Source organism: Moschus berezovskii, chromosome 6 (assembly GCF_049115385.1).
Source record: "Moschus berezovskii isolate FMDL1 chromosome 6, NW_MosBer_1.0, whole genome shotgun sequence".
Lineage (NCBI taxonomy): Eukaryota > Metazoa > Chordata > Mammalia > Artiodactyla > Moschidae > Moschus > Moschus berezovskii.
In genome coordinates this window covers 118,968,506-119,088,872 of record NC_142465.1, presented here as the reverse complement: position 1 = coordinate 119,088,872, position 120,367 = coordinate 118,968,506, and the positions used below count along the sequence as shown (strand labels likewise).

The window sequence follows — 120,367 nt, the reverse complement described above, 5'->3', positions numbered from 1 at the left end:
GAAGGTCAGTGCCCCCTCAGGGCTGAGAATACATTTCTTTTCATCTCTACCCGCTCCACAGCCTCTTGCTTTCAAAACAGCCTATCACCAACTAAATGATGATCACCAACTAACACTCTTGAATCCAGACTCCTGTTTCTGGACGCCCGCTTGACATCTTCACATGCAGAACTTCAAAGGCAGCTCAAGCTCCACATGTCTACCTGGACCCCTCTCCTGGGCGTCCCACCTCCTTCTCCACCAGCCCCTTCCAAACCGAGGACGCATCCTTGGCTCCCCTTGTTCCCCCACCCTCCACATGTGGTCCTATGATGAGCCCCAATAGCTCTTCCTTGAAGACGGGTCACAACGCCACCACTTCTCTCCACCCACACTGGTCCAAGTGGCCCAGGCCGCCATCATCTCTCACATGGCCCAGGGCAGCAGGCTCCTGACCCATGTCTTGGTTCTGTCCTTGCCCCCCTCCCTCTGTATCAACACAGCAGCTCGGGGTGGGGGGGTGGGGGGGACGGTCCTTCCTGAGACGCTGTCCTGCTCGCTCTTTCCCCTCCTCCTCTCAGGGGAGGGGGCGGGCACAGTCCCAGGCCGCCATGCATGGAAGGTGGCGTGGCTGCTGGCAGCTCTGGGGTTGCATGTAGGAGGCTCTGTGATCCCCAGTGGCCAGTGTACAGCCGCCAAGGCAATCGGGTGTATTGACCCTCCTTTCTAGGGGGCGGGGGGATCTGACTGCAGAGGCCACACTGTGGTATCACCCTCTGCCACAGACTGTGCAGGGTCCAATCACGCTGGCCTTCACCAGGGTACAGCAAGCAGTTCAGGACACTCCAGTTGGTGGGATGAGCTGGACTTTGCCTGGAAGTTTGAGGAAGAAAAACTTCCTGCTCTGTCTTTTCCTCTCCCCCACCCTAGATGAAGAAGCATGGTGCTCCTGGGATAGCAATCAGCCATCCTGGGACCACAAAGAAATCTAGGCTTGGGATAAAGCAGCGATGGCAGGGAACTGGGTTCTCGGTGACCCTGTAGAGCCCCTGGATCAAACCTGGCTGAGGCCACACTCCCTTGGGCACCAATAGATTTTCTTATTGTTCAAACCAGTTTGGACTTTCTATTTCTTATGATCAAAAGTATCCTCTGATAAAACATTGTTATGCTTTTTAACCAAATTGCAAAGAGTTTCTCTTCTTATAGTGCTAGCAGAACAAAACCCAGGGAAGACCTTGGTGGCTGAGCCCGAGATACACGACCATTCCAGAGATAGGAAGGGGGTTAGACAGACTTAAACTTTATCCTCCCCTAGGTCAGGACAGCTTAGGGACTTCCTTGGGGGTCCAGTGGCTAAGAAGCTCCCAATGCAGGGGGCCCAGTTTCCATCCCTGATCAGGGGACTAGATCCCACATGCCACAACTAAGAGTTTGCATGCCACAGGTGAAGGACCCTGCATGGGGCAATGAAGACCCCACGTGAACCAGCACAGACACATAAATAGAAATAAGTATGAAGCAAAAGACAGCTTCACGCCAGCTGTGCTAACGGTAAGCATGAAATAAGTGAATATGGTTAAATATTAACGGGAACCGGTACTGGGCTCTCAACCTTAGCTGTTGCCTTTCCGAGGCTGGCCAGCACTCGGGCTTTTCGCTGGCTGCAGTGTCTCCAAGTGTCCGGCCCTGCGTCCAGCACATGGTCGTCACTGTTCTCAAGCAGCGTGAATGAATGGAAACAGGTCCTGTTGTCCCCCAAGCAGCTGCTTTTTTCTGTGCAAAGAATCCGTGACCATCCTGGCTTGTGGACTTGTTCACCTCACACACCCTAAAGTGAAAGTGTTAAGTCACTCGTGTCTGACTCTGTGTGGCCGCATGGACTGTAGCCCGCCAGGCTCCTCTGTCCAGGGGGATTCTCCAGGCAAGAATACTGGAGGGAGTAGCCTATGCCTTCTCCAGGGTCTCTTCCCGACCCAGGAATTGAACTGGGGTCTCTTGCATTGCAGGCGGAATCTTTACCGTCTGAGTCACCAGGGAAACACTTGGATGTTATTGTTTGTACCTTCCTTGCTCCCAAAGGACTTTGGGGGTGACAAGACGGAGGGGTCCATGGTGCCGCCTGACCTCTAAGTCACGTGCACATAGAGCCCCTGGATGGATCGGGAAGGGGGCCTATTTCCAGGTCAAAACTCTTCCTCCGTCTCACAACATGACAAGGAGATGGAGGAGACGCCCCATGACTTACATGCTTGATGGGTATCAGCTAGTGTTTATGCTGCCTTCTGCTTTCCTTTGTGGAATATAAACATCTTTTATTATCGAAGTAAGATCAGTCTCATGAAACTGGGACAATTTTCTGGTTCAAAAAGCGACTTTGGACAGAAGTAAGAGAAAACACCCCCCTCCCCTTCCCAGCTGGTCTATGACTAGCAATGTAATTTCATGGTATTAAGATGTGCTGGGGGGAATGCCGCCCTCCTCGCTTCTGTGTTTTGTGAAAATCTCATACAAATTCCACAACCACAGCTTAGTGATATTAAAATATATACAATAGAGCAGTCATACAGAATGATTCTGGGAAAAGAATGCAGGTGTATCCCGCCATTCATAATAAAAGGCAAAAGAAGTAGAAAGAAACTGTGAGACCCACCGTGGCTCCCTTTTTGGTTCTTTCTTGTTTTTCCCCCAAGCACGTCTAATCAGTCACCCACCAGTCAGTCATCCCCTTTGTGGCTGTAACAAAGACTCCTCGCATTCCAAATGCTCTGCGATAGAAGAGAACGGATAATAATGCAAAATGGAGGAATTACATCTGAACGGCATTATTCCCAGCTTTATTAAATTTGCCCTGTACAAATGTTTATGAAGTCGGAGAGTTGCTTTTCCCCTGAGCTGCAAATTCCACATTAATAAGTGCTGGGGGATGGGAGCTTGAAAGGAAGGAGGAAAGAAAGACCCCTGTCAGTGGTGTTGGGCTTCTCGTTTTTTTTTTTTTTTTCCCCCAGATTTAACTCTCTCTGTCAGCTGCTTGAGCCAAGATGTGGTCTGCTTTGAATCCTACTAAAATCATGAAACCAAAATTCTCCCACTAAGTGTGGGCTTGGGCATGATATCCAAGTTGAGCCAAAAGGCGTCTAGGAGTTCATGTGCCAACCCTCCCCTTTATGGGCACAGACCAGCGAGGTGAAGGGCTTTATTTGCTGCCTTGCAGCCCAGCCAGGAACCCAAGCAAGGTTTCCCTTCCACCTACCCTCCTATCATGTGCCCCGGTCCAAATTTTAAGCGAATGCGTTTGGTTGTTGGCATTGACTGCACACTGAGTACACGCCCCTCGATGTCTGCTGCCACTGTTTGGACCTAATTCTCGAAACCCTTGTGATTTACAACTGAGCAGGTGGGTGGAAAGCTGGTTGGGTCCTCTGACACCCTGCACCTTTCAAATGCCTTTGCTGTGTGGGACTCCCCACCGTATTAGTCTCTCCACCCAAGGTGGCCAGACCTAGGGGTTTACCCAGAGTCCTTTGCAACCAGGACCCTGACGTTGACTAGACTCCACCGCTGTGACCTACACCCTGAGAGAGAAGGCGGCCCTGCAATGTTTTATGGGAAAGGGAAGCCTCAGACGCTCAGCCAGGGCAGGGGGCGGGGAGGAGGGGGCCTGCAGTGGATACAGGTTAAGTGCCTGGGCCATGATTGCTATTGGTGCTGCTGACAGTTGTGGGTTTGGCCCAGGATAACTGGTACATTGTTATGTGGTGAGAGCATTTCCACGTAGTGGGAATGATTTCAAGGGGTGGGGTGGGGCTTCAGCCTGCAGCTACTTGAAGCAGGATTTTGGCTTCTGGCCAGAGATTGAAGTCAGGCCGCGGCAGTGAGAGCACTGAACCCCAGCCACTAGACCAGTGGCCAGTGATAGGGCCCTGATCATATGGCTTTGCAGAAAATGAATTTCCACAAAGAAATGGAGAATAGTGAAACAAGTAACGTGTTTATTAGAAGGGAAAGAGCACGTGTGGATAGACACATGGGTGGGCTTGGAGAGAGTGGAGCACCCTCGTGGTAGCTGGAGGCATCTCCTTTGCTTGGTTCCATTTATCCGCTTTATCCCAGTGTCCTCCCATGTCTGTGCACGCATCTTTTAGCCAAGATAGTGCTCCCTTTTGACCTCCAAGAAGCCTTCCTGCACATGTATAGTTGGGAATGTCTCCTTGACCTCGAGAATGAGAAATACGTGGTCTCTCATCTGGGCAGGGCTCAGCTCCTCCTCTTCATCTTGGAATATCTGTCCACAGGGGACGAGCTCCAGCTGTTCAGCCTAGGACCCATCTATTTCCTGCCTCAGGAGCATCTCTGAGTGGTAGAAGCATCTGTGTAGAGGGAGCATCTCTGAGCAGCAGGAGCATCTCTGTGTGGTAGAAGCATCTCTGTGCGGTGGAAGCATCTTTGAGTGATAGGAGCATCTCCCTGTGGTAGGAGCATCGCTTGTGCCTTAGCAGCCTCCCTGTGCAATGGGAGTATCTCTATGAGGTGTGAGCATTCCTGTGCAGTGGCCACAGTAGTGGCAGCTTTCCCACAAGGCCTGTCATATGTGATGGTTTGAGGCACTGTTCCTGGAAGGAAAGCCTCTAGCTTGGCCCTCCCCACCTCCTGACAACTACGTGCCTGCACTTGGTCGTTTAGTCAAGTCCAACTCATTGCAACCCCATGGACTGTAGCCCACCAGGCTCCTCTGTCCATGGGATTCTCCCTGTAAGAATACTGGAGGGGTTGCCATTTCCTGCTCCAAGGGATCTTCCCGACCCAGGGATCGAACCTGTGTCTCTTGTGCCTCCTGCATTGGCAGGTGGGTTCTTTGCCACTGTGCTGCATGGGGAGCCCCGACAACTCTAGGAGCTCCCAACATCCTTTAACAAACTCCTTCTCTGTGTAATATGCCAGAATCTGCTTCCATAACTTGCAAATAAGAGCCCTGCCTGGCTCTGCACCCTCCTATTTCAGGCTATCCTGTCCCTCCTCCCCTGCCCAACACAGGCTGACATAAATTCCCATGGTGAAAAGAGTAATGTCAGCATGAGAAATTGTTTTGTGACGATGCTGATGATACCTTACATTTTTACAGCTTTTTACAGCCTGTTAAAGCTCTCTGCAAACACATTCGTCAATGAGGAGAAGGGGTCTTGGGGCTGAAACCATCAGTTCATTCACCCACTATCACCTTCAGGTCAAAACCCATTAAGTGCCTGCTGGGCTGCACACCCTGTCAACTGCACAGAGTTTCTTCATGAAGGATGCTTGGGAACTCGGGGTTCATCATCTTACAGCCCCTGCTCTGTGTGTCCCCACAGTGCACAGACGAGCAGAAAAACATCACCAGTCACAGGATATTACACCTGGAAAGACCTTCACTGCAGATCGGGAATCTGAGGATGGGGGACTCGGCCCAATATGACATAGCAAGATCATGACCAATTCAGGATCAGAACCCTGGGTCCTGGCTCTGCCCACGAGGGGTATGCAACACACGTAACTATATAAGATGCCATCACCCAGTATCAGCCTTCTCCCCACCCACAGACCACCCTCTAGAGTGTTTGGGAAAGAGGAGTGTATCAGTCAGTCACACCAGGTTCTGCTGCAGTAACAAACATCCCCGGTCTCAGGGGCTTACATCAACCTGGGCCTACTTTTCATGCATGCTGCCCATCCGCAGCCCCATCTGGGTACTGCCAATCTCCATGCAGAGAAAAGGAGCACTCTGGAGGATCTCTGCCTGGCAACGAAAAGATCCAGCGCCAAAGGACCCCTTTGCTCCGAACTGGCTGGCCAGAGCTGGTCACAGCACACCACCCAGCCCCAAGGGGACTGGGAAGTGTGGGCCTTCTGTGTGGTCAGAACCTGAGCACAACTGGGATCTGGTGTAGCTCACAGTACGCAGACCCCCAGGATCTGGCTGAAATGCAGATCCAACATCAGCGGGTGTGGGCTGGTCTGAGACTCTGCATCTGAGAGCAAAGGGGAGCGTGGTCAGGAGGGTCCCCTGGAAAAACCTACAAGCAACCAACGAACAAAACACAAAAACAGTGAGCCGGTCTCTCAAACCCCAGCCCTGGAGATACAGACAGATGATCCACTGAAGAAGGGTCCATGCTAATCAACCTTCAGTTAACGACGGAACCAACATGTGCCAGGCACTGAGCTGTGGCCGAGGGCTCAGTGGGAATAGGGTAGGGGGCCTTCCTGCCTCACGGGGCTGCCTTCTTATGGGGAGACAAGTTAATAATGAACTCATTTCGGTAGGACTATCTCCCAAGAGCTCATGAAGCAAAACCTTCGTGCCTCTCTCGGGCTCCGGGCAGCTATATTAATAGTTTTCCCACTGTCTCTCTCCACTCTGCTCCTAAAGACAGCCACATGTAAGCTTCTGATCCCACAGTTCCTGTTTTCAGGTCTGAATTTCAGACTGACCACTGTTGTGAATTGGTGGGGAAATGGGTGGCGGGGGAGGGGTGGGAAAAGAGACTATGGCTCGGGGGTGGGAGGCGGGCAGGTGATGGAGCAGACACAGGGCCACAGGCCGGCCTTGGCCAGAGCTAGCCTGGACTGAGCTCCCTGAAGGCCAAAGTGAGACTGGTCAGTGGTGCGACCTTGGGTTCTGGGTTTGGTTCTCAGAGGGGACGCCTGGGTTTCATCTTGGACCAAGGCCCACGTCTGTATATGATAGTTCTGCAGATCTAGAGACACCAGGAAGGAATACCTGGCCTTCGAATCTGAGTTCTCTGGTCCTGAGTTTTCATTCATAATTTACCATGCTAATCAACTGCTTTGATGCAGAGCACCTTGAACTTTTTCTGAACAAGCTTGGGTATAAAACATGGACTCACCTTGGCAGCCTGCCCCTTAATGTGGGGGTTGGGGACAGCCCAGGCTGGAGGCCCCGCCTGAGTGCCCCAGAGCTGCTGTGGGACTTGGGTTCAGCACCCACACCCCCCAGGCTTCCTTTTCCCTACTGCCGCCAGGTGTCTGGAGGTGCCCTTCCTCCCAGGATGGAGCAACCTGTCAAACAGCTCAGAGGCTCCTACAGACAAAGGTCACGCCTGATCGTGGGGCCATGTGCCAGCCGGTGTCAGAGCCCCAGGGATCAGATGGGCCTGGGGTGCTTAGACCTCCAGCGCTGGGGAGGTGAGGGCAGAACAGGGCCTGGCAGGCCCTCCCCGCCACAGGCAGAGCGCAGGCAGCCAGCTCCCCACCTCAACCACCGCCCTCCGCCTGGTCCTTCAGTCGAGGGGGCCCGTCCCATGATGTACTTGCCCCATCCCAAGCAGGTCCCAGGCGCAGCCCAGGGCTCCATACGGGAGCTGGGGGCCAAGCGGGCTGCTTCAGCGATCTCAGCTCCACCAGCCGAGCTGAGTGGCTACATCCTCGTTGGTTCTCGGACCAGGCACAAGCTCCTGGCTCCGTCTCCCAAGCCTGCTCTCTTGGCCATTCCTCCCAGGGACCTTCTTGGTACTGGAGCGGTCACGAGGCCCCGTGTGATCAGAATGTCCCCAGATCAGTCCGCGAAGCTGAGCTCCTGCACGGCCGCCCCCTGGGCACCCCACCCTGGGTTGAAGCGGGGGCTCCTGGCTTGTGTCTCCCACCAAAAGCTCCGCGTGCAGACCCCCAGAGGCTGACACATGGCCACCAGGCATCCATATGGCAGTACCCATCACACTGGCTCACCTGCCCTGTTGTCTGCTCATACATCACCCAGCCCTCACGTCCAACCAAAAACTGACTCCAGGAGAGGGGAGCCCTTGGAATGGGTCATGGTCTCCCCCCACCCCTGGCCAGAAGGCCCCCATCCAGCGGCTCAGAGCAGACCTGGGAACCTGGTTCCCCTCCAAGAACAGGAAGGGAAGGCCCTGGTGAGCCAGTGAGTGGCCTGGGGCTGAAGACCCTGCAGGAATGTCCGTGGGGCCTGGCGTCGCAGACACAGCTCAGGAGCCAGGTAGACAGGTTTTATTCCACCCGACCCCTGCCCACAGCTGCCCCGGGCAGAGCAAGGGCAGGCTGCTTGCAGGGTCTGGGGCAGAGTGGCGCACAGGTGGTCTCGTTGTGGCCCCAAGCCAGTGGCAGAGGGAAGGTGGGTCAGCCACCCACCCTGGGGTTGCTCTAGGGGCCTGGCAAGCTGAGGGGTTCACAGTCTCCGTGGTGTGGATGCTGGAGGGCTGGGGTGCGGGCCATGCCCAGACACGCACACAAGGCTGCCCAGCACCTGCTGGGACCCCAACGCTCCAGAACAAAGGTGCCGGGGGTGGGTGAGGGAATCTGGCAACAGCCTTTCTGACAAAGACAGGAATGCCAAAGTGGCCGAGGTCGACAGGGGTCCGGACGAGAGTAGAAAACGCTCGCGCTCACACACCGCACACACACACGCAGGGTTGGGAGAAACGTGGGGCCGTAGTCACACTAGGCTCTGCCGGCCCCCCGCCCCCTCAAACTCGGACGTGCCCGAGCCGCCGCCCCGGCCAAAGTCAATGAAGATCCCCTCCGAATCCGAGTCGACCGACTCCAGGATCTGGTCGACCAGGTTCTCGGGGCTGGAGGAGGCCGGGGAGCCGCGGGCCGCGCCCGGGCCGGGTTTGGGGGCCTGGGCCGGCGGGTACAGTCTGCTGGGGCAGGGCCCCGGCGAGGGCGACGATGGGGAGGTGCCGAAGGCCCCAGCGGGCCCCGGGCCGGGAGTGTCGGCGAAGCCCTGGGGCTCGGGGCAGGACGTCATCTCGGAGACCGAGTGCCGGCGGATGCCCGCGCCGCCCGCCGCCGCGCCCTCGGCCTCGTGCTCCGCCACGGGGTTCAGCAGCGGCGTGTTGTAGCTCTTGGAGCGCACCACCGGGTTCTTGGCCAGGACGTCCCCCGAGCGGGAGCGCCGCAGGTAGTGCTTCTCTGCGGAGAGACAGACAGAGAGGGCGCCATCAGGTATGGCCAGCCAGGCGCGGGGCAGCCCCGGCTCTGCACCCACCGCGCCGGCTCTGCACCCAGCGGCCGCTCCAGCGGGGGGAAGCGCGCCCCCGCGGACCCTGTGGCCATCCCGGGGGGTGGGGTCCCTCCTCTCCTGGGACCGGACCCCTCAGCCTGGACGGGGCGGGGCTCGACGGAATCGCCCGCTTGCACACCTGGTGCACGGGCCTCCTCGTCCCCACCCGCGGGAAGTCACCAGGCCCAAGCACTTGCTACACGCCAGCACCTACCTAGGCGGACAGAGCTCCTACCCTCAGAGCTGCGGTCCTACTGTGTGTGTGTGGACTAGAAACCCCTTTTGGGGGCCACAGCTCAGGCAGCGGCAAACGCTGAAATGGGGCAGAGGATGAGGGCAGGGCCGGGGTTTATTCTTAGCCCCGGGGAGAGGACGGCCATGGGGGCGGGGCTCAGGCTCCCCAGCTCAGGACCTGCGGTTCCACGCAGCGACCACCAGGTGGCAGGGCTGAGCGTGGCCAGCGGCCCAGGGGCCATTCCTGGACCACGGGAGACAGGCTCCCTCCTGGTCTGGCAGGGGACTCAGGGTCCAGGGCCGCACAAGCTGGGGAGGCTCAAAGCTTTCCTCCAGCTGCTGGGGCCCACCTGAGCGGAGGCATGCCGCTGGGCAGGTTTCAGACCTGCAGGTGGATGGGCCCTCTGGACCTACAATGTATGGCTGGCCCCCGGGTCCTCTTCACCTACCTCGTCCCAGGCCTGGGTCCTCCCTGCCCTTGAGCCCCCCGCCTGGCCTTCCCTGAGCTCCTTGCCCATGGCGTGGATCACTCCATGTCACCTGGCAGGGGTCACCTTGAGCACTCACCTGGGGATGGTTTACTCACTTGTCTGCCTCCCCTGGTGGCAAGAACCCTTGACAGTGGGGTGTGGTCCCCCCGATCCCCAGGACCAAGAGCAGAAGCTGGCACCCAGCAGGTGCTCAGCTGACACTGCTGATTGAACCAAGGGGGCGTGGCAGCCCCAGGACGCCCACCCCATAATCCCTCCACAACCCCCGGGGGCCCCCAAATAAGCTTGGATTTCTTGGGCTCTGGGCCATTGCACGTGCTGGGTCCTTGCAAAACCCAGACCCCAGGACTGAGCATGGACGTGACTTCTGTGGGGGATGCAGGGGCCTCTGGGGGGCTCTCAGAGGAGCCACGGCGACACCACTAACGTTGTCTGCCTACCAGGGCAGCCCTTCAAGGAGGGAACCCCAGGTGACCCACCCTGCGTGCCCAGTGACCTGCATGCCACGCAGCTGGTGGGTACTCGGGGCAGACCTGCTGCGTCTGCACCTCTGGTTCGGTGTGGACTTTCACCGGAGGCCGGGGTTCCCAGGCAGAGGTGTGGATGGGGCCAGGGGCCACCCCGCCCTCCACCCCAGGCCCAGGCGACCCCTACCCAGGATGCAGGAGTGTGTGAAGGTCCCCTCGCCAGAGTAGAGGCCGTAGGTGCCCAAGTAGGGCGACACCACCTTCTGGATCAGCGTCTCCAGGCGCAGGTAGTCCTTCGTCACGCCCCGGGACTCGTGCACCCCCTGTGAGAGGGAGGGGGCAGGAAGGTCACTGGTCAGCCTGTCCCCTGCCTCCCAGCCAGCTGCGTGCAGCTCAGAGGCCACCACGAATGGCCCGATCTACCCCCTCTCTCCGGTCCTGGCCCCCATGGCAGGGGCCACTGCACCCTCCCTTTCCAGGCATCTCTCCAGTTGGATGGAACCTCTAAGCCGCTTCCTGCTTCAACACCCTCATGGGGGCCCGCTGCACACAGCAGCTGGCATGGCTGGGAGGCTGCGATATCCACGGAAAAGGCTCTGAGGCCAAATCAGGCCAGGTACCCTGAACCCCCACCGGACAGCTGTGTGTCCCCTTCTGTGATCTGGCTTCCCAGAGGCTCTGGGCAGTCAGGGCTGCCCCCAGGGGCTGGGCCCAGGTCCGGGTCCGCATCCGAGCTGGGTGGTCAAGCCCCGGCCATCTGATAACACCACCCACCCCCCTCCCACGCTGCCAGGTCCTGTCCAGCTCCTCCCAACACTTCGCCTCACTCGGAGCTTTGAAGGGCGCTCCACTTGCTCCCATTTCACTGGAACCAAGACCTGAGGAATGAGGCTGCCCACGGGACAGCCCTGGTCTTGCCCACCCAGCTGTGAGTCCCGGCGGAGGGCTGGGCACACAGCAGGATTTAGTGAGCGCTGCTGAACGAAGGATGTTTCCGAATGAATGGATCCTTCTCAAAGGACTGCCAGCAGTTAAGAAACAAGACACACCCAGGTTAATGTTAAATGATGGTTCAAAACAGGAACAGAACCCAGCTCTATGCTGCCTACAAGAAAGCCACTTAAAGGATAAAGACACACGCAGACGAGAAGCAAGGGAATGCAGGAGATTATACGTGGTAACAGATCACAGCTCACTGACCACGGCAGGAGAAGCCATGTCAATTTCAGACAGGACCGACTTCAGACCAAAGAAATTTGGCAGGAATAAAGAAGATCATTAGCTAACAATGAAGAGGTTGATTCTCCAAGTTGATACAACAATCCCTAATGTGTACACACCTAACAACAGAGCAGGAAACTACGGAGGCCAAGAGTGATGGGGCTGCAAGGAGAAACAGAGAAATCCATTACAGCCAGAGACTCCAGCACTCGTCTCAGAAACAGATCCAGCAGAGAAAACCAGGAAGGACTCAGACGGACTAAGCAACACCGTCAATCAACTGATATAATCGACATCTATGGGCAACTTCGTCCAACAGCAGAATCCACATTCTTCTTAAGCTCACATGGGACATTCTCTAAAACAGACCATGTTCTGGGCCATAAAACACACCTCGACACATTTGTAAGGACAGGAATCAATGTCTACTCTCAGACCACAGAAGACCTAAACCAGAAACGGAATAACTGATAATCTCCAAATACATGGAGATTAAACAACTCACTTCTAAATAACACACGGGTCAAAGAAGAAATCTCAAGACCTATTCTTAAATATTTTGAATTAAATGAAAATGTAACATCCAAATTTATAGGCTGCCTCAAAAGCAGCACTTAGGGGGAAATTTAAAGTACTGAATTTTAGAAAATTTAAAAAGTCTAAAATCAGTTGTCTAAGTTTCCACCTCAGGAGACTAGAAACAGAAGCACAAACTCAATGCGAGGTAAGCAGGAGAGCGAGCAGAAGGCGTTGAAATGGAAAACAGAGAAAACCAGCAAACGCACAGGCCTCCAGCCAAGCTACTGGAGAGCAGAAGACAAAAACGACGAATACCAGAAATGAGAGAGGGGAAGACTTCCCGGGGGTCTGGTGGCCAAGACTCTGCTTTCAAGGCAAGAGGCGTGGGTTCAGTCCTTGGTTGGGGAACTAAGGTTCTGCATGCCCAAAACCAAACCAACACAAACAAAAAAATCCCCACCAACAAACAAAACAAAGAAATGAAAGAAGGAACATCTTACTACAGGCCCCAGAGTGATGTGTGCTCAGTCGTGTCTGACTCTTCACCACCCCGTGGACTGCAGCCCGCCAGGCTCCTCTGTCCATGGGATTCTCCAGGCACAAATACGGGAGTGGGTTGCCATTTCCTTCTCCAGGGGATCTTCCCAACCCAGGGATTGAACCTGGGTCTCCTGCATTGCAAGCAGATTCTTTACCAACTGAGCCACTAGGGAAGCCTAGGATCAAGGTGACGCCTTATTCCTTGGCTGGAAATCCCAGCATTGTTACTTCCTGGCCCCAAGAGCAAGCACCATGGAGGACTCGGCACCGGTTTCTTCCCATCATCCTTGAACTTGCCCCCAGGAAGGTGGTCCTACTCCATCACACAGGTGAGAAGACAGGCTGAGAGAGGCAAAGTCCCTCCAGCTGCTCCCTGCCCCTCCCCCCCTGGGGCAACCCAGCCAGTTCAGTTCAGTTCAGTCACTCAGTCGAGTCTGACTCTTTGCAACTCTCCCAGACTGCAGCACGCCAGGCCTCCCGATCCATCACTAACTCCCGGAGCTTGCTCAAACTCATGTCCATTGAGTCAGTGATGCCATCCAACCATCTCATCCTCTGTTGTCCCCTTCTCCCGCCTTCAACAGAAAATTGGATCAACAGCCCCACCTATCAACAGAAAGCCTGCCAGGTTGGACCTAAAATATCCTGAAATCCCGACTGCAGGCCTGGCACCCTGCTTCACTGCCAGGACGACCACCAGTTCCCACCGAGAGCAGCCCCTGGACCCTTCAGCCCTCCAGGTTCATCAGCCCCTTCCTTGCTCTGCAATCTTCAACCAGCTGCCCTGGGCCTCCCCTGTGACCAACCTCATAGACCCTAATTTAGGAGGACACACACGTCCATGTGTGGGTTCAGGACAGTGAATTGGGTTTGGAACCTGTCTGCATCGGGCAAGCAAGGACTCTTCTTTTCCCTGTGAGTCTGTCAGGTGGTGTGGCTGATGGTGCTCCCTGCCCCCGAGCTGTGACAGCGAGGTAAGCCAGCTCACTGTAGGGTGCCATGCTCACCACTGTAGGGTGCTGTGCTCACCACGGGGTGCGGAGGTTTGCAGAAAAGTCCAACAGGAAGGTCTGTAATTGCTGTGGGGAGTGGGAGGCGGTGATCCCCAGCCCCACGGCTGGATGCGGGTATGTTGAGATGTTGAGGCCCAGCCCCGCTGCCTCCAGGGGACACTCCGTCCACACAGCTCGGCTCCCCGCGGGGTCCCAGGCCGGCCTCCTCCTCTGCCCCGGAAGCTTCCTCTCCCTCCCAGGTTCTTCCTGAGGGTCCCCGCTTGGTGGGTCTCACATGGACAAGAACCAGGTCTGCGCCCGGGGCCCCGCCCACCTGCAGCACCAGCAGCATCTGTACGACGGCGGGGGGCACGCGGGCGTGGGCCCGGGCCAGCGCGTCCTCCAGCTTCACGCCCAGGGTGACGGTGTTCCGGAAGTGCAGCAGGGCCAGCTGGCGCACCGACGGCTCCTTGCCCTGAGGACACGCGGCCGCCGCTGTCACCGAGACCCCCGGCCACCGGGACGGACCCGCTGACCCCAGGCCCCAGCCACCCTGCCCTCCTCCCCAGACGACCCTTGTTCAGAGGAGAGAGGGCCCACGCGGCTTCCTCGGGAGAGGGAGGGCTGGCCATCACACGCAGAGACCCTCCTGCGTGTGGGCTACCAAGCATCGCTCAGGGCTTCCTGGGGTCCTGGGGAGCGGGCGGCGTGCGCAGGCCCAGACGGGTGGGAGCGGAGGCGCGCCCACCCCCGGGTCCGGGCCGCTCACCTGCACCGGGTAGAAGACCGCCTGCAGGGTGGGCAGCACGTCGCTGAAGAAGAAGTCCCAGGTCTCCGCCAGCGAGTCCAGTAGCTTCTGTCCTGTGGGCACAGGGGCCGTCACTACCACCCCGAGGGCGCCAGCAGGCACTTCCTGACTTCCCGGGTCACGCATCATCGCCTCGCACCCAGGGAGGTTGCGGTCCCCGGAGCTGACGCGGGGCTCTGGAGTTCCCCCCACCACCCGCCGGGGTGATGGAGCCGGGACCCCCTGCTTCTCCTCCTGGTGCCTCCGTTTCCCCACAAAAACAATGGGGCTTGGGGTGGGTGGGCTGCCCTGTGGCCCTGGGCATTGATCCCTGGTTGGGGAACTAAAATTTGCAAACTGTACGGTGCAGGTGGGGGGGCTGTTAATACTCCTAGCCCAGAGCTGATGGAAGGAAACCAGACAAAGCAGGGCCTGTTAATACTCCTACCCCAGAGCTGATGGAAGGAAACCAGACGAAGCAGGGCCTGGGGCAGACAGGGTGTGGGCATGTGTGTGTGTTCCTGTCTCCACCACACACAAGCCCCCCAGTGCTCCACTCACACCCTGGTCTCATCCACTGCCCCCCGACACCCTGTCTGTCTCTGTCTCCCGCAACAGACACTCACAGTGCAACTACACAGTACCAGGCCTGGCACCAGGGACTCAGCTGAGCCCCAAACTGCCCGAGTCCCACCACGCTGACAGACAGCAGCGATCCTGGCTGGGAGCGGTAATGGGTGGGGAGCGACCCCACCAGGCAGATGAAGAGCTGGGCTTTGGAGAGGGTCTCTCCCTCCAGGGCCTGTGTCCCCACCAGCTGGGGCTGCCTGGGGTGGAGCCTGGGGAGCCAGGATGACGCCCCTCAACAGCTGAAACCTGTCCCAGGTAGGACGGAGTCAGGCAGGGAGGGCTTCCTGGAGGAGGTGCTAGCGAGGCTGATTTAGGAGGGCTTTGCCTGGTGCGCTGACACCCTCGGCACAGAAACCATAGAAGCAGACGTGTGGGAAGCAGGCGTTGGTACAACGGGAAGGAGCGACGCCAGCCACAGGGTGGCCAGGCCCTCAGGGAGGGACATTCTGATGTGCCCCTATGCTGGCTCTGGGCATCCCGAGGAAATGCCAAGTGCTGAACCCTTAGCCCTTCTGCCTGGAACGAGCAGAGAGCCGGGGTGAAGGTTGCCAGCTTGACGAGCAGGCCGCTGGGGTGTGTCGCTGAGGCCTCTGCTGCTGGCCGGGACCCCCAGCGGGAAGCCAGACCTGCTGTCGGCTGGGGACACATGGGTGCGGTGGGTTGGTGTCCCTGAGAGCCGAGTGGCCAGGGCCGCAGACTGCAAGTTGGCCAGCCTCCCAGACCACACCACCCACGCCCGGCTCCTGGAGGTTTCCCTGGGAACCAGGTTGGTGAAGGGCCCTTGCCTTTTTGGTTCCCTTTCCCTGCGTTCTGGGGGTCCCCACCCCACCTGTAAAGTCCCCCGGTCTGTGGAGGTGCCAGGCTCCGAGAGCGCAGCCTGGCGCGGGGAGGGTGACCGTGGGGAGGAGGGGGCCTCTGCATATGACCCGTCCGCCTGGTGGCCAGTTCCTGGTCTTCCCCGGGGGCCCCACGGTGGGCTGCATGGAGCCCAGGACAGTGGGTGCCCACCCCCCGAGGAGCTTGCTTGCACACAAAGGTCCCTTGAGGTCCCTGCCGTTGCCGGCGAGAAGAAAGGCGGCTCAGTTCCCGGGCGGCAGTGGGGCGGCTCTGGGCGCATGCCAGGCCGGCGTCTGGCGGAAACGCAGAGGAAAAGGAGATCTTGTAAAACGGAGCGCGGGCCCGGGTGGAGCCGCACGCAGACCAGGGGTCAGGAGGCTCGGCCCCGTCTCTTGGCTGGGCTCTCTGCCGCCTGGGGACTGGGGGTGGGGGGCGCTGGGGTTGTCAGCTGTGAGGCAGGCACGTGGCGTTAAAGCCCGGCCCTGGGGGGCCCCATCAGCCCAAGCCTCAGTGTGGTCCTGAGAAATGGGCGTGATCCGCATGTCCACGCTCAGTAGGCTGAGCGCCGCCATGTAGCAGGCGCCCGCTGTTAGCCTGATGCTGACCGGTGGGCCTGTGGTTCGCAGCCAACCCAGCAGGACCTGGACTGCAGAGGTTGGACAGCCCTTGAGCCGGTTCTGGGATGGGGGTTTGGTCAGCCTGTTTGCCTTCCTTTGGTTTGATCGTGCAGGCCCCGGAGACAGAGAGGGGCCGGGCTGACCTCCGCTCAGGCCTCAGCCTGAGGCAGTGAGACCCCGGAGACAGCAGTGACCCCAGGGCAGCTAGAAAAGCCACTGCAGGGGCTCAGAGGTGAGCGCGTGAGGGTCACTGCAGTGGAGGTGGGTGGCCTGACCTCTAACAGGCCAGGATTCCTGCAGGACAAGGGCAAGTCCAAGGCCTGGAGCCTACGCAAGACCCTCGCGTCCCCCTCAGAGACCCTGAGTGTCTGCCTGCTGAGAAATGACCCCAGCTGCAGTTGAGTCCTTCGAACTATCACCTTGAATGTGTTCCCTGGAGGGAGACTGCCATTTCAAGGCCTCTCAGGGCTTCCCACATTTCCAGGAATCCGTCTGCTCAGGAGCAACGTTCAAGGCCTCACCGGAGGCTGGAGTGGGCAGGTGGCGAGGTCCTGGGGCCGCCTGCCTCCCAGCAGAGGCGTGGGCTGAGGACATGCTGGCCAAGGGAGAAGCCTTTGGGACTTAAACTGCGTAGAAGGCTGTGGGGTGGGAAGGGCTCCCAAGGCTGCCTCTTGGGGTGGTTGGCCCCCATCCCCACTGCACGGGCTGAAGGAGGCCACATGTCCTCCTGAAAAGACCACGTTTCAAGGTCTGACTCCATGCGGACCTCCCTGACTGCCAGATGGAGCCAACCCTCCCTTCCCCAGGGCCTCCCTTCCTGCTGACACCGATCACACTGGACTGTCGCCGTCTACTCCACGTCTGTGTGCCCAGCTGGGCTGTGAGTCCCTGCCAGGCAGGGCACAGGTCTACCTTCAGCTCCCCAGAGGCCCCCCGGGGCCTGACCTGTAGTGAGTGCACTGATGGAGCCCGTCTGACCCCCAGCACTGAGGTGGGGACAGAGGGAAACGATGTGTCTGTGGCTGGCTGGGGAGTGGAGGCCGGGCCCTCTGGCTCCCAGCCTGGGGCTCCGTGCCGGTCCCCAAGGCCAGGGGAGGTTGGATGGGGTTAGTGCTCCCTGCTGGGTGGCCTGGCGGCCACGGCCAGCATGGGCAAGACTCCACCAAGCTGCACAAAGCACCTCTTCTCCAAAGGGCCCACCTCCCTTGGGCCGGAGCTGGTGGGAGGGCAGGCACTGCTGGAATGTGCTGAGTCAGGAGAGGGGCGTGGGAGGCCCCCTCTGCCAGCAAATCCTCACGCCTGCTCAGGTGCCACCTTCTCCAGGAAGCCCGCCCAGATCCCCAATGGCCTGTGCCTCCTGTCCCCATGTCTGTGGTTCTCACGGCCCTTCTCAGACTCCTGCTTCCACCCGACAGATGCAGAGCTGGTGCAGAAGGAACAGAGGACACAGCTCTGAGTTAATGCTGAGTGCCCCAGGCCTCAGTCTCCATCTCTGTGAAATGGGCTAAGGCCCTTGCTTTCCAGGGTCAGTGAGGATGCGAGGGGGAACCTGGAGCATCAGAGAGGCGTGTAGATTTGGGCACTGGGCTGCCAGGGAGGGGCCAGGTAGCCTGGGCGAGTGACTCAGCCCCCCTGTGCCTCAGTGTCCCCAGCGTTCAGTGGCTACAACAATGGAACCTTCTGCACGGGTCTGTCAGGAGATCCAGCAGTTGGGCGATGGAAGCTGCTGGGATGAGTCCAGCACTGGGGAGCTTGTGTGAGGCTCGGGTTTGGCACAGAGGGGCATGTGCCGCACGGGGCGGGGCACACAGCAGGCCCGCAACAGCACATAATCAGCCTGAGCTGGGTTCTCTGCATAACTCGATTTATCTCTACGCCAAGTCACCCCTACCAGGAGGCGAACACATTGCATTTATCACCCTCCAGCCCACAAACATGGGGAGCCCAAGGTTTCTGGGACCTGGCCTGTCCTTCCAGAGCTCTGGGCCCAGTCAGGAGCCTCCCTCTCCTCGCTGAGGGCCGCCGTGGGCGGAGAGGCCAGCTGTGACTCCTGGCCCGGTCCCTAGAAAGGCAAAGGGATATGCTCTGGACCTGGATGCCCGGGGTTCCAATCCCACCTCCACCTCTTACATGCACTGTGGTTATGGATGAATTGAGGGCCACTGCTGCCCTGTCCCCAGATATGAAATGGGTACAGTGACCCATAGGCCTCACGGGGCCCCAAACCTCGGCTGGGAGCCCAGGTCAGCTGCTCCTCTGGCCAGGGGTTCCCTGCTCTGCTGTGTCCCGGGTCTAGACCACATCCCTCTGGTCCTCAAAGATCCTGATGGGGGTTCTCCCAGGCTGCTGGGATGGGGTTCATGGAGGCCAGAGAGCCTCGTAGGCAGTGAAGTGAAGCAGAGGCCTTCTCCCCGACATCCCTTGGCCCTTCAGGGTCCCTTCCCACGGGGCCCCATCAAGGTCCCTTCCCAAGATCAGATCTTGGCCCCGCTGCCCTTGAGGCATCGCTCCTGCCCCTCTGAGCCTCCTCGCCCGGGAGGGCTACCCAACCTCCCCAGAGCCCCAGGTGGAGCCCAGGTGAAGCCAGGGTGCCCAGGGGCCACACCCTCAAGCAGCCGGCACCTGCTCCTGGCCCCGAGGCCGCCACACTCACCCTCATAGAAGCGGATCTTGTCTCGCAGGATCACCATGCCTTTCGTCAGCAGCTGGTTCTGCAAGGCACAGGGGGGAGATGCCATCGCCGCCCTGGAGTTGGGGGACCCAGGGCCCCCAACACTTCCTAGCAGGCAGCTGAGGCCCCGATGGGGAGGGGCTCACTGACGAACCACAGCCCGCCTGCCCCAGAGCTGGGGTAGCTCCCCTAGTGGATATGGACGACTGACCCAAACAGGTTGTCCTGAGACGGAAGGGGGTAAGGAACCCCCAACCTGCCCCCCAAAGATGGGCCAGGCTGGGGTCTCCTGCTCCAGGCTGAGCGGATGGGCAGGTAGCTGCCCCTGAACCCCAAGTGGAAGGAGGGTCTTTCAGGCAAGAGGGGCTCTGTGACCAAAGGACTGGCGTGAGTGTGGCTATCGTCCACCTGAGGCTGAAATGGCAGCCCCCAGAACGACACCAGGTGGTCTTCGCAACAGTTGGAACAGCCAGAGAGTGGAAACAACCTGGGGGCCGAGGGCTGATGTACAGTCCCGGCCCACGAGGGAACATTACTCAGCCGTAAAAAAGGACGGGGTTCTGACACAGGCACGACGTGGATGAACCTCAAAAACGCTGTCCTCAGTGAGAGAGGCCGTGGCTAAGAGGCCCCGGGCTATGCAACTGCACCGATATGCAATGCCCACGCAGGCGAATCCAGACAGAAAGCAGACTAGCGGTGGCCTGGGGCTGCAGGGAGAGGGGAAGTGGGTGCGAGTACAGGGTCTCCCTTTGGGGTGATCACACAGTGGGACAGCTGTCTGTCCCCCGCTGAGAAGAGCTGTGAGTATGCTGAACACCACTGCACTGCACACTGTTTGGTGGACAGGCCGTGCAGTCTGTCAGCTTACACCTCAACAAAGCTGTTAAGCTAGAAAACCAACCCTACACCCACGGGATGGGGAGGAGCCCCAGGCTGGTTCTCACCCCCTCCCCTGGGGGGCTGTTGGGCACCTGAGCCTGCGTGAGGACACCCCTGCCTGTACCACCTCGGCCTTCCTGCCTGTGCGACCTCAGGGGCTCCGGGGTGCAGTGTGTTCATTCTCTTTGCAGGCCTGGGAGAGGGCAACCGTGGTGACGCCAGTGCCACGCTAACACTGTCACCACACAGCTCAGGGTGACATGGCCCAGGGCTTGTAGATGATAACACTGGGACTCTGGGGACCAACCCTGATCTTCCAGGAAGAGGTGGGCAACCAATCACAAAAGTGACCTTGAGCCCCGTGCCAGGCAGGGCTCTGAGTCCTCACCTGCCCCTGATCGCGTAACCGCCCCAACAACCCGAGCTGGCTGGCTGGGGAAACTGAGTCACGGCCAGGTAGACACCTCGAGCCCAGCGCGCCACGCACCCTCCGGGAGCAGGTACCCCCTTCCCGCCCCGTCCTTTCCCGCCAGCTCAGGAGGCAGCCCCAGGCCGGATGGGGAGCAGAGTGTACCCACCTGCAGGTAGTCCGTGAAGAAGGACCCCAGCTCCGTCTTCAGCAGCTGCCTGTGGGGTGGGGGTGGGGGGCAGGAGTCAGAGACCCCACGGTGCTGGGGAGGGTGGGGGTGGGCGGGGGGCCGCCTGCAGCTTGGAGACCGGGGGGTGTGGCCAGATGCTCCTCCAAGATAGACAAGTGGCCAGTGACGCGGTGAAAGACGTTATCGGTCAGGTCAGGGGAAGGCTGACCATTATCAGTCACCGGGGAAACCAACCCAGACCACGAGACCGGCCCCGGCACTGTTAGAATCAAGGCCCTGGGCTGTAACATGTGTCGGGGAGAAGCTGGGGAAACCGATCCCCCACACTCAGTGAGAAGGAACGCAAGACGGTGCGGCCGCTGCGGACAATGGCTGGGCAGCTCCTCAAAAGGTTAGGTGTAGACCCCCGAACCCCGCCCTTAGGTGCAGACCCTGGAGCAATGTGAACAGAGGTCCACGCGAGGCCTCCTAAACGGGTGCTCCTGACAGCCGAAAGGTGCAAACCACCCAAACGTCTGTCAACATGGGACTGGGGAAACAAAAGGGCGTGTTTTCACACAATGGGGTATGATCCGGCCATAAAAAGAAATGAGGCGCTGATACCCGCTCCAGCCCAGATGAGCCCTGGGCGTGGAGGTGCACTGGGCTGAGGGCAAGAAGCAGACGCCAAGGCCACGTGCATTATCCTATGACTCCATTTATGGGAAACATCCGGGCAAACCCATGCAGATGAAGTGGACTGCACCTCCCAGAGGCTGGTGGTGGTGGTGGCGGGGTGATAGCGAGTGACTGTTAAGGGATCTGGGCTTTTTTGTGGTGGGGTGTGGAGGGTGGGGGGTGATGAAAATGTCCTGGAATTAAATAGTGGTGATAGTTGTACAAACTGTTGAATGGACTAAAAACCACTCAACTATACACTGTAAAAGGATAAATTGTATCTTAAAAAAACCAAACATATATGGGCTTCCCTGGTACCTCAGACAGTAAATAATCTGCCTGCAACGAAGGAGACCCAGGCTCAATCCCTGGGTCGGGACGATCCCCTGGAGAAGGAAATGGCCACCCACTCCTGTATTCTTGCCTGGGAAATCCCATAGACAGAGGAGCCTGGTGGGCTACAGCCCATGGGGCTGCAGAGTCAGACACGACTGAGTGACTAACACTTTGAAGGGCCATCTTAGGCCTTCAGGGTGGGGGTGGGGTGACCCTGTCCCAATCCCTCGTTTACTCCTGCCCCGAGCTGACGAGGAGGTTTGCTGCCTGTTCACCCCAGGGTGCAGGGACAGGGTGGCACCGGCCAGGGCATGAGGGAGAAAGAGCACGGAGGTGGGAAATGCCTCCTTGCACAAGGTAGCTGTGTGACCCTGGGCAAGTCTCTCGACCTCTCTGAGCTTCAGCCTCCTCCGCTACAATGTAGAACTAATGCTTCAGCCTTCCCAGATGCCCTTGACGCTGGTCTGTCCCAGCTCCCGCACCCGAGTTCAGTTCTCAACTGTTTACAGGAAATAAGGGGCATTCAACTGGGCTGTAATGGCCTTTCTGGGAACAAAACTCCCGTCATTAGGCAGGTGGGTCCTTCCTCTTTTAACAGAATAAATATCCTTCGCGATGCTCATCGGCAGCTGGGAATGTGGGCGTCATCTTGAGCCACTGCCCAAGTCCCTCCCCGTTTCCCCTGCAAAGCGGTCCTGGACCAGAGAGCGGGGTGTGAAGGCCATGGGACACAGCTGGGGTCAAGGGTCACAGAACGGTCACCGCCCACCTCAGCTCTAAGGGTGGAACCTGGGGCTGGTGGACAGGGGGTTTGCCTGGGGTCCCCCCTTCCTGGCATAGCCCTCCCACCGCTCCCAGACCCGGGCCCACACGACGGGACCGACGGCCACTCACCGGACACCTTCGTTCAGGCTGAAAAGCTCCTGGTCGGGCAGCCCTTTGCGCTGGAAGACGGCGATTACCCCGTTGTGGATGCTGCAGGGAGTGGTTGGAGGGGGAAAGGAGGGTTGCCGACCAGAGGCCCTGAGCCCCAGCTCGCCTTCCCTCTCCTGCGGCGCCCCGCCCACTCTGCTGGGTAACGGCCTCTCATAGGGAAGGCGGGCCTGGAGCACACAGATTGGCAGCCCCCATGGGACCCCATCCGCCCCAGAGCCTCAGATCCCATCTCGAGCTCCAGGCCTGTCACCGGTCACCTCTCCTGGAGCTCCCGGGTACCTTCAACACACTCTGCCTCCCTTCCTGTATCCCTGAACCCTCTGCACCCAGGCCAGAAACTAGGGAACACCCTCTGATGGCCTCCTGCACCCCCAAATATAACCACCTTGTGCTTCCAGGTGCCCTTGAGATGGCCCCTGACCCCCTGAACTGGGTATCTATGTTGCCTGCCCCTGGCCCCGCTGGGGAAGCTGCCCTCGCCACAGGGCCTTGCACACGGCCTTCCTTCCATTCCCAGGCAGTCCCAGTGTTCACATTCCATCGGTGTGCCGCGGTGTTTACAGGTGACGTGTGGATCGACTGGTTCCCACCACTATCGAAACCTCAGTGCACAGGCCCTGCGCCGTTAGCGACTGTGTGCCCTCGCCTGGCTCAGAGGAGAGCCTGGTAAATGCTGCTCAGTCCTTAAGTCGTGGCCAACTCTTTGCGACCCCATGGACTGCAGCGTGCCAGGCTCCTCTGTCCTTTACCATCTCCCGGAGTTTGCTCAGATTCAAGTCTATTGAGCTGGTGATGCCATCCAGCCACCTCATCCTCTGCCACCCCCTTCTCCTTTCGCCTTTAATCTTTCCCAGCATCAGGGTCTTTTCCATGAGTCGGCCGTCCCTCCAGATCCAGCTGGCCCTGAAGCCCTGCCCATCTCTACCCCCGAGATCTCTGTTGCACCGTATCTTTCCTTCACACTCCCCCGACCTCTGACTACACAATCGGCCTCCTTATTGCACCCGCCTCCACCCAGGGCCCTGGAGATACAGCCTGAAGCCTGAATGTAGCATTCAAGGCTCGTTTGGAATGGTTCCTCTCCACCAGGCACAGAGTACTGGTGCCATACCTTAGGGTCTTTGTATCCATTTCTCCTACTGGGGGCGGTGGTCCTTCTGCTATCTACTAGACAAGTATTCACACTGGAGCTTTGGCTCAGAGGTCACCGCCTCCAAGAAGCCCTCCTGACATCCTCCTTTCCCTCAGATCCTGCAGACTCACGTCCTGGCACTTTGCCATTTACTTCCATGTTAGTTTCTGCCACCGGCCATAAGCTCCCAAGGCTAAAAACCAGGTCTGGTTGCTCCACCGCCCTCCACTTAGGACCCGGTTGCTGCTGTAAAGCTTAGCACCATAGACTGCTTCTTGGTGCTGAGGGACAGCTGGACACCTGTTGCTGTGCATACCATGGAGCAGGCGGCGGCCACCAAGCTCCCTGAGCCCTTGTCTGCTCTCCCCAGGCCCACCATTCCTAGTAATGTGGACTGGCCACCCACTTTGCAGATGAGGAAACTGAGGTTCAGAGGGACCAGTTTCCTGGAGGCCACCGAGCGCACCCAACAGCTGCCCCTACTTTCTGTGGAGCCAGCAGTGGGCAAGGCTTCCGGCTCACACCCTGGAAGGGGCAGGGCAGGGGCGGGGCTCACATGCCTGGGTTGAGTGAAGGCGGCTCTGAGCAGTGCAGGGACAGGTCAGGTGCCTCATCCCCTGACCTGAGGCCCGACCACCCCGGGGCCTGCTGCTGGAATGCTGCTTATTCACGTGGCCAGGGCCACAGGCCCTCCCACTTGTTTCCTGCCTGAGATATGGGGGTCACAAGCGTGCCTGCCCTCAGGCTGCCGGAAGGATGAAAGCCTGGCCAGGCCCGAGCCTCAGTGTGGTCCCGGCCAGGATCGTGCTAGCCTCCGTCAGGAGGCCTGTGTGGACCCGGCCTACAGCTCTGACACAGTCAGGCTGTTCCCCATTTACAGGCTATAAAAAGTAAGAGCCTGATGGGAAGTTGAACGGCTGCAGGAAGCCGGACTGCAGCTGCCACCCTGAAATCCGAACAGCCGGGGACTCGCACCCGGTGGGGCTGCGGGGAGTCAGTCCCTCCCAGTCCTGCCGGCGGCGGGAGCCCGGGGTGCTGGCATGTGGGGCCCCGTGGGGCCTGGCCCCTCCAGAGGCTCAGAGGAGACTAGCTGAGTCCTCCCTGGGGCCCAGGCCTGTCAGGCCGAGGGGACAGCCCGGGGGAAGGCCTCGTCAGCCTCCCAGGCCGTGTCCTGCTGTTCTCAGCAGCCTCTCCAAGCCCTTCCTCCTCCTCCAGTGAACGTACTGGACGAACCCCAGCCCGCTCTGGTCCACTGCCCAGAGGCCACCCTAACCGCGTGGCTTTGGATGGGAAGACTGGCTCTTGGGAGAGGCCTTCCTGAGGCCCTCAGGGCTCCAGCACCCACTGGGTTGCCTGCACCGCCCCCGCCCCACCTCTGGCCTTCATCCTTGCTGATCCCTCTCCTGCAGGCTCACCATGAAGTGAGGACCGTCCCCCTCTCACCTGTGTGGGGAGGGTATTTGATCCTATCTTTTGCAAGAGGAGAGGTCTGTCTGGATTATCGCCTGCTCCCCGCAGCCCAGGCCTCAGACCAGCCTATGCGTATTTGAGCAGTGCCCTGCCCAGCCCTGGGGTCCCCCTTGAGTTCCCCAGCCAGCTAGGCCTCCTGCTCTGTGGACCCCGATCCTGCCCTGCCCACCTCCAGCCCCCCGGCTGGTCCCAGTTTGCATCCCAGCTCTGGGCTCCCCGGCTGCACACCTCTGCCAAGACCGGACCACTCGTGCCTCAGTTTCCCCATCCATACAATGGGACTCATACAATCACAGCCGCTGTAGGAGACACTGGGGAACAGATAGTGCCCTGTGGGGCTACATGTCACGCATCATCAGCATTGACTGTGGGGCTGGGGGGACAGGGGGAGCCCCTAGAAGCATCCACCACGGCTCCACCATCTGCCCCGGTTTTTCTCCATCTCCTTCTAACCATGGCACGAGGGGAGACTATGACAGCCCAAGCTGCAGAAGGAAACGGTGAGGCTCAGAGAAGCCAGCACACACCCAATGTCATACAACTTGATGCCTGGCAGGGCCAGAAAGGAGCCCGGGCCTATGGTCCTCCCGCTCCACATGGCTGCTCCAAATGGGGGTGGAGGCCAGGCAAGGTCCTGCCCCTTTCCAGTTCTCTGCAGCTGATGTTCCATGGTGTTTCTAAAGTTTTGAGCTGCATCAGGAATAAAGCCTTGCTGGAATGGAGAGGAGATGGGGCAGTGGTGGGGGGCAGAGAGAGGAGTGGAAAGGCAAGGCCCTTGTGGGACTTCTCCCCTCAGACAGAAGTGAAGCCCCAGCCCGTGGCCTCCCTGAGCAAGGCGGGCAGGCCCAGCCAGGACACGGGCAGTGGCCCAGTGGAAACCGAAGGAGGCCAGGGGCCAGTGGAGGCCGACCCATCACCTCCTCTTGCTGGGAGGCCCTCTCCAGACCTCCCGCCCACCTAGGGAGACAGGACGGCAGGAACCAGTCTCAGCACCTGTCACCCGAGCACAGGGCAAGGAGAGAAGCCCAGGACCCCTGGGTGAGGCTCCACGGCCCCCAGGATGGGGCCCAGACCTGCTGCCCTCAGGGCTGGCCAGGATCCCCGTGCTCAGGCTGGGGGAGGAAGGGCTGACTCTGGGGGGACCTGCCTTGGCTGCCCTGGCGTGGGCTGGTGCCGGGGTGCGGCTGCCGGCAGGTGGGACCCCAGCAGGGCAGGACCCTGGCCTCACGTCACTGTCACTCATCTGTCCATGCAGGAAACCCTGGCAGAGAGTAAACAGGCAACAAAGCCCTGGCAGGTCACACAACACATCTCCAGGGACTCCTGGAAAGGCTGGGGCCACAGGTGAGGGCTGGAGGTGGAGGCCTGCCCCTTCGTGGACCCTGCTCTGCTCCGGACCTGCCTCTGGAGCCTCAGGAAACAAGAGAGGAGTGCAGGCCTCCGCCAGGTGCACCCTCCACCTTCTTAACTGCCTGGTGCCCCAGACTGAGTAGCTGGGGGTGGTGGGGATGCCAAGTACAGGCCCCCACTGGCCTCCCCTCCCGCTCCTAAACACCAGTCACCCTGGAGGCTTCAGCCAGCCTCCTTCGGCCCCCCAGAGACTCCCATGAAGTGGTGGCAGGAGCTCTGGACTTAGAACTGGACAGGCCCCCTTAGCTGCGAGCCTCAGTGTCCTCATCTGCAAGATGGGGGCAGGAGTCCCACCTTGCAGACTGGTGCAGGGAAGGAAGGCAGCCTCTTCCACGCCCAGGGTTGGAACAGGGCCCAGTCCCGGGTGGCGGTGGGCACCCCCATCAGAGGGACATGGCGTTCAGGGCTTAGGAGGAGAGCCAGGCACAGGATGCTCTGCACTCCCCCGCCCCGCCCCGCCTCACCCCTCCAGGACAAGGGATGGACAGATGAGCAGGGCGGGCTGCAGCCGCTGGGCTCTCACCACCAACTCCCACCCAGCCTGACCCCAGTGGACACGAGCCCTGGGCCGTGGTTTCAAGTTGGACCAAGGTTCAGACCCAGCGTTAGCAGGGGCTCTTGGTCAAGGCCCTCTCCTTCTCTGGCCTCAGTTTTTCTGAAGACCACCATCGCAGCCTTGGAGACGGGTCTGCAGGAGTGAGAGGGCCCCGCCCCTGCATTGCATGGGCTCCCAAAGCCAGAAGGCAGGCAGGGGCCTGGCTCAGGCATTCGGGTGAGGAGTAGGGCTCCCTAGTGGTCTATACCCTGTGGCCCAAACGCAGGACTCGGGCCAGGGTTTGGGGGGCTCTGCCTGTCCCCCAGCTGGCCCCTAAGCTCAGGGACATGACCTTTGTGCAGCTCGAGGTCCTGCACACACAGAAGGGTCCAGACCAGGTAAGGCACTAACTGGGGCCAGCATAAGGACAGACAGGGACATAGCATGCCACCTCTGGGCCCCTGGGGAGGGGACGAAGGGCTGTGGGTGGGGCTGACAGGTGAGGCGCCCAGTCCTCTGCAGGGCCAGCCCTGGAAGCCCGCCCCAGAAAGCAGCCGAGGGGCTTAGGAAACAGCTTCTGACGGTTCTGCTCTAGTTTCTGGTTCGCGAGCGCGGCCCGGTGGGCCAGCCCTGCGCCCAGCGCTCTCCTGTGCACCCACGGGAGAAGGGAGCGCAGCCCCCCGCCGTGTGTGGTCAATGTTCACACTCCCCATGGTTATGTTCCTCCCAGCACTGACCACCACCTGCTCGGGCCTCGTGGGTTTCCCTGAGGCCCTGTTTACCTCCTGCCTCCCTTCGTCGACTCCCGACTCCATGCCTGGGGCAGGGACAGTGCCAGTGTGAATGATGAACAAAGGAAGGAATGGCCAGGTGGGCACGTGGAGGCCACCGTCACGGGCACGTGTCCCGTGTTTTGTCCCACATCCAGATGAGGGAACAGAGGCCCAGGGAAGTCAGAGGACCGGGCCAGGTCACTGCAGTGGGTCTCCGAGAAATTCATGTCCTCCCAATGCCGTAGATCTTATTTGTACACAGAGCCTTTGCAGACATAATTAGTAAAGGACTCTGAGACAAAACCAGTCTGGATTTAGGTTGGGCGCTACCTCCAATGACTGGGGTCTGTATAAGAGGAGAGAGAGGGAAGTTTGGACACAGAGGACAAGACCAGGTGGAGACAGACACGGAGAATGGAGCGGCGAGGCCGGAGGCCAAGGAGCCACGGGGAACTTTAAGAGGCAGGAAGGACGCTTCCTCCCCTGGCCTCCGGAGGGAGCGAGGCCCTGCGGACACCTGATTCTGGACTCCTGAGCTCCAGACTGGAAGAGGACTTTCTGTTGTTTTGAGCCACCAAGTTTGTGCCAATTTTTTTACAGTTGCCCTTGGAAACTAACATGGCCATACAGAAAGAGGGGGTTCACTGTGGACGCAAAATGAGGCATCCACAGCTCAGCAAGGCAGGTCCCGCACTGCCCTGGGCCCCAAGGCTGTTGTCCTGGGGAACACTGCGAGGAGTCGGGGTGGGCTGGCAGGCAGGCCGCCACCAGAAGAGGCCCCGGCCCCCCGGTGGTACCCGTGGAGCACCAGTGGGGAAGACCCTGCCCCTCCCTGACTCAGGGCGCTCTCTGCCAGGGGGAGGACAGCAGGCGCTGTGCTCTGCGGTGTCAGCACGGGCAGGCCTCCTGGTCCTCTCGTTCTTCCCCTCTAAACGGGGGTGAGGGGTGGTAATTGTATCTCCCTCCCCAGGTTATGATGGTGGCAGGCAGAGTGAGCCAGGGGCTACGCAGGGGCCCAGCCGCAGGAGCGTGGCGGGGCAGGCCGAGCTGCAACGGGTCCAAGGCTGGGTGGCTAGGAGCCTGGGGGGGAGCTGGCTGCTAGCCGGGCCACACCCTACAGTCTGCCAAGGAGGGGCACAGAACGGCTCTGAGGTCCTAAAGTTCCTTTAGGTTAAAAAAAAAAAACAGTGTGGGGGCCCATGTGGCCTCTCCCTACAGGCACCCCCCTGAGCTCCAGAAGACTCAGAGCCGCTCCGAGGGTGCCCCCACCTCTGCCTGGAGACCCCCGAGTAGCACTGACCACTGCAGGGGAGCTGCTGTCGGTGAGAGCTCAGGAACCAGCAGACTTCTAGCACACACGTGTGCTCAGTTGCTCCAGTCACGTTGGACTCTCCGCGACCCCACGGACGAGTCCCCCCCGCAGGACTCTCCAGGCAAGAATACTGGAGTGGGTAGCCATTCCCTTCTCCAGGAGATCTTCCTGATTGAGGGACTGAACCCATGTCTCTTAGGTCTCCTGCACTGCCAGGCGGGTTCTTTATCACCAGTGCCACCTGGGAACCTCTGAGAGGCCCACCCAAAAACCTATCTGTACAAGGCCCACCCTGACATGTCCCCAGCGTGAATATGAGCTTGAGTTGTGAGTTACCAAACACCTATTATGTGCTGCACACATGCTGAGGGCTTGAATATAGATCTTCACCTTTAATCTCTACAAGAGCCTGGGAGGTGGGCATTTTAAGGACAAGGAAATTGAGGACCAGGGAGGCTCAGTGACTCTCTCAAGCAGGGAAGAGGCAGACCTGGAATGTGAACTAACTCTGTCTGTCTCCTCGGGCTGGATCAGGGCAGAGAGACGAGGAGGGGGACTGCTTCTCTCTCAATGCTGAGGGTGAAGGAACTGCCTCTTAGGGCCGCACGCGGTCACTGGGCCCAGGAGATGCCCCGAGGGGAGTCCTTCCCTCCCTATCCCACACCAGTCTGTAAGAAGGAACGCTGACCCATGGGGAAACTGGGGCCGACTGGTCCCTAACTCTCAAGCTGTTCGCAACTTGGTAGAGGACAGAAGCGAAGGGCACAAAGGATGGTCTCAGGCTGGCAGCCCTGTGCTTCCCGTCACGCTCAGGAATAGGTGAGTGTCCACACTGACAGTCGGTTTCCTGGTGGCCTAGGCCACAGACGGTGGAGCATCTGGCAGGGCGTGTGTGGTGGGGGGGGGGCGGCTCACACCCACGGCCCCCCTGGACAGCCTGCACCCCTCTCTTCTCCTCCCCTCCCACTTTCCTTTCAGTGGAAATTATCTTTTTTTGAAAAGGGCTCCTGAGCAAACACGGTGGGAAATCCCACTAAACAAATCGTCTCTTTTTCCGGATTCCCCCAGCCTCGCTCTTCAAACAAAGCTGGTGGGGTGCGGGTGGGACTTCCCACGGCCCCTGCTTGTCTGGGAAGGGCTCGCTGGGGGAGGGTCGTCTCAGGAATGCCAGGCAGCTGCTGCTGCTGCAGCCCTGCTGACAGCTGGGAGGGCAGGAGCCCTTCCCCCGCGCTCAAGGGAAAGCCAGCCGCCCCCACTTCCAACCGAAGGGACCTAAAGGCAGAAACAGGAAGCAGAGCAACCCACCGACTGCGCCCGCGAAGCTCACCTGCGAAATGGGATAAATACTTCCTGCTCTATTTACCTCCCAGGTTGCCATGAGCAGGGGCGGGGGGGCGAAGACGTGGGAAGACCCCCGGAGGAAGGCAGGCTTGCGGGATCCAGGCCCACCCTGCCATCCACCAGCTGTGGGGTGGGGTAGGGGTGCCCCTGGGACCAGCCCCGGGCCCACGGTCTCTTCCCTCCGTTCTAGAAACACGTTGCACTGAACTTCCCTCCCCGCCCGCACAACTCCGGCGGAGCGAGTTCTCCGCACCCTGGGAGGCGCAGAGCTGCCCCCCGGGCACAGTCCCTCGCTCCCGGCCCCCCGCCGCCCCCCGGCTCTGGGACCCGCGGGGGCCGGCCGGGAGGGCGCGGCCTTACCTGTTCCAGGTGGCGTTGGCGCAGGCCCGGCGCTGCTGCGTGCCCCGCTCGTCCGCGGCGGCGGCGGCGGCCGGCTCTCTCTTGCCCAGGTCACTGAGGCTGGGCGAACTCATGAACTTCAACCTGCGGAGAGTCCTCATGGTGACCTCCCCTGGCGGCGGGCTCCGCGCCCACGCGCGCTCCGCGCCGCGCCCTGCGCCACGCCGCGCCGCGGGCCCCAGCCGGCGCTGCGCCCTCTACGAGGAAACTTGGGCGAAAGCAGGAAGCCGGGCGGCCCTCCCGGGGCCCGCCCCGGCCCCGCGCCTCCGCCCCGGGCCCCACGCCGGCCGCCGCGCCGGGTTAATCATTGCTCCGAACGGCCGCGGCGCGCAGCGCCCGGAGCTCGGCGGATACCGCGCGGACCCAGCGCAAAAGGGGCCCGGGGGCGGGGCCGGGCTGAGGGGGCGGGGCGCCGGGTCGGGGGCGGGGCGCGGGCGTGGCCTCCGGAGAGGGCGTGTGCAGAGGCGGGGCCTCGGGCTGTGGGCGGGGCCTCACGAGAGGGTGTGTTCAGAGGCGGGGCCACGAGCTGGGGGCGGGGCCGTGACTCCGCGGCAGCCTTAGTAGTAAAAGGCTTTAGCGCCTGAGTCCGCCCTCCTGGGGTCGCGCTCTGGGTCCCCTGTTCTTCCAAGGGTCACGAGTGCCCCCCAGAAAGCAACACGCACGACTGCACAATCCGACCTCAATCGCCCACCCTGCGACAGGCCCTGCGGCCACACCCCGACGGTGCTCAGCTTCGTGCCCGGTCCTGGATCCCTGCTGCAGCTGGTGTACCAAGTGCCCCCTACCTCGCCTTCCCTCCCCACTAAAGCCTGCGCCCAGACAGATTTCTCAAGACCCTGCCATGTGGACACAGACTCCTCCCTGGTTCTCATGAAGGCTAACTAGGTCGAGGTCTGCAGCCTATTTTCCAGTTGAGAAAACCAAGGCTCAGAAGGTGAAAGAACCTGCCCAACGCCATACAACGAACAAACGGCAAAGCTGGACCTAACTCAGGCCTCCTGAGCTCATGGCACAACATCTCTCCAGCTTCTGGGATGCCCATGGGGCTCCCTGGCCCTTGCCCTCTCCATCAGACAGGGCAAGACAGTGTCGCTGCCCTCCTGTTTTCCCACGGCCTTTCCCGAAGCAAGGCCTTTATCACCAGAGGCCTGGCCTCACGTCTTCCTGTAAATGTGTCCAACGTGCATCACTGGGGGAGCGGAGGGGCAGAGCCTAGAGCCTCAGCATGGGAAGGAAGGGCCCTCAGACCCCCTCCCCCTGATGCTGTACAGAAGATGAACTGAGGTCGGGGGGCCTCCCAGGTCCCCTATCCGGGCTCTCTGTATGAGATACCCCCCTCAATGACAGAGCCAAAGCACCTGCTGCCACCGCCCGCCCCCCCCCCCCGCTGGTCTTGGTCATTATTCAACTCGACACAGTGTAGGTCCACATGACCATCCCTGAAATCCAGACTGGAATCTGCACCTTAGTGTGGGGGAGGTGGTGATGGCAGGGGGGAGGTCTGGCTCAACTCCCCCCCAAGGCTGGGGCTCCTTCTGCTGAATGCCGCAGGTGGGATGATTTGCCAAGCCCAGGCTGAGCAACCAATGAGCATCTTTTGTGGCTCCAGGAGCAAGGAGAGCCTCATATGGGGTGTATGGACTAGGGAGGAGACACTGTTCAGGGAAGATCAACCGACATTTCCCAAGCACGTACTGCACACCAGACATCACCCTCATCCTCGGGAGGCAGAGTCCTGCCCAGCAAGCCCCCGACTCTGAGCTCAGAATCGAGGGGTCAGAGACCTCTGACTCCCCCAGAGTACATCACCCCCAAGGCTGAGACCTGCATGACCCAGCGTGAATGACAGGCCAGGAAGGACCTGGTGGTTTCCACACCCTTGTGGAAACAACTGTGGACCCTGTCTGCTCCTTCCACCTCCACTGTCACCTCCCCAGCCCAGGACAACAGATACTCCCTGACTGGCCTGCCTGGGGCCACCCAGGCCACTGGACAAGCCCGCCCTCCAGGTGGTGACCAGGGTGATCCTTGACACACCATGCGCCCTTCTGCACTTGGAGCTCCTGCTCGTTCCCACTGCCCTGGGGATCAAGTCCAGAGCCTGGAATTCTTGGAGGACCGTCCCACCTCTCCTCGCTCCCTCTTCTGACTGCCTTCATCTTGGGTTAGGCTCAGATGACTTTTCCATGCAATGCCTTAAGCCAGGGGGTCCAGGACTGTGATGTAGTTCACCACTACACTCCTGACCTCTACACAATAGGTATGCAGTAAATATTTGGTTAAATGGATGGATAAATGTCTGTCTCACGGGTGGGAAGGGATTCAATGCATTGTAAATCTTGCCACACTGAGGCTTTCCTGGTGGCTCAGTGGTAAAGAATGTGTCTGCCAACGTAGTCCCTGGTTTGGGAAGATTCCACATGCCTCGGAGCAACGAAGCCCCTGTGTCACAACTATTAAGCCTGTGCTTTAGAGCCGGGGAGCTGCGACCACTGAGCCCAGGGGCGCAACTACTGAAACCTGCACACCCTACAGCGCGGCTCTGCAACAAGAGAAGCCACCGCAATGAGAAGCCTGTGTGCGCAACGAAAGAGGAGCCCCTGCTGGCAGCAACTGGAGAAGAGCCCGTGCAGCAGTGAAGACCCAGCAGTCAAATAAATGAATAAAATTATATATATATAAAAAGTTGCTACACTGGACAGAGGCAGAAGCACTGTCACTGCCCCTAGTGTAAATGCAGCAGAGAACCACAAGGATCCGTTCACATCCCGGTGGACAGGATAAAGGGCGGGTTCCCAAGCTGAAGGCAGGCTCTCAGGGGAGGGCACTGGCTTCGTTTGCTTGGCACACTCAGGTGGGAAGAACTCAGCCACTGACAGGGCCTGGCTGGCACGAGGGGCCAGCTCAGTGCAGAGGGAGGCTGGACTGTTCCGGATGTGGATGGTAAAGGCAATCCAAGGAGCGGGCCAGGAGGGGGCTAGAAGAGGAGGGGCAGGGAGAAGTGGCCTCCAGAGATGCCGGAGGTGGGGCTGGCTGGCTCAAGGATTTAAAAGCCATGCCCCGTCAGTGCTAAGTGCTTTAACTGGCCTCCTGAGCCCAGCAGCAGACCTTTGTATGATCCGTCTGTAACCAACGGCCCAGTGCTGGGGGTGTAGTGGAGACCCAGGGGTCTTCTGTGTTTGGGCTGGTGACGGGCAGGGAGGGGCCCGGGGTGGGTGGGGGCTGGACAGGCAGGGGAGCAGGCAGCCCCCAGGGTGGGAATCTGAGGCAGAGGCCGGGAGGAGACAAACCATCCCAGCCCCCAAAGCAGGGGGCAATGGGAAGCCGAAGACCAAGTCCAGCCCCTAAACATGTTCCGCACAGCTCGCGGTGTCGGGGGAGGAAAAAAATCAAAACTGCCCACAGCCAGGGTTTCACAATGGAGACACTGACACAGAAGTCCTGATTTCTGGCTTCCTGGGAAATGTCAGATGACTGGGCCTCCCGGGCCTGAGGCCCCACGTGACCGCTCTGACTGGGATGCTGCCCCCGCAGGCAGGCACGGGGTCTCCCGGTGCCCACCAGGCCCTCCACTCACTTATGGAGGCTTCCGCGCCAGGTAAGGGGCTGGGGACTGAGCAACTGTATGGCGGGGTGGGGCTGGGTTGGGCCCGTGTGTGCCTGGGACTCAGGGAAGGGAATGCCCTCCGTTCAAGGGAATGGGAGACAGGGGTACCCATTCATGCACCCCCGCGGCTGCCAGAGTAACCTTGCTGCAAGAGCTGTGCCAGGCCTGATGGCATCAACCACGTCCTCTCCTCCTTCAGGAGCCAAACTTCATCCCAGCCCCTCTCCTACCAGCGGGGTGTCAGTACCTGGTACAGGACCCTGGTCACTAAGGGGGACCCACAGGCCTTTTGTTTCTGTTGGGGGAGGGAGCCCTAGGCAGGGGGTGCCAGAACTGGGGCCCATTGGACCTGCCATCAAGTCAGGTGACCTTTCGGGTCTCGGTCTGCCCATCGGTAAGATGAATGGGGTTGAGGGACATGGGAATGAGACCCCATAAAACCCTTCTCCTGCAAGGAGATCAAACCAGTCAGTCCTAAAGGAAATCAACCCTGACTATTCATTAGGACTGATACTGAAGCTACAATACCTTGGCCACCTGATGTGAAGTGCCAAATCACTGAAAAAGAACCTAAGGCTAGGAAGGATTGAGAGCAGGAGGAGAAGAGGACGACAGAGGATGAGATGGCTGGATGGCATCACCAACTCAGTGGACATGAGTTTGGGCCGACTCCGTGAGATGTTAAGGACAGGGGAGCTTGGCGTGCTGCCCTCCAGGGAGTGGCAAAGAGTTGGACACGACTTAGTGACTGAACAGCAACAAAGCCCTTCAGGGGCCACGTGCTCCCTGCAGCGGTGGCAGGAGACGGTGACCCAGGTGTCTTTGATCCTTGAGGTGTGACTGTGCTGAGGGGCTGATCCGGAGGTTTTGTCTTCATGGTCAAGGTAAGACTGGGACTTGGTGTCAGAAAGTCCTCCGGGGCTGGGAACTCCAGCCAGGATCTTTGTGGGGTGAGGCCTGGGATTGCTTGGAAGTATCTCAGGGACTCTGCAAACCCCTGAGCATGGCTCAGTCATGTGCCCACTTCACAGATGGACAGCCTGACGCCTGGGAACAGGACGTCAGGAAGTCCGTGCGGCCCTGGAACCCAGGCCTCCAGCCTTTTCAGCCACCAGGGTGAGGATAGGAGCGGGGAAGAGGCAGCCACCAGCTCCGTCGCCCTCTTGCTGGCGCTGACTTCAGCCGGCTGCACCCTGCCCGCTCGGAGGGGCACTTCCGCCCCCTGGTGGCGGAGGCTGGTGATCCCCACAGCAGGCTGGGAACATCCCTCCTGTTCGCTGGGGAATCCCTCCAGCTAGCGGCTGTGCACCCTGGGGGCCTGGACACCCGGGAGGGGCCTCACCCAGGCACTGAGAGCCCTGAGGGGAGTGCCTGGCCCGTGTCTCCTTTCTCTGAGATGGGCAAGCCCTCCCATGATGAGGGGAGGTGGGACGAGACCATTCACACAGTCGTGGGGTGCACTCCAAAGGGTGGCTGACTGCTGGCTGTGACAGTCGCCCTGCAGAGACTGAAGTCAGGGCTGAGCCCCCATCACCCACGGTGATGCTAGCATCAGTTGCAATTAGAAGGCTTTGCAATGCGATGGTTCTCAGCGTCTGTCCCAAGGCTGGACAACCGGTCCTCAGGCTGGATGGGCACCAGGCCATCAGAAGCGGCATGTACTATATAGTTCATGAGTGGGGGGACTTTCAGAGGCGCCCCTGTGCCCAGCCTGGGGGTGGAGGCACCACCACCAGAGGTGGGCGGGTCCTGGTGGGTCCTGCCCGCAAGGTGGCTGTTGTTCAGTCACCAAGTCACGTCCCACTCTCTGCGACCCCACGGACTGCAGCACGCCGGGCTCCCTGTCCCTCACTGTCTCCTGGAGTTTGCTCAGGTTCCTGCTCACTGAGTCGGCGATGCCGTCCAGCCGTCTCACCCTGTGCTGCCCGCTTCTTCTGCCTTCAGTCTTCAGACGTGCGGGGTTTTTCTCTCTGGCGTCACTGTTGTTGTCAGTCGCTCAGGCCTGTCCGACTCTCTGCGACTCCATGAACTGCAGCTCGCCGGGCCTCCCTGTCCATCGCCAAGTCCCAGAGCTTGCTCAAACTCATGTCCACAGAGTCGGCGATGCCATCCAGCCATCTCATCCTCTGTCGTCCCCGTCTCCTCCCGCCTTCATTCTTTCCCAGCATCAGGGGCTTTTCCAATGAGTCAGCTCTCGCGTCAGGTGGCCGAAGTATTGGAGCTTCAGCTTCAGCATCAGTCCCTCCAGTGAACACCCAGGGCTGATTTCCTTTAGGATGGACTGGCTGGTTTCCTTTCTGTCCAAGATGCTCCAGGGAAAAGTGTCCCTTCTGGTGGTTTCAGAGTCAGTACCAACTATTATTACCCGTTTCAGAGATGGGGACAGTGAAGGTGAGTGGGGGTGAGCTGCCTGCTTAACCTGTCAGCTAAGAAGCGTGGGGGCAGGGATGCTGTACTGCTGGGGGGACAAAGCCTACCTCCCCAGCGCGTTAATAGACAGTGGAGACATTTATTGAGCACCTACAGCATGCCTGGCACTGCACTAGGTGTTGGGAACACAGCAGGGGACAAAAAAGCTAGGGTCTCTGCTGTCGGGGGGAGCTCACCATCCCATCTGAGCTCCGCCACCTGACATCTCCTGACATGTTCATGGTCCCCTCAAGCCTTCTCTCTAACAGCGGAGCTCCCGCCCCCACCTGCTGCCACCAGGACCCACCTGGAGCCCCCTTCCCCAGACTAGTGGCCTTTGTCCTCTGCTCTCAGAACCCTTCCCTCCTCCTTCTGCTCTGGATCCCAGGCCTGGGGTGGGGTGGGGGTGGGCGTTCTGACCAGGGGACATCCCTGTTCTTAGATCCCAAAACAGCATCCACTAGAGACTCTGCCAAGCCTCAGTTTCCCATCTTCAACAACTGGTTCTCAAGGTCTCTCCCGGGTGTGTGTTGTGCAACCCTTGTTGTTCAGTTGCTCAGTCGTGTCGAACTCTTTGCAACCCCAAGGACGGCAGCACGCCAGGCTTCCCTGGCCTTCAGTATCTCCCGGAGTTTGCTCAGACTCCTGTCTGTTGAGTCGGTGATGCCATCCAACCATCTCATCCTCTGCCGCCCCCTTCTCCTTTGGCCCTCCCTCTTTCCCAGCATCAGGGCCTTTTCCAGTGAGTGGGCTCTTTGCATCAGGGGGCCCAAGTATCGGAGCTTTGGGTTTTTTGTGGAACCCTGACTCTGGTCTATAGGTTGGTCCCTGTGGTACAGCTAGGGGAGCAAAGCAGGAGAGATTCCAGGCTTCTGGGTCCTCCAAACTGGGTCTGCTCCCCGCTCAGCTGCCTCCCCTGCAAGCCCCTACGCCCCCAAGTCTCGGGCTTCCCAGCAGAATGTCCCTTCCAGGGTGAGTGTGAGGGTTAAATGAGCCTCTGGAACTATAAGAAAGTCAATTTCAGTCTGTGGCAATTGGTGAAGGGAGCCCCGAGACACCAGGGCGTCGCCTTCTCCAGACAGAGCCTGCACCCTGGCCCACCCAGACCCTGGCTTTGACCTCTGCGTCCGGGAAACCTCACAGCCAAAGGTGGCAAGGTGGGACCCCAACGCCCAGCAAAGCAGAGATGCGTTCGTCCCCTACTCCCAGCTTCTCTAACAGGAGCACACAGACTCTAGGAGACAGGAGGAGACAGGGAACTTCTGGCCAAGGCATCGTGGCCCCTGAACGCCAACAGAGCGGGGGGCCATCTGCCTTTCCTGACCTGGATAAATGCAGCTCCGAGCTGCATCCCCACTGTGCAGCCAGGTGGACCAGGGCCACGCCGGGCAGAGCTGGGTGGACTGGGCTTGATGTCCAGTTTCCTCTCCTCCCCAGGCACTTTCCTGGCCAGCAGCCTTTTCTTAGAAGAATCCTTGGAAAGAGCAAGGACTGCGCAGGCAACCAGAGCTCAGACTGATGATGGGAAGCCCAGGAGAGGAGCCTGTGATCGTGGACCAGGATGGGGGGGGGGTCTGGGGGCTCTCGAAGGGTCTCTTCACTTACTTCTTCCAGGAATGACTAGTTCCAGGGGCGGTGAAGGTCAGTGGTGGGGGGAGAGCCTGCGTCCTTGACTTCGTAAATAAAGCCCATAGAGCTCAGTGAGGAGGCGAAGACGGTGGGTCAGCTGGACTCTGCCGAATCTAAGGCCTTGCTCCCAGAGGAGAGGGCATCCCCCACCCACCATCCTCCTGCTTCTGCAAGGACGTGGCTCCGTCCACCAGGTGATTCATTTAATGCAGGAGAAGCTGCTGCTGAGATTCGCTGGGAGGTGTGAAGGGGAGCCCTCCGCCCTCCAGCAACAGGGACCCCTTACTGAGGCCTGGCCCTGGCCAGCCTGGCCTATGGTCCCCAGCTGGGGACCTGACTCCCTGCCAGCAGGGCAGTCTGATTCCCCCACCACAGTGGACCTGGAGGCCCCAGGTCCTGATGTCACCTGGCCGGTCACAGGCCAGGATGGATGCTGGGGTCCCCATCCCAGTTCTGGCTTCCTCCATGGTGGGCTGTGGACTGAACCCTGGCCCACTCCTGGGAGAGGCTGGGACCCTCCCCACGCAAAGCCTGGGCAGGTAGCGCCCCTCTCCCACTGACCCCCGGCCCCTGCTGTTCCCCCAGCCCCTGCTGGATCAGCAAGCACAGGTCCGGTCCCTGCCCCTGGAACCTGCCCACCTCTGGGCCCCGAAGGCCTGAGGGGCTCCAGGCTTCACTACCTCCCCTTCCCCTGAGCTGGCCTCCTGGCCTCTCAGTCTACAGGACTCCACCCCGCCACTGGCCGATCGAGCCACTCTGCCACCCAGACATGGCCTGCCCCTTGGCTACAAACCCCCACTTGTCCTTGTCCACGCTACAGTCTGCTCATACCCAAGTCTCTGTGGCCCCCATGGACTGCAGCCCGCCAGGCTCCTCTGTCCATGGGATTTCCCAGGCAAGAACACTGGAGTGGGTTGCCATTTCCTCCTCCAGGGGATCTTCCCGACCCAGGGATTGAGCCTATGACTCCTGCTTGGTGGGTAGATTCTTGACCACTGAGCCACCTGCGAAGACTTGCTGGAGCAGGAGTCAGGTCCAGTCACTTCCCCCAACACTGCAAGACTCCATCTGAGATTCAGAAATGCAAAGAACTTTGAAAACTCAGATGTTTGTCAGGGCTCATTTAACCACAAACCTGATCTGACCAGAAGTGAGGCTATTTAGAGTCTCTGTCTACCTGATGTGGTGGAGATCTTGTGCAAAAACACTCCCCAGGATGCCGCCCTGATGCCTTCCACGGGGCAGCGACAGACTGCGCCATCATTCAAAAATGACAGGAATTCCGCCGTTACATCTGGCCCTGAGGGTGTCGGCCAGGGAAGGGCTGGGGGATTTGAGTCAGAGCCGGCAGATATGTGGCTGAGCCAGATTCCATCAGACTCCAAAGATGGCCTGCAACGTAGTAGGAGAACTAGAGACAGGCATACACAGGCTCTGAAAGTGCCTGAGAAGAAGCAGGGATACATGGAGACTACAGCTACTATTGTGCATTCAATTCAGAGAACTGTGCAACCTGAAAACTCCTCCCTGCATATCCCCGAGAAATGTTGCATAAAAAATTACACACATCTAAATGCAGAACTGAGCTTGTAAAAAAGTGAGGATAATCACCACAGGCCAGAATGATAACAATATTAGTATTATCATTAAGATATTCCTTATCAGTATGCTTATATCTAATGTTAATTTACATAATTAGTCTAATAATTATTATATAATTAAAATAATAGCTAGATAGCATCACTGACTCAATGGACATGAGTTTGAGCGAACAGCGGCAGATACTGAAGGACGGGGAAGCACGGCGTGCCTCAGTCCCTGGGATCGCAAAGGGTCAGACACGACTTAGCGACTGAACAACAACAATATTAATTTTACTGAAGGCCAGGATAATGCTTGCAATATACAACAATTCAATATGGAGTGATCTCAAGTGTATTAACAGAAACCTTATTTAACATGGAGCCAGGAGGCCAGAAGGGGGAGCCCTCACACCCTAGCTGCTGCTGCTAAGTCACTTCAGTCGTGTCCGACTCTGTGTGACCCCATAGACGGAAGCCCACCAGGCTCCACCGTCCCTGGGATTCTCCAGGCAAGAACACTGGAGTGGGTTGCCATTTCCTTCTCCAATGTGTGAAAGTGAAAAGTGAAAGTCAAGTCGCTCAGTCGTGTCCGACCCATAGCGACCCCACGGACTGCAGCCCACCAGGCTCCTCCATCCATGGGATTTTCTAGGCAAGAGTACTGGAGTGGCTTGCCATTGCCTTCTCACACCCTAGCACTCCTGGTCAATCGCAGACCCAACAGTAAGAGACAAACCTTTGCATCTCCAACAGGAAGAAGGTTACTACTCTACTACCCAGCTGGAGGAAGGAAGAATTTCTCCTTGCCTGGCAACAGCCCAGCCAATGAGATACTGGGACAATTCAGCCAATGAAAAGCCACTACACTTGGAACTCCCCGTTTCCTCCAATGGACTCTTTTGTTTATAACAGCCCCTCCAAACTCCCCTTCTCTCTTATAAAAGAATGGTACCGTGGACTTGCCTGTGGTTTGCCATAGGTTGCACATCCTGAATTGCAATTCTTTGCTATTCCCGAATACACCTATTTTTGCTTGCAAAACAACAAGTGTTCTACTGTTTTCTGTCAACACCCTCTAGTGATTGATGCAGCTCCAACTCTTGACTATCCCCATTTCACAGCTGAAGAAACGCTGTACATTTCATGCTGCTGGAGCTGGGATTCAAGCCCAGGGAGTCCAGCTCCAGAGTCTTCATTCTTAACTATTATACTCTGAGAGTTGTACTCTAATTAGCATAAATTAGTTAAATCACAGGAAAAGGCTGTCAACTAAAAACCCAGATGTTAAATGAAGGTGTGGCTGCCTTGTGGGGTAGGGAGAGGGGGGCTTCCCTGGTGGCTCAGATGGTAAAGAATTGGCCTGCAATGCAGGAGACCCGGATTGGATACCTGGTTGGGAAGATCCCCTGGAGAAGGGCATGGCAACCCACTCCAGTATTCTTGCCTAGAGAATCCACATGGACAGAGGAGCCTCTGGAGGCCCATGGGGTCGCAGAGTCAGACATGACTGAGTGACTAACACTTTCACACTCTGAGACAGGTGAAAACCAGCAGCTGGGAGACATGACACCAGCAAGAAGGACGATGGAAGGTGCAACTGAGTCCTTCACAGAAAGCCTGAGGTCTCAAGGGGCGGCACCCCAATAAACGGGCAGCTGGGAGAAAGATCTGCCTGGTGACAGAGAGGACAAGAAAACTGGTCTCTGACTACCTGAACTTGAGGTAGGAAAAAGCCTGCACGTCTCCCGAAAATCTGTAGTCAAGGGTCTGCCTTCAGACAGGGGTGGGTTAGGCGGGTGGAGAGAGCCTAAACTGATTAACAGAGAAGTGGCTCCAGGCTGTGCTAGCCCTAGGCTTCCAGGCAGAGCAAGCACAAAGCTGCTCTGGAGGGGCAGGTGCACAAGCCAGGCTCCCAGGGTTTCCACGCATAAAGCCTGGATGGAAGTAAACTCATGATCCAAATTATACAACACACAGGGAAACTGGCCACCATAAGGCAAGGCAAGCAAACATGACAAATGTCGGGGTGAAATTCCTAGAACTTCAGCCAAGAAACTACTGCAAAGAGACCGCAACATGAACTTAACATAATCAAAGACAAAAGAAAGAGGAGTCATCAAAGTCATAAAATCTGGGACTTGCCGAAGCTCCAAAACTCTGCTACCTGAGGCAAAGAGCCGACTCGCTGGAAAAGACCCCGATGCTGGGAAAGACTGAAGGCCCAAGGAGAAGGGGGCAGCAGAGGATGAGACGGTTAGATGGCGTCACCGACTCAATGGACATGAATTCGAGCAAACTCCAGGAGACAGTGGAGGACAAAGGAGCCTGGCATGCTGGAGTCCATGGGGTGGCAAAGAGTTAGATACAACTCAGCAACTGAACTGTTACAACAGCAGCCCACTTACTGGGCACCTCCCCAGGTGTAAAATGGAATGGAGACGCCTACCCCACCTCAGCGTTGACCTCCCTGTCCTGCCCTGCGTTCCGCAGTCACTGTAAGGGCGCCCACCAACTCGAGGGCCTGGAGTGTCTAGAAGGGTATCAGATACCACGGCCCACTTCTGTCTGGGTCACGCCGAAAACATCTGAGTCTGTACAGAAGAGACAACTTCACGGTAAATTTGAGCTTTCTGCTGCTCCATGCCTAACAAAAGCCCAGCTGCGAGAAATAATATTCATGATCTTGGTCCAGAAGATGCATTCCCCTCCATCACCCCAAGCTGGTCAAGACAGGGTCCTGGAGCTTTCCAGGATCTGTGAAGCCCTGAAACTGCATCACTCCTAAAAGTGAGTGTGCCTTTTACTGGAAGGGTGTGGGGAGAGAGCTGTGGTATTCATGGGCTTCTCTGAAAGGGCGGAGATCCCCTCTTAAGGCAAAGCCAAGGAGTGAGCATGGCCCATCGTACAGAGCATCTCTGTTACCCAAAGTTTTGGAATGGAGGGGGAAAAGCAACTATTGTTTTTCTTTTTTGGCCAGGCTGTGTGGCATGTGGGAACTTAGTTCCCTGACCAGGGATTGAACCCGCACCCCCTGCAGTGGAAGTGCAAGAGTCTTAACCACTGGGCCACCAGGGACATCCTGAGAAAAGGACAGGGAAGCCTGGTGTGCTGTAGTCCATGGAGTGGCAGAAAATCAGACACGACTGAGCAACTGAACAGCACCACCGCATGGCTCAGTTACAGACTTGAGGTGAAAGCCTCATGGATTTTGAAGATAACGCATGAAACTTCAGTCATCTCAAGGTTATGGACCTCACTGAGTCCCCCTTGCAGACCAGCTGGGGGGGTCCCTCCCCATCTCCCCTGCAGTTAGGAGAGACTGAGTTCCAGATCCAGACACTTGGTCCTTGGATACAGCCAGACAATAGGAGCACTGAGACGCTGCTCACAACATCACACAGGGAGCCCTTTGCAAGGGTTTCTAGGAGGATTGTCCCTTCGGTTTCATTGCAAGGAAGGGCTCTGTTTTCATCTTAATAGCATTATAAAACTAGTGAGTGATCCTCTTTCCCTCTTTGCTTTGGTTGCCAGGAAGCTCACAGTAAAAAACTCACAGTCCCTGCTCATATAGGGACTTCCTTGGTGGTCCAGTGGTTAGGACTCAGTGCTTTCATTGAAGGAGGCCCAGATTCAATCCCTGGTCAGGAAACTAAGATCCTGCAAGCCATTGGGCATGGCCAAAAAAAAAAAAAAAAAATCAGTCCATATTTCACACGTGATCTCTTGGTATGCTTTTTGTTTTGTTTTTTAATCCAGGGACATCTTGATAATGATGATACCCATAGCACGACCACAGGTATTACATTACAAGCATTCTCTAATGGCCAGGCACAGGCCTGAAGGAGGTACATGTACAGTCCTGCTGTCCCAATACCCTCTCATGCAGGTTCTGCTGCTCCTGCTTCACAGACAGGGGAAGCGGCAGGAGGGGTGCTGATGGCCCCTGTGACACACGAGGGGTGAGATCAGGGCAGTGGGGCATCAGACAGGGCATCTTCCCCGTGGCCCGCGCAGCAGGGTGGCAGCTGCCATCAGACTCTGCTTCCTGGGGAGGGACATGGGGTAGGGGTGGACAGGGTGGAGGGGAGCAAGGGACTCGGAGAACTGCACTCCCAGAGGTGTCCGGAGGGAAGGGAGACTTGTCCCAGGCCCCTGGAGTCCCTGAGCCTTCCTCCCTTCTTTACATTCCCCTCCCGCATCTGAAGTTCCTATACGTTTCCGGTCGACGAACTTGGTTTAAGTTTGGCAACTGACACAAGCAGCTCAGAAAGGGCACTGAACAAAACCCACCTGGCCCTGCTTGCCTGCAAGAAAAGCCCGTCAACACTGTAAACACAGGAGGAAGAGAAGGGGCTTCCAGACAAAGGATGCTGGCTGACCTGGCTCCAACGGGGCCTTCCATGCCCTCTGCATGCCCTCCCAAGAAGCCAGGCCCAAAGGTCCCCAGAGTTTATGTAGCCCATCTGTCCATTTTATAGACATAAAGACTGAGGCCTCCAGCAGGGGGTGGGGCATGCAAGGTCATTCACAGAGCAGGGACATCGTGACGTGTGGAGAAAAGGCTCGAATACTGAGGTCCTACTGGGTCCTACCCCCTCCCTCCTGGGGCAGCCCACCCAGGTCAGAATTCCTACCCTCATTTTTCCGAGGAGGAAATTGAGGCCCCAGGAGAACGGACCTGCCCAGATGCATGGCAGGCAAGTGGAAGTGCTGAGACTGAGCCCAGCTCTGACCTAGAGGCCACACACCTCACACTGTCACTCTGGGGGGGCCCCCACCCCTCTGTCAAGTCACTAATAATCATGAGCACCAATGCGGGCCAGAGCCTGTCCCCAGAGGCTGCCACGTTCCCCCTTCCCTGGAGAGTCACAGGAGGCCAGTAACAGAGGAGGAAACGGGTGGAAGGTTCTGGGACCCCTGAGGACCCTGACGGCCTTGGGGAGCTCTGACGAACCACCAGAGGCAGTGACATTTTAAACAGGCCTGGAGGCATGACCTCACCCAGCAGGGCCAGGCGGGGGTGCAGACTGGGTGGTAGGAGTTGGGCTGACCACGGCGTCGATGAGAACGCCGGCTGAGCCATCGGCAGGGGAAGGGCCCTGTGCTCAGAGGGACTCTGGGCTCTGGAGGCAACAGTGCATGGCCCCACAGACAGGGCAAAGGCAGGAGGTGACCTTCTGAGGTGGGGGTCTCGGGGGACGTGGGTGGTGCTCACATGGGCAAGGTCTCTCTCCAGGCCGAGGCAGAGGGGCATCGCAGGGGAGGGGACGCAACATACAGAGCAGAGGCTGGAGATGCAGCCTGGGGAGGCGGGAACCAGAGGTCCAGGGGCTGGGAGGACTGTGGGCACCACGGTGCTGCCTTGGGGTGTATGAGGGGGTTGGGAGGGGAAGGTTTCAGGAAGCACCCCAGGGTGAGTCTTGAGTTGTGGCCCAGGTATTCTGTAGAGGGATCACCCTGCTCATGCCCCAGATCTGGACCATCCGATAAGGACCTGAGCTTGGGATTCCCGCCCCAAGTTCCTACTCTGCTTTTCCCGGCGGATGGTGGGGGACACTTAGGAGTTGAGCCTGAGAAAAGTCAGTGTCCCCCCGCCTCCCGAGCCACAGGGGTGCCCTCTGCCGCCTTCTGCCCTGCTCACCTGTGACCAGGGACGGGGGCTGCCCCCCCATTATGCTCCCACCCCATTTCTGGGATCTGTAAGTAATGACTCTTGTGACTGGCTGTCTTAGTGTGAGTGTATCAAAACTGCAGCGTCAGGGGTCCCAGGCCTCGGCTGGATGACGTGCCAGCTGCACTGGGATCAGGAAAGGGCTTCCCCATGGGTCCACAGGTCACCCAAGTGACCGGGCCTAGGAAGAGGGGCACAGCCCGAGGGGGCCGGGCCGGAGCAGGCGCAGGGACACGGTGCCCTGAAATCTACGCCCCCTGGCAGCCTCCTGCGGGGCACTGGGCATGGGAGGGCAGCCCTGCCCAGCCCCCGCCCTGACCGGCGAGCGGCTCCTCGCTCAGGTCTTGGCAGTTTCTGTTTTTGAGTCATGGAGGCCAGGGCTCTTTCTCTGTGGTTCCTTGTGTGGGTGGCAGAGGGGGTGGGGACCGAGGTGAGAAGTCTGCCTGGGAGAGAGACTGCCGCCTCCACTGCACGCCGCCTGGCGCCTCCTGCACTGGCTGGGCCCTCGGGATTTCCCCAGACTTGGGGGCAGGGGGTTCTCCTGGGCTCTGCCTCAGGGATGAGACAACAGGGAAGCAGCCAGTCACAAGCGCCTAGCCCCTCCCAGGGAGGCTCATGGGTTGTCCGAGGGCAGAGGAAGGGAGCCAAGAGGCTCCCTGCAGCCTCCTGAGCAAATGAAAGCAGAAGTCAGCCTCCTGGTGGAAGGTGCCGTCCTCAGAGGCCAGGTCCAGTTCATGTCCACATGCTTGCCCTTCACTGTCTAAGATAACTTTACCGAAGCCTGATCTGGTTGGCCAACTCCTACACATCCTGCAAAACCCTGCTCAGAGTGACCTCCCCCACCAACGTCTTCTCCACAAGCCCCGCCCCACCACACACAAGTGTGTTTGAAAGGCAGTACTGTCCAGGTCACCTGCTGCAGTGGCACATTCCCCAGAGGCTCGGAGAGCGCGATCCCTCACTAATTAAGGACACGCCCCTGTCTCCTTCCCTAGCTGGTTCCTGTAGTTCCAATCTGGCCAGCAGTTCAGCACTCTCCACATAGCAGGCAAGTCTGCACAACATTCCCAGGTTGAGGGAGGCTTGGCAGCTCTCTTCACTGAGGACACGGAGGCTGCGAGGGCCACACAACTTGTCAAAGGCCGTGTGTACTTTCCTCCTTTCCACCCAATAAGTACTTCTTGAGAATCTAAGACACACATACCAGTCCCTGAGCTAAGTGCGCGATCGGAAGCTGACCTTGGCCAAATCTCGTACCCTGTGGCGGCCTCAGTGTCCACTTGGCCTCGTAACTGCTCTGGGAGGAAGCGAGGCTGTGGGGGAGGGAGGGAAGTTGTCTTCACTCTTCCAGCGGGGACCGAGGCCCACACTGGGCACACGGCCAGGCCCCTGGATGGGGAGCAGCCTACACTGGCTCCTCTGGCTGCCTTGTTCACTCCACTGAAACCCACAGGGAGCAGGGGACCCTCACCCTCTCCTGGCGGAAGCAATGGAAGGAAAAAGGTGGGCCCTGTCTGGGGCCTGGGCGGGCCTCTCTCTCGCCCCTTCTCCCCTCTTGCCCACACCTGCCAGAGCCTCCAGTATCAGCAAACATGCAGGGAGGAAACTCATCTGAGCTCAGCGACACCCCCCACACCCACCCTGCCCGGCACCAAAGTCTGCAGCTGACAGACCAAGGTGATGGCTGGTGACCTTGACCATCAATACGGAGGCCTTTTCTCCTTATTGGCTGTTTTTCTCTGCACCTTCCGGCAGAGCAGAGGGCATCTTACCTGCACGGGCCCTGCCCCCACTGTGACTCAGTGGGCCCCTGTGTTCCCACCTGCCTCAGCTGGCTAGACCCAAAGTATTCAGAGTTGGCTCCCTCTCTGACCCACCTGCCTTGTTTCCGCCCCCCGGGTCCACATCTGGGGTGGTCCGAGTTGACGTCCTTTTGGCTGCTTGAAGATCATTGCGGTCGGTCTTGGGACATCAAACTCATTTCCCATTTCTGTGGGTTCTCCTGAGAGCCCTGTCCCCAAGGTGCCTCCCCTGTTTACATCTGTGCCCCTAACTTGCCACCCTGGGCGATGCTCCAACCACAGACAACAGAAACTGTGGGCCCAGTGAATGTCAAGGGCCGGACTTAACAGTTCGTTCTATGAAGGGCGCTCACTTGCTCCAAGACATCACGTTCTAATCCCCACCCTACAAATGGCAAACCGGAAGCCCAGCGACGAGCAAGGGCTGCAGGAGAGAGGTCAGCCGGGCTCTGGGGACAAACATACCTGGATCTGAAGCTTGGTCACTTACTGTGCTTGGCCTCAGTTTCCCCATTCTGTAAAGTGGGGCCACAGCTGGGCCAGCCCTCTAGGGTCCCTGGAGAGGTAAGGGTCACACGGGCTCCTTAGCGCACCGTGCCTCCCCTCAGCGGGGGCGGGGGGACTGGCGGGTGGACCCCCAGGGGATGCAGCCAACTGTGACCCTAACAGGGGCACACACCCTCCCCTGCCCCATCACTCAGGATCTGGTCCAGCCCCTCGCCGCATCTCTCACCATCCTCACCTCATCCTCGTCCAGGTCTCCAGCCAAACAGCACTCCCAGCCCCCGTGCACCTGCCTCCCTAGCTCCACCTCCCGTGCTCTACCACCCCCGGTAAGGTTCCAGCTTCACAAGGCTCTTTAAGCTCCTGCTGGAAGATGCTTTCCTCCTCCAGGAAGCCCTTCTGACTGCCCTGCGTCCACTCCAGGCATGGCCAGGAGCTTCCTCTGGGTTTCCCTTTGTGACAGCTCCATCACACCCTGAGTCTGAGTCCCGGCAGCCTCCCCCATCAGAATGCGTCAGGTCAGTCTGATGATGAAGGACTAATTCTCCATCAGACAGAGTGTCCCAGCAGCAGGGGCTCTGTCGCCCCGCAGGGTTCATCACAAAGCTTTCAACATACATGTAAAGTCACTGAAAGAACCTGAGAAAACTAGAAAAAACATGAGATAGTTGGGAGAGGAAACAAACCACCAGAGAAAGTTATTGCCCTCATCTTGGTGCGTTTCCTTCCACTCTTTTTTTTTTTTCCTGCTGGGCTGTAAGTGTTGGCTACCACTGGGATCACCCCATAAACACAAGCCTGCCTGCTCCTTCCATGAATAAAAGCTGGGCTTGCAGAACGGACCTGAGGTCTGACGGAGGGGTCATGCAGCTCCAACAGGAGGGGCCCAGCCCTCTTGACCCCCAGGGCTCTGCACACCCCGCCCCACAGGTCTCAGTCCCAAAGTCCTTATTACCTGCTGTCTAGTGGAACATCCATCATCTGTGAAGACCAGGAAAATGGGGGTCCCTACAGAAACACAGCGAGTTCACACGTGGAACACACGTTACGGGTTTGCTGCTGTCTCTCACGACACATTCCTAAAACCCCAGTCCAGCTGTGATGTCGGTCACTTGCTCCCTTGTTCTTCAGACACTCCTGGGGTATGCCAGCCATAAGCTGAGCCCTGGGACCCAGAGATGAATCAAGCAGAATTCTGCCCTTGGAGCCCCAGGCCGGCGGGAAGGAGACTGGGGAACAGGTCTAGTGCTAGATCAAAGACAGGAGCAAAGATTCCAGGGCACGGGGGCAGAGGAGAGATGTCTACCCACTCTGCCTGGAGTGGACTCAGGGCAGTCAGAAGGGCTTCCTGGAGGAGGAGGGCATGTTCTAGCAGGAGCTTAAAGAGCCAAGAAAAGCCCCCAGTGAAGAAGGGAGGAAAAGAATTCCAGACAGAAGAAGGGCAGGAGGATGTCTCGAGGAGGGAAAGGTGGACAGCCAGTAAGAATATGAGATGACCTCCAGGCAGTGACCCCGGACGACTGACCCCAGCCACCCACAGGGCTCCCTCCCACAGCTGCGGGCAGCGAGTGTGGCTCCAGGGGCCAGTATTCTTCAGAACCAGGCTTGGAAGAAATCTTCCACCTTTAACCATCAGATCTGCAAGGGCCCGGGGCACTGGCTATGGGTTATTTCCTGGGAGAACCAGCCGTAAGGCCTGCCGGGATCTCTGGAAACCAGACCCGTCCCAAAGGCCAATGGATGCCATCAGGCCGACGCAAAGATGTGATGGAGCACAAGGACACAGGTGCGATCCTCACTTGAGAAAGCAGGGTGTCCCCCCTCCCCCTTCACAAATGGGAGACGGAGGCTCAGAGAGGCAGAGCAACCCACCAGAGGTCACACAGCACGTAAGCAAGCAGTACATGGGCCCAGGCCCAGAATCCAACTCTCTCTCTCTCTCTGGCTCCTCCGAGACTGGAAGGAAATGGCTCCCACCACAGCCTCAGTGTCCCCCACTGGTCCCCAGGCCTGGCCACCACACCCAGAATGTATTTTATGAATGAGCGAACAAAAGAATCCGAAAGCCCTGTCCTTCTACCCACAGCAAGAAGGAGCCATCTGCTACTGTTTTTTGTTGGTGCTGTTACTCTGCAAATGAAAAGCATAAACCTGAAGTCACAGCTCGGTATCACCTAGGGGTGGGCAGAACACCCAGGTCCTGATGCGGGGCTGGACCGGAGTCCGGCACCTCAGGGGAGAGACAGAACAGCCAAGGGCCAAATCTGCGCTCGGCCACCCTCTGCGCGAGACCTGCCCCGTTGCATCCCTGCTCTGTGACTCAAGGTCTCCGCCACTAAACGGAGGTGCCAGGGACCTACCTCGCCAGGTGCGGTGAACACTGAGGAGCTGGGGTCCTGTAGGGATGGGTGCAGGGGGACCCCGTCTGGCTGGCCGCCTCTGCCCGTGACCCTGGCCACCGAATGAGCTCTGAAACTCTCAGCCCTAACCTTGCTGGATGCCCGGGGCCCTGTGGGAAGTCAAATGGCTTACATATTATGAGGCCTGCATGTGGCCAAAGGGCAGAGGGGCTGAGGAGGGCGTGGGCAGGCGGCTCACCGGGCTCCCCCATGATTCAGCAGAACCCGATGAGGCGGCAGGCCCAGGGTGAGCCGCCCCCAGCGGTACCCTGTGCAGGGAAGCCCGGCCGCCAGCATCTCTGATAAATATTTTATCACTCATAGAACAGGCCCCAGGAAGGTGCCTGCAGCCTCCGGTCCCGCAGAGCACCCATTCCTGCCCGGACAGAAGGATGTGGCTGGGTGGGGAGTACAGGTGGGGTCAGGAGCCCAGACGGCTAGCTCATTCCTGCCCTGGTGTCATGTCAGGTCAGCTCAACTCAGCAGATGCACCCCCCGCCCCCCCGAGCCTTACTCACACTCTGCCCCCCACTGTGCTGGGTGCTGGGCTCTGCCCTGCCCTAGAGAGCTCTGAGGGTCCTCTGCAGCACCCCCAGAACACCAGCACTCTACACCTCGGCCTGGTCAGACGGCCCATGCTGCCGGCCAAGTGCCACTGCCGCCTCCTCCAGGAAGCATTCCTGGCTCTCTTCTTCCCACAGTGTGGCCTTGGGCAGGGCCATCACCTTCTCTGAGCCATTTCTAAAATGGAGCCGAGGATCGCCACTCATAGGGGACCAGGTGAGATTATGTAAGTGAAACATCTCCCAGCTCTTCACCCACATGGAGACTCATTCTTTTTGAAGGGGTCTGAATGTCAGGAATGAAATCAATAGATACGAAGGAGTATGTCTAGGAGTGGGAGGCAGGAAAGTACGGAGCTCGGCTCCTACATGCAGGGCTTCACAATTTAACTGGGGAGATAGGACCTAAATAATATTAATAATAACAGCAACAGGATTAACAGCTACCATATTTCAAGACACTGCTACTGCCAGGTAACTGACATCACAGCCCTTCATTTACTTCTCCCAGGGGCCCTGTGCCATGAGGTTCCTACCCCTATTTCATAGCAGAGCAGGAACCTGAGACTCAGAGAGGGGCAGGACTCTGCCCAAGGTCACACAGCTTGGCAGGACCGACCTGCTGTCCTGCTGGACCTCTGGGGGTGTGACCTCAGGGTCACAATCTGCTTTTCCCATTACTGTCCATGTGGAGTCGCCACCAAAAGGGGGAGGGTCCAAGTCGGATGACGAATATCCACAGGATATCATGCAGCCAGTAAATTGCCACTCTTTAGAACTGGTGGACTTCTGAAGGAATGGGGGGGAAACTCTCGTAGGATTACAGTTAGTGAAAAAGAACAGGATCGGGGCTACGTGTGGTGTGATGACATCATGGGAAAATAGTTCTACATCAAGACGCGTTTATTTAAACCAGACTGGAAATGATGTGCAAAATGATGATGCTCAGGGCACAGAGTTTACGGGTAAAACTGGGGCCTATTTTCCAGACTTGGTACAACACAGCTATGTGGGTTTTCTAATTTAAATTTTCCTTAGAAATACAGCTGGTCCACTGCAAGGCTTTATTGGGCACCTTGTGTCCGCCCTGTGCTGAGAGTTTGCTCCTCACTCAGACTCATATCGGGTCTGTGGGAGGGACGAGACGGACACCATCGTGAGGAAAGAAGAACCTGGAAACACCTCTCCATGGTTGGGCCTGCCAGCAACCCCAGCTTGGCCAAAGTCAAGCTCGGGTTCTTCTCCCGTGTGGAGTCTCCTGAAGCAGGGACCATCACCACCATCTACTCAAGTCCTAGACTGACAATCGATAGGACCTCCCGAGGTAGTGAGCTCCCCATCACAGGGAAAAACCAAGCAAGGGGCTTCATGTCTCTCCACCAAGAAGTGGCCTCAGTGGCTGGTTTTCAGTCCATCTTAATCAGACCTAAAGCCTTACCGCCTGTGTGACCTTGGATAAGATCCTGACCTCTCTGGTTTGCCCTCCTCATCTGATACAATGACTCATGAAGCCCCAGAGGGTTAAATGAGGGCAAATACAGAAGGTGCTTTCCAGATACCTGTCAAGGACTACGACTGTTATTATTTCCCAGCACTACCTATCCATCAGGGGAAGCTAAGTAGTATAGATATAAAAATTCCCATTCCACAGGTTTGAAAACTGAGGCACAGAGAATAAAGCCGCTGCAGGCTCAAATGGGTGTAAGTGGCTCTAGGCAGATTGATTCTGTTGGAGAGACTGTATGGCAACACAAAGAAGGCCTTGAACCAGTCTAGCCAAAGGCACAGAAAGCAAAACTTCAAGAACCTTCTAGAAATCAGCAGGACCCCCGCTGGGGTCAGCGAGCCCATGGCAGCAGCTCCTGACGGTGAGGCATCTTGGTGACATTCCCTCACCTTAGGGCATGTAGCATGGTGGAAAGCGGCAAGCATACCTCAAGCCAGAGACCCAGGGCTTTGAGCCCCAGCCCTGCCTCTTGTTGCCAGGGTCTCCGGGCAGCTCTTGGCCTCTCTGAGCCTTAGTCTGCCCATCTGTTAACTGGGCATGGCCACGATTGCCTTCTGGGTTGGCTGGGATGGTGGCTGGGATGGTGCCTAGGGAAGACTTTGCACAGAGCCTGGCACACAGTTAAGTGCTCAGGGAATGGCCAACCCCTCCTTCCTTCTGGAGGTGAATTCCAGAGGGCAATATCTGTCGCTGCAACAAACCACATAGATTCTCTTGATAACCTTTTCAGAAGGGACTTGGCCCCAGCCCCTCCCCACTTGCCTCTGGGTTTGGTCAGCGGTAACGCAGTAGCAAACGTGTCCTCGGTCCCCTCTGCTCTTCCCAGAGGGTAGAGATGGGGGCTGGCATCACTCGAGGGCTTCCCCACTCCGGGTACTGAGGGCCCTGCACATCGTCGTGACCACAGAAGTGGGTTCCAACACCCGCACTTACGCTGATACTGACAGGAGGTCCAGGCTGGGCCGGGCTGACTACAAGCCACTGTCACTGCGGGACCGTGCCACTGTGCATTCAGCCACACTGGGACAGGGAGCACTGTCCTTCTGGGGCCCTTCCCTGAGGCCACGTCGTCCTCACGAGCACCCTGTGTGGCAGGTGCTGCCATCAGCTCCACTTCACAGATGAAGAAACTGCGGCACACAGAGACGTCTGGTGACTCACTGATGTTACACGGCTGGCGAGAGGAGAGGCTGAGCTTTGAACCCAAGCAGCCTGTCTCCAGAACCCAGGTCTTCACCTAAGCTGAGTGTTCCAATCCACGCTACGCAAATGAGAGTGCTGAAGCTCAGAGAGGTTAGGCTACTTTCCCGCAGCCACACAGCTGTAAGCTGTGCCCGGTGGACCTGGCGCTCGGGGCTCCAGCCTTTGCAGCCCTCTGCCGGCCTCTGCTGGCTCCTCCGCCCAGCCACCAGGACCCTGGGTCTGGGGTCAGAGCCAAGTCTTATGGGCAGTGCCACCCAGGCTGCTCCCCTGAGGCATTAGGATTCCTGAGTCACTAGAACTCTGCTCACACCGACTTCAAAGCCCCCGCCCCCCAAGGTGCTCCCCCCACTGAAGTTTGAGACATAAAGGAGGGATGTGGTTAAAAGAAAAAAGAAAGGTTATGCTGTCACCAGGAAGTCACCTCCTTGTCCCACTAACCCAGGGCGTTATCACAGCCCACAGTCCTAATTCACGCCTCCTGATTCCAACCCTGGCTCTGCTCCATATCCGCACCCCTCAGGGCCAACCTGGGCCTTGGGGTGAGTCCTACCGTAGGATGTCCTGACCCCAATTTTCACCCGGAGGACTGCTGGCAGCCTGTCTGACCCAACAGATCCCCAACCAGCTTGCGTCTGTGGCCTCCCCCTTTCTGGGTGGGTCTCTCTGCCTCCCTGGGGACCCTCGCTATCCAACAGGCCTGAAGAAGGCTCTGGGGAACGAATAATGAAAGAATGACTGACTTCCTGTCTCTCTGTGGGCATCTTGAGAGCTCCACTCCCCTCACAGATGTCCCGAAGTTGATTTTGTTCACGTCCACGAATGCCCACCACTGGGGGCACCAGGCTAGGGCCCAGGGCTTTCTCCATCCTCTCCCACCCCGGCCCGTTCTGGGTTTCTGCTCTCCTGACTCTGCCACAGGTCGCCCGGGAGATAAACGTGCTGTCTCCTAGTGCCTGCCTTGAGCAAGAGAGCTGGCACAGGCACCCAGCTGGATGCCATCAAGTGCCGCCCGATGCCGTCTGGGCAATTCCGTGTGGCCATCCTCAGGCCCTTTCAGCTGCCCATTAGAAACCAAAACCCCATTAGCTAACAAACGTTTCTGCACAGATCACTTTCCCTGCTGATGAGAAATTACGTCCATGTGACTGTTCCCATCACCAGAAAGGGAGAACAGTTGAGACACAAGGAGTCCCAGCCACGCGCACGACGGGTGCCCAACCCTCCACCCTACCCACATCCGAGGAGGACTTGTGCTGTGCCAGGGCGTGGTGCCTCTTTGGATCCCGACCACCCCCTAGGAGTTGGTAATGCTGTGGTTCCCAGTTTTCAGATAGGGAACCTGAGGCCCAGAGAAGCCGAGTGACTTGCCCAGGGCCACACAGCCAGTCAGTGGGGGCCCTGGGATGCTGATCCAGGCCTGCTTGGGTAAATTTATAGCACCTGCCTCACCTCCGTTTAAGCAGTGCCTCAGAACCCCTGCCCATTTGGCTGTAAAGTTGCTGAGGAGGCCCGAACTTCCTCTGATTGATCAGACTTGGGCTCAAAGAGGGCAAGTGGCTTGCCCAGGGACACAGCAAGGCCATGCCCCTAGGATGGGTTCCTCTTGGGTCCGCCCCACCGCATGCCAGGCAGAGGGAGCCATGTGACCTTGTCTGATCACCCAGTGCCACCACCCAGCAGCGCTCACAGCTGAAGGTGCGTCAGAAGAGGGGTGAAGCTGTAAAATGCAGATGCCTGGTGCCCCATCAGAGGTCAGGACAGGAGGCCAGGAGTCAGCATTATACTAAGCGCTGTCCATACAGAGGACGGTCTAGAGGTGCCAGCCTCTCCTCCCAGAGCTCCAGGAAGAGTCGGGTTGGGCCTTGCAGCAGGTCTGAGAGGTCACAGGGAGCTCCCCTCCCCCTCCAGATGCAGTCCAGGGACTGGCCTCTGGGATCCCGGGGTGCAGCCCCGGTCTTGCCACGAGCATACCTAATCACCTGGACACGATGGCCGTTCCACGGGGTCCTCATGGCAGCTGCCTGCAGCTCTGACCGCCACCCCGAGCCACGGAGGGGGAAATGGAGGTCGCTCTCAGGAAGTGGCCTGGCCGAGCAGGGATGGACCACACCCTAGGACCCGGGGACCAGGGACTCTCCCCCGCCCCAGCAAGCTGTCCCCTACCTTGGCTCCATTGGAAAAAAAAAAAAATCTTAGAAAGCAGTCAGGCGCTGCTCATGCCAACCGGGTCCAGGGCATGATCTGATTTTGCCCGAGGGCAAAGGGTCCAGGGTCAGATCTGATTCTGACGGGGCAGGTCCGCCTCAAGTGCCACCTCTCAAGGGATGGGAGGGGGTTCCCCAGGTGGAGGGTACAAGGTTCTACATGCTCCTGCTGGAGGCGGGGGGCCCCTCTATCCTCAGACGTGCCTGCTGCCCCCAGCCCACCCCCACAGCTCTGCAGGCCAGCTCCCCGCAGGAAGGTGGCGGCAGGCCCCGGCCGGAGGCCAGAGGGGTGGGGCCCTGCGCTGAGCCAGGACAGGGCTCAGAAACGAGGTGTCTCCCTCCCTCGACCATCTTTGTTTGCTCTATTGGGGGGGGCGGTGGGAAGAGGGGAGAGCTGCGGGGGGGGGGGGACAGTGACGGGGGTGGGGAGTGGGGAGGGAGGTCAGGAAAGAGGCAGCTGGACAAGCTGCTGGACGGACATGCAGAGACCCACCCACAGAGACAGACAGAAACTCAGAGACAGAAGCCGGCGGCGTGGGGCGAGGTGGAGGGGGGCGCCTCCAGAGACAGACTGCGAGAGATGAGCTCCGTGGTCCCGGGAGACCGGGGTGGGAGAGGCTGGACCCCCCCCAAGGGGACAGCCCGACCCCCACCCCACCCCACCCCATGTCCCCGCACCCGACGCGACACGCGCGCGCGCGCACACGCCACCCCGGCGGCGCCGCCCGGTCCCCCCGAACCCTCCGAGGGGCGCGCGCCGCCCCGGCCCCCTCCCGCGGCGGGGCCCCCGGGACCCACCGCCGCCGCTCACCTCGGTCCCCGCGCCGCCTCCGCCGCCGCCGCCGCCGCGCAGCGCCGGAGCCCGGGGCCGGGGGAGGGGGCCGCGGTGGCCCCGCCCCGCTCCGCCCCCCGGGCCCGCGCAGGGCGCCCGACGCGCCCGCGGCCACCGGGCCGCCGGAGGCCGGCGGGAGGGAGGCGGCCGCCCGGGCCGCGGGCACACCCTCCCGCTGCGGTGGCCGGGGAGCGGGGCCGGGGCCCGCCGGAGCCGGGAGCCGCGAGCCGGGGGTGCCCTCCCCGGATCCCCCCATCCGGGTGCACTGCGCAGGCTGTGGGCGGCGCCCGCCGGGGAAGGGGGCGTCCCCGGCCACCCGGGCGGTCCCATCGGATCTCCGGCCAGTAACCCCTCTCTCCTCGGCGCTCTCCCACGCCCGCTGACAGCCCCCTCCCCAAGCCGCAGCCTGTTCGGGGCACGGGAGCTGAGAGGAAAGATCAGCCGCTCAGATTCAGTCCCTGCCCTGGGGCTTGGGGTTTTGCTGGGGGTGGAGTGGGGGCGTGGGGTGGGGCAGAGAGGGGAGGATTGGACAGACAAACTCTTCGAGCATCTAAATATCCCAGGGCTTGCGGTGGTCAAAGAGTGGCCGACTGCTTCGTGGACATCACCCTGGAACTTAATAGAAACTGGAAATCCTCGGCCTCACCTAGACCGATAGAAACTGGAGATGGAGCCTAGGAAGTTAGGCGGTAGCAAGCCCTCCTGGTGATATCCCAGCTCCCAGGACGTTTGAAAAGTTCCGCTCTGGTGGAAATAGCCAACACCCCAATACCCCACACCCAGCACCCTAGCTCCACCCCCCAGAGTGTCTAAAAGGGATTCTTGTAACCTTCACTTAAAGACACTTACGCCGTTTCCTTTTGAGAGTGTGTTGAGGGGTGGGAGGACCCCTGGACCAGGAATCCTCCGGCAGGGTTAGAGCGACAGGCAGTGCTGGTTGGAGGCCAAGGCACTGAGCGCTGCCAGGGCCAGGTGGCCTGGCCGAGGTGGGCTGGCAGAGATGGGCACCGGTTCTTGTATGTTTTAACCTGTGGTGATTGTTGGAAAGGTTTGAAACGCAGTTGTGCAGATATTTATGTCCATATTCAGCACTTCAGACATCTGTCCCATCATTGTGCTGGCTGCAGCTAAGTCGCCCAACCCCCAGAAGTAGTGGCCTAACGGGGCCTGTTGGATGGCGTCATTCCTGGTGACTAAGTCCGGGAGAGGGAGGTGCTGAAGGGGTGCTCCAGGGCCCTGGGATGAGCACCTCTGCCTGGGCAGCAGGCCCTGGCATCCCGAAGGTGGAGGGGGCACCGGGACGGAGGGACCAGCTGAGCCAACACGAGGAATGTGTCCTGGGCGCCTCTAGCTTGTTTTCTGGACTACCTAACACTGCCCCACCGTTCTCTTCTTTTGCCTTGCTTCCTTTTACTTCTTAGTACTTGCACTTGGCATTACATTCTGCAGTGGGTTATTTCTTTATTATACAGTTTGATTGTTGTTGTTTAGTCACTAAGTTGTGTTTGACTGTTTTGCAACCCCATGGACTGTAGCCCACCAGGCTCCTCTGTCCATGGGATTTCCCAGGCAAGAATACTGGAGTGAGTTGCCATTTCCTTTTCCGGGGGATCTTCCTGACCCAGGGATCAAACCCTCCTGCCTTGGCAGGTGGATTCTTTACGACTGAGCCACCAAGGAAGCCCATAGTTTGATCCGTTCCGTTCCGTTCCGTCGCTCAGTCGTGTCCGACTCTTTGCAACCCCGTGGACTGTAGCCTACCAGGCTTCTCCGTCCATGGGGTTCTCCAGGCAAGAATACTGGAGTGGGTTACCGTTTCCTTCTCCAGGGGGTCTTCCCGACACAGGGATCGAACCCGGGTCTCCCGCATTGGAGGCAGACGCTAGTTTGATAGTAGAATGTAAATTCCCCAAGGTGGGGATTTGTCTCTTTTCTTCCTCCAAAGGGCTCCTGGTGGTTAGGGCAGTGTTTGGCACCTGGAAAGTGCCAGATAGATGTTTGTTGAAAGCATGAGTGGATGAATGCCCCCACAACGAGTGGTGCCTGTCACTTGTGGCATCCGTTGTCCCCCCTTGATGCAGACTCTGTGCCAATCCTGTGGACTGCATCTGCTACTGATGCCTGTTTGGGTTTGGCCAGTGGAGACAACAGCTGGAGATCAGAGGGGGAGGGAGAAAGGACGGGGCCTCTCTTCCTATTGCCACGTGCTGTACATGGGCACCATCTGTTCACCTCCATGACCACAACTCTGGCCGGGAAGCCCTCTGTGACTAGCTCCCACCCGCTTTCGCTGGAAACATTATTTCCTCTGTTATTAATAGTTCCTCCAGCCCCAAGGATGGTAGCAACTTCCCGCCATCACCGGTCTATGGGTGCTCCCGAACCTGCCACACCTCTGTAAGCAGTCCCTTTAGTCACGTGACTTATTTGGACCACCTGGGGCAGATTCTATCTTCTACTGGGACCAGAACTAGAACAGATAGATATTATTTTTGCCACTTTACAGAAGTGGAAACTGACGAGCAGAGAGGTTATAAAACATGCCCAGCCAGAGATCCTAATAGATACCTGACCAAAGAAGATATACAAATGGAAAATAAACATATGAAAACATACCTTACATCCAGTATTATTAGGGAAATGAAATACCACAATGCGATACCATTATATACCTATTAGAGTGGCCAAAATACAGAACACTGACATCCCCAATGCTGGCAAAAACGTGAAGCAACTGGAGTTCTCACTGATTGCAGGTGGGAGTGCAGACTGGTGCAGCCACTCTGGAAGACAGTTTATGGATTTCTTACAAAACTAAACATACTCTTACCGTACAATCCAGCGATCATTCTCCTTGGTATTTACCCAGAGGAGCTGAAACTTAAATCCGTGCAAAAAGTGCATACGAGTATTTATAGCAGCTTTAGTCATTTTGTCAAAACTTGGAAGCAACCAAGGTGTGCGTCAGTGAGTGGATAAACTGTGGTATAGCCATGCAATAGAATGTTATTCAGTGCTAAAAAGAAAGGAACTATTAATATTAAGCCATTAAGAGTCAGGAAACATAAATGCATATAACTAAGTGAAAGAAGCCAGTTTGAAAAGGCTACATACTGTGTGAGTCCAACTCGATGACATTTTGGAAAAGGCAGAAGTATGGAGATGGTGCGATCAGAGGTCACCAAGGGTTAGGGGGAGGAGGGATGAACAGATGGAGCACGGAGGATGTTTCGGGCAGTGAAACTTCTCTATGATGCTGTCATAGTAGACACGTGTCCTTATAGTTTGGTCCAAACCCAAAGAATGTCCGTTCCTAAGGCCAGCTGTCGGTTCACAAATTGTAACAAATGGACCACCCCGGCATCCGATGTTGATACTGGGGGAAGCTCTGCAATGTGAGGGCAGAGACTACACGGGAAATCTCTGTACCTAAATTTTGCTGTAAACCTAAAATTACTCCAAAAAAATAAAGCCTTTAAAAGATATCCAGGACCACATGTCAGTAAGTGAAGACAGAGCCAGTTGTCTCAACCCAGGACCCCCTGGTTTAAAGTCTGTATCTGGCTTTAGGGGAATTGAGCTCTTCTCCTTTGAGGGGCCCAGGACTGGAGGGTAAGCGCGAAGGGGACCCAGGTTATCCAGAAGCAGCTGACCCCCAGAGCCCCATAGTGTCCTCCAGCTGCCAGGTGAGAACGGAGTGTGTCCCCGGGCCTGGCAGGAAGCCCCAGCCTGCACACGTGTCTCCTCTGAGCTAATCTGCAGGTCACGTGAGGCCGTGGGAAACCGCAGGCGGCTCAGGTGAGGCCCCAGCCCCGCGGCGGCCGCCGACCTTCCGTTTCCTTCCCTGCCTTCTGAAGGAGGTCAGCCCTGCCAAGTGCCAGGTCGGCCCTGGTGCTGAAGGACGCAGACTCTGCAGAGCCTCAGGCTCCTGTCCATGCAGTGGGGGAGGGTCGTACTTGTCAATTTCACATTTGTTCTTTCATTTTCTCATTGGCTGATTGAGTCACCAAACATCATTTAGTGAGCTTTTGCTCACCGCCTGGCATGGAAGAGGAAGCTTAGCAGAACTAAAGCCCCGAGACTTCCTTGGTGGTCTAGTGGCTAAGACTCCATGCTCCCAATGTCAGGGGCCCAGGGTTTGAGCCCTGGTTGGGGAGCTAGCTCCCACACGTTGCGACGAAGATCAAAAATCCCACGTGCGGCAACTAAGACCCAGCACGGTTAAATAAATAAATAAAAATAAATACTAAAAAAAAAAAAAAAAAAAAGACAACCGAAGCCCTGTGCTAAGCTCAGCTGTCTGATGGGTGAGTCTTGCTATTTCCAACACTGCCCCTGTGGATCTGGGGCCCCTTCTGGAGTCTCCCACTTGGCCAAGAGGGGGTTTAGTGCAGCTTTTGTGGGATGTAGAAACAGCCCCAGGACTCCGAGGGCTCTCTGAGCCTCTTCTGCTTGGGGAAGACCCTTGGAGACACCCATCCACGGACTGCAGACAGGGAGATGGAGGCCAGCAACGTGCAGAGGCTTGCCCTGCATCACACTGTGTGCCAGGCTTGTAATGGTCCCTAAAGAGGACCACGTCCTAATCCCCAGATCCTGTGTAGGTATCACCTTTCATGGCAAAAGGAACTTTGAAGATGTGATTCAGGAGCTTCAACTGGGGAGATGAATCTGGTTACCCAGTGGGCCTGAAACCCTCCCAAGGACCCTGTGAGAAGGAGGCAGGAGAGAGAAGGGGCTATGGCAACAGGCACAGAGAGATTGGAAGATGCCCCCCTCTGGCTTTGAGGACGGAGCAAGGGGCCCCCAAGTACGGGATGCAGGAGGCCTCTAAACGCTAGAAAAAGTAACATGGTGAACTCTTCCCTAGACTCTCCAGAAGGCACGTGGCCCTGCTGACTTCCGGCCTCCAGAACTATAACAGAGTAAATCTGTGTTTTAAGCCTGTGGCCGTCTGTAGCCAGACCAGGCAGTGAGACCAGTACTGGAAGCCAGGTCTCCTGAAGCTGAGTTTGGCTTTACCGTAGCCTGGATCCCTGTCCCACGGGCTTCTGTCCAGGGACTCCTGGATGGGAGATTCACTCGGTGCTTTAGGATTAATCTTCCTCTCATGACGTGCTTGCAGTGGTACAAGAATATTATACACATAAGACTGTAGCCTGCCAGGCTCCTCTGTCCATGGGATTCTCCAGGCAAGAATACTGGAGGGGGTTGCCATTCCCCTCTCCCAACCAGGGGATCTTCCCAACCCAGGGACTGAACCTGGGTCTCCTTCATTGCAGGCAGATTCTTTACCATCTGAGCTACCAGGGAAGCCCATTATACTCATATATACTATGGAAGAAATGAAACGCCGTGAGTGTCCCCAGTTTTGAAGCCTCTGGTGCATTCAGGAGTTTTCCTGAATGTTCAGGGGGCTGTGCTCCATGTAACCCTCCTCTTTTTCTGGGGACCCCTCCCTCTCCAGAACAAACAGCCTGTGCTCCCACGGAACATAAACTTGCAGACAACACCAGCACCAGACAAAGCTGATCAAAAACAGCTCGGTGGTCACTGAACACAGATGACAGTATGAGTATTGGCCAGGCCACAAAATGACCAAAACTCCCCTTTCCCGGCTGAAGGAGTGACTCCTCGAGCCAGGCTCCCCTCCCTGTAGAGAAGGTTTACCAAGATTCCTGATCACAGCAGCACCCGCCCTTCCTGAGAAGGTCCAATCTGGGACTCAGACCCACCCATCACCCAGCACACACCCAGTGCCCTGAAGTCCTTTCTTACAAGCACCCACGGCTCCCAGGCACGCCCTCCCTCTAGGCGACAAGCGAGCCACTCACCCTGTTTCCCCACCAGGGTGCTCCTGGCCATCTTGGTGGAGGGGGCTCTGGTAGTGGGGACCCTCTCCCCGGATCACCACGAGACAGCCCCCTTTTTCGAACCTCAGGCTGAGAGGGACAGGGCAGGACAAGATGTGAGCTGTAGGAGCCGAGCTGGAGCTGCGATGACAGGGCCAGGCTGGCTGGGGGAGGTGACCCAGCCTGGGCAGTGGGGAGACGTGCCAGGTGGCCGGGGGCTGGGGGCTCCAGCACAGAACTGCAGCCTTCTGGCTCTGCACCTGCTGGTTCCAGCTGCAGCCCTGGAGGAGTGATCTGCTCCCAGTCCTGGCCCCAGCTAAAAGCCAGGCCGCCCTCTGCCTGGCTTCAGTCCCTCTGAAGACTTGGACTGGCCCACCGGCCATGGTCACAGGGGCTGAGTGTGGTTCAAGTCAAGGAGTGTTCTCCATGTGCCTCGTCCGTGTTAGGTTCTGAGTTTGGGCACGGATGCAGGCGGGAGCCCTGGGGACCTCTGAGGTGGGGGCAGGCGAACCAGACCTGGAAGTCAATTCTGTAATACTGTTGATGGTGTTCAGTCGCTAAGTGGTGTCTGACTCTTTGCGACCCCAAGGACGGCAGCAGGTCAGGCTTCCCTGTCCTTCACTGTCTCCCGGAGTTTGCTCAGATTCATGCTATTGCGTCGGTGATGCCACCCAACCATCTCATCCTCTGCTGCCCGCTTCTCCTTTTGCTCTCAATCTTTCTCAGCATCAGGGTCTTTTCCAATGAGTCAGCTGTAATAATGGAAGCCCAGAAAGGGCCCTGGGAACTGGAAATAGGGTACCACCTCCTCCTGGGAGTTCAGTGAAAGCTTCCCCGCCCTGTGCCCCCACCCCCAGGGCAGAACCAGGCTTGGGACTCTGGGACCAACACACATCCCACAGGCTGGCACCTGGACCATCACACGGGCCTCGGTGCCTGCCTTCAAGGGTCTTGGGCTCAGTCCAGGCATTGAGCCCAGGCAGGGGTTCCTGAGCACGTGGGCTCAGAGCACGCCATCTGCCAGCCTGGTGGGCCAGACCCCTCCCCGTGGGAACAGCTCTGACCCACGCGGGTGGGAAGTGAGAAGGAAAACTCGGGGCTGAAAGGGTCTGGGCTGAGGCCTTTCACAAGCAGCCAGCCCCCCATCTGCGCCCCTCCCCCCACGCACACTCTGAGAAGCTGGCAGCCGGCCCCCCTCCCACATTTGGCCAAGCACCCGGGGCCAGCGAGTGGGCTTAGTGCAACCCTGCACCCTGCCAAGGATCTGTCTTCAATCGCTGCTTTCCGATTTCCCAGAAATAATAAGCCTGGCTTCTGCAGGAAACCCAGACTCAATTTGAATTTGCCTTGAAAAAACTCTGCAGAAACAGTGTCTGTGGCCCTTTCCCCCCAGTTCAGCCTTCCTGGGACCACGCCCCCTCAATATAAGAAACAGCACAAACCCTCCGTTTGGGGGGTGTTGGGAGATGAGGCAGGGTTTTCAGGCGTGTGGTCGTGTTGCTGGCACACAGACGGGCTGGGACCTCTAGGACAATGTGCAGTAAAAGTGGTGACAGTGGATACCCCGTCTCTTTCCTGGCCTTTCAGGAGAGCCTCAGTCTCCCCACTTCCCCTGTGACCTTAGCTGGAAGTTTTCTTGCAGTTTCTTTATTCAGTAGGTGAAGTTCCCTCCTATTCGGTTCAGTTCAGTTCAGTTCAGTCGCTCAGTCGTGTCCGACTCTTTGCGACCGCATGAATCACAGCACGCCAGGCCTGCCTGTCCATCACCAACTCCTGGAGTTCACTCAAACTCATGTCCATCGAGTCGGTGATGCCATCCAGCCATCTCATTTTCTGTCGTCCCCTTCTCCTCCTGCCCCCAATCGCTCCCAGCATCAGAGTCTTTTCCAGTGAGTCAACTCTTCGCATGAGGTGGCCAAAGTATTGGAGTTTCAGCTTTAGCATCAGTCCTTCCATGAACACCCAGGACTGATCTCCTTTAGAATGGACTGGTTGGATCTCCTTGCAGTCCAAGGGACTCTCAAGAGTCTTCTCCAGCACCACAGTTCAAAAGCATCAATTCTTCACTGCTAAGAATCAAAAACATTCTTTTAAATCATGAAGGAGTTTGAGCACATACTTTTGTGCATCAATTGAAATCATACGACATTTAAAAAAAAAATTATTCTGTTAATGATATGAATCATTGATTTTGACTGTTAAACCAACCTTGCATCTCTGGAAAAAAGCTTGCTTTGTCACAATTTATTATCATTTGTATATATTGCTGGATTTGATTTGCTAAAATTGTGTTGAGGATTTTGCATGTATGTTCATGAGCGACCCTGGTCTGTAATGTTCTTTCTTTCCTCTTTTGGTCGTGCCATCGGGCATGCAGGATCTTAGTTCTCTGACCAGAGATCACATCCAGGCCCCCCTGGACTGGCAGCGTAGAGTCTTAACCACTGGATTGCCCAGGAAGTCCCTGTCATTTTCTTATAAGGGCCTTGCCAAGTTCTGTTATCATGATAACTCTAACTTGTTAAAATAAGGTGTTTTTTTTTTTTTTTTTTTTAAGTTTGAATGAGTGCAAGGGCTTCCCAGGAGGCTCAGTGGTAAAGAACCCACCTGCCAATGCAGGAGACGCAGGTTCAATCCTGGGGTCAGGAAGATCCCCCGGAGAAGGAAATGGCAACCCACTCCAGTATTTCTGCCTGGGAAATCTCACGGACAGAGACGCCTGGCAGGCTACAGTCCACGGGGTTGCAAAGAGTCGGACACGACTTAGTGACTAAGCAACAGCAAGCCAGTGCAAAACCAAGAGCAGGTCCCCAGCCCGGTCTCGTGGCATTACAGCGAGACGACGCCAGGTGGCGCTCACGGACGTTCCGCCCGGCGGGGGGGCTTGGCCAAGGTTTAGAATGGTTACTGGATTGAGGGAGGGAGCCAAGGTAGAGATACTCTTCTTACAGTTGCGCTAACGGGACCAGGGAGACATGGGTAGGTGATCCACGAAGGGTCAGAGCGTGAGAAACCTAGGGCTTTGAGGCCATGGACCTTTGCCCCGAGTCCACTGTCTCAGGGCTCATGAAATGGCAGAGACTTGGGGGGTGGGTGGTGTTGAAGAGGAATGATTCTGACACTTGTGAAATGTTGAACCAGCAGGGAAGATTTTATCCAAGACTACAGCAACAGGGAAGAGAGACTAGGCTGAGCTCTGAATACAAGAGGTGGCTGGGGACCTACATCCGAGGGTGGGTAAGGGGATGAGTGGATGGAGACTCACTGAGAGACATCAAGGGTAGGGGGTTCCTGCGACAGCTGGGCTAGGCAGGCCCAGGGCAGGGCCCAGAGGCGGGGCCTGTTGGGGAACATGCTCAAAGCAGCCTGTCTCGAGGGGTCAGTCTTTGCAGGAGTCCTGTCCCTGCTGCAGAGATGGTAAACCGGGATGGTGGGAAGGCTGGGCTGGGTGCCCGGGGAGACATCCAGAGCGACAGCCTAGGTGCAGGCCTGGTGCCCTGTAGGCACAGGCTCCTGGGGCTGGAGCCCAAGGGGCTTTTCTGAGATGCCCATGGTGGATGCAGAGGCGCTTGTGCTTTATCACGGTGCGTAACAATTCCTTTAGGCAGACCCAACTGGCAGCACTTCTAAAGCTTTATTCACCTTATTTTCAGTTATCGTATCTAACCTTATTGTATTTTAACTCCCGAGTAGAGGTTTACATGTTCCTTTTCTAATTCAAATAGCATAGTCTTCTTATTTAGCACTTGGAGGACCTTATGGGGCTTTTAGGCGGGCAGAGAGTCCCTCCAGGAACCTTCCTTTTCTGCCTCCATTTTTATCTGGCTCCACTGTCCTCCTGGCCCAGCTTCTGTCCCCAGGCTATGGACACATGTTCTCCTGGAGAAGGGAAGGGTGAACCCAGAAGCTTTACTGGGCACCTGTGCCTGGGCTGCCAGAGGCCTTGCACGTTCCCTGTGCCCGTTCTGTCCTCTGGCACGTGTCCTTCAGCTCCTGGAAGTCCCCCTCTCACACACGCCTGCTTATCTGCCGAGAAAGCTCAGGCGGTGTGGTCCAGTCCAGATGGAGTTGGAGGCTCGAGGGCATCGTTTCTCCTCTGCCAGTCCTCCTCGGGGTGGCCTAGGGCAAGTCACTCACCTCTTAAGGCAGGGGTCCCCCTACTCGGAGGTGGGAGGGGCCTGGGAGGATTGGGGGAACCCAAGACCCAGGGCAGAGATGCCCAGTGAACCACCCAGATTCACCTGCGGGGTGCTGCATGTTGGGAACCCCCATGTCCTCCCCTGGATGGGAAGGTCCTTGTAGATACCAGCTGAAGCCATTCGGGAGAATTCTAAGAGGGGAATGCAGGGACTTCCCTGATGGTCCACTGGCTGAGACCTTGAGCTTCCAATGCAGGGGGCCAGGTTCGATCCTGGGTCAGGGCACTAGATCCCACATGCCACAACTAAGACTCAGCACAGCCGAAGAAACAAAATGCATTTTAGAAAAGACGGGGGCGGGAAATTCCCTGGCAGTCCAGGGGTCAGGACTCCATGCTTCCACTGCAGGGAGCATAGGCTGCATCTCTGGTCAGGGGACTGAGATAGCGTGTGCCTCGTGGTGTGGCCAAAATAACAGTTAAATGCAAGAGGGGAGTGCAGCTTGAGTTTTGGGCCCCTGGCTATTTGTATGGGCAGGGAGAGGGGCTGGCCCCTCCAAGCTAGTCCTGGCAGTCAAGCTCAGAGTCTCGGGACTCTGGGGGGGTTGCTGGTTAGTGCTGCTGTGGTGGGGTTGTGGGAATAGCTTCAGGGGTCTGAGGCTGTGAGGATGGTAGGGAGCCTGGCCCTGCTCACCGAGGACCTCGCCCTGGGCCGCCTCTGCCAGGACTGGGCCCTGGGGAGGGCCCTGCTGTGGCCTTCCGTCCTGGGACGGGAGCCCTGTCTGCCTGTTAGTCACCCCCCAAACCCCTAGATGGAGTGAGGCCCTGGATGTGAGGCTGGGCCTTGAGTGCCAATAGCAGGCTCAGGGCTCCGTCCACTGCAGAGGGCCTCAGGGTGGGTGTGGGGACCCCGGGAACTCAGAACGCCCTCCAAGGACCTGCCAGGGGGCTGAGAGGTGTACCCTCTCAGAGAAGAGAGTAGGAAGCGGTGGGTCAAACGGAGGAAGCAGGGTCAGCTCAGGGGAGAACGGTGGTCCTCGAAGTCTGTGGCGCCAATACTGGGGATGTGGTTAGAAGTGTAGACTCTCAGGGCCCACTGAATCCTACTTTCGGAATCTGGAGAGTCCTGTGGGGCCACTGCCTGGGAGGTAACGGGTCCTCCCTCCAGGCACACTTGGGAGTCTGCAGTCCCTGGGCTGACTGGTAAGCTGGTGACTCTCATACAGATGTTAAATGAACATGCACCTGTGATTGTGTTTATTTCATCAGTCCGTGAGGGGATCTGTTGTTTGGTCGCTAAGTCGTGACACTAAGTCAGACACTGAGTCGTGTCCGACTGTTTGTGCCCCTTGGACCGCAGCACGCCAGACTTCCCTGTCTTCCTCTGTCTCCTGGAGTTTGCTCAGATTCATGTCCACTGAGTCAGTGATGCTGTCTAACCGTCAGGAAGATGTTAAAAAATCAACTCAGAGGAAAAGCCGAGAGCAGATACGTGTTAAGCAATCTGGAAGGCAGAACTGAATTTGCTAATAGATGCAAAGCTGCTTCCCTAGGGTAGGGGATCCAGTGTCCCTCCACCTCAGGAAATTCATTTGCATCTTTATGGACAAGAATCTTTGTTTTACTGTCAGTTTTCTACAACTTACAGAGTTGTGGACTTGCTCAAAGGCCAGGAAAGATACAGACCCTTATGGGATCTGCTGATGTGCCAGAATATGCTGAGTCATCTCTTGAAAGGGCATCCAGTGACTCCCCCCTTCCTTCCTTCCTCCCCGCATCCTTCGCCCACCCCACCTGCCCCCAGTTTACCTGCAGGCCTGCTTTCTGGCTGTAGATCTGCCCCTCTGAGCCTCTGGCTCCTTGTGTGTAAAATAGGCAGACATCCCCTTGTCCTGAGGATTAACCCAGATCCCGGGGGAGCCTTTGGCGCAGTGCGTCTGGCCTCTGGTGGGGGCTCCGAGCCTGTGGGATGAGCGGGTGGGCGGCCGAGTGGAGGCGGTGGTCCCTGGGGCCGGCACAGCCTCACACACACACATACACACACACACTCACACACACACTCACACACACACTCACACACACACACTCCCACACACACTCACACTCACACACACTCACACACACACACACACACTGTGCTGCACCTGCCAGTCTGCGGAGGAAGAGGGGTGAGGTCCCTGCCTCCCCACTGAAGAGGTGGGCCCTTGTCAGCAGGACATTTTGGGTAACACGTTGGCCTGATAGCGCTTGAGACTGCGCTGGGGAGCTTGAGAGAAGAGGTGTGGATGGGAGGGGCGGGTGTTACAGATGCGGCTGAGTTTTCCGTGGCCAGAGGGAGAAAGGGGAGGAGGCGGCGGCATGTTGCTGTTAACAGGGTACTTTTGTCCCCAGCGGGCAGAGGCGTGAGCCCTGCCCAACTCGCCTGGGGCCCCAGCAACGTCCGTCCACGCTTCCTGCTCTGTCCCACCTCCCGTCTTCTGCTCTGAACTCTCTGATCAGCGGAAACCGGGGACGAACTCGGGAGGCTGTGCTCAGGGCTGGAGTTTGGCGAACTGACTGCGTCTGACTCACTCGTGGCCTTGGGCGAGCCCCTACCCTTCTCTGAACTGCCAGTTAAGAGGGCTGGGCCCAGACATTCCAGCTTTAAAAATGTTGAAATCCAGAGAAGCTTTTCTTGAAACAGTCTTTGGTGGAAATCCTGTATGTAGCAATAATACGATAAAAGCTTTTAACATTTTTCTTATTAGCTGGCGAAAAATTTCCTTTACGAAGATGCGGAAAGTGCCATGGTGAACCAATTGGGGCAGAGATGAGACGCCCGCCCCACCCCGTCCCCCATCCCAAGTGCAAGGAAAGATAGGTGGGTCTTAAGTTCTGATGAACAAAAGCATCATGGGACTTAGACATGCCCTTCTGTGGGCTCCCTGTGGTTCTGCAAGTATTGTCAGCGAGACACCACTGTCCTTGGTTCCTGATTGTGTCGTCAAGGCTTTCGGGTGCTGATGTATTAGTTCTCCTGGTTCCTGTAATAAACAAGCACAAACTGGGTGGATTAAAAACAAAAAAAACCTCATTCTCTCCCAGTTCTGGAAGCCGTAAGCCCCAAATCAAGGTGTCAAGAGGGCCATACTCCTTCCAAAAGTTTTAAGAAAGAGTCCTCCTGGTCTCTTCCAGCTTCTGGTGATGGCCGGCCACCTTGGCTTGTGGCAGAATGCCTCGTCTCTGCCTCCAGTCACGGCTGTCTTCCCTCTGTGTACCTGTGTCCAGGCTTCCTTCTTCTTACTAGGACACCAGTCATGGTGGATTAAGAACTCATCCCTGCTGGCTCAGACTGTAAAGACTCCGCCTGCCAATGCAGGAGGCCTGGGTTCGATCCCAGCATGGGGAAGATCCCCTGGAGAAGGGAATGGCAACCCACTCCAGTGTTCTTGCCTGGAGAATCCCATGGACAGAGAAACCTGGCGGGCTACAGTCCATGGGCTCGCCAAGAGTAGGACACAACTGAGCAACTGACACTTTCACTTCACCAGTCGAGGAGGATCTCATCTTAACTTGATTAAGTCTGCAAAGACTATATTTCCAAATAAGACCATTACCATGTTCTCAGGTTCCCAGTGGAAGTGAATTTTGGAAGGATGCCGTGCAAAACAACCTAAGTGAACAGCCTGGAAATACAGAGCCCCTTTGTCCCTCCAGAGTAAAGCCAGGCATGCTTACTGCCCCCTCCAACCCCCAGGAAAGACTCAGCTTCCCTGAGGCCGGGGCTGCTCTCCTAGAACACCACCATGGAGCATGCAGCTGCCCTCTGGCCCTCTGCGGGGCTCGGAGCTTGGGGAACTGGCCCACGACGATGCCGACACTTGGCTCCTGCTGCTGCCGTGAGCCGTAGGCCATCCTTTGTTCCTGATCCAGGCGTTTTGTGTCTTTGCCAACATTTGTGGAACCGTGGCGGCTCCCACTTGTGAGCTTGCGGGTAGGGCCCATCTCCGACCGTCCCCGGTCCTGACGGGGTGGAACCTCTGGCTGAGTGAATGACTCCACATAACACAGAGGAGGGGAGTGTGCAAACTCTGTGGTGAGAATCAAGGAAGAGAGCAGAGGATGCCCGGGTGCAGATCTGCCCAGGAGGGCCTGCGGGGCCGGATGCCCCAGGAAGAACCCCGGCAGCTGAGTGGCGGGCAATGCAGAGGCCCTGCTGGGAGCCCCCCAGGTCTCAGGCAAGTCTCAATCTCACTAGTGCCCTGTGCGGGTAGATGGGGTGGGGACGGGGGGGAGGTGGTAAGCCTGAGGAGGCGCTACAACCGTACTTCCGGGTGGGTGTGGGTGTGGGTGAACCCCCAAAGTCTGGAGGGCCCAGGAATAGCTGGCCTCTGCTTACACGTGACCTGGATTCAAGGAGCTGTTTTTCTACAAAGTGGGCCCAATACCTGTCCCCTCCCTCTACCTTGGGACCTCCAGAGCTCCGTGATTTGGACCCAATGGCTTCTGTCTGATCCTGATGTTTGGGTTTTGAGCAAAATAGTCTCCTGGGGGCAGGAATGATGGCTACTGTGGCAGCAGCCCTTGCCCCAAGCCTCCCACTCACTTCCTTACTGACCCATTATAGTTGTTGAGCCTGTTCCAGACCAGTTCAGTTCAGTTTAGTCACTCAGTCGTGTCCGACTCTTTGCGACCCCATGAATTGCAGCACGCCGGGCCTCCCTGTCCATCACCAACTCCGGGAGTTCACCCAGACCCATGTCCATCGAGTCGGTGATGCCATCCAACCATCTCATCTTCTATCAGCTCCTTCTCCTCCTGCCCTCAATCTTTCCCAGCATCAGGGTCTTTTCAAATGAGTCAGCTCTTTGCATCTTGTGGCCAAAGTAATGGAGTTTCAGCTTCAACATCAGTCCTTCCGATGAACACCCAGGACTGATCTCCTTTAGGATGGACTGGTTGGATCTCCTTGCTGTCCAAGGGACTCTCAAGAGTCTTCTCCAACACCACAGTTCAAAAGCATCAATTCTTTGGTGCTCAGCTTTCTTTATAGTCCAACTGTAACATCCATACATGATCACTGGAAAAACCATAGCCTTGACTAGACGGACCTTTTCTGGCAAAGTAATGTCTCTGTTTTTTATTATGCTGTCTAGCTTGGTCCTAACTTTCCTTCCAAGGAGTAAGTGTCCGTGGCTGCAATTACCATCTGCAGTGATTTTGGAGCCCAGAAAAATAAAGTCAGCCACTGTTTCCCCATCTATTTCCCATGAAGTGATGGGACCAGATGCCATGATCTTAGTTTTCTGAATATTGAGCTTTAAGCCAACTTTTTCACTCTCCTCTTTCACTTTTGTCAAGAGGCTCTTTAGTTCCTCTTCACTTTCTGCCATAAGGGTGGTGTCATCTGCATATCTGAGGTTATTGATATTTCTCCCGGCAATCTTGATTCCAGCTTGTGCTTCTTCCAGCCCAGCGTTTCTCATGATGTACTCTGCATAAAAGTTAAATAAGCAGGGTGACAATATACAGCCTTGACATGCTCCTTTTCCTATTTGGAACCAGTCTGTTGTTCCATGTCCAGTTCTAACTGTTGCTTTCTGACCTGCATACAGGTTTCTCAAGAGGCAGGTCAGGTGGTCTGGTATTTCCATCTCTTTCAGAATTTTCCACAGTTTGTTGTGATCCACACAGTCAAAGCCTTTGGCATAGTCAATAAAGCAGAAATAGATGTTTTTCTGGAACTCTCTTGCTTTTTCAATGATCCAGCAGATGTTGGCAATTTGATCTCTGGTTCCTCTGCCTTTTATAAAACCAGCTTGAACATCTGGACGTTATTGGGTGTGAAACACTTTGACAGACATTTAATGCAGAAGATGAAAAACCAATGCCAGGAGAGGGCATGGCTAAGTGCAAAGAGCCAGGGCCTCACAGTGGAAGCTGTGGGTTCTGATTCTGCCTCGGTTGCCTCATCTTTGAAATGGGAATGAAATGAGTACCTGGCTCACGTCCAGGTCAGGAAGATGTGGACCGTGGCCACGCAGGGACCGTCCACTCGTTGGATGGTGGTGAGGAGGACATCACTTAATCAAGGCAAAACAGCCTGTACGCGAGCCTCCCATCCCCCGCAACCCTCAAGACTGAAGTTCAGTCCCCTTCCCCCCACCCTCCTGCCCCCAGGCAGCAGGGCACGGGGCGACAGGCAGAGTGTCCAGCTCCCGGAGGAGACACGGGAGAGGGTGAGTCCATCATGGGGGAAGGGGGTGTCTGTGCCCAGGGGCCTCTGCCAAGCCCTGCTCCCCGAGGGCCCAAGACCACATCCCCGGGCACTGGGAGCGGGTAGGGGTGGATGAAGGAAGCAGGAAATCCCGGCTGTGGGCTTCTCAAGGTTGAGGTGACAGCACCTGAATCCGGGGGGCTGATTGAGGTCTCTGGGATACTGCGTCTGGGCTTTCTGTGAGCCAGGGCTTGAACCTGGCCCCTCGGCAGGGAAAGCGCAGAGTCCGAACCACTGGACCACCAGGGAAGTCACTTTACTTCATTTTCTTTGAAAGCTGGCCTTGGTATTTCTGGGGTGGGTTCACCTATTTGCGTCCTGTGCCCCATCTCTGCTTAGAAATCTCCATCTCGTCCTTCAGGACTGGCCCCTTCTGGGAGGTGCCCGCAGCCTCTGTGTCCAGCTGTCAGCTCGTCGTGGCCACTGGGTTGGAGCAGGTCAAGAAAGGGGCAGAGACTGACCAGCGAGGCCCGTCAGGCCCCTGGAGCAGTGTCCTCGCCCTGGCTTCCGTGGCGGGTGGGCTGCAGAGGTGACAGCGGCTTCCCACAGCTGCTTCCTGCCCGGGCGCCTACAGGAACCCCGCCCTCCCAGGCGCCCCCAGGACAGGTGCGGACGCCTCCTCTGGCTGACCCTGCCCCAGGGGCTCAGGGCCTCTGTGGGCCGCCCTGAGGGAAGCCCGGAAGCAGGACCATCCCGCCTCCCTGTCCCCAGCTCACAGAATTCTCACTGTGTGACTGTCCCTATGCAGTTTGGAATCTACAGTAAGCGTTCAGGAAACAGATTTTCTGAGTGTGATGACCTGGTCCGGGGCCCATCTCTCTTCCAGGGCCTGACAGTCGCCTGGAGAGAGATCACTTGGCCTGACTTTTTCCTCCATCCCCAGCCCCAGGCCAGTCCCAGTGCTGAGGACAGGAGGCAAACAGGGCCAGCGAGTGAGCGGATGAGTGGCTGGGGCCTCCCTGAGATGGGTCCCCGGCTCTTCTGGGGGCTGCGGGAGCTTTCGCCCTCCTGGAACTGGCCGTGGGGCTCTGGCCCTGGCCTCCTTCCGTCTGGAAGCAGAGCTGGGTATCCCCCAGGCGGGGCCCTGGGCCTCCGAAGTGGGAAGAGGTTCTGAGACCCATAGATCCTGACAAACCCCATCCGTCCCCAGCCTCCAAGCCACGTGGCTGCTGGAAGGGACATGTAATTTAAAAAAGGTTTCTCTTGTTAAGTGGAAACTTCTGCCAGGCACAGAGAAATAAATGACGCTAATGAAGTCCAGGAGCCCAGCGTGTTTGATCTGCTGCTGTTCTGGAAGAGGTGGGAGGGGCTTTGGACCAGGGAACAGCGCATCCCCCCAAAGGCGGGCCTGCCGGGCTCTGGGCTGTGAGAGGCGATAATGCGGTGACCAGTCAGGGCCTGTGCCTGAGGTCCATGCGTCCTCTTGTGGTCCTCCCAGTGCCCTCATTTATGGGTTAGGAAGCCAGAGCTGGAGATCTGGATCTATGGACTTCTTAGAACAGGCAGCACCCACCCGCAGGCCCGTAGGCAACCCCTGACACTGACCCCAGACAGGCCAGGAGGAGACAGTGCCCAGGGCGCCGGTATCGTGGGCAGAGAAACACACGCTCATCCTCCCGGGTTGTCCGAGGAATGGCTCTCAGGCTGGGGGACCTCCTTCCTGTTTCAAGTTGACAACATCACAGGTGATAACACGTGTGTGTATGAGGGATGCTGACAGGGGAAATGTGGTACCTCTGGGGAAATGTTGTTGTTTAGTTGCTAAGTCGTGTCCGACTCTTTGCGACCCCATGGACTGCAGCACACCAGGCCTTCCTGTCCATCACCATCTCCCGGAGATCGCCCCAGTTAAGGTCCACTGAATCAGAGATACTACCCAACCATCTCATCCTCTACTGCCTCCTTCTTCTTTTGCCTTCCATCTTTCCCAGCATCAGGGTCTTTTCCAAAGAGTCAGCTCTTCGCATCAGGTGACCCAAGTATTGGAGCTTCAGCTTCCGCATCAGTCCTTCCAATGAGTTTTCAGGAGAGAATGTGAACATCTACAATCTTGTTGGAGGCCTGTTTGGTTGTCTGTTTCAGGAAGTGAGCTGACTCAATAATTCCACGTCTGGAAACCCACGCTAAGGAAACATTCTGAAACTTAGGAAAAGCTTCACCCTGTTCATCAGAGAAGAAGACAGGCGCCGTGTCAAAGCCCAGCAAAATGAATCACCAAGTGACTACACATCCCTTCTCTGGAATATGACGCATCCATTAGAATCCGGTTTACGCTGTTTAAAGACACGGAAAGATGCTTATGCTATCATAGTAAATTAAAACCCACTCAGATTCAAAATGTGGAATGGGACCCACTGAGGTGCGCAAACAAGGCAGAGATGGGGCAGCACGGCCTGTTGCTCTCCGCGGTGGGCTCTGGGTCCTGACAGTGTGGGAAGTTTCTGCTCTTGGCTAGTTTTCCAAGTTAGCATGTTCCCATCATCTGGTAAGCAATGTGTATTATTTTTGAACTTCCCTCGTGGTCTAGTGTTTAAGAATCTGTGCTTTCGCTGCAGGGGGCGCTAGTTTGGTTCTTGGTCAGGGAACTAAGATTCCGCATATGCTCTGCATTGCGTGCACACGTGTGCATGCTTTGTGCCAAAAAAAAAAAAAAGTGGGGACAGCGAAATGTGTATGACTTTGATTGCGGGAGAGCACATACGTGCAGTTACTCAGTGGACCAGGGGCAGTGACACCACTGATTAAAGAGGCGCCTGTTTGGCGTCATAACCAAAGTTCCTGAGAAGCAGGCTGTCCTCCGTGGCCTCTTGGCAAAGCGCTGCGCTCGGGATGGAGAGCCCCGCTCACAGCTAAACATCTGAGAGCTGCCTCCCCGTCACTCACGTGCTCAGTATCTCCTGCTGTCTCCGGCGCGCCAAGACTCTGCTTCCTCTTCTTCTCCCTACGTCTCCCAGCCCCTGGTCTGAGCCCCTTCTGGGCTTCTCCCGCTGGGTCCGCTCAGCTCAAATCAGGACAACCTCTCCAGCTTCTGTCTCAGTCGGCCCATTTCACGGGTTCTGCTGCTGAAGGAAGCTCGGAGATCTGGGTGGAGGAGATGAGCAGTTTGCAAACGATTGTAATAGCTGTGTGTATTTTGCCCTGACACCCTGGTCACAAGGAATAGTTAAAAAAGAAAAATTGAGATAACACTCTGATCCCTTCAAAGCCAGCCTTTACAGCAGGTATTTACTGGGGCCCTCGGCTCAGGTCTGGTGCTCAGACCCACCGGGGTTTGACCCTCTGCTTTGATCCCAGTCCTTCCTTTCCTCACTCCTCCAGGTTTCCAGCATGTGTTATTCCTTCTGCCCTCCCTCCCCGCCACGCCCCAGCTCCCCTTCCTAGATGCGTCCATTTTTCCTTCTGGGTTTCAGATGAAGAAAACACCTCCTGTAGGAAGCCCTCCCTGTTCCTCCCCATCCTCATGGAGGTGTCAGCTGCATTTCCCTCCAGGCCTTGTGGTAAGAAGGAAGCGACTTTTGTGTAACTAAGCCATTCAGCCATGGGCTTATTCCCCAGGCCACCAGGGGATCCAAGCCCATGGCACAGGTTTGGTTGCTCTTTGGCCCTTTCATGTGGGGTGAGGTGCCAGGCACATGGTAGGTACTCAGGAAACATCTTCAGGAGGAGCCCTGGGAACACTCTGAAAGCGAGTTTGCAGCCACTGATGGATGGATGAGGAGGCCCCCAACAGTGGTGATAGGAGCAGGGTGACCTTTGAGGGGTCCTTGGTTCTTGTAGTTGAGTGAGTGGCAGTCCTGGTTAAGGGATCCCAGCTCCAGAAGGAGCCACTCAGCTTGCCGGACCTCAGTTTGCCTTTCTGTGAAATGGGCACAATGACCCCTGCCTCCGTACAGTCTTCCTCCCATGTGTCTCCTTTACGCTCAGACCTCTGACACATTCATACTGCTCCTGACACTGTGCGTGGATGTGTGTGGAGGGATTTCCCCACACCAGGCAATTCTGTGACACCCCCTGGGCATCTTTTAGTTTAACTCGATTCTGACACTATGTGGAGATGGCATTAGACCCCACAGGTCAAGGGCTCGGCCCCGTGAGACTGCCCCTCACCTTCAGATGCTGATTACCAGTAGTCAGTCTCCAGGTTACAGCCCAAAGCATGTGTCTGACTGGGCTGCAAATCCACCAACCAGAGGCTGCTGCGAGCTCCTCCCCCTTGGATTTCGCTGTCTGCTAGAACAGCTCCCAGAGCTCAGGGGAACACAGACCAGGTCAGGAATAGGTATGGTAGAGGATACACACGGATAGGCAGCTGAAGAGATACGCAGGGCGGGGTCTGAGAGCGTCTGTCCCCTTGGAGTTGGGGTGCATCACACCCGTGGTACCTGGATGTGTTTGCCCATCTGGAAGCTCCTCAGACTCCTCACTGTCGAAATTTTCTGGGGGCTTCCTCAAGAGAGTGTTAGCAATGATGAACTCCGCTGGCCGCACTGTGCAGCCTGAGGGATCTTAGTTCCCCAGACAGGGACCCACCCTTCAGCTGGGGCCTGAATCGTAACCACTGGACTGCCAGCGAAGACCCTGCCATACTGTTTAATACCTACAGCTTTGTCGTAAGCTTTGAAATCAGGAAGTGGGGATCTTCTGACTTTGCTCTTCTTTTTCTCGATGTTTTGGCTTTTCAGGGTCCCTTGCTTTTTCATGTGAATTTTGGGATCAGTTTCTGCAAAACAGGCAGTTAGGGTTCAGAGAAGGTGGAGGTCTTTTATCTGGCAGGCAGTGGAAATCACAGGGGAGTTCTGAGCTGGTGAGTGCCAAGGGATGACTTGGGTTTTAGGAAGACCGACCTCAACGTGGGGAAGGGATTTGAGGTGGTGGGTTAGGTCTGAGAAAATGCAGGGAGAGCAGACAGGGACTGGGGTGGGCTGAGGGGTGGAGAAGGGTAGCCTCTCCAGCAGAGTCAGCCCCCGCTCCCCAGCCCTGCCCCTGGGTTCCTGGCCTCCTGCTCTTCTCAGCATGGGTTCTTGGTGGGGGAGGGGCATGGGGAGGGGGCTGGGCTGGGCGCTAGGACCCCTGGATTCAACTCTGCCCCTTTCTCTGCCCCACCATAGACTGCCACGAACAATTTCTCATGTCCCACCCCCACATCTTTAAAGAGTCACCAGTAGAACTGGAATGGCCTTGGGGATCCGTGAAGGCCCACACTCCATCTTGCAGTTGGGAAAACTGAGGCCTCATGTGGTTCACGCCGGCGACTTTCGCTCTTTGCATCTTTGGCTCTTGCTGGTTGGTCACTGAGCCCTTTCCCTGGGCCTTAAGAACAAACTACCTGCAAGCACATGGCTCATCAGATGGAGAACTAATGCATTAGTATGACCATGCCAGACGTTTGCCCAGGAAGAGAAAATTGCCAAGCACTTTATTCTTCCAGGAAGTTCCTGAAAACCCATTTATCTGAACTCTGGGCAAATTCCTCATCCTGAAGTGGCTGCTGGCTCCCCAGAAAGTGCTCAGAAAGCTGCCCCCTTGCTGCGTCTGCCCATCCAGATCTAGGATGGCAGTAATGGGAGCCCCACCCAGCCAGTCTGTACTCGAACCTAGATGCCAACCCTGTGGCTCAGACCTGCTTTGACCTTCCCTTTCCAGGACGCTCCTGAGACTCCGTCTGGGGTGTTCCTGCTTACAACGCAGACATCGCTGGATGGATAGGTTATTGGATGGCCCCGAATGTGGGATGGGGACCCTCACACATTGGATAGATGGCATCACCAACTCAATGGACATGAGTTTGAGCAAACTCCGGGAGTTGGTGATGGACAGGGAGGCCTGGCGTGCTGCAGTCCCTGGGATCGCAGAGTTGGACACGACTGAGTGCTCAACTGAACTGAATTATGTCTTCTTTATGGTACTTCTCAGTCTGACTTTTAAAATACTTTGAATTGTAGATTTTATTTTTTATTTATTTAATTTTTTTTAGAGGCCGGGCCATGTGACTTGTGGGACTTCAGCTTCCTGAGCGGGGATTGACCCCGGCCTTCTCCGTGGGAGTGTGGAGTCTTAACTGCTGACCGCCAGGGAATCCCCAGATTTTAAGCTTTAGAGCAGTTCTGGGTTTGCAGCAAAACTGAGTGGGAAGAGATTTCCTGGGCACTCGCTGCCCCACACAGCCTCCGCCATTATCGACATCCCCACCAAGTGATGCATTTCTTGGTCGGTGAGCCCACACTGACATGTCACGGTCACCTGGAGCCCACAGCTGAGGTCAGGGTTCACGCTTGGTGTGGGGCATCTTATGGGTTTGGACAAATGCATAATGACACGTGGCACTTCCCTGGTGGCTCAGCGGTAATGAATCCACCTGCCATGCCTGAGCCACAGGAGACATGGGCTTGATCTCTGGGTCGGGAAGACCCCCTGGAGGAGGGCACGGCAACCCGCTCCAATGTTCTTGCCTGGGGAATCCTGTGGAGAGGGGAGCCTGGTGAGAGAGCCCAGAGTGTTGCAAAGAGTCGGACACAACTGAAGCGACTTAGCAGGCACGTACAATGACGTGAATCCACTGTTGTGCAGCTATACTGGGTGTGGTCACTGTCCTGAAAATCCTCTGTGCTCCCCTGTGCTTCCCTGTCCCTCGAAACCGCTGGTCTTTATCGACTTCGTGGTTTTGCCTTTTTCCAGAATGTCACAGGGTTGGCATCACAAAGTATGAAGCCTTTTCAGACTGGCCTCTTTCCCTTGGTGCTATGCATTTAAGGCTCCTCCGTGTCTTTTCATGGTTTGATAGCTCATTTCTTTTTGTTACTGAGCCATCGCCAGTTATCTGGGTGCACCACAGTTTATTTATCCATCCACCCGCTGAGGGACGCCCCGGTTGCTTCCAGTCGATCTGCCTTTTAATACAGATCATCAGGCAGCAGCCTTTCCTCCTCCAGGAGGCTCTGGAAAAGAGACGAATCTGTCTCTGTAGCCCTGGGCCTCCTTCCGCACGTGTCCATGGAGGTGACAAGGGCGTGGACCCAGAGTCAGTCTTCCTATGTGGACCCCCAAAGCCCTCAGCAGGATGGGGAGCCCAGAGCGGAGCTCACAGGAAGGAATGTCTCTGAGGGTGGCTGGCACAAGGTGGGTAATGGAGGTGACAACTTGGGTACCACCACTGGGCAAATGCCAGCAAGACCCCTCTCCCTGGGAAGCTGGTGGCTCTGCCTTGGGGGCCTGGCCTGCAGGGCTGGGGGAAGCAGAGGCGGAGATCACAGAGGCTCTGCTGAAGCCGGGTGGAGGTGATGGCGCAGGGGGAGAAGACCGCTCCAGCAAAGGGACAGCCCACCCAAAGGTCTGGGGAGGAACCCAGCCCAGCTCAGAGGGTCTGCAGCAGGGGACCCGGGTGGGGTGAAGGAGCATGAGCACCCTCGGGCTTCGGAACCCAGAGAAGGGTTTGGGTTCTATTCCAGGACAGGGGAAGGGACCACAGGGTGTTTAAGCTGGGAGCACAGACTCTTATCCGTGGTTTAAAATTCAGGTTGGAGTTGGAGATGCCCTGACCTTGGGTGGGGCTCTGGGAGGTGAGAGGAGGCAGACAGGAGAGGGGTTCAGAGGCAGCTCCCAGGGTTACAGGGGCTCAGCGCCATCTCCAGGGTGGACCTGTGGATTACAGATGCTGGTCTCGAGTGTTTTCTGGCACCCCACCAGCACCTGTGCCTTGAAAGGGGTGTTGGCTTGGGTGTCACTGGGGACAGAGGATGCTGTGGCCATGCTCACCGCCAACAGACTGTGCCGCCAACTACTATGCATAGCCAGACAGAGCTTGCCTTTGACACTAAGCCTCACATAAGCACAGGCTTCCCACGTGGTTCAGTGGTAAAGAATCCACCTGCCATTGAAGGAGACGTGGGTTTGATCCCTGGGTCGGGAAGATCCCCTGGAGAAAGAAATGGCAACCCACTCCAGTACTCTTGCCTGGGAAACCCCATGGACAGAGGAGCCGGGCGGGCTACAGCCCACAAGATTGCAAAGAGTAGGACACGACTGAGCAACTGAACACACACACTCTCACTCAGTCAAGCACTCTGTAAATATTAGCTTCTTTAATCCTCGAGCTCAGCCTAAGAGGTAGGACCCTCCACTTGTCTTACAGATGTGGGCATGGAGGCAAAGGCAGGTGGATGGAAGGTGGCCAGGCTGGGATTTGAATCTGGGTTTGCCTGGGAAATCCCACGGACAGAGGAGCCTGGTGGGCTACAGTCCATGGAGTTGCAAAAGAGTCAAGACACGATTCAGTGATTAAACAACAACTGAGGGCAAAATGCCTGTTAGCTATTGTTTCCCCTGCCTTCCTGACCCTCCTTGTCACCTTTTATTTTTTTCCATCTGTAAATTGAACAGGTGGGACTAGAGGTCCATTTTCGCTTCTAAGGACCCCTGGACACCTGCAGGCACCCCTGAGGGCAGAGCTGGGGACTCTGCCCATGGTGACTGCTGTTTGTCCGCACAGGAGGGCTCCCTGTAGGAAGGGGGAGTGGGAGCCACGTTTGAAACCTTGGAAAGAGGATGAGGATCATCTGCTTGGAGGAAGGACCTGATGGAGATGCTGAGATCCAACCCAAACTGTCCTCTGAGCACCCCCACGGGGGTCTTGGGGCTTGGCTTTTGGACACCCACTTCGGGGGTCCAAGGGGCCTCCACCACTCTCCAGGGGCGCAGCCATGTTCCCTTCCCCTTGCTCCCTTGTCTACAGGCGAGCAGACAGAGCAGCGATGCGGAGAGTGACTCTAGGAGGGGGCGCTCCCACCCCTGCCTTGGCGGCCCTGCCCACCTGGTGTCCCGTGTCCCATATCCCCCCCATGGCTGGGTCCCACCCGCTGCCCACCAACCCCAGGTGGTGCTGTCTTTCCTCTGTCAGCCAGGAGGTGGCAGCAGAGACCCACAGATCCCATCTTGAGTCATCCTGTGGCCGGGTGATCTAGGAGCTGACCGCCCATCCCTAGGGGCTTCTCAGGATCTGGGACTGGTGGTGGTGGTGGTGGTGGGGCTATCCAGGACAGGGGTGGAGGATGAAATCCCAGGTTTGGGCCTTTTGGGAGCAGAGCTGGGCACCCACATGCACCCTCTCAGCAACGCCCCTAGGGAGGCCCAGGGTGAGTGAGTCTAGGGGAGGCGCCCTGCCAGGCCAGAGGTCCAGAAGGCTCCCTAGGCGCTTGGACACAGTCCCATGGGTGGGAGGCTCCTGTGGGAACAGCCACCCCTGTGGGGAAGCATCGGGGGCCTGGGGCCGCCCCAGTTTAGCCGGCAGCCTCGGGTGGAGGTGTCCCCACCAGCCCAAGGGCTCCAAAGAGTGGGTCTTACATTCAGGGCGTGGGCTTCCAGGGGGCGCCAGTGGTAAAGAATCCACCTGCGCTTGCAGGAGACTCTAGTTTGATCCCTGGGTCGGGAAGATCCTTTGGAGAAGGGCATGGCAACCCACTCCAGTATTCTCGCCTGGAGAATCCCATGGACAGGGAGCCTGGTGGGCTACAGTCCACGGGGTCGCAAAGAGTTGGACACGACTGAGCAACCAAACCACCTGCACACTCAGGTCCAGGAAGTCACGTGTGGATGCCCAATTTGACGTGAACGCGAGGGTCTCTTGTGCAGAAATGGCTACAGTTAAAGATGGTGACAGCAGAACATGAAGCAGTCTGGCCCTTCTGAGCGTGGGGACCTGCGTGAACGCCCAGGCTGCCCACCCAGAAGCCACCCTGCTCGCACGCCTGCCTTGGAAGGTGCAGAACCCCTGCTCCCCAAGCCCTCAGCCGCTGCCCTCTGAATGCTTCCAGCACTCCCCTTATGGGGGGACAGGAAAGACCATTTTATAGATGAGGGAACAGGTCCAGGGAACTCCCCACCCCGACTCCTGCCTGAGGTCCCTGTTTCTATGGAGCCGGGAGGACTCCATGGATAAGGCCAGGAAATATCCAGCACTCAGTATTCACCAGACACTGATGAGGAGGCTCGGTGATGTCGCTGTTTGTCACAGTGCTCGTCCCCATCGCAGGGAATGGGGGTGCCCAGGGTCCTGGGAACACAGTTACTGGGGTCCTCAGTTCTGGCCAAGCCAGGGTGTGTGAAGGATGCTGCAGCCAGCAGGGGGCGCTACTGCCCCATTGGTGCATTGGGAGCTTCGGACTCAGACTTCTGGCTGCAGCCCTGGGCAGGCAGTGGGGGCCGGAGGGGTGTCCCTGAGAGCCCCCGCTTCCCCCTCGGCCCCCACCCTCCTTGGGCCTCAAAGTGTCCTTGGAGGCGTCCAGTCTGACTCATCTGTGGTTTCCACGGGCCCCGTCTTCCAGGCAAGACCGCAGGATGAACTAGGGGTGCTGGTGAGTGTCAGCCCCTGGTGGTGGCCGTACGTGCAGGGGTCAGGCAGTGGGGATGTGTGTTCAGGAGCAGCGTCGGGCCCTCCATGTTCCACTCCTGGCCAGGCTGGGCACCCCTCCTACCCACCCTCACCCACCCACTGCCTTCCCACTATTCCCAGGGGTGGAGCTGGGGCAGGCGCTGGCCACCGGTCATGGGTGGTCAGATGCTGCTGTCCCCCAAGGTCCCTGTGTGGGTGTCCTGGGGCTGCCATGTGGGATGGATTTAAACAATAGAAAAGGTGTTTCTTTCATAGCTCAGTTGGTAAATTATCTGCCTGCAGTGCGGGAGACCTGGGTTCAATTCCTGGGTGGGGAAGATCCCCTGGAGAAAGCAATTGGTGACCCTCTCCAGTATTCTGGCCTGGGGAATCCCATGGACGAGGAACCTGGAGGGCTACAGTCCACGAGATGGCAAGAATCAAACACGACTTAGGGACTAAACCACCACCACCAAACAATAGAAATTCATTCTTTCAGGGTCTGGAGGTCAGAAGTCCAAAATTAAGGTGGCTCAGGGCCCCACTCCCTCCCCAGGCTCCCAGAGAGGGTCCTTCCTGTCTCCTGTAGCTCCTGTGTCCCTGGGTTTTCCTTGGTTTGTTGCTGCATCTCCAGATCTCTGCCTCCGTCTTCACACGCCCCTCCTCGCGTCTTCTCCTATGAGGACACTTGTGGGATTCAGACCCCACCAGATAATCCAAGATGCAAGCACTTTCCAAATAATGTCACGGTCATAGGTTCCTGCCAGAGTCCCTGGACAGCAAGGAGGTCCAACCAGTCCATCCTAAAGGAGATCAGTCCTGGGTATTCGTTGGAAGGACTGATGCTGAAGCTGAAGCTCCAATACTTTGGCCACCTGATGTGAAGAGTGGACTCACTGGGAAAGATTGAGGGCAGGAGGAGAAGGGGATGACAGAAGATTAAATGATTGGAAGGCATCAATGACTCAGTGGACATGCGTTTGAGCAAACTCCAGGAGACAGTGAAGGATAGGGAAGCCTGGCATGTTGCAGTCCACAGGGTGGCAAAGAGTCAGACATGAATTAGTGACTGAAAAATGACAACAAGATAATCCAACATGCAAGCATTTTCCACATAAGGTCACAGTCACAGGTTCCGGGCTTTAGGATGTGGACACCCTACCTGCCTCCCCAACCAGACCTCAACCTACTACAGTCCCCAGACCAGTCAGGGTGGAGGATCCCGGCCAGCCCCGGGCTACATCCTCTTGGGTCTCACCTGGCCAGAGGTGTGGGGACCTCTGCCCATCACCCCATCGGCACCGGTAACTTCCCAGCCCAGCCTGTTCTCTGGAGCCCCTCCCCACTCTGAGGGTCTATGAGTGGGCTCTGGGGCCCTTCCCCAGCCCGGACCTGGAGCAGCACTGGCAGCACAAGGCCTGCTCAGGGAACCCATGGACAGACTAGTCCTGTTCTCCCCTTGGCCTGTCCGGATTTAAAGGGAAGAGAAATCACATTGCACCAAGAAATCAGGGGGGGCTTCCTGTAAGAAGTCACCTTTTAGTTGAAATTAGGAAGATGAAAGGGATTAGGAGATGGAAGTAAAGTGGTAAGAGAAGAGGAAAGGACCACAAGGAAGAGGCAGAGGTGTGGACAGAGGCGCGGAGGGGGCACTCCCTTCCTCACGTCGGGGTTGTGGGTGGACTGGTCGTGGGTCTCCCTGCCCAGAGCCTGTGAGCCTTGCTCAGGCACAGGGGATCAGCTCTTGGGAGCCCAGTGCCCAGGCTGGGTCCAGAATGGGAGATGTAGGCATGCTCAGTCACACCCCCCAGGCACCCCAGGGGTGCTGAGTGGGCGTGCGCGGTAAGCTGTGCAGTGCGTGGTCTCTTGTTAAAACCATACCCATCTCTCCCTTCCTACAGCAGGCAGGGAGGGCGGCCCGGGAGGGAACACCAAAATGAGATGATGGTGAACCTTACCTTACTTTGGATACTTTTCTTCAGTGTTAAGGTTCTTGTTTTTTTTATAATGTTATTTTTATTATTCCACAAATCAATACAATTATTCCCAGTTTTGAAAACAACCGAAGCCTTGTGTGAGATGGTTCCACTTCTGATTCTTGAAGACCCAGGAGGGTCTCTGGATGTCCCCTGCTGCCCCCGTCTACCTGGCTTGTCCCTACCAGGTGCGTTTTCTGAGATGAGGGGGCTGCTGGACACAAGCCTGTCCCCAGAGCGGGAGGAGAGACAGCAGGTGCCCAGGACAACGCAGCTTGGTTGCCAGGTAACGGTGGTCACCATAGCAACACTGTCTCCTTGGAGGGAGCAGAAGCCTCAGCACCCCCACCTGCAGACGAAGGGAGGGGAAGGCAGTGGTGGGGGCCCTTCCCTGACCACCTGGCCAACCTTCTCCTGGGGCTTTGCTTTGCCTCTTGCTTTGCCAGGCTCTTCGTCCCTCTGGGCGGGGGCTTTGGAATGAGCCGCTGCCTGCACGGTGGTGAGGGGCCCGTGTGGCCCAGGGGCTGGGCCAGGGGAATGGCCCCTCCTTCCTCCTCCACCTCCCTTGTGCCCCCGCCCTGAGCCCCGGTTTCCCCATCCGCCAGTGGTGACAGCTGCCTTCCTTCCTCGTTCACAGTGTCTGCCCCGTCCAGGCCTGCCTTTGGCTGGGTACCCCTCTCGCCTGGCATGGTGCTAGGCATACAGAGATGGTGGGGTGAGTTACAAAGGTGTTGTGGAAGCTCTTGGAGCTGGGAGGCAGGAGAGCTGGGGAAGGAGCCAGTTCTGCCACTCGAGCTGGGTGACCTCAGACAGTCCCTTGGCTCCTTTGGGCCTCAGTTTCCCCATGGGATGGGTGCAGGTTTCCTACGCCTGCCTCCTTGAGATAGCAAAGATGCGGTCTGTGACCCTGAAAGGGGGGTAGGGAGCATGGCTTACTTCCCAGGAACTGAGGACCAGCTCCTCTCCCTCCCCCTGTTCTTCGGGGCTCCCTCCTCCCCTGTATACAGGTTGCCCTCCCCCAGCTTTGTTTCCAAGGGGTTAATTCCATGACTTTCTGTCTGCGTGTCCCTTGGACTGTGTCTCAGGACCAGGTGACTGCACCCTGACAGCTTGCCCACTCCCCGCCCACCGTGCTGTGTGACCTGGGACCGAGCCCTTGGCCTCTCTGTGCCTCTGCCTCCTGGTTGCAGATGGGGTGGTCAGAGCTCACTCCTGGAGGACAAGCGGACAGGACAGGGGTGCCCGGCCTAGCCAGCACTGGGCACACTGGAGACAAACCGAGCAGCTCTGTTTGGGGTCGGCCCCCATCACCGCATCACCCCTCAGGGCCTCCCTGGTGGCTCAGAGGTAAAGAATCCGCCTGCAGTGCAGGAGCTGCAGGAGCCGCGGGTTCGATCCCTGGGCCGGGAGCCTCCCCTGGAGGAGGGCCTGGCAGCCCACCCCAGTGTTCCTGCTTGGAGAGTCCCCTGGACAGAGGAGCCTGGCGGGCTACAGTCCACAGGATCACAAAGAGTCAGACACCACTGAAGCAACTTAGCGTGCACACAGACTCCCTTCACCCCTCACAGGCTCTGTTTCCTCATCTGCGGCCCAAGGGGAAAGCAGCCTCCCACGCACAAGATCACGGGGTGGTGGGACCAGCTGATCCCGGGGCTGGCATGTGGGGACCCCTCAGTGGAGCCAGTGTCCTCTGCGGGCTTCAGCACCCTGGCCACTGCCCGACCAGCACAGCCCTACCCAATCGGTCGACTCTGCGTCCTCCACCCGTTGGCTCCGGCTCATCCAGGGTTCTTGCACATCGACAGCGCGATGGATCTGGGGGGTCCGGCCGACCCCAGCCCCTCTTGGGTGGCCGATCCCGGTGGCTCTTCCCCGGGTCCAGCTCCCTCTAGTGGATGGGCATGTGGGAATCGGCCAAGTTTCCCCCAGCCCCCATTAGTTTCCCCGTGGAAACCTCCTAGCAACCGCTCCAACAGGCCCCACCCCCTCAGCACAGCGCCCCTGTCGTGGGGCCCGCCAGGGCTGCTTGGGCAGCCGAGGGTCCCAGGCTGAGGACAGAAACCCCTGGGGCCTCCTGGCCGGCCCTTCATTCACTCCATTTTAAATCACAGCACTGCCTTGTGCTGTCTTGCCTGAGCGCTGTTCCCTGCTGCAGCGCTGGGGTCTGTGGGAACCTCCGCTTTGGCAGGATGGGCCCACTTGACCCCTGCCTGACCCCTGTGGGGGGGGGTCAAGCCTGCTTCCTGCCGTTTGGTCTTTATTGGGTGTCATGAGGCTTGTGGGTGAAGACCTGGGTCCTGAGAAGCAGATTCCCTCCCAGGACCCACACTTCCTCCCCACGACTCCATCCTGACCTCCACCCCGTCCCCATCCCCCATCCTGGCTCCATCTCCGAGGACTTTTCTGTTTGGTGTCACGAGAAGGTGGCACCTCTGTACACACACACATACACACACAGAGCCCAGAGAAACACAACCTCACACAGACACCTAGAGACACACACACAGAGGCACACAGACATACGTAAACTTATAGACACACACACACTACAGATTTACACAGACACACATTCTCACGGTCCCCTCTCCCTACTGGGAATCCCACTAAATTGCAACATTTAAAGGGACTCGAGGGCGGGCTGCCTGAAGGGCATCAGCCCATTGGAGGCCCCAGTCCTCAGGAACCATTGAGAAAGACCCTCCCTTGCCCCCTTCCCCACATCCTCACCTCACTCCCCCATGGGAGCCCCCACCTGGTCCTGGTTGGTCCCTCTGTGCCCAGGGACTCAAGCCACATGCTTGCTCTCTGCCCCCGGGCCTGCACCCGTGGTGGGTGGGCATCTGGCCTGCCCTCCTCCCCATGGGCCTGAGGGAGCAGGCAGCCGGGGGCCAGGGCTGGGGGGCTGAGAGGAGCCATAAGAGGCCACAGACGCTGGGTCAGCATCCAGGCCAGGCCAGGAAGCTCTGCCTTAGTGGGAGCTGTCTCTGAGCCTCCTTGGGAACCTTGGGGCAAGGGGCCAGCGTGGCAACCTGGGGGGCTGGCCCCAGATGGGCTGCAAGGACATAGCTCCTCTCACTGTCCTTTAAAGGGCAGGATCCCAGCGCCATAGTCAGTTGTCGGCAGTGGATAGCTGCCGACCCCTCCTCACGGCTGCACCCATGAGCCTGGGTTAACTGTGTATGTGTGTGTGTGTGTGTTTGCGCATGTGTGCATGAGCGTGCATGCGTGTGGAGCATCGCGGCAGGGTCAGAGGTGGGAGGAGATGCAGAGGTTCAAGGCCTGTGAGAATAGGAAGTGACCGTGTGGACCAGGGCCCTGGAGAACATTGCCTCCTTGACCTCAGTGAGCCTTGGTGGTTCCTGTCCTGGTTTTCATCCCCTCCAGGGGAATGTGTGGAGGGTGGAATATACTGTAACCAGAGGTCAGAGCCTTCCCTGCCCACTCTTTTATTTTCCCATATTTTGGCCCAGAGGAGAGGGTAGGTGAGGCGAAGGCCTGGAGGTGGTCTGAGTGTGTCCTGTGGCTGATGGTTTCAGGAAGAGGGGTCTGTGTGCCCTTGGCATGGTGTGCCCACCTGCTCCTGCACTTGGGGACAGGCCAGGCTCCTTGCATGGCATTTGGCGGCCTTGGGGAGACCCCTCCGTCCATGTCCAGCCCAACTCCCACTGTTCTTTCAGCCTTGAACTCACTGTTCTCCGCTCCTGGACTGCCTTCCACACCCTCCCTTCAGTGAACCCACTGGCCGGCTTGTGGGGGCGGTGGGGGTGAGCTCAGAGCCCTGGGGGACGTGGGCTTGTGCCTGAGGTGGGAGGCTGGAGGTCTGAGGGCCTCCAAGTCTTCAGGAGAGAGTGGCCCCCTGCCCTGCACAGCGCAGACCTTGGAGGGCTGGGCACGACCACAGCCGCCACCCAGGACGGCGTCTCAGGGGCTCTCCCAGGCTGGCCTCAGGGCCGCAGTTTCAGAGAGGCCCTCAGACGTGTGCCCGAGATGCTCCAGGCTGCGTGATGTCACCCCGGGGGCCCCATCACTTCTCCCACATCTTCGTCTCCCATCCCCTGGGAAGTCCCAGGAGTGTGCCGAGATGCTCTGCTGGGTCTTCACTCTGGGACATTAGAGAGGTGGCCTTTAGGCAGGAAAGTGGCGTCGACAGGCTCCCTTGGGCAGCAGATCCCAGAGCCTCCACTCCCGGTGGTGACACACCCACGTGGCCCTCATCCCCCGACACAGCGTTAGCGCTGTGGCCTTGGTGCAAGGCTGCTGGCGCTGCTATTACCACCGCAGCGATGCCTCTCATCATGGTTCTAATTCTCAAAACGACTGTTTCTCCAGTCCCTGTTGCATTTATCAGTGCCGCTTTCATCATTATTCCTATTTGGCGTTCACCCCCCGGCTGCATGCCGGCTTCCCAGAGAGAGGAGAGCTCAGCGGGGGCACTTTGCCCCTAGGGGACCCTTGGCAGTGTCTGGAGACATTCTGGGCATCTGAGTTGGATAGGGGGCTCCGGGCACTATCATGTAGGGGCTGGGGAAGCGGCTGGACATCCTGTGACACAGAGGGCAGCCCCTGACAGGGAACCATCTAGAGCAGAGTGGAGATGGGGCATTGGCTTACCGCGTCGTCCTGGGGTAGCTTGCTGCCCGCTGGGATGGCACGGCCTAGGGAGCTAGGCTCCCCAGTCCTTTCTGGAGAGTGAGGATTGCGGGGTCAGGATTACACCTTGGCCAAACATCTGGGTTGCTGCTCAGCGTTGCCACTTTCTGCTGTACCGTGATGGTTCATTCCATGTGTCGATGTGCCTGAGTCCCGGGAGCCCCGGTGGCTGATAGACATTGTTTCTGTGTGTGTCCAGAGGAGGTTAAGATTTGAAACGGTGGGCTGAGTAGAGGCGGTGGCCTCGCCAGAGTGGCCGGAACAGAACACAAGGCAGAGGAGGGGCAGATCCTCTCTGCTGGACACCCACCTTCTGCCATTGGACGTGGCGCCCCTGCTTCTCAGCCCCGGGGCCTGGGCCTCCAGCTTGCAGACCGTGGGCCCTCCCAGTCTGCATGAGTGCACAGGCCAGTTCCTCACAATATGTTCTAGGTCACTTTAGTCGTGTCTGACTCTTTGCAACCCCATGGACTGCAGCCCGCCAGGCTCCTCTGTCTGTGGGATTCTCCAGGAAAGAATACTGGAGTGGGTTGCCATTTCCTCCTCCAGGAATCTTCCCAACCCAGGGGTCTCTTACATCTTCTGCATTGGCAGGCGAGTTCTTTACCACTAGTGCCACCTTGGAAGCCCTAAATCAGACATACATATCCACATATGTGAGTTAATATACAATATTTGTTATTCTCTTTCTGACTTCTCTTTGTATGACAGTCTCTAGGTTTATCCATGTCTCTGCAAATGGCACAATTTCATTCCTTTTTATGGCTGAGTAATATTCCATTGTATATTCAAGAAGCAATGGTTAGAAACAGACATGGAACAACAGACTGGTTCAAAATTGGAAAAGGAGTACGTTAAGGCTGTATATTGTCACCCTGCTTATTTAACTTGTATGTAGAGTACATCATGTGAAATGCTGGGCTGGATGAAGCGCAAGCTGGAATCAAGATTGCTGGAAGACATATCAGCATCCTCAGATATGCGGATGGCACCACTTTAATGGCAGAAAGTGAAGAGGAACTTAAGAGCCTCTTGGTGAGGGTGAAAGAGAATAGTAAAGGCTGGATTAAGACTCACCATTCAAAAAACGATCACAGCATCTGCTCCTATCACTTCATGGCAAGTAGATGGAGAAAAAGTGGAAACAGTGACAGATTTTATTTTTCTGGGGCCCAAAATCACTGCAGATGGCAACTACAGCCTTGAAATGAAAAGACACTTGGTCCTTGGAAGGACAGCTATGACAAACCTAGACAGCATGTTAAAAAGCAGAGACATCACTTTGCCGACAAAGGTCTATATCGTCAAAGCTATGGTTTTTTTAGTGGTCATGTATTGATGTGAGAGTTGGACCATTAAGAAGTTCAGTTCAGTTCATTTGCTCAGTCGTGTCCGACTCTCTGCAACCCCATGAACCGCAGCACGCCAGGCCTCCCTGTCCATCACCAACTCTGGGAGTTCACCCAAACCCATGTTCATTGAGTTGGTGATGCCATCCAACCATCTCATCCTCTGTCTTCTCCTCCTCCTCCTGCCCTCAATCTTTCCCAGCATCAGGGTCTTTTCAAATGAGTCAGCTCTTTGCATCAGGTGGCCGAAGTACTGGAGTTTCAGCTTCAACATCAGTCCTACCAATGAACACCCAGGACTGATCTCCTTTAGGATGGACTGGATGGATCTCTTTGCAGTCCAAGGGACTCTCAAGAACTTTCTCCAACACAACAGTTCAAAAGCATCAATTCTTCAGCACTCAGCTTACTTTATAGTCCAACTCTCACATCCATACATGACCACTGGAAAAATCATAGCCTTGACTAGACAGACCTTTGTTGGCAAAGTAATGTCTCTGCTTTTTAATATGCTGACTAGGTTGGTCATAACTTTCCTTCCAAGGAGAAAGTGTTTTTTTAATTTCATGGCTGCAATCACCATCTGCAGTGATTTTGGAGCCCCCCAAAATAAAGTCTGACACTGTTTCCCCATCTTTTTCCCATGATGTGATGAGACCGGATGCCATGATCTTAGTTTTCTGAATATTGAGTTTTAAGCCAACTTTTTCACTGTCCTCTTTCACTTTTGTCAAGAGGCACAGAAGTGCTGCCAAGAAGAGCTACCCCACATCCAAGGTAAGGAGTGGAGGCTGTGCTCCGCTGGAGCAGCCGTGAAGAGATACCCCATGTCCAAGGTAAGAGAAACCCAAGTAAGACGGTAGGCCCTGAGAGAGGTCGTCAGAGGACAGACAGACTGAAATCATAATCACAGACAACTAGCCAATCTGATCACACAGACCACAGTTCGTCTAACTCAGTGAAACTAAGCCATGCCGTGTGGGGCCACCCAAGACGGCCTGGTCATGGTGGAGAGTCTGACAGAATGTGGTCCACTGGAGAAGGGAATGGCAAACCACTTCAGTATTCTTGCATTGAGAACCCCAAGAACAGCATGAAAAGGCAAAAGATAGGACACTGAAAGATGAACTCCCCAGGTCGGTAGGTGCCCAATATGCTACTGGAGATCAGTGGAGAAATAACTCCAGAAAGAATGAAGAGACAGAGCCAAAGCAAAAACACCACCCAGTTGTGATGTGACTGGTGATAGAAGCGAGGTCTGATGCTGTAAAGAGCAATACTGCATAGGAACCTGGAATGTTAGGTCCATGAATCAAGGCAAATTGGAAGTGGTCAAACAGGAGATGGCAAGAGTGAACATAGACATTCTAGGAATCAGTGAATTAAAATGGACTGGAATGGGTGAATTTAACTCAGATGACCATCATATCTACAACTGTCGGCAGGAATCCCTTAGAAGAAATGGAGTAGCCATCATGGTCAACAAAAGAGTCTGAAATGCAGTACTTGGATGCAATCTCAAAAATGACAGAATGATCTCTGTTCGTTTCCAAGGCAAACCATTCACTATCACGATAATCCAAGTCTATGCCCCGACCAGTAATGCTGAAGAAGCTGATGTTGAACAGCTCTATGAAGACCTACAAGACCTTCTAGAATACCCAAAAAAGATGTCCTTTTCATTATAGGGAACTGGAATGCAAAAGTAGGAAGTCAAGAAACACCTGGAGTGACAGGCAGATTTAGCCTTGGAGTACAGAATGAAGCAGGGCAAAGGCTAATAGAGTTCTGCCAAGAGAACACACTGGTCACAGCAAACACCCTCTTCCAATAACACGAGAGAAGACTCTACACATGGACATCACCAGATGGTCAACACTGAAATCAGATTGATTATGTTCTTTGCAGCCAAAGATGAAGAAGCTCTACACAGTCAGCAAAAACAAGACTGGGAGCTGACTGTGACTCAGATCATGAACTCTTTATTGCCAATTCAGACTTAAATTGAAGAAAGTGGGGAAAACCACTAGACCATTCAGGTATGACCTAAATCAAATCCCTTATGACCATAAAGAAGGCTGAGTGCCAAAGAATTGATGTTTTTGAACTGTGGTGCTGGAGAAGACTCTTGAGAGTCCCTTGGACAACAAAGAGATCAAACCAGTCCATCCTAAGGGAAATCAGTCCCGAATATTCATTAGATGGACTGATGCTGAAGCTGAAGCTCCAGTACTTTGACCAACAGTTGGGAAGAGCAAACTCATTGGAAAAGACTCTGATGCTGGGAAAGACTGAAGGCAGAGGAGAAGGGGCTGATAGAAGATGGGATGGTTGGGTGGCGTCACTGACTCGATGAACATGAGTCTGAATAAACTCCAGAAGATAGTGATGGACAGGGAGGCCTGGGGTGCTGCAGTCCATGGGGTCACAAAGAGTCACACACGACTAACAACAAAATTCCATTGTATCTGTGTGCCACGTCTTCTTTATCCATTCTTCTTGGCTGGACATTTAGGTTGCTTCCATGTCTTATTGTAAATAAGCTATTGTAAGCAGTGCTGCTGAGATCTCCTTTATTTACATTTATTTTCACTTATTTATTCATTTTTTAATTTCATTAAAGCACAGACTCACAAATGTGTCCTCCCCGCTTAGTGCCTTCCCTGCCTAGGTGAGCTGCTGCAGCTTGTATCACTGTGGGAAGTTTTGTCTGTTCTCACTTTATACAACTGGAGTCACGCAGCAGAGTCCTTTCTGTGTGATTTCTTTTGTTCATCTTCATTTCAAAAGATCTACCCTTTTTCTTTAACCTAGTGATTCTTTTTTCCCTTTTAGGATAGTAATCTATGGCGGGAATATACCATAATTATTTGTCCATCTCCCATGGATGGACATTGGGCTCGTTTTCGGTTTTTGGGTCTTTTGGAAAAAAAGATGCTATGAATAATCTTATGTATACCTTTTGCTGGGCATATGACCCCATTACTTTGGGGGCTATATTTAGGAGTGGAATTGCCAGGTCATAGAGTAGGATTTTATTTAGCTTTAGAAGATGCCCCAAACCTTTTTGTAAAATAGTCATTTGGTATCTTTAAAAATTAGACTTTATTTTTATAGAGCCATTTTTGATTTACAGTAAAATTAAGAAGGTAGCACAGAGAGTGCCCATGGTCCTGGCATCCAGTTTCCTCTACAATTAGTGGCTTACATCAGCATGCTGCATTTGTTCCAGTTAATGAACCAGCAGTGATAACGGTCTCATTAACTAAGTCCATTCTTTACTTCAATTTTCTTTGTTTTTCCCTCAGGTCTTTTTTCTGTTCCAGGACTTCATCCAGGGCACGACGTCACATGCAGCCGTCATGTCTCCTTAGGCTCCTCTGGGCTGTGGCAGCTTTTGTTTTGGCCATTTTTAAAAACGTTACTTTAAAAACTGAGATAACTGTGGAGTCACATGTAAGGAACAATACAGAGAGATCGTTTATGTTGTGCTCTGTTTCCTCCAATGTTAATGTTTTGCAAGAGCAAGATACCAAAGTGAGGATGTTGGCACTGACCTTCTCCATTGAATTTTTTTTTTTTTTTTACTGTTCTGGGTCTTTGTTGCAGTGTATAGGCTTTCACTAGTTGTGGAGCAAGGGCTTAGTTACTCTGAGGCATGTGGGATTTTAGTTCCTGGACCAGGAATCAAACCCGAGTTCAGAGCATTTCAAGGGATTTTCAACCACTGGACCACCAGGGAAGTCCCCTTCCATTGATCTGATTTGGATGTCCCGATTTTACTCACACTCATTTATGTGTATGTAACTTTTGTACAATTGAATCATCTGTGTAGGTGCCCACACCACTGCCACAGCCAAGACACCCAATAAACATTCTTAGCATCACAAGGGTATTCCAGGTTCACCCTTTTATAGACACAGTCCCCTCTCCCAATCCCTGATCCCTGAATTCACTGCCTTGTCATCCAAATCCAAAATTATGTCATTTCAACATGTTTAAATGGAGCCACACGGTATGCAATCTTTTGGGATTGCTTTTTTTTTTTTTTCACTCAGCAGAATTTTCTGGAGGTCCTTCCTAGCCATTTCCTGTACCACTAGTCCCTTCCTCTTTACTGCTGAATAGGATTCCCTGGGGCGGATGAACCTGTTTGTTTGATCCTTCATCTATGGCAGAACATCTGGGCTGATTCCGGTTTTTTCGGTCACTACAAATTAAGCTGCTATGAACATTTATGTACAGGTTTTTGTGCAAATGTAACTTTTCATTTCTCAGAGATAAATGCCCAGGAATGCAAATGCTGAGTTATATAGAAGTTGCATTTTAGATTTTTAAGAAATGGTCCAACTGTTTTCCAGAGCAGTGGTACTGTGATATTTGTGCCAGTAGCATCTGAGGGATCCAGTTTCTTCACATCCTTGCCAGCATGTGGAGTTGTCAGTATTTTTAATTTTAGCTATTCTGATAGGTGTGCATGAGAGGCGCGGTCCTGAGTTGCTCACCTAACTTCTCTGGGTCTACTTTCCTCATCATAAGCTAACCGACAGGGCCATTGTGAGTTCTAAACATGTAAGTACAGGTCAAGAACTTAAAACAATGTCTGGTATGTCGTGAGCATTCGAAATACTTGTATTATTGTTATTAAATTGGTCTACATGAAATTGCTGACATAATGACAGTTTTTGGCCTATAAAATGGCAATTTTATATGATTCACCTACTATTATTTTAGGCAGATTTTCAGATTAGAACTGTCTGGCGGAGTAGAAAGAAGTGCGCTCATCTTCTCATGTGAGAACTCCAAAATTACAACTCGCTGCTGAACAACTTTTGACAGGAGAATGGTGGATCCCACCAAAAAAAAATATACTGCATGTCCAGGGGCAAAGGAGGTGCTCAAGCAAGATGGTAGGAGGGGCAAAATTGCTTTTAGAATCAAGCTTCATACCCACCAGAGATGCTCAGAGGGCTCAAACAAAACCTTGTTCACACCAGGAGACTCCACAGAAACTGAGTCAGACCTGCCTTTGAGTGTCTCCTGTGGAGGTACGGGTCAGCAGTGGCCTGCCGCAGGGGCAGGGGCTCTGGGTGCAGCAGACCTGGGTATGACATCAGCCCTCTTGGAGGAGGTTGCCACTAACCCCACCATAGAGCTGCCAGAACTTACCCAGGACTGGGGAAACACTCTTGGAGGGCACAAACAGAACCTTGTGCGCATCAGGACCCAGGAGCAAGCAGCAGTGACCCCACAAGAGACGGACCCAGACTTGCCTGGGAGGGTCCAGGAGTCTCTGGTGGAAGCGTGGGTCGGCGGCTGCCTGCTGCAGGTTCGGGGGCACTGAGCATGGCAGTGCCTGCACGGGACCTTTTGAGGGAGGTTGACATTCTCTTCATGGCCTCCACCATAGTTTGACCTCAGGTAAATAACAGGGATGGAACACAGCCCCGCCCACCAACAGAAAATTGGATTAAAGACTTACTGAGCACAGCCCCGCCCATCAGAACAAGACCCCGTTTCCCCTTCAACAGTCTCTCCCATCAGGGAGCTTCCGTAAGCCTCTTATCCTTCTCCATCAGAGGGCACACAGCCTGAAAACCACAGTCACAGAAAACCAACCAGTCTGATCACATGGACCACAGCCTTGTCTAACTCAGTGAAACCATGAGCCATGCTGTGTAGGGTCACCCGAGATGGACGGGTCACGGTGAAGAGTTCTGATGAAATGTGGTCTGCTGGAGAAGGGAGTGGTAAACCATTTCAGTATTCTTGCCTTGAGAACCCCATCAACAGCCTGAAAAGGCAAAAAGAAAGGACACTGAGGAAGTATTCAACTATAGAGGCGAGCAGGGGTAAGAACATGAATGACCCTGTAAGTAAAACTTGAAAGTAGGTGACAAGAAGCCACGGAAGTTTTAGATGAATGAGTGACAGATTCGCACTTTGAAATTCCTTGGACTGTGGCATAAACAACTATGATGAGTATGGAGGAGCCTGAAATGCTGAACCCAGGTGAGAAGTAATGAGAATCTGAATTAAGGATGTGGACACGAGTGATTCGGAGAGACTGTAAAAATGCAACTTGCATCTTTAATATATGTGGAGTAAGAGACGCATCTTCAGTGTACGTGGAGTAAGAATCCAGGTTTCTTTAGGGCAAGAATCATCTGTGATGTCACTGAGAACAGAAGGAAGAAGGTGTATTCAGCTTGGGGAATGTGGTTTATAAATACTGCGACTCCTAGTTGTCACATGGAAAAACTGGTCTGGAGTTAAGATATGTGCTAATGACAAAAAAAAAAGAAAGGACACTGACAGATGAACTCCCCAGGTCAGTAGGTGCCCAATATGCTACTGGAGATCAGTGGAGAAATAACTCCAGAAAGAATGAAGAGATGGAGCCAAAGCAAAAACAACACCCAGTTGTGGATGTGACTGGTGATAGAAGCGAGGTCTGATGCTGGAAAGAGCAATACTGCATAGGAACCTGGAATGTTAAGTCCATGAATCAAGGCAAATTGGAAGTGTTCTAGCAGGAGATGGCAAGAGTAAACATAGACATTTTAGGAATCAGCAAACTAAAATGGACTAGAATGGGCGAATTTAATTCAGATAACCATTAACCATTACGTCTACTACTGTGGGCAAGAATCCCTTAGAAGAAATGGAGTAGCCATCATAGTAAACAAAAGCAGTACTTGGATGCAATCTCAAAAAAAGGATGATCTCTGTTCATTTTCAAGGCAAACCATTCAACACCACAGTAATCCAAGTCTATGACCCCACTAGTAATGCTGAAGAAGCTGAAGTTGAACGGTTCTATGAAGACCTACAAGACCTTTTAGAACTAGCACCCAAAAATGATGTCCTTTTCATCATAGGGGACTGGAATGCAAAAGGAGGAAGTCAGAGATACCTGGAGTAACAGCAAATTTGGCCTTGGAGCACAGAATGAAGCAGGGCAAAGGCTAATAGAGTTTTGCCAAGAGAACGCACTGGTCACAGCAAACACCCTCTTCCAATAACATGAGAGAAGACTCTACACATGGACGTCACCAGATGGTCAACACTGAAATCAGATTGATTATGTTGTTTGCAGCCAAAGATGAAGAAGCTCTACACAGTCAGCAAAAACAAGACCGGGAGGTGACTGTGGCTCAGATCATGAACTCCTTATTGCCAAATTCAGACTTAAACTGAAGAAAGTGGGGAAACCTCTAGACCATTCAGATATGACCTAAATCAAATCCCTAATGATTATACAGTGGAAGTGAGAAATAGATTTAAGGGACTCAATCTGATAGACAGAATGCCTGATGAACTATGGACGGAGGTTCATGACATTGTACAGAAGGCAGGGATCAAGACCATCCCTAAGGAAAAGAAATGCAAAAAGGCAAAATGGCTGTCTGAAGAGGCTTTATAAAGAGCTGAGAAAAGAAGAGAAGCGAAAAACAAAGGAGAAAAGGAAAGATATAAGCATCTGAATGCAGAGTTCCAAAGAATAGCAAGGAGAGATAAGAAAGCCTTCCTCAGCGATCAATGCAAAGAAATAGAGGAAAACAATAGAATGGGAAAGACTAGAGATCTCTTCAAGAAAATTAGAGATACCAAGGGGATATTTCATGCAAAGATGGGCTCAATAAAGGACAGAAATGGTATGGACCTAACAGAAGCAGAAGATATTAAGAAGAGGTGGCAAGAATACACAGAAGAACTGTACAAAAAAGATCTTCATGACCCAGATAACCACGATGGTGTGATTACTCACCTAGAGCCAGACATCCTGGAATGTGAAGTCAAGTGGGCCTTAGAAAGCATCACTACAAACAAAGCTAGTGGAGGTGATGGAATTCCAGTTGAGGTATTTCAAATCCTAAAAGATGGTGCTGTCAAAGTGATGCCCTCAATATGCCAGCAAATTTGGAAAACTCAGCTGTGACCACAGAACTGGAAAAGGTCAGTTTTCATTCCAATCCCAAAGAAAGGCAATGCCAAAAAATGCTCAAACTACTGCACAATTACATTCATCTTACATGCTAACAAAGAAACGCTCAAAATACTCCAAGCCAGGCTTCAACAGTAGTGAACCGAGAACTTTCAGATGTTCAAGCTGAATTTAGAAAAGGCAGGGGAACCAGAGATCAAATTGCCAACATCCGTTGGATCATTGAAAAAGCAAGAGAGTTCCAGAAAAACATCTATTTCTGCTTTATTGACTATGCCAAAGCCTTTGACTGTGTGGATCACAGTAAACTGTGGAACATTCTGAAAGAGATGGGAATACCAGACCACCTGACCTGCCTCCTGAGAAATCTATATCCAGGTCAAGAAGCAACAGTTAGAATTGGACATTAAACAACAGACTGGTTCCAAATTGGGAAATGAGTACGTCAAGGCTGTATATTGTCACCCTTTAACTTATATGCAGAGTACATCATGAGAAATGCTGAGCTGGATGAGGCACAAGCTGGAATCAAGATTGCCTGGAGAAATATCAATAACCTCAGATATGCAGATGACACCGCCATTACGACAGAAAGTGAAGAAGAACTAGAGAGTCTCTTTATGAAAGTGAAAGAGGAGAGTGAACAAGTTGACTTAAAACTCAACATTCAGAAAACTAAGATTATGGCATTCGGTCCCATAACTTCATGGCAAATAGATGGGGAAATAGTGGAAATAGTGACAGATTTTATTTTGGGGGGCTTCAAAATCACCGCAGATGGTGCCTGCAGCCTTGAAATTAAAAGATGCTTGCTTCTTGGAAGAAGAGTTATGACCAACCTAGACAGCATATTAAAAAGCAAAGACATTACTTTGCCAACAAAGGTCCGTCTCGTCAAAGCTATGGCTTTTCCACTAGTCATGTATGGATGTGAAATTTGGAGTAAAAAGGTGAGCGTCGAAGAATTGATGCTTTTGAACTGTGGTGTTGGAGAAGACTCTTGAGGGTCCCTTGGACTGCAAGGAGATCCAACCAGTTCATGCTAAAGGAAATCAGTTCTGAGTATTCATTGGAAGGGCTGATGCTTAAGCTGAAGCTCCAGTACTTTGGTCACATGATGCGAAAAGCTGACTCTTTTGGAAAGACCCTGATGCTGGGAAAGATTGAAGGCAGGAGGAGAAGGGGACAACAGAGGATGAGATGGCTGGATGGCATCACCTGCTCGATGGACATGAGTTTGAGCCAGCTCCAGGAGTTGGTGATGGACAGGGACGCCTGGTGTGCAGCAGTCCATGGGGTCGCAGAGTCGGACACGACTGAGTGAGTGAACTGAAGCCGATTTTCTTCAGATTTATTTTCATTTTTTTGTCTGTGCTGGCCTTCGTTGGGGTGAACTGGCTTCTCATTGCAGTGGTTTCCCTTGTTGAGGAACGCAGGCCTGAGGACTGAGTAGTTGTGGCTCTTGGGTTTTATCTGCTCCACAACATGTGGGACTTTCCCTAATCAGGGATGGAGCAGCTCAGAAGAGAGGCAGGTGAGCATCTCATGGGCACCTCCCTGCCCTATGCGGGGAAGCACCGAGGATGGGGGCTCAGGCATCTGTCTGGCACCTGGGGGCACAGAGAACACCTCCTCCTCCCCCTCACCCCTGCTGCCTAAGGCCTCCCCTATTGGCCCTCCAGGAACCAGGACCTGAGCCTAGGATTTTGGAAGCCTTTTAGGAGAAGGGATTCATTTCCTCTGATTGTCTTGCAAATCGGGCTTTGCAGATTACCCTACATGCATAGGGACAGGCAGGTAGTCTGGGCCTTGAAGCAGCAGGCAGCCTGGGCTGGAGGCTGGCCCCAGCCGCTAGAGAGGTGGCATTGGGAACTCCCTACTCCAGGTGCCACTGGCCCAGGTGAGTGCAGCTCAGACGGTTCCGAGAAATGAGGCGGGCTTACCTGGATCCCACAGGGAGTCCCTCCAGGATGGGGGAAGGCTGGGGATCCCGACATTACAGACCTGGGGGCCCTCAAGAGGCCACGTGAGCTGGCCTCCTGGATCCAGGAGGGCGAGAGAGGGTTTTCTTTTTAAGATTTTCTCTTTTTTTGGTGTGGATCATTTTTTGAAAGTCTTTATTGATTTGTTGCAGTGTTGCTTCTGTCTTATATCTTGGTTTTTTGGCCTTGAGGCACGTGGGAGCTTAGCTCTCTGACCGGGGATCGAGCCCGCACGCCCTTCACTGGAAGTGAAGTCTTAACTGCTGGACGGTTGGGGAAGGCTCAGAGTGAGGGTTCGAAGGCTCACTTTGCAGGTAGAGCACGTGAGGCCAGGGGCTGGGTGGCCGCTGGCTTCGGTCCCAGAGCCCGGGTTTCAAGCCAGGGTGGCCTCCTGGCTCCACCAGAGCCAAGATCCTGGCTGGCCCAGGACAGCACCCCTTCCCTCTCAGGGTGTCCCAGGCCCCAGTTTCTCCCTGGGGAGGCTTCTGTGTGTGTGTGTGTGTGTGTGTGTGGTGGGGGAGGGGTCTCCCTTGGCTTGAGGGCCGCAGGATAAATGAACTGCATCCTGTTTAGTGGTTTCTTGCGCTGGGGTCCTTGGATGTGAACTATTTGAGCCTTGGGCAGGTACAACAGGAAGCCACAGTGGGGGCACTGCTGGGGGTGCCCTCCTGGGCTGGGGTGCCTCTGGGTCCCCTGCTGACGCAATTTCCGTGAACCCCACGGCTGTCGACTCTCCCTACAGGAGAGGTGCAGACGTGGCAGGCCTCCTGGTGGCAGGTGGGCATGAAGCCCCCTCCTGCAATGTCCAGCCACTCAGCCTCACACCCTGATCCCCTGCTGTTAGCGTCCTGGGGCCGCTTGACAGCAGGCTCTGTTGTTGCACAGTTTGGAGGCCAGAGGCCCAGGCCAGCTGCCAGCAGGCTGGTGCTTCTGAGGCCGGAGAGGGCCAGTCTGGTCTGGCCTCTTCCCAGCTTCTGGTGGCTCAGGGTTCCTTGACTTGTCAGGGGTCAGCTCCTCCCCGATCTTCAGGTTGGCATCCCTCTGTGTCCGCTCTGTGTCCAGCTCCCCACTTTTATAAGGATGCAGTCCTGTTGGATGGGGCCCACGCTACTGACCTCATCTTTACTTGACCTGCAAAGACCCTACTTCCACACAGAGTCCATTCACAGGCCTTGGGGGTTAGAAGACACCCTCGTTTGAGGGGAGTGGATTCCAGGGTAATGCCCCCCTTTCTGCACTTGCATCTGAGCTCCTCTCCTGGCTGGAAGCTTCCTTTAGTCTGTTTTCAAGGTCTGGCCAGATCTCCCCTTCCTCTCTGTGGACTCCCCTGGCCCCTTCTCCCTCCCAGGCCTCCTAGCATCGCTGCCACGCTGACTCTGTATTCTGGCATGTGGCCAGGACTGGTCCGTGACCCATATCCATCACCCCGCCTCCCCACATGGAGGCCCATGGGCCCCTCTGCATTTTCTGACCTGAGTTGCCGCCTGCCCCTGTGTTGCCGCTTCAGCCACCCTAGTCGGGTACCTGGGCACCATGTGCGACCTTCCCTGCTCCCTCCTCCCACTGCCTCCTCCCCCACCCGCTTCCCCTCATCCCTCCTCCCCTGGTGCTCTGACCCTGAAGATTCTCTGCTCAGGATCACCATCTTTCTTAACCCTGCCTCTGTTTCCTGATTGGCCTGCAAGCTTCTCCTCTCCCACTGATGTCAGAAGCATGGCCAGGGCCATGGTTGTGGTCTGCTTGCACGCCCACCGTGACAAGACTGCGGGTGGGCGGGGGGCTCTGCGGCCGCTGGGTGGGGTGTCTCAGATTCCCAAACCTGGCTTTTTAAAAACCAGTTTCCACCCCATGATCCTCTTAGGTTGTCACCCGGAAGTCCACTATTTGAAAATGTCCTGCAGACCTAAAAGGGCGAGAGGCACTTTCACAAGGCTTGAGAGATGTTCGCTGCAGAAGGGGAGGAGGGAAGGAGGGAGCCCCAGGACCAGCGGGGGGGCACAGAGGTGACTCTGGTCCCTTCACAGGCCCAAGGGGCCCGGCCCTCCGCCCCGGTACCTGTCTTAAAGGGGCCCCGCACGAACACAAGTCCCTTGAGTCTTGTTTGGGGCTTCAGATGCCCCCAGAAGGTTTCCAGAAGTCAGGATACAAAACCTGGTCCTAAACACCCAGTCAGCTTCCAGGCGGGGAGGTGGAGCATGTGGCCTCAGGTTCTGAGAACCTTCGGGAGACGGCATGATACCAGTGGGGACAGGGGCACAGCTCCTTGTGACATTCCACTTGAATAATATTCAAAGTAGTCTAATTAAAGCCTCCATGCTCCCTTTGAAATACTAGCAATTATAAAGATGAATAATTGCATAATAAATATTAATTTGCATCCTGGTAATGAGGCCCGGAAGCGTCCTGCTGTTAAGTGGGAATTTAGCTCTATCCACTCCCCAAGGGTGAGGGGATGGGGACAGGCAGGGGGAAGGGGAGGGATTCTCCCAGCCCAGGGAGGGACCCCCCAGGAACGACGAGGCCCAGGGCTCCAGTGGGCCTGGGCTGGGCGAGCCCATTCCGCCTCTGTGGTTACCTCCCCTGGTGGGGGAGGGCTCAGTCCTTATGCCTTCTGGGACCCAATTTCTCCACACGTGACGGTGATGGACTAACAACTCCTGCAATCCAGGAGGTGACCAGGAGTTTCTGAGTTTGTTATCACACCATCAAGCCCTGCATCAAGAATCCCTGACTGTACTATGCAAAGCTGCCTGAGAAATCCATGGAAGTGAAATCCTCTCCATCTAAAACAGTCCCTGGGATGTCCCTCGTGGTCCAGGGGTTAAGACTCTGAGCTCCCAATATAGGCGGCCCAGGTTCAATCCCCAATTTGGGGGCTAGATCCCACATGCAACAATTAAAGATCCGACATGCCTGCTGAGTCGATTCAGTCGTGTCTGATTCTTTGCAGCCCCATGGACTGCAGCCCGCCAGGCTCCCCTGTCCATGGGGATTCTCTAGGCAAGAGTACTGGAGTGGGCTGCCACGCCCTCCTCCAGGGGATCTTCCCGACCCGGGGGTCGAACCCGGGTCTCCTGCATCTCCTGCATTGCAGGCGGATTCTTCAACACTAGTGCCACCTGCCTTTCATACTGTCCATGGGGTTCTCAAGGCAAGAATACGGACGTGGTTTAGTATAGAATACTGACTTCTCTAGTATGACCAACCTAGACAGCATATTAAAAAGCAAAGACATTATTTTGCCAACAAAGGTCCGTCTAGTCAAGGCTGTGGTTTTTCCAGTGGTCATGTATGGATGTGAGAGTTGGACTATAAAGAAAGCTGAGTGCCGAAGAATTGATGCTTTTGAAGTGTGGTGTTGGAGAAGACTCTTGAGAGTCCCTTGGACTGCAAGAAGATCCAACCAGTCCATCCTAAAGGAAATCAGTCCTGATATTCATTGGAAGGACTGATGTTGAAGCTGAAACTCCAATACTTTGGCCACCTGATGTGAAGAACCAACTCGTTGAAAAAGACCCTGATGGTGGGAAAGATTGAAGGCAGGAGGAGAAGGGGACGACAGAGGATGAGATGGTTGGATGGCATCACCGACTTGATGGACATGAGTTTGAGCAAGCTCCGGGAGCTTCCCCTGTCCAACTTCCCCATGGACTGCAGCATGCCAGGCTTGATGGATAGGGAGGCCTGGTGTGCTGCAGTCCACGGGGTTGCAAAGAGTCGGATACGCCTGAGCGACTGAACTGAACTGAACTGAGTGCCACCTGGGAAGCCCAAAGATCCTACATGCAAAAACTGAGACCTGGGGCAGCCAAAACAAAATTCTATACTATAAAAAACTAAAAACGAATAACACAGTCCCTACCCCACCCTCCCTTCTGTGAGCTACATTCCCCCTTCCTGGAACTCACTTCTTCCCGATAGCATATTATAACCCCTAGTTTAAGGTCTGCCTCCTCCCACACAGGTACATGAGCTGGGGGCAGCAATGGAATCGTTTTGCTCCCTGCCACATCCCCAGGCCCAAGAACTGTGCCTGGCATTTAGGAGAGAGCGGATATTTGTTGTTAAATAAACCACAACTTCCCTGTGAGTGTGCACAGCATCTTGCAGCTTCCAGGCCTGGTTATTTTGCTTGACACTCGGAAATCAAAGCTGACAACTTCCCTGCCTCCAGCTGGAGGAAGCGTGCTCATCCCAGCTCACTGTCAGGACAGGGAACAGCGGTGGCTCGCTCCTGAGATGAAACACGATCAAACAACCACGACGACAGAAAGGGCCACCTCGTGTATTCCTAATCTCCTGAGTAAATGAAATGGAGCCTTTCACATAAATTGCTGCTGCTTCTGACTTTCGGACAGGAAAGTATGTGACAACCTTTGCAGACCTGATAATCGTGGAAGGAAACTGCGATGTTTCCGTTATCAACGGGGAACCCAGCATGCTTGGTAATCTTGGGTCTTGGTCTTTCTTTTAAATACCTGTCATGGTTTTTATTTGGTGAGCCATCTTTCATAAGTCTGGACTCCCTTGAGTCTGCAGACTTCTTTGGACATAAACAATTTCTTGGGTATTTTAAACTGTTGGAGGTTCCACGGAGAAGCCACAAAAATTTCCCTCTGGGCGCTGACAATGCAAGGCTTCAGAAGCACATCTCATGGGCTGTGCGTGTGTGTGCTTGCACGAGTGTGTTTTTGATGGTATTGACTGGTACCTGGCTGCTGAATTTTGATGTTGGGAAGCTGGTTTCAGTGTCCTGCCCGGCTCTCTGCAGGTGACAGGCGATCTGGTTATCTTTGTATGCTTGTTACTTTTGTTTGTCTGTCTGTTTTGAGGGTTCTGCCGTGTTCTGACATTGTGACACCTGCCACTCTGTCACCAGGTCCCATGGCAGTCGGTTGACTGGGCTGATGGCCAGTCACCACGGTGGGCTTGGAGGATTCCTGCGTCTTGTCCTGTTATTGAACCAAACTTGGGCCCACTTGCCCGTGTGCAGTAAAACCATTCTCCTGGCAGGAGGTCGCGGCGCAGGAAAGTGCAGCTTTTATCGCGGGTGCCAAGCACGGAGTCCAGGCAGCTTGTGCTTAAAAGGCCTGAACTCTCTGAAGGTTTTCAGGGGAAGGTTTTTAAAGTCAGAGTGAGGGAAGGGAGTTGTGGGGGGTGATCAGCTCGTGGACATCCTTCTGATTGGCTGGTGGTGAGGTCATCGGGCGCCAGCATCATCAGTCTTCTGGTTCCAGCGTGCTTGTGGGCAGCAGACAATCAATTTCTCCCCACTGGCGGGGTGTCCACATGCCCGACAGCTCAAAGGATGTGGCTCAGAATATTATCTATAGCCCCTGAGGAGGAACAAAAAGTCCTTGACTTTGCCTAACGACGTGTGTGCACATGTGCTCAGTCGCTTCAGTCGTGTCCGACTCTTTGTGACCCCGTGGACTGTAGCCCGCCAGGCTCCTCTGTCCGTGGAGTTCTCCAGGCAAGAAGTCTCTCCTCCAGGAGTGGGTTGCCATGCCCTCCTCCAGGGGATCTTCCTGACCCAGGTATTAAAACTGGGTCTCCGGCGGCTCCTGCAATGCAGGCAGACTCTTTATCGCTGAACCACTGGGGAAGCCCGCTTAGTGGCTTAACTGCTATTAATATGTCTTGTTTGAATATTTTTCTTTGTTTCTGCATTTTCTCACTTCTCTGTTAAATGTACTCTTTGGGAGTCCGGGATGGCCTTGGAAGCTCAATGTTTTCTACAGACAAGAGGCAGGCAGAGGACGTGGAGGAGGGGTCTACTCCAGGAGGCTCCCATGCGGCCCTGCTGGGTTTCAGCCCTATACTGTGTGTGGATGCACCGTCAGTCTTCTTGATCATGGGTGGAACCTTCTATGTGGTTTATCTTGTTTTCTTGTCCCTGTGAGATAAAGCCACTCCAGAAATGAACCAGTGGGTATGGAAGCAGACATCAGCCTTTCGGGGCTGTGGACCTTTCACCTTACTGTTTATGGATCTCCTGTAACTAACCAGAGAGTTTCTGTTCTGCAAATCTTCTGACTCACTGTTAAAATTGTAAAATCAAGCCTGTGCATTCTCTCTGTGTGTAAGTGGAAAAAAAAGCATTTTTCTTCCTCCCAGCAGGAAGGTTCTTAGCCTTCTGCAGTGGTCTGTTCATACTGGAAGCCCACTTCTTTCATCTCGGCCTGTGTGATAGCTCTCTCAACTATTGCAAATCAGTTGGCAATAAAAATGGATGATTTATGTGCACTTTAGGGATTTCTAGCATAGACAGACTTCTATAACAATGAGGGGGTGTATGTCATGCTCTATGGGCTGAATTGTGTCTTCCCCAAGTCCTGTGTTGAAGTTCCAACCGCCAGAACCTCAAAATGTGACTACACTTGGCGATCAGACCTTTAAAGAGGTAATTAAGGTAAAATGCGGTTATGTGGGTGGGCTCTAATCCAATACGATTGGTGTCCTTACGAGGAGAGGAGATTAAGACACAGACAGAGGGATGATCACGTGAGGACACAGGGAGCCCAGGAGAGAGCTGGGCAAACAACCCAGCCGATCCCGGGACCTTGAACACACAGCCTCCAGAACGGTAAGAATGTTTCTGTGGTTCGAGTCCCACGGAGTACGGTACTTTGTGATGGCGGCCTCAGCAAACCAATACATCTCCATCAAGGAAACATTCTGGCAGATTGTTCATAGCTGCGGAAGGTTCTGTTTGGTTTGCATAATGACTGTTCGCCTGCAGGGGAGAGGTTATTTTTGGCTGGTCTGGAGCTTCACCGTGGGTAGTGGTTTAGTCACTAAGTTGTGTCTGAGTCTTTTGTGACCCCATGGACTGTAGACCACCCCATGGACTGTAAAAATGCCCCTGTCCACGGGATTTCCCAAGCAAGAATCCTGGGGCAGGTTGCCATTCCCCTCTCCGGGGAATCTTCCCGCCCCAGGGATCAAACTTGTGTCTCCTGCGGCTCCTATGTTGCAAGTGGATTCTTCACTGACTAAGCCACCAGGGAAGCCCTGGAGCTTCATGGCTGCTGAGAAATAGGAAGGGTTGTAGTGTTGTAACTTATTCTGCAGTGAAACACAGACACGAGGGAGCTTCACAAGCTGATCTGAAGTTGGCTCTTCTCTTAGCATCTCAAGTGTCACTTGGGGGTGGGGCTTGGGGTTACATTGCCTAGAGGGGCAATGTGGATGACAGAATTCTGACATGGCCTCCAAGTTCCTGGCCCTGAGAGATGTACACCTTCTGTTGGTTATTTAGCCAAATATGAATCTAGGTGCTGTTTGCAGTCGTGATTAAGGCCCCTAATCATTTGACCTTAAGAAAAGTATCATTGGTGGGCCAGACCTAATCAGGAGAGTCCATTATGGAGACGGGCTCTCCTGGTGAGAAAGATTCAGTGAGACGAGGATTTGACTCAAGGGAGACTCTCCATGGGTGGCTTTGATGATGGATGGATTCAGGAGACAGAGGCCCCTGGCTGACCATGGAGGAAACGGGCACTTGGTTCTACAGCTGTGAGGATCTGAATTCTGCCCCAACCGGGGGGGCTGGGAAGGAGCCCCTGAGCTCCAGACGAGGGCTCAGCTGGCCAGCATCTTGATGTCAGTCTTGTTAGACCCTGAGCTGGGAACCCAACTGCTCCACCCTGATGTCTGACCTACACAGTTGGGAGCTCTTCAGTGTTGCTTTGAGCTAAGTTTGTGGGAACTTGTTTCAGCAGAAGAGACCAGTGCAGGGAGAAGATGCTGCCAGGGTCCAGGGAGGGTTAAGGGGGTGGGTCAGGGAGACGTGGAGAGAGAGGTCAGCAAAGGTCAGGACTGGAAGCTGGTCCTCCTCAGGCCCCCAAGGGCAATGGGGCAGGTGGAAGGTTTAGAGAAGGATCTGATTCACGCAGAGGAAAGATCCTTGCAGCCGTTCAGGGGATGATAATCACTGATGGACTGAAGGCAGGGCTCAGCCATGCTCGGGCACCAGGGAGGAGCCCCCTGTGGTTGTCCAGGAGAGAGAGGTGATGGCTGACCATGCCAGTCTTCTCCTGGCCCTGGTGGGGCAGAGCTGGCCCTTCTCCAAGTGGCCAAGGGGGACACACAGAAAGTCCCCTCTAGGTCCCTAGAGACAGTGGGCTGGCTGGATGTACAGTGAGCTGTCCTGGGGTTGAGTCCCAGCTTTGAGATTTGTGAAGGGTCACTTGATCTCTCAGTCTCAGCTTTCTTTATCTGTATAATGGGGATAAAAATGCCCCTCCCTGGCAAAGGGTGAGAAAGCACTTTGTAAACTGAATGACCCATGGGATCCGGCTCTGCTGACCCCTCTGACTTCACCTCCCGCGTCCTCACTGGGCCTCAGCTCTCCTGGCCTGCTGGCCTCCTCACAGAGTCCTCCCCAAGGATCTGTCTATCTTTGTGGCCCCCACCATGATTGGAACTCTCCGCTATTTGTCTTCTCTGCTAGATCCAAGCTCCATAAGGCTGGCGGCTGGGCTGGGCTGCTTGCCAGGCTGGCTGGGACAGTCCTTGGCACAAAGTAGACCCTCAATCAATGTCTGTGGGAACAAATGTAGCTCTTGGGTTGTCAGGACCCCCTATTTCAGCTCGCATTGTGTCTCAAAGGGCAGAAGTTCTACCAAATTCTGGGGCAGCTGGAGGATGCAAGTCCTAGGAGCTGTCCAGGTCTGGCGCTCCGGGCTCTAATTTTCTCTCTTCCTGCTCCTTGTCACAGCCGCTTTGTGGTTTTCCACCAAAGGCGGGAGTCTGAGTCTCTTGGGCTTCAGAGCTACAGAACTGATCATTTCCAAGTAATTAAAACATGATTTGCAAATCAGGCCTCCAGGAGCATCCTCGTGTCTGCCAGGGTTTGCAGCCCAGGTCCCACTCATCCGGAAATGAGTGTCTAGGGCCAGAGGGTCTGCTGTTCCGTTGCTTAGGAAACCACGTTTCCCCTCCCCCCTCATCCCTGGGGTCCTCAGTGTCCTCAGCAAGGGCCCACCCCATGGTCCTGTCTTCTGACTACACTCTGATGCAGCGGCCGCTCATCTTCTGTGTGCTCAGAGCCCGACTGCTGAGACACAAGGCAGACCAGTCAGATCGCCTCAGCCCTCTCCAGGTGCTCCCCAAGTCCTCACCGCGGCCTGCAGGGGCCTTCGTGGCCTGACCCCCAGCTCCTGGCCTCCCCTCCCTGCCCCTCACCCTTTGCTGGCTCCACCGCAGCCCTTGCTGTCGGCCAGGCAGGCAGCCCAGGGCCTTTGCACTGGCTGTGTCAGGGACTTCCCTCACACCCTCTCACCAGAGAGCTCTTTGCCCTGCCCTGCTCTCCCCTCTCTTTCCCGCCTCTTCCCTTCTCTTTCTTCCCCTGCTTTGTAAAGAAAATGTTTCTTTCTATTTCTGGCTCTGTTGGGTCTTCACTGCTGCTCAGGCTTTTTTCTAGATGCGACGAGCAGCGGCTACTCTCTGACTGGGGTGTGCAGGCGTCTCATTGTGGCGGCTTCTCTTGTTGCGGAGTACAGGCTCTAGGGCACACAGGCCCAGTAGTTGCAGCTCAGTAGTTGTGGCACATGGGCTGCAGTTGCCCTGCAGCTGTGGGATCTTCTGGGGTCAGGGATTGAACCTGTGTCTCCTGCATTGTCAGGCAGATCCTTTACCACTGAGCCACGAGGGAAGCCCTCTGTCCTTCCTTTTACTAGCCCTTTGATCAGAGAGCCACAGAGATTCCTCCGTTCTTGGTCTGTAATAAATATTGGCCACATGTTGCTCTGTGGTTATCCCTCTGGTTCCTCCATTAGCTACAGCAGAGCTGTGTGTCTGGGCGTCGTCTCTCTCCCCCAGGGGGCTGGGCTGGGCCTTCCCTGCCGGGTCCCCAGCGCTGACAGCAGGCTCTGGCAGGCACATAGAAAGGTTCAGCGGGCGTTTCTGGAATAGGCGCCTAACTGATTCCACAAATGGGACTTAGTGATGCCTCCCATTGTTCCCCCAAAATGGTTCATCGCTTGGGGGTTGTCGAGCTTTCCAAAGATAACATTGAAGCCGAGGATGGGGAAAACCAAGGATTTATTATTTGCAAGTAAGGAGAGCTTGGGAACTAGAGGTCATTCCCATAGCAGTGTCTCCTTGAAGAACAACATTGGGGAAGTTTTAAGCTAAGGGTACATGCATATTCATGAAGGGGCTTGAGCAGAGGAGAATGCAGTCTAGAATTGGGGCAAGGTTGACAGTCCAGGCTCTGGTTGATTGAAGTCACGGGGTCAGCAGAGGTTAGCACCGACATTCCTTGGGTTCCAGTTGATGGGGTGGTTGAGGGCTCGAGGGGCATTGGATCCTGCAAAGCAGCTCAAGAATGCACTTCAGGCTAATCTTTACCTTTGAAACAGACCTGGAATCTTGACTTCTGATTTATTGTCTCTGATACGGTTATCTCCCTGACCTGGTAATAGCTGTTTGTGCTTATATTCCTTTACCATCATTTACTCCTGAGGCCTGTTCCTTTGCAAGGACAGGTGTTGGGTCTAAGCTTAGATCACAGAACAGCTTAGGCCTAAGATGGCTTCTCTTATGACAAGAAAGCCATGCCTGATTCTCCTTTTCTGCAGACCCCTAACCTCTCCACTTAAGACCTCACAACCAGCCCAGCAGGATTATTTGCTACTGCTTGTCGGGCATGCATGGGGACCAGACATGGGGACCCCTGTCCCCATGGCCTCACGGCAACCCCCTGCTGCCCTGTGGGCAGTGAATATTATCCCCATTTCACAGCCCAGGAAGCTGGGGAGGACCCGGTGGTTGCGGGGTGAGTGCACTTGGCAGGATGGAGATTTCTCCCTATTTCTTCCACTTGGTGGTCAGTTATTATCCAGAGACTAAGGATCTGGAAGTTCCCATTGGAAGGAGCCTCACAGGGCGTGGTGTCTGCCTACCCCCATCCTGTCCACTGCAGTCCTGACCCCACACTGGGGTCATGCTGTCTTCCTGCTCACCCCTGCCATGGCCTTGAGCTCCTTGATGGCGGAGGAGGGGTCCAGGTCACCCCTTGGCCCCAGGACACTTTCAGGAAACACTTGCTGTGGAGACAGAGGTGTGGGGATGGGTGTTTTCTGAGTTTACACTGTGCTCAGGAAACAGGGCAGGTTTTGGTCCCCGAAGAAGGTTCTGGAGAGAGGTGGGGTGCTCCGGGTTTTGGGGGGGGATTATAGAGCCACCTCCCGGGACAGGGCGGGGAGGGCTGAGGGTGAGCACTCCGTTGGGCTGTGCCTGTCTTGAGACTGAGAAGGACCAGCTGCTCCAGTGGGCTGTGGATATTTACCCACTAAACATGAGCCTCCGTCACCATGGCAACCTCCTAGTCACAGGAACGATTCCCCACATCTGCCCGGCACCTGGCATTTCTCATTGCGCTGTCTTGGGCGTTGACTCGTCCCGCTATCCTCTCAACGTCGCAGGAGCCGACTCTGTAATCATTCCCTCCTGCAGCGGGAGAAACTGAGGCTCGGAGAGGGGCAGCGACTCAGCCAGGGTCTCTTGGCCGAGGAGTGGAGGTCGTCGACTGGCCACAGTCACGCCTCCTCGGGGTGTGGGCCTGGGCTTGGGGGCCCCTTCCCTGGGGTCTGACAGTGGAGAGGGCTCACGAGGTCGCTTGTCAAATGGGGCCGGGGACCCGCTGGATTAAACCGTGTATTTCCTGCTTTGAAAGTGAACCTGCTGCCTCCAGGGAGTAAGTCAGACCAGGGCCGGCCTCCCGGGTGAGGGTTACAGGTTAGCCTCAGTTTCCGTGTCCTCACCTGTAATGGGGATCGTGACCTTGGCACCGGTTGGCTGTTAGTGTTAATATTTCCCAGACTTGTCTAGCAGGGGCTGGCTGGATTTTGGGGCGAAGGGGAGAATTTGTACTGTGAGCCAGCTACCCTGGCCACTAGTAAGCTGGGCCCTGCAGGTTGGGCCTGATTGGCCACCCCTCCCTTGATTCTTCGGGGGAATTCTTTCCAGGGGTCTCTTGTCTGCATGAAGCTCCTGGCAGGCTCCCCACCAGCCCTCCTAATGGGCCCAGGTTCAGCGGGGACCCTGCTACACAATGTCCTTTGTGTGATCACGCTGGAATAGAAATGCAAAAGTGTACTGTAAAACCACAAAGTGCTGCTTCGGGGGGTGAAACAGATGAAACTCTGGATGGTGGTGGGAATTGCAGTCACCGGCAAGAAGTTCCTCATTCTCCCAGACACCCCGCCCCATCACCCCCCCAAAGACTCCCCTCCCACTCCTGGCGAGCAGAGATTAGTGGTGCACTCAGGCGGGACAGACCTGGCTGCGTCAGCCCCACGCTGTCAGGACAAGTGCTAACCGCCTGCCTTGTAAATGTCAGGTCGGCTGTTAAATGACTGGAAAAGGTCTGGTCCATTAGGCTCGGGGCAGAGTTACGGCTGCAGATAAACACAAATGGCCGCCTTGATTCTTCCTCCCACCGAACGGTGTGACATTTGCGTCATAATCTGGTGGTCTCCTAGGAGAAGCCGCCAGCGTCAGCGTGGGGTGACAGCCAGGGGAACGTCTCAATAGCGGCTTAGGTGGCCCTGCTGCCTGGGCTCCACCCGAGGGGGCCTCGGGGGTGGGCAAAGGGTGGGCCTGGGGTGGCTGTAACAGTCTTGCCCCTGCTGCCTGGGCTCCACGAGGGGGTCTCGGGGGTGGGCAAAGGGTGGGCTTGGGGTGGCTGTAACAGTCCTGCCCCTGCTGCCTGGGCTCCACGAGGGGGTCTCGGGGGTGGGCAAAGGGTGGGCCTGGGGTGGCTCCAACAGTCCTGCTCCTGCTGCCTGGGCTCCACCCGAGGGGGCCTCGGGGGTGGGCAAAGGGTGGGCCTGGGGTGGCTCCAACAGTCCTGCCCCTGCTGCCTGGGCTCCACCCGAGGGGGCCTCGGGGGTGGGCAAAGGGTGGGCCTGGGGTGGCTCTAACAGTCTTGCCCCTGCTGCCTGGGCTCCACGAGGGGGTCTCGGGGGTGGGCAAAGGGTGGGCCTGGGGTGGCTCCAACAGTCCTGCCCCTGCTGCCTGGGCTCCACGAGGGGGTCTCGGGGGTGGGCAAAGGGTGGGCCTGGGGTGGCTCCAACAGTCTTGCCCCTGCTGCCTGGGCTCTACCCGAGGGGGCCTCGGGGGTGGGCAAAGGGTGGGCCTGGGGTGGCTCCAACAGTCTTGCCCCTAATCTTGTGGTTTCTTGAGATTCATTCACTAATTCAGCCGACATTTCAGATAATTGTCCTTCTCCCCTCCTGGAACCCCTGGCTTTGGGTAGTGTAGGGCTTCCCTAGTGGCTCAGATGGTGCAATGCGGGAGATCCAGGCTCGATCCCTGGGTCGGGACGATCCCTGGAGAAGGGGGTGGCAGCCCACTCCGCTGCTCTTGCCTGGAGAATCCCGTGGACAGAGGAGCCTGGCGGGCTGCAGCGCACGGGGCCACAGAGTCGGACGCGCCTGAGCGGCCCACACTTGCCCTTCACTTCCCTGCACGTGATGGTCACCGTCACTGCCTCTCCCTCAGCTCTCCGACTTCTAAGGTCCCTGCTTCTGTCGTGACACCCCAGCCCCAAGAAACCCCACCCAGCCTCCCAGTTTCCCCCTAATCCACCTCTCTAGCCTGGACCTCTCTCTTGAATCCCAAACCCAGAACCCACCTGCCAACACGCTGTCCCCCTTGGGCATCCAGTGTGGACTCGCAGACACTTCTCCTTGCCTGCAGCCCCCAGAACTGCTCCTGCCTTCCAGCGGCTCAAAGTCTGGGGATCCTCCTGCCTCCATCCTTTCCCTAACACTTACAGCCAATCCGCTTGTAGATCCCATGGGCTCCATCTTCAAAAGACAGCTGGAATCAGGCCACAGAGCCGGCCTCCCCAGCCATCACCTGGTCCAGGCTGTCCTCATTACTGGCTCGACTTATTGCACCAGACGAGTCTTCCCGCCCCTCCCCTGTCCCCTTGCCTCGTCCCTCCCACAGCACAGCCTCAGTCAGCTTCATTGGCACCCGAGTCAGGTCACGGGTCGCATCCGCCTTGTCTGGGCAAAGTGGCTGTTCTCAAGGGCCCTGCAACACCCGGTCCCTTCACCTCCCGGTCTCATTTGAATTTGGCAGAAAGGGGCAGCCTTGTGAGGAGGTGACACTTGAACAAAGACAGAGAGGAGAAGGGTGAGCTGGGAAGCTCTCTAGAGGGACGAGGGGGTAAGGGGCAGGTCGTAGGGGCCTGGGGCCTCCTGCAGATTCTGGCTTTTACTCCGTGTGAGAGAGAAGCCTGCACAGGCTGGGATGAGGCCGGCTGCTGGGATGGGGCTACGGTGGGTCTCATGGCATCGGGGAGGCGGGGAAGGGGACAGGGGACAATCCAGGGATGACGACGAGGGCTGGGGCTGGGGGGACCACAAACAAGTGGCTGCATTCTAGGTTACCCCCTCAAGGAGGTCCGCGAGTACTCTCTGACTGGTTGGATGTGTGTTGTACATGAAGGCTTCCCTGATGGCTCAAGCGGTAAAGAAGCCGTCTGTCATGCAGGAGCCACAGGAGACCTAGGTTTGATCCCTGGGTCAGGAAGATCCCCTGGAGGAGGAAACGGCAACCCACTCTAGTATTCTTGCCTGGAGAATCCCATGGACAGAGGAGCCTGCTGGATCCCTGTGGTCCATGGGGTCACAAAGAGTTGGACACAACTTAGCACATGATGGATGGATGGATGGATGGATGGATGGATGGATGGGGTTCCTGAAACAGGAGGGGAGAATGATCCCAGATGTCATGGCTGAGTGATGGGAAGGGATGGAGACTGTAGGGGGGAGGCAGCTGAAGAGTCAGAGTGCTGTCTGCAGATGCCTGTTGGGAGTGGCTTTGGGCTTCCCTGGTGGCTCAGATGGTAAAGAATCTGTCTGAAGTGTAGAAGATCCAGGTTTGATCCCTGGGTTGGGACGACCCCTTGGAGAAGAGAATGGCTCCCCCACCCCAGTATTCTTCCCTGGAGAATTCCACAGCCAGAGGAACCTAGTAGGCTACAGTCCATGGGGTCACAAAGAGTCGGACACGACTGAGCAACTAATACTCACTTTGAGGGGCACTGAGGCAGGTTGCGGGGGCTGCCCATTCCTGCTCAGGCCTGGGGGTTTCCTGGGTCTCCTCATTTGATGGACAGGTGAGCTTCCTGGGGTTTCCATGACAAAGCGCTACAGACTGGGTGGTTTAAAGCAACAGAGACTCTTTCTCTCACAGTCCGGAAGCCCCATGTCCAAAATCAAGGTCAGCAGGGCTGTGCTCCCCCTGGAGGTCCCAGGGGAGGATCCTTCCTGCGTCTTCCGGCAGCTGCTGGTGACTGCCGGCGGGCATCCTTGGCTTGTAGCAGCACTGGCCACGCCAGCGTCTGCCATGGTCTCCTCTCTGTGTGTCTGGGTCCACATTTCCCCCTTCTGGTAAGGACAGTGGTTGGCTTAGGGCCCCTCCACTCCAGGACGGCCTCTCATATGAACCCAAGGACCTCTGCAGAGACCCTATTTTCCAAGAACGTTTCCACTTGCAAGTTTTGGGTGGCCCTGAATCCGGCAGACCCTGGTCAGTCCAGTGGAAGTGTCAGGGCCCAGCAAAGCTGACAAGAGTGTTGCCCAAACACTAGGCTTCAAGGCTGCTGAAGAAACCACGAGAAGGTCAGAAGATGGAGACATCACAAACCTACCTTCTTCCCCAGCTGTCACTCCTGTTTCTCCCCAAAGTTCACCTTTACACCTGCTTCACAAAGCCCACAGCAGTGATGATAGGGGCCCTGAAACACCTCTCTCTGCTCTCCCGTGCTGCGCCTCTGAGGACTGCCCTGAGCCGGCTGACCCTGCCTCTCTCAGGGATGTGTCCTTTGCCAGGGTGGCCGCTGTGGCCAGCAGTGTGGGACAGCCACTTCCTGGGGTGGGTGCCCCCCTACAGGATGGCCCAGGTCCAATGGTCCGCTCCAGGACACCCTTCCTCCCCCTCAGGGATTGGTGTGGGCCCTGCATGGCCTGGCCCTGCCTGCCCAGAACCCACAACTCTGGTATAGGGCGGGGTGGGGGAGTGCTGGCTGGCCTCTCCCAGCTAGGAACCCTGCTAGCCCTCATCCGAGCTCTTTGTGCCCCCACCCTCCGCATCCCTGCCAGGTTCTGCTGACACTCAAGGCGGCCTCTCTTGTCCTGGCTGCCTTGGCCTTCTCACAGTTCTGGAACATTTCACGTCCACCACTCACAGTCTCTGGATCACCGGACAAGGGACTTGGTTTCTGGGCCGCAGCGCCTCACCGTGAAGGAGGACCAGGAGGTGTCACTTCCAAGGCTGCCGGGGAGTCCGGGGAGATGACCCAGGAGAGTACCTGCCCGGCATAGAGCCTGTGTGCACGTGAGGGACGGCCGTTGCTCTGCTCTTGCTGATTTCACTCGTGGGCCTGGTGTGAGGGTGGTGATGTGTGTGATGGAACGGTGCTGCAGTTGTCACCTCCCCTTGGCCGGCCTGAGAGGACGGCATTTGTGTTCTCAGAGTCGGATCACGAGCATCTTCCTGATGGCCAGGACGGCTATATAATTTGCAGTGTGTGGTACAAAATGAAAATGTGGGCCCTGCCTCTAGAATCAAGAATTTCAAGATGGTAATCACAGAGTATTAAACCACTAGGGGAGGGCCCTTCTGAACGACTGCACAGGACACGTGTCCATGAGGTTGGCCCTGCTGGGGTGTGGGTCGGGGCAGGTTTCAGGGCCTTTGATGGAGGAGGGGTGGTGGCAGAGGGACAGCCCAGAGAAGCCAGCCTCGGGGCTTCATGTCACCTCATTTGTGCTGGGCAAAAGTCACTCTGTTTCCTTTCGGACCTATTTTCGGCTCAGCTTAGCATGAAAATTTTATCAAAAAGTCATTTTTCTCCATCAAAGCCTGGGGGCTGAGAACCCTGCTGCAGGCGGGGGCTTAGAAGCAGGCATCCCTGGAGGGACAGGGGAGGCTGGGGGCTGGGGCTGGGTGGCTCCACCCAGAGGGCTCCACCCTCTGCCTGGCTCTCCTGGGCAGGGACCTACCCAACTCTGAGACCTGAAGGGTGGATCTGGTCACCTTGGGGATGCCTCGGAAGGCGGGCTCTGGCCAGCATGAGGGAGCCTTTCTAAAGGGGGCCAGCCTGGCTCTGGGGAGCAGCTTCCTGTGTTCAGGTGCTGGCTGGGCAGGGGGTGCTGGGGGGCGGAGCCTCAGGGGGCTGGTGGTCATTACAATCTCTTCTGGGGTGCTCCCTAAGTGCTCCCCAGTGACTCACAGAACCTCTTTATGAAAAGATGGGCCCACAGTTACCTTCTGCATAAACCAGTTCTTTGATTGTTTAGTCCCTCAGTCGTGTCTGACTCTTGGTGACCCCATGGACTGCAGCACACCAGGCTCCCCTGTCCTTCACCAGCTCCCAGAGTTTGCTCAAACTTATGTCCACTGAGGCCATGATGCCATCCAACCATCTCATCCTCTGCCGCCCCTTCTCTTGCCCTCAATCTTTCCCAGCCTCAGGGTCTTTTCTAATGAGTTGGCTCTTCCCATCAGGTGGCCATAGTACTGGCACTTCAGCTGCAGCATCAGTCCTTCTAATGAATATTCAGGGTTGATCTCCTTTAGGAGTGACTGTTTTGATCTCTTTGCAGTCCAAGGGACTCTCAAGAGTCTTCTCCAACCCCACAGTTCGAAAGCATCACTTCTTTAGCGTTCAGCCTTCTTTATGGTTCAACTGTCACATCCATCCATGACCACTGGAAAAACCATAGCTTTGACTATGTGGACATTTTTGGCAAAGTGTTGTCTCTGCTTTTTAATATGCTGTCTAGGTTTGTCATAACTTTTCTTCCAAGGAGCAAGAGTTTTTTAATTTCCTGGCTGCAGTCACCAACCACAGTGATCTTGGAGCCCAAGAAAATAAAGTCTGTCACTGTTTCCGTTTATTTCCCCATCTATTTCCCAAGAAGTGATGGGACCAGTTGCCACAATCTTCATTCTTTGAATGCTGAATTTTAAGTTAGCTTCTTCACTCTCCTCTTTCACCTTCATCAAGAGTCTCTTGAGTTCCTCTTTGATTTCTGCCATAAGGGTGGTGTCGTCTGTATATTCGGCAATCTTGATTCCAGCTTGTGCTTCACCCAGACCTGCATTTCGCATGATGTACTCTGCATATAGCTTGTTAAATAAGCAGGGTGACAATATACAGCCTTGATGTACTCCTTTCCCAATTTGGAACCAGTCTGTTGTTTCATGTCCAATTCTAACTGTTGCTTCTTGACCTGCATACAGGTTTCTCAGAAGGCAGGTAAGGTGGTCTGGGATTCCCATCTCTAAGAATTTCCTACAGTTTGTGATGCACACGGTCAGAGGCTTCAGTGCAGTTCCAGAATGGTGTAGAGTCAGAAGTCACCTTGGGTGCTGCCCCGGGATCTCCTACTAAAGGCACAGACTGGGTGAGGGTCTGCCTGGGAACCTGGCTCCATCATGTGGCGGATGCAGTCACTGCACCACCCTCTGCCTTAGTTTCCTCATCTGTGAAATGGAGCCAGTGGTATACCCGCCCCCAGGGTCACTGGGACCCTGTACAAGCTAATGTGTGTGAGTGCCTTGCACACCTTCATCCTCACACCAGAGGCAGCTTTTGCCACCTTCCTGCCCATGAGGAGTGTGGTTGGCTGAATAATGGCCCCCAAAGATGTCCTCATCCTAATTCTGGGCATGAGTGAGTGTGTCATCTTCCATCATCAGAGGGACCCTGCAGCTGTGCTGAAGTGGATCTGAGATGGGGCGACTGTCCTGCATTATCCAGTGGGTGCAGTGTCATCACAAGGGTTCCGATAAGAGGGAGGCAGGAAGGCCAAGAGGAGGTGTGAGGACGGAAGCAGAGGCCAGATGGACGTGAGGCTGGCAGCCAGGCCACACGGGTGCCTCTAGAAGCCGGAAAAGGTCAGGAATTGGATTCCCCGCTGGAGCCTCCGAAGGAGCTGGCCCTGCCTGCACCTTGACTTTCATCCTGGAAACGAATTTTTGACCTCTGACCTCCAGATCTGTAAGAGAATGCATCTGGATGGTTTTAAGCCACTGCTCTTGTGGTCCTTTGCTACAGCGGCCACAGGACACACAGTTGGAGGGAATGCCATGTGGGGGGGCGACTGGGGGCGGTGGGGAGGCTC

At 56.1% G+C, this 120,367-nt stretch overlaps 1 protein-coding gene across 5 annotated transcripts; it reads right to left on the bottom strand.

Moving 5' to 3' along the window:
- Positions 1-7,965: 7,965 nt before the first annotated feature.
- PRR5 (proline rich 5) lies at positions 7,966-56,824 on the bottom strand. 5 transcript variants are annotated; one of them, XM_088837558.1, is made up of 10 exons: positions 56,676-56,824; positions 30,745-30,867; positions 22,370-22,450; positions 20,462-20,510; positions 18,984-19,041; positions 14,229-14,315; positions 13,794-13,934; positions 12,428-12,598; positions 10,375-10,510; positions 7,966-8,904 (listed from the first exon to the last, which is right to left on the bottom strand). In XM_088837558.1, the coding sequence occupies exons 2-10, from the start codon at positions 30,855-30,857 to the stop codon at positions 8,496-8,498; spliced, it is 1,245 nt and encodes a 414-aa protein (XP_088693684.1). In that variant the 5' UTR covers positions 30,858-30,867; positions 56,676-56,824; the 3' UTR covers positions 7,966-8,495. The 5 variants fall into 5 exon arrangements, with proteins under 5 accessions (XP_088693684.1, XP_088693685.1, XP_055251014.2 ...); XM_088837559.1 differs by lacking the exon at positions 56,676-56,824 and adding an exon at positions 53,391-53,574; XM_055395039.2 differs by lacking the exon at positions 56,676-56,824 and having other exon boundaries at positions 30,745-31,172.
- Positions 56,825-120,367: the final 63,543 nt, after the last annotated feature.

Excerpts from the sequence above, each read along its gene's own strand:
- PRR5 (XM_055395039.2), bottom strand. The coding sequence starts at position 30,884 with ATGAGGACTCTCCGCAGGTTGAAGTTCATGAGTTCGCCCAGCCTCAGT. Across the intron at positions 14,316-18,983 it reads CAAGATCCGCTTCTATGAGG|AAGCTACTGGACTCGCTGGC; the intron begins GTGAGTGTGGCG and ends CCCACAGGACAG. Across the intron at positions 10,511-12,427 it reads ACATCACTCTGGGGCCTGTA|GGGGTGCACGAGTCCCGGGG; the intron begins GTAAGATGTTCC and ends TCCCTCTCACAG.